This window comes from Leptosomus discolor, chromosome 7 (genome assembly GCF_034619465.1).
Source record: "Leptosomus discolor isolate bLepDis1 chromosome 7, bLepDis1.hap2, whole genome shotgun sequence".
NCBI classification, from domain to species: domain Eukaryota; kingdom Metazoa; phylum Chordata; class Aves; order Leptosomiformes; family Leptosomidae; genus Leptosomus; species Leptosomus discolor.
Genome location: NC_141397.1, coordinates 351,457 through 495,153, shown reverse-complemented (window position 1 = coordinate 495,153; position 143,697 = coordinate 351,457). Strand labels below are relative to the sequence as shown.

Below are 143,697 nucleotides of genomic sequence, written 5' to 3'. Positions count from 1 at the left end.
CCAGGTAGCCCGTAGCAATGGGAAGGAAAGAACCAGTACGTGGCAATTGGAAACTTTCAGCAATTTTTGCTTTCGGTACTTTTCTTTAACACTAGGTTCTGAACTTTCAGCTTTCACAAGATGTAGCTGGCTTGGAGTCCTTTACTTTTCTGCTCTCCTTTTAATGAGCTTGGTGACTTCTTAAAGGATTTTGCACATTGCGAGACAAATCAAACATGAACAGAAAAAGAGCCACTCCAAAGTATTCAGATCTTGATGATCTCCAAAGATAGCCCAAGATCTTGCCATCTCCAAAGGATAGCCCAAAATCTTACCATCCCATTACCAAGTGCATGAAACAAGTGAAGGTAAACAGACTGGTTCTTTAGGCTGCCTCACACAAGTCCTGAAGGCATCTCAAAATAGGTTTGTTTAACAGTACTGGTAGGTCAGGAATATTTACTTATAGGAAAAATTGTCACCCTGTTGTTAGTCTGCCCAGAAACTCATCATTAAGGCACAACTCTTTCACTCTGAATAAACTGTGAAATTTGTTTGGAAACAATGATTTTTCTTTAATAGCCATTCTGAGATGAATGCTAGATGAATGCTTGTCTTTGTAATAAAATTAGGGTCAAAGCAGTAAAGGATCCCAGGTAAGAAATGAGAAACTAATGTCTTAGCATGGGAAACATCTATTTTTAGAATCTAGTTGCTGTTCTGAGTCCCTAATTGTTGGAAGTGGTGATTTCATGTGTGAGTCTGTCATCAGGAAAACATGATGAATGTACAGTTTTCTGAGTAATAAGCACCTTTTATCACACATGCAAGGCATCGTTAGAGTCTCTGTGTGATTACTGAGGCAGAAATTGGGTTAGGGAGAAGCTGATGTGCAGTTAGAAGTTACAGTACTGTCACTGCGAAAGTTCTGCAAATTGCAAAAGAAATAAAATACATCAATTTCCCACATGAAGCTAATTGTAAAGAATCTGCAAGCAGTAACGCCAGTGACAAGGAGGTTTTGCAGGGCTGCGACTCCTGTGGAGTTTTATGCCTAAAATATCTGATGAATATAATGTCATTCCTTCTTGCATCTCTCTGGAAATCTGTCTTACAGATTTCAGACTCCTTTGCCTTTGGCTGAGATGTGCGTGGGCTATTTCAGATGCTGACAACGTCAGGGTACTCATCACGGTCTTTAACTTTGAAGGAAGGTGTAAAATTACCAGTCCCCATTCATTTTACCTGCTAATACACTTGCGTCCGATGCTTCCACCCCAGCCCAAGCAGGAAGGCGCAGTCAGAGGGGGAGGCAGCTGCGAGTGCCAGTGGTGACACTTGCTCACCTCAAACGTCTAAATACCAGCCCTGGCCTGGGAGTTGTGAAAATACTGCCCTGCGTGGAAGGGGAAGAGGCAGAATGCCGTCCTGTGTACTGCAGGTACCTTCATGTGGGACTTCTGCTGCTGCTGTAAAATTTCTTCTTTTCCTTTCTTTGCTTGCTCTGGTTCCATCCATGATGATTTTTGTCCTTAGCATTGCATAAGGTCTTGAAATACCATGGGTTAGACTACTCTTAAATCCAGACCTCGTCAGATGATAAAGGGGAAGAGAAAAGCTGAAATAAGGCACTTGAGCTACTTGACAGTTTTTTGAGGTAGCTTTGGAGGTCACAGACAGAGGCCCTAGCCCTGCAGGTGTGCTGAGGAGCGACCACAGGACAGTCTGTGTGCCCCAGGGGGAAACGCACTTTAGGGAGTCCCATAGAAGGAGATGATGGACTGGTCCTGCCGTGAACCCTGTCTGCTTCAGGTTCTGCTGAAGTGAGCAGACAGGTCCGTGTAGACTTGGATGAGTGCTGGAGAGCTCTGCCGTGTTCAGGAATGACTTGCGCAGTACAGTTTGGCGTAGACCTTGAAAACAGGAGACAATTTCATCCTTAGCAGTTTGAAACCGGTTTTAAACATTGTGTTCAGCCAGGCTCAGTTTTTCCTTCACGGGCACAGCTAGACCCCAGGCTTCACTCTTCATTTGTAACTTTTAAAGGGGGGTCTCTGTACATGTCTGCCTACGCGAGTCACCGTCTCACTGGAGAAGTCCCTTCCAGAAATGAGCTCATGAGGGGTGGGTGTAAACCTGGCTCTATGAGAGGGGACTGAATTCATGGCATCCGTACATGAGGCTGGCGCTGAGCTACTGGTGCTGCGCCCGTAGAACAAGAGAGAGGATCTGGGGAACGAGAACTAACTGTCCACTGGTGGTGCAGGTCATTGCGTCATGAATCCAGTGGAACATTTACAAGAAAGCACAATCCTGTGTGTTTGTTCAAGCCACACTCCTGTTTTTCAGACTTCAAGGAATACGAAGGTGGTTATTTTTTCAGGCAACAGTATTTCGCGTATTGCTGTTTCGACTTCTGCTGGTGAACAATGGGAAGTGGAGGATTTAGTCATTGAAGACCTTAAGGTGGCTCTGCTATGGATGCTGCATTTCTGAATAGCTTTGGGGCACACCACCCACACTTCCTGGAGAACCCCAGAAGGCATTCGTGGATTCTAAAGACACAAAGGAGCTGATTGTAAAAGAATTGGCGTAATACAGAGAGCTGAATAACGAACGTGTTGGTTTTGATAATGTACATGTTTACGACATGTAAGTACAAGTCAGTTTACAGCCTGTTACGTTCATGTGGATGTTCAAAATGGAAATGCTTTGCCATTCTAGTGGTCGTTTTCTTTCTTCACTGATGGTATTTTCTTTCTCTGTTCAGTGGAATGCTCTGAAAAGCCAAATTCAGGGTCTGGGGTTTAGGCTCTTGCTTTGAGCTTCAGGTGGTGGAAACACTGTGTGGTTGGTTACATCGGTGCTTGTGTCAGCTTTGGTTTCACTGGAGTGTTGGTGGTTTGCAGCCACTAAGAATTTGGCCTAACATACATACTGAGTGGGGTTGGCATCACCCTTGGGCTTTGCAGGAAAGGCTGTGGTTTACAGGTACTTAATAATTTCTAATCACAATATTTTCCAACAGAAAATGCTATTTTTCTTCATCTCAGGCTGGTCTGGAATGTTGTCATTGCACACATAAGGTAGATTCCACTTCTCTGCTTTACAAGTAGCACCATACACTAGTGACGGTAGTACTGGGAATGCTGATATGACCTCAGTAGTTACAGTGTCTTGGCAGTAGGGTGTTCTGTCAGCAGCGTATTTCACAGGAACAGCACTGAATCGTTAATGTATGAGTGCCTCAGAAGGTAGGAAAGGAGCTGACACTTGAATCAGTGGATTCAGGGTGTCTTTTAAGAGGAACCCAACCTGACATTAATCACCGCTGCAGTACCTGTTCCCTGTCATACACCACACCCAACACGTGAAGACCCAGTTTAACAACCATTTGCTCTGGCAAAAGGGTTTGTGCGGTTGCTTTGTTTGAGCAAGTAAATCTGCCAGGAAGGTGCTGGTTGTTGCTCTTTACTGGGTACAGAAACGCAGCACAAATTAAAAGACGTGCTGTGGTGTGGGATGCCAGAAGTAAGACTTGGGGTTTATTTGATTTACTTAATAAATAAAACAGTAACAAAGGTAGGACAGTTTTCTCTGTATTAAAATTCTTAGCAGTAACGTACCTTAATTAAAAGTCTGACAGTTACAGAGTGCTCGTGTGTTTGTAACATAGCAACGTGACTTTGTTTTGGGATAAAACCAACCATGAAATGTGGTGAATTTCTCTCCTCTTTCCCAAATCCTCCTCCATCCTTTGCCAACCTTAACAAACAAAATCTGGGCCATTTTTCAAAGATGCAAATCCTGAACACTAATAATGAGAAGGTATCTGCATTTCCAGTGCTTGGAATTCGAAAAGTCGGATGTGTCTTCGTGAAGCTGAGTATGCATGGTTGTTTGATTACTGCTCAAAAATACGAGCATTTGTCACCTCAAAGTCATTTGCATTGAACAGTAGTTGATCCCGAGCCAGTGAGACTCTGCAGAGTGTGAACATGCCCGCTCCGGCAGCACAGAAGACCTGAGCCAAACCACGCGCAGGTTGGACCCAGTGTTAGCCACATGGGGGGGAAAAAAAGAAAAAAGGAAACTTTGCAGCTCGTGTTAGTGCCAGACTGGGAGTTTTGAGTTCCTGGGGCAGCTGGGTCATTGCGATGCACCACTGTAGTGCTCCACGAGCACCCACTTCAGAGCGACTTGGGAGAATGAAAGCCTGAGTCCTGCACAGCAACTGTCGCCAGCCAGCAGCGAGGGGACGTCAGACCTCCAGCCTGAAATACCACCTCGGGGGGAAGAACAGGGTGAGCCCCCCCCATGAACTCTCTGGTGAAATTTAAGTCCCTGGCCAGCCCTGAGATTTAGGATGTTGCCAGAGTTGTGCTGCTTTGGCACCTGTAGTTCTGAGGCAGCTGCAGTAATTAAAGTACCTGTAAGGTTTAGTTTTGAAGTACCCTTTTCATGACCTGCAGATGTTTCTGAGCTGCACAGAATTTTGCAGGTACTTCCAGATGAATCACAAGTCTATATCTAAGCACCCCTTTATTGCATACTCAGAGCATCATCGAGAAAATAAAGTGTTTCTCAGCGTCCCAAGTATAGATCAGTCTGTCCCTCTCAGCCCAATAGTGGACAGCGGTTTTAACGAGTAAAATCAAGTGGTGAGCAGGTTACCGTTGCTGAGCATGTCACAGTGCTGCAGAAGAAGAAAGCCTCAGGGTGAGATGACTGACCAGGGTGTTGTGCGTGAGTCTCAGGAAACACCTCAGCGTTGGGGATGGTCTCGGCCTCGCTCATCTGCCTTGGCAGAGGGACCGTTTGGGTGACCTGTCAGACTCCTGTCAGGACTTATTTTCTGTGATTTATTTTTTTTATGTAGCAGCAGAGAGGGGCACGCTGTGCTCTGCTGGGGCAGGAAGGTACATAACTCTCATTATGTGCCATCTGAGATTTTCTTCATAATCCGATTTCAGGATCTCACAAGCCTATCTTTAAAAGAAAAAAAAAAAAAAAAAAGAAAAACAACGAAACTGTCTTCAGACAGTTTTTAAAGGATCACTGATTTTAAGAATCTGGTTCCTTTTCTCTCACTGCAAGCGAATGCAACTGTGAGGGGAGACCTCAGGAGGCGGCCCCGTGTGATGTCTGATGTGCGGCAGATACAGCCCCTCCATTCCCAAGTGCTGGCGACATTCGTTTGCAGAAGTGTGGCAAGTGGGTACAGCTCCTTCCCTCCTCTGCCCTGCGTTTCTCTCCACCTCGGTATCACCGCCACAAGAAGTGTTTACTCCCCGGTCTGTGCATCCTACATGTTTTCAGGAGGAACATTTCTCCTTTACAGTTTGCACCTTAGGCTGACTTGCTGTTGACCCAGGATGTACTCACCACAAGTCGAACTGGAAAGTGTGTGGTTTAGTCCAGACCCATTCATAGCATTCAGGTGCTTGGCCCACAGTGGTTTTTTTGAAAAACACTGGGATTATGGAAATGGTAGGTGCAGAGTAAAACTAAATTAGGGATAAAGGTCTGAGCGCACAGATCAAATATCTTTAAAAGCAGAATAACATTGCCTTTCTCTTTTTGACAGAATGTAATCCTGTCATATAAAAAACCCAACGTCTAAAAAGGTCTTGAGAAGCTGAACATTAGGTAAAAGGCATGAAAAAGGAAAGATCTGGAAATTCTAGGTAGCCTGCATACATATGTATAGAAATGGGATGGGTGAATATATACAATGAACTATTGTAAGAACAGTGTTCAGGCAGACAGGGGCCCATTGTCCCCCCGACACGCACAAAGCCTGAGTCGTGAGTGGGAGAGACTGCCGAGACGGTACGTAGCCTCCCTTAGCTGCCTTCCCAGGGACCCCGTCGGGAGCACAGGCATCCCCACTCCCGCCCCAGACAGGCTCCTGACGGGGACGGCTGGGCCAAGAGACAGCGGCTGCGGGCTGTTTCTCAGCTTGCTGGAACGCCGCTGAGCTGAGGAAGGGGGCTGAGCCGGAGGCGAGCAGAAATAACCTCTTCCCGGCGCACGTCTGCCCTCCGACGGGTAACCTCGTTTGCATGGCCAGCATACGGCCCGCTGCTGCGGAGAGGCTGACCTGGGGCCAGATGGCTCCTTGGTGGGCACAACCTTTTATTTCGCTGTAGCCTGTGCAGCACAGCAGTAATTCTCCCTGACTTCAGCAGTGAGGCTAAGGGCAGGATTTCTCCCTCGCTGATGACAGAGGTTATCTACATAGCTAGCAAACATTGAATGCACTTCGTGAAATAGTCTCACCTTCATATTTAACGTGAAAGATCCCAATTCATCAGTATTATGCTACATATAGACCATTTGAGGTAACAAGATACTATTTTTATATTCCTCTGGTTTTTGTAGTATTTGATCTCTGTTAGCACCATGTTTATAGGTGTTATATATAATTGACAAACTTCACTAATTACTCAGCCATTACTATATATTTGTCGTTGTTATATTTATAGGTAAAGAGATTAATAGTTGTTTTACGTTAAACACTCAGCATATAACAGCTTCCAGAAGGTCAAAATAAAAAAGACTGAAAAAGACCCTCTCAGTCCTCGCTGACCACATAGAAAAACCTGAGAGGTGGAAGCCCCTTCTCTCTTACTGTGCTCCCTTATCTCCTTTATTTAGTTTTGAACAAACAAGATCAACGTATCCCAGCGCAGATGGCGGCACCGGGCTGATCACCAGTACGTTGCAGGGACAGATGTGACTGGGAGGCGACTGGTGCGCGAGGAGCTGTATGGCTCTGCCCACGGACCGCTGCGAGGGGGTGACCACCTCCCAGCGCCCAGGGGTGAACACCGTGACAGTTAACAGGCCTTTGAGAAGGGTCTGGGGGAGGGTTCTGCGCAGTTTGAACATCTGTGAAATGAGGTCCGTGGGGAAAGAGGCCGTGTCTCTGGTTCAGAGGCAACAGCACCAGTGTGGGCTTCCACGGGGAGGAAAGCCCTGCCGCAGCGCTGCCTACGGCAGGTATTGCTCTGTGAGCGGCCTGTGTTCTGCTGGCTGCAGGTTGTGCAGGCAGGTTTATGGAGCTCGGGCCCACAGCAAGGGAACAGGAAACAGCTGAAGAAAAGGGTTTGCGTATCGAATTGTGTTACACCGCAGGGTTTTGTATTTTACTAGTGTTTTTATTGTCTTTGGGTACATAGCAAGTATTTGGCTCCTGAGGACTAGGGCACGGCGCGCACAGTTGGCCCTCCAGCAGCAGCGGGGAGGTGCCCCTCTGGCAGCAACTCGGAGCCTTCCCGAGAGCTGCGGTGCGAGTGTATCCCACACAGGCACACCCCATGCTGGAGCCTTCATTTCCGAAAGGAGAGGGTGCAAGGATTTCTCATTTTATTCCTCTGCCGTAGAAGTTCTTCCCTGTGGCAGGCCCCTTGGGGAGTCACAGTTAAGGATGTGGAAGGGCAGCGGGTCACCCCAGATGTGCCATCACCTACGCAGCTACTGCCACGTGCACCATGAACAGCTTGTCATGACGTGATTGGGAAAAATGCAAAAAACCCCAACAGCCGGAGCACGTTTGTTCTTTCTAGCTGTAGTCCTTGTAGGAGTAACTTACTGTCAGTTTTTCTTACCCATTAGCGTATCGTGAAGGAAAGTCTCAGCTTTTCTGCCGTGCATTACGCTATACAAGTGCGCACCCTCTTGAGCGCAGGATGGTGCATCAGCCACCAACAGTGCACTTCAGCAAAAGAAATTAATGCAATCAGGACAAAGAAACATAATAAATATATTTTTATGCTTAGTGTACAATCTTTGTAGATTAGCAATAGACCTTCAGGAATCAAAACATATACAATAAAATCTGGACATATTTTAAATGATGCCCTGTGTATATAAATTTTTTTTTTCATTCATGTCTCAATAAAATATTACTGTATGTTCGTGACCAGAAAGTTTTATGCAATCGGGTTTTATTGGATTATGTTTGAAAGGCATGGTTCACAAAACTGAAAGGGCTTGAAACTGTAGGAAGCCTTCCCATGTTGGCAAGTCTGAGGGACAGTCATAAGCCACAAATTCATTGTTTATTATTGATATGAATGAAAACACATTTCTAGTTGAATTACTGCTTTGTTTTTATATAAGCCAGTAAATTCATTGCCTACTTTTTAGCATTACTGTGTAATGTGGTTTTATGCCATAAAAATATCCTGAAGATTTTCTGCACCAGGAGATGTACATCTCTGGTTGTAACCCCACTGTTCTGTTGCACTGTGTGCTGTACATAAGCTGAACCTTGCTGTAAATAATCCACCACATGTCGAAAACCTTCTAACAAAGAAATACTGACTGAGGATGTGAGTGAAGTCTTGACCTTACTGAAATCAAAAGCATCAGCTTCTTGAGTCCTGTGGGAACCAGGATTTCACCCTTTACAGCTCCTGTTTTACCAGCGTTAGTGGCTACAGATGGATCAGAGAGGGGGTGCTCGATGCTGCCCCTGCAACACCCGCGTCCCCCACAGGACATACTGCCCCTGCAACACACACAGGGGCTGGAAACACGGGGGGGCTGCCGATGCCTTTTGTCTTTCCGGGTCTTCCCCCGAAGAAGGGGGGAGATTGCTCAGCGAGCGATGCTGGAGGGAACAACACAGCAGTTAAGCCTTGCTCTGACGTTCCTAGTGCAGCAGGCGCAGGAGGATGGGGCCCCAGAGGGGTTTCAGATGCCCTGGAAAGCTTGGTCTGCTCTGCCCTCAGATCAGGCGATGCCTGGTGGGGTCCAGGTTGAGCTGGCTGCTCATTGCCCTTTCTTAGTTCATTGTATGTGTTGCACAGGAGTGTTGTACCTGCAATTTCTTTGGTGTAGAACTGAGCATTCGGGAAATCTTGGCTTTGTGAGAGGCTCTTATTTTTGCAATTAAAGAAAAGGTGGACTCATTTTAAAACTGTTGGACTGTCTAATTCTCTTAATGTAATGGGCTATAAATGAATACCACATCACTGGTCCTTAAAATGTATTCAACTAGTTATTCAAAGTCTCACAACATCGAGAGCTTTCTTAAAGTCTCTGACAAGCCCAGCTACGAGCCTGTAGCACAATAGCATTGAAGGGCAAAGAAATATCTACTAAAATCAGGCAAAAACCCTGTGGTTAAGACACTGGGCTGCGTGGACTCAGCAGACCTACATCTGGGCCATGTCCCTGCCACAGGCTTACTGTGTGGTCCTGTGAAATGATGGCAAACAAAGCGCTACCCTCACGGAATCCGTTCAGACTGCCGCTGGCAGATTGAGGCTCCTACAATCAAAGTTCAGACATCTTCTCCAAGCATGTTTCCATTGGTAAAAACTCCTGGCCTTTCAGATCATTTTATTGTAGACACATCTAAGCTGTATCTAAGCCTGGCCAAAGTTCCCACAAAAGTCAGTGGGGAAAAGCTGTCCCGTCCTCCCCATGAACCACGTATGCCAGAGGGACTGACCGGGCTTTCCGCTCCCTGACAGCAATGCTGTACCGAAATCTCCTTCTTCGCAACGGTGCTCAGCCATGAGCTAATTAATTTCTCCCCTCTGGTTAGTGAATTTTTGAAAATATTTAAAACATTTTGAAGTATTAGAAGGAAAAATGTTCAACAGTTGTTTCTGAGAGAACCCTGTCTTAGAGGGATTACCAAGGACAGCAGTTTGGTTCATCTCTGTCAGTTCCGAGTTTGTTTGTCTAACGTCCTTACAATACGTCCCAAGACAGATGCTCAGGACCTTCTGGGACCAAGGAAGTTAGACTCTCCTTCATGCCACGATGACACAATGAACACACCTTTGTTGGGACAAGGGCAAAACAGACACGGAGAAGGCATCATCTCCAAAGCAAGTCTCTGATCCTTAATGGTGTAGGAGCAAGGCAGTGAATATTTCTGCAAGTCTAAGCTTAGCATAACCCCCCAAATAATCTGCCATAGCAGGGTGAATTCATAATAGATCCATACCTCTATTGTGACTACAGCCGTTGCCTGCTGCCTCCAAATAGCCGCTTTATTTCTCCTCAAATCCCAAACCCTTCCCTGTCAAGAAAGTCTTGAAGAACTCCCACTGCTTCAGGCTGGAAAGCCTCCGTCCTTTTGCCTTTTTCAGGCTGATTTAACTGGGGGCATTCTACTTCTGACTAAAAGTGTTGTTTTGTCCTTTGCTGGCAAGAGCTAACAGTGGTAAAAGTACTGGTTAATCTCCATCAGCTTCCTCTGGGTTTGGAATCTGTCTCCACCATTGGTGTGTCAGCTGTGAGTGATCCAGAACAGACAAGGACCAAGAGCAACTTTCCTGCCCATTTCTATATTCCCAAAACCAGGCTGTGTTGGATGTAGCACCTTGGAAAATACATCTGAAATCAACAGAGTTTTGCTATTTTTATTGCACTTTGAAGAACACAGCTCGTTGGATTCCTTAGGAAACGTATCTGTTTGTTTGAGTAAATAGTAAAGCCAAGTTTCAGTGTGGTCAAATGAGAAGCAGCTGAAATATTAAACCCTAATTTCCAAGATGGAAACTGCAATAAGCAAAACACAATGTTACAATTAGTACTAAGAAAAAACTGGGATTGGAGCGGAGTCATGGTGGACTGTGGTGGTACAACATAGGTGTTCTAGTTGCATTTTTGCACAGAACTCAAAATGCAAAATTCATACCAGAATCACACTTTGGACACTTTTTCTTACAGCAGTTTTTCCTTTCTTCACCTCTGGCTTTCAGAAAACTGTCCCTGTCTTCCTAATTCACTGCTGTGACTGGCTCTGTCAAAACGTGGTTTGAAGGTGTCAGGGTTTCCTGAGACCGTGCACATGAGTGTGGTCACCTCACTTCTTGGGCTCCATGCGAAGAGAAAGTTCTTATTAGCTTCGTATTTTTTTCCTGACAGTGAAAGAAGGCATTGGCAGTGGAGGAACGACGTCTTCCTGTTGACTTGGTTCTGGTTGCAGGTTCCCACAGCCCTCAGAGGAGGTTTGGGTGGGGTTTTGACTGTCATTTCTGCCCTGGTGATGGTTCTGGTTTAACACAGTCATGGGCCAAAATGAGAAAGGCAAAAGCGGTTCCCTCACAGCCCAAACAACACAGATGAGAGCGACTATGCCAAAAACAAACAAACAAACCAAACAACCAAAACAAATCTGGGGTTGTATGTTAAACTCCTGCGAGCTACAAGGAGTTTTCTCTGCCACTGGTCAGCACCGCAGATCTGAGAGTGGCATGAGCACACCTTCTCTCTGGAGGCGGTGTTGGCTCCACTAATTACAGCACCTCAAAACAAAGAAACTTTATTAAAAACAACTTTTCTAGCTTTTCTAGCTCTAAAATGTGTGCTGTGGGCAGCGTGTTGTATGTTAGGGGGTTACTGTCTGTCTTAGGCTTGTCAGGGACTCATAAAAGGAGCAGCACCACCACGTCATTATGTGATGCACAGCCCATGCAGAAGTCATAAGCAATCTGCCCAAAGCTGAGAAAGAAAATCTCACTGAGGTAGTTGGCTACAGAGGGATTTGGAAGGTCATCATTTTTCTGACAATCCAACTGTAACTGGACCTACAGGAGTTAACACGTTTGAATTTATTTACCTTTAAAAACACGTGGGCTCCACATGGAGCCTGTTCCCTATTCAAAAAGCCAGGCTTGAGAGCTTGCAGATCCTGCTAGCATGACTGCTGCCCAGAGACAATTTGGCTGCTTGAAAACAGTGTTGACAGAGCTTGTGCTGATCTGTTTTTATTTTGTTTGAGTTAGAAATATCTCTAAAGAATCCAGAACACACTTCTATACATGTAAACTTCTTCAGCAGAGTTTTCATGTTGCCTCTCAGCTTAACTGCTTGGTTTCTGGTCTGTCTACTGACAGCCAGTAGGAATAGAAAATTATGAAATTTGCTGTATTTCTCCCAAACGTGAGGATCACAGTGTCCTTCAGGGCTCATAGCCAGCCTTCAGGTTTTGCCTAAGCTAGGATTGAGACAATCATAGTCTCAGTTATGATTTTTTCTTACTTAAGTGTTTTCAAAGCCAAAGGATCCTACACGATGGCTAGGAGTGCTGTTGCTGGGGTGCAGCAAGGCAAAGCCCACAGGAGATCCTGCTCCATGAGGAGGATTCTGCTCACAGAGGCTTTTCGCTCACCACACCAGACAGCAATGTCAAAGTTACACAGGGCAGGGGGGTGACAGGCTGACCCTGGGCACAGAGCACTTCGTGCTTTGAGGGGGAAACACGGGGAATTCAGTCTGCAAAGCGCAGGAGCAATGCAAGTCAAAAAATCAGCATGTTTTCTTACAAAAGCGTGTGTATTTACCTGTTGGTGGGTGTCTCGATAGTTGGACACATTTCCTCGAGGGCCCCCGTGTGCGCCCAAAAGGCAACAGGTGTCAAGGACCTGCCCTGTTTGGAGCAGGCGAAGTAGCCGGGAGGTGAGGCAGGCTGCTGAATGAACGAAGTGCTTCGGGTTGACTAAAGTCATATTTTGATGTAATGAAGCTCTTTTTGACTGAAAATAACTATTTTAGGTGGAGTTTCCTTTCTTTTATTTGGGGCTGTTCTTAATTGCCTTGTGTCTTGGCTTCAAGGAGCTCTTATCCCTGCAGTGGAAAGGAGGAGAAAGTGCGAAAGGTAGGAAAGGGCAGGAAAAGCCAAGGAAGTGACCTCTGCTCGGGCTCAGAGCCCTGACTGCCGCAGTGGAGCTGCACTATGCCACGCAGGCACACAGGACAGCCATCGGTGGGCTCCAGCCTCTGGCTCCTGTCACCCCCAGTCTACAGAGGTTTGGTGGCTGCTGCCGAGACAGGCAGGGAGGCAGAGCCTGGCACCGGAATCTCCTCCCTCAGAGATGGGGCTGGCCAGAGCGGAGGAGATGGTTTGGTCTTTTACCCTGTGGAGCTGCCTGGGGCGAGGAGGTCCCCAGGCAGTTAGTGAGGTCTAGAAGCCTGTTGTTCCACCTGAGCAAAAGTGCTTGAATCTAAGGCTTCAAGAAGTAAGTAATAAAAGCAGCAGGTTCTCCAAATTGACTAAACAATATTTAGTGCTTCAAACCTTGTCCTGCTGTGGCATCTCTTTGCAGGTTTATTTAAGATGAGACACACATACCGTCTGTCATCTGAACACAGGTAAGAGACATCTGTGAGGTGTAACGTGCCCGCAAGATCCCAGCTATCTCTTGGCTACACCTCAGACAAATATCGCCTCGTAAACCTGGCAGGGCTTTTGGAGCTGGCGACACAGAGGGCGTTTGGTGTAGGGGTGTAAGTAGGAAACCAGAGGGATGAGATGATCACATTGTCAGTGCAGGCTTCTGCGTCAGACGTGGCAAGAACACCCACACATGGGCGCTGCCACAGAGTATACATGACCCTCTCTTCAGCAGAACAGGTTTAAATCCGCTTTTATAATCGTCTGTTTTTCTTTTTTATCAAAGAGAAGCATCACCTCTGCACCAGTAAAAATCTCCTGAGGCTGTTTAAAATTACTTCAAGAGCTCAGATTTTCCTTAAGAAAATCTTGACAATTTTTCCCCTGCCTTTGAGACAAATGAACAAGTAGTCCCTCAAGACAGAGAATAAAAGCAGATGGCCAGGCAAAGAGAAACATACACTTTTGGCCAGACACTGAGGGGGCCACTGAGCAGTGCCAACACAGGTGTCTTATAAAGTAGAGCTACCCCCCTCTCCTTGCAACACCCTCAGTCTTCAAAAATCCTCCAGGTTCAGCACCAAATGCTAGTGTTAGAGAAAATCACAATAATGAGAGGTCTGTAACTGGTTGGCCGAAGCTCTTGCTTTGCCATTTCAGTCCCAGTGGTGACTGGAACTGGAACTCCAGACAGCACGAGGCTCCCATGAGCCATGCGGTCCCTGGTCCGGCCGCTGCTGCGGCAGCGTCCGCCCTGCTGACCGGCGCTCGGCTGGCAGAGAGCAGGGATGCTGTCACCCTGGGCTGCAGCTGGGACCACAGGCTCCCCTGTACACAGAGGAGTGCAGGGGCACCAGCGTGGGGTGGGACGAAGGGACCAAATGGAGAGAACTCCAGTGAAAGGCCATAAAATCCCTGTCTACTTCAGCTTCATAGTCAATTGCCCATTTTGTTCCTATCCTTTTAGCTTACACCAGGGGTAACAGCTCTTCTGGTGCCTGTGTGAGGAGCACACCACAGAGGGAAGAACTGCCTTAATAACTATTCCATAGCCAACAGGATGAACGAAAACAGAAGGGCGTTTTAAGGACAAGTTATGGTTTTCCCTGAAGCTTTGTAAATTTGATACGCTTCACAAAAGTTACCAAGAATAGGGAAAGTTTACTGTCTTTGGATCATTTATAGATAAACTCGATGACAAGGTGTAGGAAAAATGTTTCAGTTTTCTGACTCCGCAGTCAGCCAAGTGGTCAGACCCTCAGGACAGAAACACTCTGCAAGTGCAGAACTATGCTGCTCTTGGATTTAATACATCCTCAGGCAAAAATCAGCTCTGCGTTTTTCCACTGCCTTCAAAGAACATATTGACAGGCAGAATGTGGCAATTTTAATTAATGAGGCGAGGAGAAAAAGCTGTTGATTCTGTCTCTGAGAAATTTTCCCAAATGGCTCTGTTACTCAATCAGTGAAAAATACTATTTCAGACCATGGTACGAAGGTCTGGTGTGCTCGCCAGCTCTGATCAAGGTTGATGGCTCCAGCCACAGACAGCGCAAGTGGACACCTCCCAGCTCCCCGAGCTGTGAAAGCCTGCGGAAGCTGTTCCTTGGTGCAGCGAGGCTGTAAGTCAAAAGGATACAGTGAGAATCTTTAAGCTAAATGACAGGTTTTATTCATCTAAAGAAAAGGTAGCTGATGAAAAAGACTCCAGTAACCCAAATTCCTCCTTTGAACCCCCACCCCGTTCAGTTCTTCATTCAACATGCCTGAAAGTCTCAGGTTTGAAAACTGATCCGTCCATTGAAAGAAGGTGCTTATTTAAAAGGAATTAAAATACAAGTTTTGTTCAGATAAACAAAGTAGTGGCCATTGAACACTCTCATTTTTTTTTCCATTTAAAGTTCAGCTAAGCACTTTCTCAAGTGTTTCAGTGAAGTGAGGCCCTAATTATTATTTTTCAAAATCCAGTGGTTGCACTGTAATATGTACTAATTTCCCCTCCCTAGAGGCAAATTAAAGAAACTGATACTGTTCATGTCCTGAAGTCTTTAGTTAGTCCATGGAGGGACTAAGTTCTCCCTGACTTCAGCAGTGACATTAAGTTGAGGCCATACGGAGCAGGACATTTAGGATTTGAGCTGCTGCAGGCTTGCGTGGCTGTTGTGAGTGGGCTGCAGCCCTACGGTCCACACAAAATGGTCCCTAAAACTAACAGAAAAATTATTTAATAAACAGGCAGAGGAAAGACCTCTGGAATTGTCCAAAAACCCCTCTGGGAAATCTTGAGGAACTCTGCTAAAAATATGGAGCTTTTCTATAGTGATCTTAATCCTGTGAAATATTTTCTTTTCATCATCCTATTGTCACAAGGTATTGGGTGAAATGAGAGACAATTTTGCTTCATCTATCTGATATCTGCAGAGCAGATACGCTATATAACAATAAAGAAAAATAAATCATGCACCTATCTTCCAGAACTGCTTACTCTAGCAAATATTTTTCTTATAAAAATAGGTTGAAAGTTTGAAATGTGATGTAAAAAGCAATATTTACTGATTTAATTTTCTCACCGCATTTTGAAAGGCTTGTAAAGGAATAATTGATTTTAAAATGTAGGGAAAAAGATCTCAGGTGGTTCTAACTCGTTAGAACAAATCTTTCACTGTTCCCTCTATCTAAGGGCAAACTAATGCATTTTTTTAAATTTTCCATTAGCTCTACCTTTTTCTCATCAGTCCCATCACTGAATTGGGAACTCCTAAAGATTATAATTATCTGCTTATAACGCTTTCCCCCTGAAGGCTGCCATTCAACAGGAGACCCGCTCTCGGTCAGGCTTCTCTGTAGCAGTGAGCTTATTCCTGTGCACACACATGGAGGGAGGGAGGGAGGCAAGAAGCTGCCCACGCTGCTCCCTGCCTGCCAGGGCTGACGGAGGGTGCCCTGCCCACCCGCCTGCCTCAGCCGGGGAGTCAGTTCTGTGCCCTGACCCACGGGGAGCTGTGCAGACCCGCAGCAGTCCCGCCCGCGCGGGCAGCGAGGGCTTGGGACGGCGGTGAGGCCAGGCCCGGCTGGTCTAGCGATGGCGGTGAGGCCAGGCCCGGCTGGTCTAGCGATGGCGGTGAGGCCAGGCCCAGCTGGTCTCGGGATAGCGGTGAGGCCAGGCCCGGCTGGTCTAGTGATGGCGGTGAGGCCAGGCCCGGCTGGTCTCGGGATAGCGGTGAGGCCAGGCCCGGCTGGTCTCGCGGCGGCGGTGAGGCCAGGCCCGGCTGGTCTCACAGGTGCTGCAGCCCCTTGCCGGCAGCTCCCGTGCCCTGACAGCGATCGGGCCACGGGCCACCGGGGTGCTGAGCGCCTGATGGCAAGAGCTGGGACGGGCAGTGCACTGGCTTGTCTGAGATCAGTCATACCCGCTGCGGGTCACCCCTCTGCCAGCAAAGGTGGCTGTTACTGTCCCACAGGAGTTATGGCCTCACGCGCGGCCACGCGGCTGGTGATCTTATCAGTATTTTAAAGCATATTCAAACAAAAACGCTGGCTTGAAAATTCCCCATCCCAGTCCCTGCTGTCACCAATGTGCGATCCAGGAAAGTCATTCATGGCAGAAGTGACAGTTGGGGCTTGTCACTCACCCCACGCAGTCAGTGCCCCACAGCTCCCAGGCGAGCACAACGCTCCCTTTTTGTAGCCGAATGTGCCACAGCTGTCAGAGCATCACAGACAACATAAAGGCAACAGCAGGTCATCACCTAATTTTGTGATTTTGCAGGGTGTACAGTCTGATGGCCACCAACTCTTTAAAATTCATTTTCCTAAGCACATTTTCATGAATGTTGAAGATTTACCATCATTACTCATTTTTTCCTAATGCTTGCTCCTCAGAAACCAAAGCGTGGCTATGAGGAGCAAGCAGCAACCAGTCTGATATGTTTCTTTACGTCTATTTACATCTCAAACACATCAGTGAAACTTGCAAAAAACTCCACCGACATTCAAAGTGACGGTCCTTTGCACAGAACAGCAGCCCATCAGTCCTTGCTGGAGGGAACAAATCCTCCACTCAGAGGACCTTGCCGATTTACATCATTCTTCTAGATATGCAGGAGGCAAGTGTGAGGTTGATCTTCACCTCACTTGAGCTCCCTGTTCACTTGATTTCACACCTCGTCTAAGTTAACTGCCTAAACTTCATCCACAGTAAGTGAAGAGAGAGAGTGAAGAGTGTTTCTAGGGGTCACTCATGGCCCCTGGCTTCACTTGGCTGAAGTAAGAGGACATCAACTTTGCTCTTATATTTAATTTTGTTTTCCTAAAATTACGAGGAGATCAACATTCATTCACTCACACCCTTTAGAAAGCACCAGCCTCAGTTTATCTCCTGTGGTTTAAGAATTTCTGCTCAATCTCATTATAGTCCACAGATCTTTAGTTTCTCAAACAACTTCAATAAAGATTACTGACTATGCACCTAACCCTCTTTCCATGGACAGAGCAAGGCAGATCCTTTCCTCCTAATTCTGTGTCTCCTCCAGCCATATTTATCCCAAAGACTTACAGTCACTCACCCTCTCTCAGTCTTTCACCTGCTTCAGGTTGCCATCATTGCATCTGCTCTGGAGGTCATCTTGAGTGTCTTGCTTTTTCCCTGCTTCTTCTGCCAGTTCTGTACACACACTGATACACACAGAGCAAAATAATCCAAAATATAAGTTACCTTTACATTAAGCGTCGGGTCCCTAGAGGAATCTGTTCAATCAGCTGCTTAAGCCCCTGCCTAAACCTGCACAAAGCCAAGCTTCCCGTTTTTACAGCTATTGCTAAACAAGGAGGCATTTAATGGTCCCATCATTTGTCCTGGAAATCATTTGTCACCTCCAGCAGCTTCGGTGAAGTGGTTTAAATGATTATCCTGCAGTAAAATAGTATCTTTAAAAAAAAAAGTTCCTGAACGAAATGAAGGATATAGAGGGATTCAAAAAGTGACGGTGAGCAAGTTACTTTTTAACTGGGCGTACAAACAGGGGATGCTGTGTTCTCTATCGTACGTGTTTTGTTCAGCTGAAAACCATAACACCCTGAAATCGTGTTTTAATGGCTGGTACATGAAACCAGCAGCCATCAAAGAGAACAGTGATTTACCGGTACTGGAGGATCAAAAACCTCCCGAAGTGAGCATTGGCAGCACACGGCATTGGCACGCCCTTGGAGGCTGCCTGTCGCGATGAGTATTCTCTCGCACGTATCCACAGGCACCAGTTTTCACAGGAGGGTGGTGCTCTCTGCTGCGGCGCTTTGCTGTCAGAGAAACACGCCAGTAACCTACAGAAGCACTGTGCGAAACCGGAGTGGCTCCAGCACTGTGGTGGGTAAGGTGGGGAGCCAAGAGCTAACGCAGCGCAGTCCTTGCCAGCTCTCAAACTGTGGAGGTTTCTAAAAGTATTTTCCCCCCAATATTGAATCATAAGGTAGCCCTGAGGTTTAAAAGCATTCAAAACTCTTGGAAAAGGCACTTCCTCTCTTTGGATATTTTCACTTAAGAGTAGCTAAATTCTTACCTACCAGGCTTTTAATCTAATCCCTCAAGGGCAATTTTGTGAAAGTCCTGTATAATTGTAGTTCTTGATGCTACTGACACGCTGACTGTAACATGCAACACCCTAGACATTCTTTAGCTCATGGTACGACTTAACTACAATGTCTGCTCACTTCTGCTCTCACCAGTTTATGCCAATAAAACATACAAATGAATTTGAACCAGAAATTGTTCCATTTTTGAGCTATGATTGATTCACTGTCAACCCAGACTGCCCCTTACCATCCTTACTTTTCTGTATGCAGGCTTGTAAGTTGAGAGAAAAACGTCTTAAAATCTGTGAACGTTTCTTCACGTTCACGTAGGGAAACTTGTCTTCCTCCATGCGAGATGTGGCGCTCACTCCTCGCAGAAACAGGGGGTGCGTGAGCTGTACTGCATGAGCCTGTGTCGATACCCTTGGTTCCGCATCAGGAAAACAATGCCTATGTTTCCATTTCATTTCAGGCATCATGGTGGTTTCTCTTTCTCTGGGGACATTTTTCTTTTAACAGCTCCTGGACACAGAAAGCAACTTCAGAGTGTCCCGTAAAACAGCAGACACACCTTTGGTTAGTTCACCAGAAGCCTCACTCATTTTCTCCATCCTTCCCAGCTCCATGATGAGAAAGACCTGAGTCTGTCAGTGCTCTCAAGGACAGCAATTTGATTCAAAATTCAGTTGATTCAAGAGTCATTTAATTCCAAATTTGGCTGCATTGTCAAGGTGTTTCCTCCAGCCCTCAGTCATTCACGTTTCGTAGTCGTAGCACAAGACAGGCTTCAAAGACACACAAATCTACGAACACAAGCCGAATCTCCATGCAGCTTTCATCCCAAAGAGAGCCTCAGCTCCAATAACACGAGCCCTCAGAGTTCTGAGCGGTTGCTAACAGCTTCAGATCTGAGCCCAAATAACTTATGTCCGCAGAGGGCGGCCCCACAACGACAGCAGCGGTGTCTGGAGCAGCAGCGCTGCCGTATTGCTGACACTCGAAGCACCACGCCAGAACAGAGCAGACAAAACCTGTAGATCCATAAAAGACTGAGCTTATAGTGAATTTATGACTTTTACCACTCATGCAATTTCTTCATTCAATTTTTTCATTAACATTTATAGCAACTATCAATGTTATGACTCATAAAATTTGTCAATTATTTCTATTGCAGTAGGTTTAAAATTTACTAGTTTTGATACAATGACAGAAGCATTTTTATTTGCAACAGGAATCACTATCTGCAAAACTGAGCAATGTAGTGTGAGAAATGTAGTGTTCTAAGTAAACACATCTTGTAATTCTTTAAACAGCAATACATCGGCCTTTCTTCAGGCATAATAAAATACAAAATATGTAAGGAATATATTAATATTATCACTATGAGTAAGAAAAGAAAGCATCAGTTATAAAATATGCTACAGCTCTTTGAGCTCCACTTTAAGCACCTAAGTTCAAAGTGCAGAACCTGAAAACCCATCTGGTCCTGAAGATACATCACAACTATGTGTGATATTTTTGGCAGTAAATGACTTTAAGAGCTTAAATTTCTTCAAGTACAGTGACCCAGGCGCTAGAACAGCAAGCTTTCTCCACACTTCAGGGCTGTGAATTACACAGGGCAGGAGGACCTCTAAAAATTAAAAGCTGTGGCCCTGATCTTACATCCTCGTTGTCCATCTAGCTCTGGATATTTCATTCCAATTGAAATAACAGGACTTTTGTGTTTAATTTTGAAATAGGACCTCTTCCACCAGTTTCTGTGTCACTGATGTCAGTAGGTTTCTGATGCTGATTTTAGCAGGGACGGAAGCAAACCAAGAACTCCAGACTCAAAGCCCGTCAAAGCCAAAGGAAAAACTCCTGTTGACTTACTCAAGCCTCGGACCTGGTCCTCATTCATTCACCTTCACCAACTCCTGAACACGGGTTGGGAGCTGACAAGTTCACTTTAGTTTCTGCTGAGTCTATAGTTAGTACTGCAGAACTAGAGGGGGTTTTTACTATTATCTAGATTGTTCAGAGTGATGTCATTTACCTTCAGTTAAACGTAGATAAAGTCTCTTTGGTCTGTAATTTGACAGCTGCTATTCGAGCAAAACTGAGTGAAAAATATTTGACCTGGTATTAGAGACACCTACAAACCAGCGTTCCAAAACCTCCTTGAAAATAAAGAGAAGCGACGCACCACGCAGCAAACCAAAGTCCAGTGAAATGATAGGAGGTTCATTATTGCAATTGTGATCCATGTTGCCACAGAAAACCAGCTTGTGTTTAAGGTTTACAGAACCGCAGGTGCTTCATTTGCTGGGCCAATCTCACCCATAATTACACCCTGAGGCCCCAGGGCCTCATTCTTCTTGTTTAACTGGTAAATTAGACAAGGAAAGTTTTAAGGTTCCAGATAAGGAAAGTTCCAGATGTGAAATGAAAAGCTTTTAACGGTGTCCCAGAATGGCAGACTGAATGACAATGAGCACTGTAAGGGGAAGGACACGCTGGATATGCAGGATGAGATGAAAAATGGCCATGTTTTGCAGAAATTATCTCTCTAGCTCCTAGCTAAATTGAAAAAGGTTACAATTCTGTATCTGGGAAATGACCTTAGAAAATTGCCATCAAAATGCAGTGTGAGTCCATTCCCCACAGTAAGCACTTTAATGGACGCTACTATTAGAGGACTCTGATGCTACTTGCTCTCATTGTGGCTTCACAGGATCTATCTACACCCAATTTTTACCCACGATGACTTCATCCAGGTCTTTCCCTGTAGGCCACCTCCTACCGCTGCATGAGGGGCCCTGCCCAACAGCCAGGCGCCAGCAGCAGCACGCGGACATTCGAGCCCTTGGTCTGAAGTGGGTTGAGCGGGGACTTGCTCAGCTGACCGGGGAGTTGCGCTCTGTTCTGCAGGGGTGGGCTCGGGTAAGTGACCATATGCTTCTGCACACGAAGGAGATTTGTATTCGAGTCCTTTAATACTTGCAGTGCACTCTTGCGCTTGTCCTTCATGAAGAGGAAAGCTGGGATGAGGTGAGTAGCGCCAGGAGAGGTCCACAGCAATGAGAAGCAGAGGCCAGCACAGGCTGGCCCCAGGGTTCACCATGTCAGTCCAGCCCTTTTCCAGGACATTTCACTCCTGCCTGGCCCAGCCCCGAGCTGTCCTGTGCGCGCTGCGTGGCATTACGCGGGTAAACCCCACAATACAGGACGAGGGAAGCAGCTCTGCCCAGCAGTGCCTAACGTGTGAGCTGCTGCCCTTGCCCAGTTTTGCCTCCTGACTCAGGCTAGTTCACTGGTTTACTTGTGTTTCGTATAGTAGTGCCTTATATTGCCAACATATTTTGCAGTGAAGTGTTCTAAAAATCAATCATTAGACAATGTTTTCTCACTTAAACTGTACCCTGGTTCAGCAGAGTACCTAAACAAACACCTAAAGTCAATTGCTTGAATGGTGCCGTTCCCTTCAGCACAAAGTCAAGATTTGAAGCAGACACTTCAGGGCTTTGTGGTTAAGTGCAAGCGAATTTCACAATTCCACTTCCCTGCTGTGGACATCAGAGCTACTCCTTTTTACATTGAATGGAAACAGAGGGAAAATATACTCCTATAATAATATGATGAGGGAAACAGTTTGATATAAGCATTTAAATTTTATACAAATGTACTCGGAGCACTCTTGCACAAAGCACCAAAACCCAGTGAAACTACTTTATACTTTCAAACCTTTGTCTTACAAGGAACCATATTTTTATTTGAGAAATAAGCGGTATGAAGCTATGTTGACTTTAGTATAAGGAAGGTTTCTGGGGCTTTTATATTCCCACAAATCTGCTGCTTTTAGGCTTTTTTGTTTGATGCCTTTGCTGTACCTGAGCTCCCAGGGTTGGTTTCTCTCTCTGGGGCTCCACGGGAGGTTCCAGTCTCAAACCCAACAAAAGCCACATCGCTAGCAAAACCGTAAAACACCCACCAGCCTGTCTGCTCCCAACTTGTTTATCCTCGGTGAACATGACACGAAACTCTCACACAACTTGTCAGGGAAATGGAACCAAAAGGGTAAGCGTCCCTTTACAGGCAGAAGGTGAATCAATCTGTCTGCCTCACAGCGGCGGCTGGGACGGCAGAGATGGAAAGAGGAGTCAGCTGTGATACAGCAGCGTTCGCAGGAGCTTCGTCTGGGCCTATTGCTCTTCCCTCGTATGAACTCCCCATGTTACTCCCCTTAATGAAACAATGAGCAGAACCCAGTCCTACAGCCAACAGCAAAGACTTTGAGGATTTAAGATTCGACATGGACCTCTGCATTGACTCCATGTGTTTTGGATCAGCCACTCAGCAATGATTGTCTAAACCACAACGGACACAAAGGATTAACCACGTTATGTACTCGGGGGCTGGACCTGTTCGGGCAGCCAGCATTCAGCTTACACACACACGTAGCTGTCTTTGAAAGAAATGCAGCAGCAGCCCATACAATTGTGCACTCTGCTATACTCCTACAAGTTCATCCTCAAATTTCAGACTGACTTGGAACTGAGTTACAAGAGGATGTACACTGTCAACCCACGCTCAAAAGAGCCCTTTCTTCACCCAGCCCTAGTCACTTGAACATCCAGAGCCCGTTCTTTACTAAAACCTGATGTTGCTGTGAGAAGAATGGCCTAAATACAACAGCATCGCTATTTCTCTCAGAAAGCATTGGGGATAGTGAACATGTACAGAGCACGTCATTCATCTATATGTTGGTAAAAGCCAGCAAAAATGCAACACCATTTTTATGGTAGATTTTGAAGGTAAAAGGTGGAATTACAAGTACCTGAAACTCATGTGCCTGGAACTGATAGATTTTCTGTGCTAAAAGGGACTGCTTGCCATGCCTGACGTGTAAGTGTGACGATGGTTGCACGGAGACTCCAGAGCATGCCATTCTTACCCGTCTGACAGCCAGTTATCCTTCAATATATCATGCACAATTAAAAACCTTGACAACTATAAAAACTAGTCAGCTTATTTATTTGGGCCTGCCTGAAGGTCATAGTTGGATCTACCTAAGCCTTTCAACATAGGTTCCAATAAAGCCAAGGTACTGCACTAAGACTGAACCATAGAGTCCAGATAATACAGGCCAGTAAATGCGATTTTTGCCATTACATCTTACAGGCTGTACACTGGCCTGGAACTGCATAGCCCGAGGCGCTGCCTTGGACAGCGCTGATTTTAGCTGTTTAACTGTGACAGCAGCACATCTGGTACCTGTTCCTAAGTCTGCTTTTGTTGGGTTGTAGTTTATAGTTTAACAAGTAGCGATGTCATGTGGACCAAAGTGCCTACGAACTGCCTGGAATGAAATCGGTGGGGAAGACGGCAGATGCAGGTGCTGGAGGTCACTGATCTCAAAACAAATCATCCTGATCAAGTCAGCAGGCCCTACAGGAGTGCGAACTTGCATTGCTTTGGTAAAACCAGTTCTTGCAGCAGCAAAGAGGGGAGAAAAACTGAATAACTGGGAACCAGTGGACAGAGCACAGAAACAATTTGCGTGACTAAAAAAATCCAAACAAAATAAAGCCAGGTGGATTCCAAGACAGTGGAGCAAGAGACCTTACCCCTACATTTCTTCTGGCAAAGAGGAGGGAGACCAAAGACCCTTCCCTTCCCCAGTGAACACTGCAGGGTGCTGGCAGCTGCCCATAACCCCCCACAGGCACATACACAGAAACTGCCGGCCTGGCACCCGAAGGAGCATCACCAGGGTGAGCACAGCAAATATATTAGGAAGGAGATTTCTTTTATAACATTTCCAACTCTATTATCAGAGATTTCTGGTATTAATTTGAATTAAATATATAGTCTTGTAACCAGACTAATAAGCAGTCTTATATACTCTAAAAACTTGTCATTAAACCAACAACCAATTCTCATTTTCACATATAAAGTTGGATTCTCCCTTTTGCCCATAGAAAGATTTTGAGCATAAGAGTAAAGTCCTCCTAATTGCTTCCCTCCTGGCCACCCAGCTGCGATCTCCCACCCAGATCAGTTACAGGGTATATCTTATGAATAATTACTCTGTTATTAGATCAGAGCAATTTTGTGTTGTCTCAGGCTCTCAAATGCCACTCCGTTGCAGAGAATGGTTCATTGTGTTGCACAGCAAACGTCTCAGGAGGAGCCAAAGGTGCTTGTTCACAGTTGCAGGGCGAGTGGAGCTTCTGACACACTGGAATAAAAGTCAGAGTTAAGAATTAGTCATTATGCACATAGGACCTGAGTGCCCCAGGCAATTTCAGGAGGCTTTTTCTGGTGAAGAAAGCAGAGGAGAGTGAGGGAGAAAGAGGAGCAGGAGCATGCAAGCGGATTCCAGAAACGGGCACAGCGTAAAGCAAAACAGAGAAGCAGCTCTAGAGCAGCCTGAAGGATTGCTCTGGGTCGCATGTTTGGAGTAGACAGCAGGACAACTGACTCAGGTTTGTTTCTCCTGTGGCCTTTATGGATAGGACAAGCATAAGCCTGCCAGCAGTTACCAAGTAACTGGAAACTAAATCATATAAATTAATATCAATAAAAATACAAAGACTCTACCACAAAAGTTAGGGGTTTGAATTACAAACAGGAAGTACAGAAATAGGCACAATTTTTTTTTAAAAAAAAGTACATTTTTTTTTTCAAAGTCTTGACAGACTAATATTCAGACCTGTTTCAACACTTTTTGACAGAGACAGCATGCTACAGCTCCTAACGCAAGTTCAGAATTACGCAAGCTGTCGTTGCAAGTAGAAACCCTTCCTGTGCCAGGTGGAAAGACACCACGGGTCCTGAGAAAGATACGCTCTGAGAAACAACACTGTGAGCTCCTAAACCAAGCGGCAGATCCATTCCCTGCGTTCTTTGAACCAACACAGGTCAGTTTAGGAACAGATTCACGTTCTTGGCGGTCCAGAAGTTCCACTGATGGTGTCAGAAAATATGCGTGCAAGGACGAGAGGTCTGAGCCCACCCCCTTTCGCAGCGTGGAAGAGTCCCTGAAGGCTGGTGCGTCGTTAACTCACGGGGAGTCGTTTCGGCGTGCACAGGGGGGCCAGTGGCCTGTGCAGACTTGTGTCTATATCAGAAACCCGGTGCGTGCCGAGTCCAGCACCTTCAAGGATCTCAGGACTCCCAACTTGCGCGTGGCGCGGTCGCTTCGCAAGCAGAAACAAGACTGGCAACTTGCTGGAGCGCCAGCACGGCGAGGGGCTTCTGCCCTGCTCTGAGCATGCTGCGGCCAGTGGTCCGAACCAGAGCCTGGAGCAGGGCGCTGCTGGGAGCCAGGGGCCGAAACGAAGCAGGTATTGCAATTCACTGGGCTGCAACGTTCTCACTAAAAAATACCGCAGCTGTTCGTGCTGGGTGCCACCTGGTCAGCTCATGTCCAGACACCTCTTCTGCAGGGATTCACTGTCGTATTTTAACAAGTTTCTGGCCCTGACTGGTTTGAGAGAAAGCACGGTTGACTCTTTTTTTTTTTTCCCCGCTCTCTGTTCAAACCTTTAATCACTTTAACCCCCACCTATCCAGATACAATAGGTTTTGATTCCCATAACATTGTTTGGTGAAACGAGACATCATTTCCGTGACAATTTATTCTACTAAACTGCATGCAGGTAAAATTTCAGAATTAAACTGTGGATTTTATATCTTTGGGAGGCCTTTGGGTTTTTAAGGTTTTTTTCCTATTTTTGGTGTGGTTAGTTTTTAAGATTTAAACACCTGGGATTTTGAAACAGCTGATAAGAAAATGGGTAAAATCAGTTGGCATGACATTAGTGTTCCTCCTTCACAAGCAGAAGAATCCATTCCAGGGCAGCTCTTTGGTCGTTAGACCGGCCTCAGGAGCTGCCTAGCAAAGCCCCTGATGGTATGCATCACGTACACAACGGAGCTGAGCAGCTAGCGAGGCGCTGCACGGGTCTCCTAAAGGTAACACACAGAGCTCCTGCCTAGCCGAAGAATTGTGCTGTTTCCCACAATACTCAGCACTCCCTGTAACACTGTTAAGTACAGCCTAGAGTAGGCAGAACAGTGAGGTCACCCTCCTGAAGCCCCCCCAGAGCAAACTTCGGCACAGCCAAGCCTTCCAGGCGTGCCCCACCACCTCAGAAAATGGGTTATACCCAGCCCGTGGCGGGGCTGACGAGGGAGCCCTGTTCCCTGTTGCTTTCCGAACAGTTTAACTCCGAGACAGTCACTGAGCTGATTGTTCTCAGCATAGCCCCCATTAAATTAAAAGCATAAGAGGAGCTAAATATTGTATAACAAATAGTATATGTAGATCAAGAGACTCTACAAGCACCTAAAAATCTCACAGCAGAGGATCTCTTGGCTCATTATAAAACACAAAAAAATCCTATTTTTTTAAACCTTCAACTGAAATAAAAACCCTCAGAAAGTAAAAATTAAATATAAGACCTAATAATATAGAAAACATCTTTATAATAATTAAAATCAAATTAAAATAAACCCATGAAACTAAAGAAACAAAAGTGGGAATTAGGTTTTACAGATCCTGAACTCTCGCTCCTTCTCCCTCTTGCAAGAAACCAAAACAAACCCACATTCTCAACTAAGATAAGAGCTGGGAGTAATTTCCCTTGCCCCCCTGCCCCATAAAACTTCTCATCTGGGGGAGTAAAGGATGGAGACTAAAACTAAAGGCATAGAAATGTCTTCAGCAGCTCAAAGACCAAGGATAACGGTAATCTGAGCCCTGATACTGGTGCATTAGCAAAAGATTTACTGAAGACCAAGGATGCAAGCAGTTGGTTGTTCCCCCTTCCCTGCCCCCGCCAGGCTATTACACAAGCTAAAGACAAGAAAAACCAAAGAAAAAAGCAAGAAAGCTGATAGTGTATTTAGAGTTAATGACATAAGGTTAGTTGGTACTTCACTGACTCGATTTGCAAATGGATTAGAATGGAGAAACAACGTCTTTCTGACGGAGGTCACATATAGCACCAGCCCTGAGTACATGCGTGTCTCTATGGATTAAAAAAGCACGTTTGACTTCCCACAGGGGAAGACATCTCCTTCTTACCTCACTACGGTTTTCATCTCAAAGGCCTGTTTCAGAGTCTCCTGTATGTAACGGGAATTCAGTCACTGGATTTACTATTTCAAGGCATATTTTGAGGGAAGGCTGGAAGTCAATATTTTGGTCAGGGCTCTTTTTTCCCTCCAAATCCTTCCCTGCAAAGTCAGTTTTTTCCTCACTGCCTTTGTGTTGGCCGAAGCTGGGCTCTGCCACCTTCCCACTCCTGGGCTGCGGTGGTGTTTTGGAGAAACAGCTCTGGACTTTCACTACTTCAGTCCTCTGTACAGTCTCCTCTGTATTTTGGGGTTTATTTCTTCGTACCTTCAAAGTTAACTTTGAGTAACTGTGGAAAGTTCAGTCCTATTCCTTTCTGACCCCGAACAGCACAGTGACCCTGAGGCGATATCACGGGTTAACGGTACAAGAAAGCTCTTTAAGAAGAGCCGACGACCTTGTTCGCAACCCTGCAGGAAACAGGGACCCTCACCATTTCCCTCTGGCCTCCTCCCTGTTGGCGGGTCATCCCGTCCCTTACAACGGGAATGCATTTTCCCAGCTGGCTGGCTGGCTTTAACTCCCATCCAGCATTGTGCGTTTCTGTGTTGGACTAAGTGCCCTGATGCTCACAAAAACATACCATTTCCAGACCCTTTAGACTTTACTCAACATTTCTTCCTCATCTTCTCCAGTCAAGGGCACGAGATTGAACCACTGGCAATGGCCTGATTGCCGCTGGTCGCAAGGGCAGTGGCACCTGCCCAATCCCACCTCTCCTCCTGTACAGGCAGAACCACCTGGGACCTTCACAGGAAAATACAGTCTGCGGTGCTGTTGTAAACCTTGCGGCACAGACAGTGGGATGTACACGTGGACAATCAAACGGCCATTTCGGCCTGGTTGAGGTTGGGGGAGGGGGGCTGAGTCAGAAGAGAGAATTACCTGACACAATGCATTGAAAAACCAATCTGTCTTCTGTCCGTGAGTCAGTGTAGGAAGCAAAATAAAAGTGATTTGTCGAAGTAGCCCCTTTCTTTTCCAGGTTACCTTGCTCTCAGAGGCTGCAACGGGAGTAATGAAATCTTGTCTTCTTCCAGAGCAAATTCAGCCTTTTCATAGCACTTTGTAGCATCTATATACTTCCTCTCCATCACACCTAATTATTTGGACTAGCATCATTTTCACAAAAATAGGCATTCTAAAATACAGACAATACGCATATACCCATTTTGCAAATGATTTTTCACTGATACCCCAGCAGATCTATAATGCACAGTGAAGAATGACCGCTTATATAAACACAATGTTTTCTGTACCTTCCAGAAGAAACTGTTCAACGTATTCTTCGTTTCCATTTATGTAGGTTTGAATACGAAATAATGATTTGAGATGAAACCCAAAAACTAGGTATTAGGCTGATTTAATGGGGTGAAGGAGAGCAACAAGAAGGGAACGTATGGGGAATACCATCCCTGCAGGGTGGTGACCCTGTTTGGCCATGGCCCGGCCGCTCTGCCTCCTAGACCCTTGGCCAGCCCTGCACCAAGGCTGCCGTGGGAACGCTTCTGTGGCAGAGCCCGAGCTCCAGCACATGCTGGAGAGCAAGTCCCCACTGCCTCCTCGGAGCGTTTCACTTGAGCCAGGATTAACGGGCTCCTTTGGTTATACAGAGCCTCTCCCTGTGCTGGTCTTGGGTTCAAGCCCTGCTGAGGCAACAGAAGCTGTCTAGCCCGTGTTTTCTGCGGAAAGCCCGCAGGGTGATGACGATGACTGCAGCCCCCAAGCGCTTTGCGACACTCATCCAAGTTAGAAGTAAGGCCAGTGAAGAGGGACCCCCCCACACTGCCACTGCCCATTAATACGGCCTTTTTCTGTATGCAGTGCGCTGCAGAACACAGAAGAGGGGAAATGCCAGAGATCAACCTGTCAGCTTTACATAAAAGCAGCCAAAGCTTTAATCTCTGTTCTGCTCCATACTGTAAAAGTCAAGCAGGGTGAACATATTAACAAAACCTTTAAAGAAGCCCAGTCTTCTGCATTTTTTTTAAGTTTACTTTTCCTAAAAAATGAATGTTTGTAAACAGAGTGAGTAAGAACACTTGCCCATTTTCAGGAAAGCATGTGAGGGTACAGCATAGAAGAGTTCAGACTGAAAATCCTTCATTGACCTCATGAAATTACGAGAGCAGAAAGATTCACCATGAAGCACCAGATAACCCCAGAGAAGATGGTACTTGTGATTTTTAGGTTGTGATCCAGGTACTGACCTCCAGAAAATTTTACTCCATCAACTTCAGGATTGTTTTTCTCATTCCTACAAAGAGTAGGCTTCAAAACTTCCCACGTATGTGTCGCTCAGTCCAATTCTCAGCCTTACTGACCATTCATTAGAGGTTAAGAAATCTGTTTTACTTATTCATACAATTCACTCCTTTCAAATGCAGAAAACTGAAGTTTAATACAGAAATGAGTCTTGCCCTGAAGACATAAGAGCACACAAATTCACGGGAACTAATCACCTAGAATCTTAAACAGAGCCTATCAGCTTAGTGTCTGAACACTCACCCAGGCAACTGAAGCTAATCAAACAATTCAGTGGCTACAAAAAAAACCCCACAACCAACCTGTAGAGGTATTAACCCATCATTCCCCATTATTGAATACACAGATTTAACAGCACGGGTAGGCATTGGACAGATCTCTTCCCTGGTCTCTTTACCCAAATACTTTATTTGGAAGTCTCAGATTTGAGCTTTACAAAAAAAGTTATTTGTAAAGAAAAAAAAATGCTCAAGAGGGTTTTTTCCTGGGTTCTGTGAACAAACAAGATCTTAAGTCACGTCTATACTGTTCTTGCCCCTCCTGGCCTAGCTCCCACAGGGAGCTGCTTCCCCCTGGCCAGCACAGCTGGGAACAGCAGGAGCTCTCTTAGGGTGTGCAGGCAAAAGCACACGCACGTCACCCAGAGCCTTGCCTCTTACCACAGAGATTTTGAGCAACAGAAAGCAGCAGTAAACATCTCACTAAAAATAAACAGACCTCAGTGTAAAGGCTCAGTGGCCTCTGAGGAGGACAGCAGACACCAGCACGGCCTGGGGCTGCGTGTGCAAGGGGGGAAGGAAGGGCCAACAGCGTTACAGCTACGAGCCATTGCTGTTTACAGCAACAATTTTGTCTAGCTGAAATGCAGCACGTCATAAACCGCCCGGGAACGCTCAGCTGGTTGGAGCATTTGGCGGCTCAAATACACTCACTGCTCCGGAGCAGGCAGGTGGTGGCAGCTCAGGGCCGGGGAGCAGCCCCTGGCCGGGCTCGTTTACATCAGTGACATTTTCCTGCACCTCAAGAAACAAACGGTGCTCAGTACCGTGCTGATGGCTGCATCAGGCAACGACAACTCCTGTGTCCATCGAGGGTTCAGGCTCCAAGAGAACGGCGAGGTGTCCCAGAGCGGGCTGCACATTCACCACGCTGACATTCCACCGCCCTCCAGCCCCATCCTGCCCAGCCGCCAACCCACGAGTTCCGCACGTTTGGAGCAGGTGTCCCCCCCGCACAGCCAGGCCCGCCAGCGTGGCTATCCGTGATCTCCGCTTCAGGGCAGGAGCACCGTGCTCCACCAACGGCGTCCAACCCAACAGTGTTTGGGGCTGGGTTGGAGCTCCTCTTCAGCAGGCTCCCGCACGGCGCTTCCCACCCAGCACACGTCAGCGGCAAAGTCAGGGGCAGTGGGAGCAGCATGGTGACTCAGATGTACTCAAAGCTCTGAACTCAGACCTGGATTTTGACCCTGTCCTCAGTGGACACCAGTTACTCACACAAGGTGACACCTCTGTGCTCCCCACTCAGGCTTCAGTGTCAGCTACCGATGTAAGTGATAGCAGAGACCCCAGTAATGCATTGCTTGTTGTTGAGTTTTGTCACTTTTTCCATCGTCCCCAGTGTTGAATTACATCACACACAAAGCTCCCTGTGCCTGTATACATCTGCACTGCAATACGTGGATGAATTTTAGAAAGAACCGTTTTATGGTGCATGTTCTGTGTGACATCTCTGCAGCTCTCAGACATCTCTGTATCCCACAGGATAATTTCTTTCCTGTACAAGGATTCTATTTTAAGGCTGAGGTAACATTTCTATTTTATTCTTTACCAAATTACAATGAATGCATTGACTTTTTATTTACAAATAGTGGTACTTATGAATAAAAATTACTAGAGATATAGGGCAGGAAATACATACAAGTATGAACCTCGGGTTTACTTGTAAAAAAGATTTTCAGAAATACTTCAGAAAAGAGGCACTTTACTGCATCTCTTCTCCTAGATCCTCAGCTCGCTCATGTATTATTTTTCAAATATCAAGACACATTTAGACACTTGTTCGCCAGTTTTAAATCTGACAATACTGAAACCTATGCAAGATAATCTACAACTGTAACACACAGATCTATACCCCTCTGCTCTGAAGGTTGTTTTCCTTTCACACAGGTAGCCAGATCAAAAGTTTCAGACTGATCCCACAGAGCTGAGGGGTGCTTTCTTTAACAGGACAGCCAAGTAGATTCGAGTTTAGCTCACATCCAACTTGTTTTCTGTCTAGCTTACACACGTGAGCTCTCTGGGACTGGACAGAAAGCACCTGTCTATGTTCAGCCTGTACCCAGGGCTAAACTAGACAGTTGCTCTATCACACAACAACCCCTCACCAGCCAGGGAGGGGAATTGGGGAAAGGAGAGCAGACCCAGGGGTGGAAGTGAAACAGATTTAGTGAAACACCACCACCACCAGAGATACACAGATATACTTGGCCCAATGAGTATCCAGTTGTCACCACTGACCAGAGCAGTCCTGGGGAGAAGCCAGAGGAGGAGCAGGAGGAATCTCACAGGAAGAACCCCCCAGGAGGTCCCTCTGCTCAGCCAACCTTCCCCCTTTATAAGGCCCATGGCACGAGGGGCTGCCCCTGCAGCTCGCTCAGGGCAGCTGCCCCGGCTGACGAGCTGCTAACGGCCTGCCTGGCACGGCTGGGTGGGATTCTGTCCCGCCCAAACCAGGAAAACTCCACTGAATTAAAATTGAGTGATGGATCCACCACGCAAAAAAAAGAGGTTACTCATCTACTTGTTAGTTTCTCAGGCATGTACTTGATCATATGGCATGTTTTTGATTTAACACCTGTTTTTAAAAAAAAACACCACAGATTTCTGAAGTCTTTAGTTTAAAGATGCTGCTCCACATCGCACTTCAGGACCTCACAGAAGAATCGGAAATCCTTAAAAACCGAGTCCCAGCTGCGATAAAAACCAGCTCTGGTGCTGCAAAACCGCTGCGCTCACAGATATCCTTAAATAGCCAGCAAGCACAGAAACTTCGATGTTTGCAAACTGTGCTTTTCCATACTTGCACCATAATCCTGGTGTCTGGTGCAATGTTTAGTCTTTACTCTACACTGTTTCAAAGAGTGGTTATAAATAAAATAGACACCGTCACCCACACACAATAAATCTGCATTTCTCTGTCCATCTCTGTTTGCATCACTTATAATACAGCAGGTGCCTGCTGACATTTGGCCTTTTGAGGATTTTGGTAAGAGACAGCACTATTTATCAATTTAATCAGAGTGGAGGGTTTTCTTGTGTCTGTGCTCTTGAGGGGTTTTTTTGTTTATTTGTTTTTAAACATGGGCTTTGTTCAAAGTCTGAGTTACCAAAGCACAGCTTGCAACAGCAGAAATTTCATGAACACTAACCATGAGCAAGGTCTTAAAGGGGAAAGACCCCAAATGCATCACTTCCCTTGTCAGAGGAGGGGATCTTTAGACTTTTGTGCCCTGTGGCACAAGGACAAGTCAAGAGCACAACCTGCACGCACAGCTTTGCATTCGGTATCGTGGGACACGCCTCTGTTGCTCACATCTGTGGACGCTGAAAGGGGACACAACCTCTCACCACCAGCCTTGCGACAGCCACTGGCCACTTGTCCCTCTGTCTCCCCTCAGGGGGCAGGGAGGGAAGAAGGCAGGTTGTCTGCTCAGCGGTGTTCACAAGCTGTACTTACACCCCACGTCCAGGGCTCACTAAGCAGATTCGGCCAGGGCCCAGCTTTCGCCACCACAGATCAGAAGCCAAGCTTTTATTTCACACATGGGAAGACTCTCTCCCACGCGGGAACAACAGAATCCAGAACAGTCGGTCACCTGGAGATCAGCTGCATCTGCAATCACGGAGCACTCAGTCCCCCCCCTGGCTCAGGCCCTTGAACTTACACCTCCGGGGGCTGCTCTGTGCGCCACCCGTCAGCTGAAGCACCGCTGACCCAAGAGGGTCTCTCCCACCAATGCCATTCTGCTTTGAATAATTAAACCTACATACACCAAAGCAAGGACTTGGATCTTGCACCAGGGTCACAGCAACCGATCGGTTGGCTTCCCCCTGTTTTGGTCCCAGGAGCTGCTTCTCTGGAGAACGGCATCACCATGGGGCGCAACTGCGAGGAGCGGACTGTGGAAAAGCAGTCGTGGCTGACCAGGGCGCGGACAGGTGCTGCCTCACCAGAGACTTGAAAACAGGTCACTATACTCCAGCTGAGTTCGGCAAGTACCAGAGCGCTCACTGTCTGGGGAACAGGACTGAAATCCTTGGTTAGGCTGAAGAAGGACTGGCAGGTGCATTGCCCACCCCTGCAGTGCCGGTCATTCTCCCTGGAGACTGAAGGAAATCATCTTCCATTACTGTCAGAATCACAGAACAGTTTGGGCAGGAAGGGACCTTGAAGACCCTCTAGTCCAATCTCCCCGCCCTGGGCAGGGACACCTCCCACCAGACCAGGTCGCTCCCAGCCCCATCCAGCCTGGCCTTGAGCCCTGCCAGGGAGGGGGCAGCCACAGCTGCTCTGGGCAGCCTGGGCCAGGGCCTCACCGCCCTCACAGGGAAGGATTTCTTCCTTACATCTCATCTAAATCTCTGCTTTTTCAGTTTAAAGCTACTACCCCTAATCCCACACCCCTGATCCAGAGTCCCTCCCCACCTCTCCTGCAGCCCCTTTCAGCATTGGAAGCCGCTGTAAGGTCTCCCCGGAGCCTTCTCTTCCCCAGGCTGAACACCCCCAACTCTCCCAGCCTGTCCTCACAGGGGAGCTGCTCCAGCCCCTCAGCATCTTTGTGGCCTCCTCCGGACCCGCTCGAGCAGGTCTGTGTGTAGAGTCTTGCATCTGGGAAAGAACAACCCCATGTACCAGTACAGGTTGGGGGCTGACCCCTTAGAGAGTCGCATAGGGGAAAGGCACCTGGGGGTCCTGGTGGGCAACAGGGTGACCATGAGCCAGCAATGTGCCCTCATGGCCAAGAAGGCCAATGGCATCCTGGGGTGTATTAGAAGGGCTGTGGTCAGTAGGTCAAGAGAGGTTCTCCTCCCCTTCTGCTCTGCCCTGGTGAGACCCCATCAGGAATAGGGTGTCCAGTTCTGGGCCCCTCAGTTCAAGAAGGACGGGGAACTGCTGGAAAGAGTCCAGCGCAGAGCCACAAAGGGGATGAAGGGGGTGGAACATCTCCCTTGTGATGAAAGGCTGAGGGAGCTGGGTCTCTTGAGCTTGGAGAAGAGGAGACTGAGGGGTGACCTCATCAACATTCATAAATATGTAAAGGGCGAGTGTCAGGAGGATGGAGCCGGGCTCTTCTCGGTGATGGCCAATGACAGGACGAGGGGCAACGGGTGCAAGCTGGAGCACAGGAGGTTCCATGTTAACATGAGGAAAAACTTTTTCCCTGTGAGGGTGACAGAGCCCTGGAACAGGCTGCCCAGAGAGCTCGCGGAGTCTCCTTCTCTGGAGACATTCAAAACCCACCTGGACACATTCCTGTGTGACCTGCTCTGGGTGGTCCTGCTCTGGCAGGGGGTTGGACTAGATGATCTCCAGAGGTCCCTTCCGACCCCTGACATCCTGTGATTCTGTATGATTCTGTGATTCAGTGATTCCTGTACTGAGGAAAGTATCGATCAATACTTAGCATCAATCCAAAACTTCAGCCTAGACAACATTACTCCTACGTCCTGGCATTATTGCTTCAGAACAGGAAAGACTGGCAGAGGACAAAAGGGAAGTGACATGAAAGAAACAGCACTAATTTCTATTGTAAATGACATTTTGCATTGCTGAATTAGGAAAAAAAAAAAATCACAAAGAAATCGTATTAGTGTACAGTATTTATTACCTTCGATTAACCCGAATTCAATCATTCTGATACGACTAAATTAACTCTGAAATAAACAGACATTTTTAAATAGCTGTGAAGATGAGAGGCTTTCACATGAGTATTTGGTTGATCTGCACTCTTAATCCACAAGCAAGATACATCGATCAAATATTGTACATTTCCCTTCATTTTACAGTGGCCCATAATAAAGCACGATTTCTGAGGGTGAAAGCAGGGAGGAAGGAAATCGTATTTTCAAGCAGCCCTTTTATTAAAAAAGAGCATCAACTATATATTAAGCCAACGTGTTTCTCTCTGATTTTTTTACAGCATACAGTTCTGCAAAATATACAGCTCACCAATGACACACAAACAGCGGCCCTTTACTGAGGGCAAGGAACAAGGGAAAAAACAAACAAGAAGAAGAGATACAAAAGAAAAGAATTCTACAGATTAGAAAAGGCATAAATTAGACCATTATTCCACTTCAGAGGGTGTCCAATGCCGGTAAGAAAGGTCACGCACAATGTTTTTCAAGCGAACGTTGCCATTAGCCCACGAGGGATTTGCTGCATGCTTCACTCCAACAGAAGACAGTGCAAGTCACCCGGAAAGCCACCTTCTCCAGTTATCTTTTAGGCCTGTCGATGTCGTCAATAGCAGCCAGCAGCTTCTGCCGTGCCTTTTTGTTGATGTGGGAGCCCAGACAAACATTCACCAGATTGGTCAACTGCTTAGTGGAATATTCCTGGCAAACAGAAGCAGATCATGTCATGGCAGAAGAAAACACCAGGCGAGGACAGAAAATGAAAACACCACAGACGTACACACCGTGGACTTTTCAACCGACAGAGGCTGTTGGTACACGAGGGAGATTCAAGGTGGTAGTGAAGTCGGGGCCGGACAGTTTTTCATAGCTGGGGCACAGGACAAAACTGTATTTTGCTACATGGCAGTTTACAATGGAAAACGCTTACGACTTCAGCAGTGCTGGGCTGAGTGCACACAAAGTAGTTCTGGGAATACTTATGTACATAAATCCATTTTTAATGCATTTTCCATTCTTTGGGAGGTGTGGTGGGAAATACATATGCAAATGGATAAGCTTTTAATGCAAAAACGTTTTTCTAAACAAACTGTGACAAAAGTTGATGATCTTTTTTTGACTTCTCATTTCCAATAAACTTCTAAATACTTCTCTGTCTACAGGGTCCCCAAACAGCGTTAATCTCAGTACATAATAAAGGAGGAAAAAATGACAAAAATGTTAAGACAAGAATTCTCAGCACCTGTCTAAACACCACATTTGCCAGTACTATCCTTGTACCCAACACTATCCAAAACAGAGCTTCCACCAGGAGGTTTAAACAAGAGTTTTGCCATGTAGTTCACCAAACAGCAGCTCACAATCTCTCTTGTGGCTCCAGGTAAAACAAGGAAAACAGTATTAAAGAGTTATTCCTTTCATCCATTTCCAGCAGGATTTCAAGTAATCCCAACCACAGATTTCAAAGTGCTCCGTTTTAACAGACACTTCAGTGAAGGCAGCTCCGACGGCACGTGACCGAGTTACACGGTCCTGTTCTAACCGTCAGGCAATGCCAGCGTGAACACAGGCCAAACGCTCTGAGAACACACCCGAAGCCTTATCGCGAAGAGCAGCAGTGATCCCCACGCAGCACGACAAGCGAAGGAGGAAAAAGCCGTGACTCTCACCCCCTGTGCCGCACAACTTAGGTTAAGCAACCTGCTCCTGCAGGCAGAGTAAAAGTTCAAGGTGTGATCCCCAACCGTCCTTCCCGATGACCGAGCTGTGCACTTCAGCATACTCTGACCAGCACACAAATGTTTCAGCTTCACTTCACTCTAGTTCTCCAGCAGGTAGATGTGACAGGCTCACTCATCCCTCCCAGTCACCAGATGTGGAACCAGTACGAACATGTACTAACTTCATGGGACAATAAATGTAACAAGCATACACGTGCACACCCCCCCAATACTTATACAGCTTCCCATACAGATTTTACTGCAATTCTATGCGTACATTCATTCCTATTACACAGAGGTGTTCACCATTCATAGTTGTTAGCACGATTCTACCGTCATGGTGAACCTTCCCAACAGACAGCAACAGAACACAAATCTTACTCTTACCCTGTGTTCTTTTATCCAGCGTTCCATGTCATTTTCCGTTAGGTAGTATGCTTTAATGTAGGTCTCCACAAATTCTTTATCTGGAATAGGCCTAATGTCTGTTAACTTTTCTAGTTTCATTAAGAATTGTTGAAAGTCCAGTTGCATCAAGGCACGTCCTTCGTTGCTGCATTTCTTTACGTTGGCATAACTGAAGAGAAACACAGCAGAAAGTAAAAATCAGAAGGAAACAAAACTGACTCGTACTTCTCAACATTGTTAACTGAGTCCTTCGAACATCAAGGAGGAACACAATTACGGTTTTAAGTTAAAAGCAGACCAGAACTCCTCTTACGATGCCTGAGGTAGAACCTCACTTGCATAATCTGTTTTAGCCCCACTCACAGAACAGAACCCCACTGTATCCAGTGATACTTCAAAAAACCACTACCTGCCCACCAAAAGCCACTAAAAATCCTACACTGAACAATGCCCTGGAAGTGGGTTAAAGGAAATTAAATGAATGCTGACCAGCACACTGGAGAGTGGCTTTGGTCAAGTGATCATGACCACGAAGTCTGAAAGGCAACCAGCACACTTTAGGAACTGCAATGGCACCAGGCAGCTTTAGGAATGGTCACCAGGAGCTTGCTGAACCAACCGGCAGCATCAATGAGGCACGAAGCTGTTTGTCCAAAACCACCCACAGCCACCAGAGGAGAACGGGTGGCAGCAGCGGCTCACCTCGGTGCGAGGGCGATGTTCTAACGAGAGCAGACTGACAGAAGAGTGGTGACAGGTTTGAGCTCAAAGGAGAGGCACGGGACGAGCTCAGGGCAGGGCAATACCAGGAGGGATCACAGTAGGGTGACAGGCAACAAACGAGGACACCGATCGTTGCAGTTTTTCAAATGGGGAGGAAATGGTGTTTGTCAAGATCAAAGGAAACGGCGCTGCAATGCCCTTCACAGCGCCTGTTCCAGCTGTATGCGGGGAAGGGAGAAGCTTTGGTCTGGGGCACAGTGTCTTGACAGACCTAATCCAGCCCACCCACAGGCTGCTGCCACCAGCAACAATTTCCACTCTTCCCTTGTACCAAATTTAAGGCAAGCTCAGTCTTCCACTGGTTCATGAGGTTGTTCCTAATTACTGTACAGTCCCTAGATATTAGGTGTCATGCAAAGGAGGCAGCAGAAACATGTGGTTGGAAACTGGATACACAGCAAGATCAGGTTAAGAACAAAAAGAAACAGCACCCTTACAGTTAGTGCGCAGAAAGAATCTGCAGAAGAGGCAAAAAGAGAGGGGACCAAGGCACAGGCCCTCTGGAGCTCGTAGCAGACTGGACGATGGTTCTCAACAGGACGTACTGCAGCGCCTCAAGAAGCCAGATGGGAAACAGGAGAGGACATAGAACTAGGAGACAGGGCAGGGCAAAATTTAAGGATGGATATGGCTGACTGTACTGGAGATGATTCTTCACCCCATGAAGAGCTTGATGAGAGCAATTTCAGTTGACTGGCTGACTGGAGAAACACTTCCTCCATGGTTTTTACTTTCATACCTTTGCAGAATTCAGAGATGAATGAAGTTATGAAGGTATTCAGAGAGTCAGCTGTTCAGAATACCTTCCTTCCCTTTCCTCAGGGGCAAAAGAAACTACAAGACACTTAAAAAATAAAAATAAAAACAAGAACTGGGCAAGAATGAGAGAGAAGATGATTTACACTCTAAGGAAGGGCAGAGGACAAATCATGTCAGCAAGGTATTCCCAGACCACTCTGACCAGTCAGTGGAATGCTTAGGCGAAAGTAAAGGGGAAAGTTTCATGGTAAGTCACAAGTGTGAACCACAACTGCTACATGGAGCAAGACATACGAGTGATGATCTTCAGAGCTAAGAATTAAGTGGTTTGTGAACACTGAAGCCACAGAAGTAACATTGCGAAAGAAGAGAAAACAACAAGTACAAAAGAGGCACAAGGGCTGAGGCAGAGGAAGCTGATAGTGATGGATGGTCTTATCCACTTGAAAGGAAAGGGGGGCAGGGGGAGGAGGAGAAAGATGCTTTTGCTCCACTTCTTTCTATTTCAGGCAGGGTAAGTGGAAAATAAAATTTGAAAAAGAAAAGATAGTTGTACAGGTCGTATGTCACATGAAGGAACTGAGGAGCCAGACAGAGGTCACGGCTGGATTTAGTCTCCCTGAAGATGAAACTGATCTCTCAAGAGACTGCAAAAGGATGATGGCACGAAAAGAAAAAGGCATGAGTTTAAAAGTGATGGCTTGATGGAAGCAGTGGCAGCTGATGATTCTCAACAGACAGCTAACACTTGGAGAAGAAGGATCTTGTTGAGGTCCTAAATTAGAGCAGACAGCAGGAGAGTGGGATGGAAAGAAGTAAAATAGGTAGTAGGAAGTGCAGAGGGTAAATATAACCAGGAAAGAAACACGGAACATATGTAGAAGGAGCTGAAGACAGCACGTTCTATGATGCAGAAGTTGTGATGAGAGCCCAGGAACGCAGGAAGGAGACAAGAACACAGAAATAAACGCAGTGGATGAAAAGACTACAATGCTCAGGCTACAATACTGACTCTGAAAAGGCTGGGACACTGATTAGGAGGGAGGGACGAGCAAGGCGTAGCAGTTCCTGACTAAGGTGCTTGAGCCTCTGCTGACTAAGCCAACTAAGCCACCTCTCTGTTCCTGATGAATTTGGAAAAATCCCGCTCCATAGCTACTCTGAGGTAACTGCTAGGGTTGACAACTCCATCCTTCTTCCTGGCAAAGACAAATGGCATCACCACAGAGATGCTGACAATCCCACTTTCATTTTATTCTTTGCTCTGTCAGGAAATAATAATTTTCAGATAGAAGTTTCTTTGAAAGAGGACTATGCCATTGCAAATGCTTCAATAAAACACTCAGTGTTATTCTTCTGCAGTATTTAGGTACAAGACCATCCCCCTTAGGCTTAATGCTGTTCCAGACTCCATGAAACAACTGCTAAGAACTACGTTAAGCCTTGGTATTTTTTAGGCTTCCCAAAAGTACAAGACCTTACCAGCGCACTACAAAATTAAAACTTTTAGTTCCATAAAATGGACGTTATCATTATAGACCTATCTACCCGAAAGCAAGACTTCCGTGAGCTACTTACCCTTCCACGAGAGTTCTATTGGCCAAGCGTATGCAGTGCTCCCAAAGGATGTTGGAGACCGGCAGTGGAATACGGACTCTTTTAGACACCTCGCTCAATCTTCTGTTAAATTCTTCAAATTCCTGAGGAAACATGGAAGATCATTATTCCTTTAGCATAAAAGGGATCACACTCTATGCATCAGTAGCAGCAACAACAACAAAGAATTAGAAATGCACATGGAAGAGAACACTGAAAAATCAGAGCAAAGCAGAGAAGCCCAACAGGCACAGAGTGTAGAGACAAGCTTAATGTGTACATAGAAAGCGTGCCACTTTTCTCTATAGCATTCACATCACCTCAGTATGTTGTTTTTAAAAAGGAACCACTGCTCTGGTCCCCAGAGGTGTAGTTCTCTGTGACCCTGACACCCCTGCAAATGAACCAAGTAGCTAATCCTGCAAATGCCACTTTCATTGCCTGACTCCCTAAACTCATCTTTAATGTCTTTAAAGTCAATGTACAGCCACTGAAGAAAACCCAGTCACGATCTCTCTATCCCTCTAAACACCTGCCCCATCAGCTCTCCAAGACAGGCTCAGAAATAGGGAAACCACTTTTCATTCTTCAACCTTTTGCATGAGGTAGTTCCCCGGTGCTTTAAAAGGAGCTGAGAGCACCCACGGAAGAGCGTCCAAATCTGGCAGTTTGGGAGCACACGGCAGCACTTGGTAACAACCCAGGTCGAGGGAAGGCTCCTGTTTCCACCTGAAACATCAACGGCCTGGATGGATTTGAGCTGCGCCCATGAGTCACAAACTGGTCACAGCTGTACCGAGCTGCTGCTGCAATGGTTTGGTGCGATGTAAGCGTCTGCTGCCAGTGATTAACACCTCCATCTTTCAAAAAAAGGTATCAAACAATTTAAATATAAAGAGACTGATAGTAAACTGCTCTGTGTAACCAGCAAAAGCAGTCTGTACTGCAGCCTATTTAAGACCATACTTGTCCAACAAAGCACTTTCATTCCAAGGCTGTTAATCTCAGTGGGGTTTCATCTTTTTTTTTTTTTTTTTTTTTTTTACACCCTCTTTTTTTTCCCCCAACAAAAATTCAGTCAGTGAAGAAAATCAGAAGGGAATCTCAGTACTCAATTTAACCTAGTGTTTGACCAAATAACTGGTGTTTAACACAAACTTTCTGGAAGAGGAAGCAGGGTGCCACAACGCCAAGCTTTAGACGGCACACAGCTCACGCTTCGAGATGTGTAACACACCGTGATAACGAATCGCTCGAACATTCCTTGTTCCCCACTTTATCTGATTCCACACATACCATGACTGAGTACAGAACTCTGCATGTGTGTGCACATGGCTAAACGTAGTTGGTTACTACATTAAACACTATGCTTACATCCGACACTCCTGGAGGCCCGGGGTACAAAGCAAACCACCAACAGCTTCGCAGTAATCTGAAAGCCTCTGTAGCAACCACTATTAGCTACATAATGTAGCGGCCAGAAACTGGTATTAGCCCTGACTGTCCTGAAGCAAATTCATCAGCAGTTGCACACACACAAAAGGAAAAAGCTCTGCTGCAGAAACCAAATGTTTTCAGTATGAACAGATTTCAAAAAGCAACGGCAGCGTAAAGAAGGGTGATCATTAAGATTCAGCCAAATTCAGTGCAATGCTACATCCTCTATCAGATTCTCCCTTCTTTGTCTCGATCTTTTTTTTTTTTTAAGCAGAGGACAGCTACAAAAACAAAGGTGTAATCAAAACTGTTGTTCAACACAGACACGTAACTTTTTCTGTGATTCATACTCCACATAGCTTTAAAATAAACTTTTCAGTTTCTCTGTAAGAATTAGTAGAAATTCCTTCTAAAGACCTTTAGAAACAGTATTTAGGCACATATAAAAGGATGAGAGAGCGATTCTCCCAAGAGCTGGTTCTGTGTGCTGTAAGATACAGCAACTGCATAGCCACTTCCACTGAATGCCACCAGGAAGTTGGGCGAGTAACTTCCCTCTTACCTTCCTTTTCAAATGCTAACTCCTAAATACAGCAGCTTCGACTAGATAGTGCATCATCACCATCGGTGCTGGTTTGACTACAGCCCCTAAGATACATCTCAAAGACAACCACTAAAATCAAAGAGAACAGCAAACAGCTTTTGTTGAAAACCCTCCCACTATCTCAGGCCACTGGATTCTCCTCCAAGTGACTCCATTTACTTCACATTTATCTACCATTCAAGACTTAGACATGAAACTCATTAAACTTTTGTGGTCACTTTCACCCACCATGTGGTCAAAAAGTCATCACTGAAAGCAAGCTGCTAGCAGCAAGAATAATGAAAACACTGCACAGACCTCCGTGTAGTAACTTACCGCTTGTCGCCATGCCGTACCGCTCTAACCATGCTGCTTTAACAGTTCTAGACAAGTATTACAGTAATTTAGTGTTTACATAAATTCTAGCACAGCATTTCCCAGAAAGTATTCACCTTTAAAAGAGCATCTACATATATATTGTGTTGTGACATGATTTCCTTCACATCCCATTTCACGTTAGCCATGAGAAGCAGCATTTGTTCATAATCGATGGCTTTAGCAGCAACAATCCAATAAACTGGTTTACGTAGTTCACTGGCAGTTGATACTGTCTGAAACAGAATATAAATAAAAAGGAATTCAGTAAATTTCTGGCTAATAAGAGCAATAGAGAACTATGATATACAAGTATTTGCACCATATTGTACAAGTTTCAAATCTTCTGTTTAAAACGTGGTGTGAATGACACAATTCTGACCTGAGAATAGAACTGCTGGAGGAAAGGCTTCTTGGCAGCTGGCATCACCGCATCAAGATGAGGCTGAAGAAACTCAAACTGCTCAGCCAGAAACACCCTTTGAAAGCAAAGAAAATTTACTGTGAACTAAATGCAACATTTGGCATGTCTCTGTACAACTTTTACTCTAAATATTTGGCAATAACAATATTTCCAAAAACCTAGCAAAATCTAGTCCCAAGAAGAACCATATCAGTTTCATGCCAGCACAGCAACAAGCATTCTCAATTCCGACAATTTAAAAATACGATTGCAAAAACCAAAATGCTTGAATAAAGAGACTAAGGCTTGAATATCAACAATTCATACTTCTGTTTTACTCAGGATACGCTGCAGAAGTCTGACCCAAAGTCTAGTAAAGTCAGTGGACAAGTGTTCCGTAATTTCCACATTGCATAGCAGTCAACATTCCTAATTACTTATATACTAGTGAATATTTAGAAGATAGAATATGAGATCAAATTCTCTCTCAGGGGTAGGATTTGTTAACAACAACATAACAAATATATATGTTTCTAAGCATAATGAATGCCAAAGAAAATAAGCTCCTTTGAAAATACATTTTAAAAACAAACTTCTAATCTTTAACTGTCATCTTGAGTGGGGGAAAAAAAATTTCCTATTTGACTCTTACTATTGTTCTGACCAAATAAAAACCCCTTTGTAAGTTTTGTGTTACTCGCTGGTTATAATCTCTTCTTCACAGGTACACTTCCACCCCCTGCAGAGAGCATCGCCATCCAAGCCAACCCAGCATGAGCTAAGCAGTTCTGAGTCCCAGCCATCGCCATCTGAGTACTCAATGTAAGGTTTAAATGAACCTTACAGATTAAATACTCCCAGTAGCCTCTTTAGAATTCAAGTTTTTTCCTGTTAGATTTGGCCCTGTGCTGTCACAAATTACCAGACCAGCTGCAGTAAAATTTCATTGCTTGTGCCTGCAGGTGGTTAGCCCAGATGGTTAGGCCACACTTCCGTTAATTAAGAAATTACCTCCATCACTTATATTTAAAACCATATTGAGAGGTAGGGATTTCTGACCTCTCAAGAAGGTTTTGGCTCGTAATCACAATCTCTTAAACAACCCATAGCTTCCAGCGCACAGTAAATAACCTACAAGGATTCCGTGGCCACCACTCTCTCTGCCAAACCATACAGAGAATTGCCAGATGTCAAAACTACGAGATGACTGAGGTGTGGGCTCGGCACCTTCTCCTTTCTCTCTTCAGCAGCTGTGAGAGTCCCTGTCGGATCAGCAGAGACCTCCTAAAACAAAGAATTTAACAAATGAAAAAACACAAAACCAGCAAAAATGGCCCCAGCTGAGCACTTTCCAATGACAGGTAAGATGAAGGAAATGTTTCCAATTCTAAGGCGTAATTCAAATCAGGCCTGAATCAAAAGACAACCATGGAGTTTTCTATTCGAACAGTGAGGTGCTCACACAGGTAAAAAAAATCACGTCATGTAGATCAGTGTCTATCTCAGGGAAAAAAAAAGGCGGCGAAGAAACCTCTCACTACACCTCAGCGCCCACCCAGGCTTTAGCCCAGGTGCCTACTGGCAGATGGACTGCTCGCCCTCGGAGGCAGGATCGGCCATCTGACAGTGACCAAACAAGGAGGCAAATCCAAGGAATATTACTTAAGCTTAGGCTTTACTACTTATGTGAGCTAACTTCAGTAAAACACAAATGATGTTTTTAAACAAGTTATCATTCCATGAAAACGTCTATCCTGCAGACACCTCGAGTGCAGAAAGCAAGGAAATATTCACAGCACAGGGTAAGAATCTGTAATAAGAAACAGGTTACACAAGTGCCCTGGTGCAAAACTAAAAAAAACCAAAACTCGAACCAAAAAACCCCAAAACAGCAGGGGGGGGGCAAACAAAAAAATGGGGTGGAGGGGTAAAAGAAGAAAGAAAGAAAAAAAAAAAAAAAAAAAAAAAAAGAGGGGAAAACCTCACCTGTACATTTGAGGAATGTAAGTACAAGTTACAGCTGAAGGCAGAATCACCGAAGGAAGACGTTCCCAGGGCTATCACGTTGGCCTAAGCAGGTATATAAATGGACACCCCCCGAAGCTCAGCTATTTGCCAAAACCACGTCAGGTCACACGAGTGCAGTTCTGACTTTGGGTTCATTACTCATCCCATGCTTACTGCTTACACACCGGCTATAAAAACATGAGAACTACTACAAAGCAAAGGTGACACAGGACCAAGGTAGGCATGATACGGCACTGATTTCTCAAGTAAGAGCCTTCCATGACCCTGGGTATATACAACAATAATGCTTAAATGTGACATCTATGGTTGGACTCAAAAACCAAATTAGCATAATTCTCAGATTGCTGTAAAACTGGATAAAGATGAAGCCAAAAACATGACAATAAATAAATAAATCAGCTTTGCAGCTTGTGGGGCTTTTTCCAGTTGGAGACAGAAATAAATGGAGAGGAAATCACAGTGAAGTAACTAAAGAATCAGGAGCAGGAGGAAGAAAAATAGACTCAAACTGACCACAACAGTCACCAGGAGTTTCTTCTAGGCTTCAGAGGAGAGGAGTGACATGAAATAGAGTAAGTGCTATTCACATGTTTTTCAGACAGCTTTGCCTAAGAAAAAAGGAAAGCAGTGAGCACTAGAAACACTGACGGAACTGAGTGGTGGCCTAACTCATTCTAAATATCAGGACTGAGACAAGGAAGAAGCTGCATCGTAGATCTTGAAAAGCCAAGAGAAAAGATACTGCACAGATGATCAGGTGAAAAGGGGAAAAATCAGCAGGGAGGTTATTCTGGTAGCAAAATACCTGACAGACCCATTGTGGTTATACTGCAGCAATTAAAGGCAGGGCAGGCGAAAATTGACTACGTTAAACTGTGTAAGGACTTGGTGAGAATGAGCGAGACAGACCGAGCAGGAAGATCAAAGCTTTGCTGCTACAGACGGAGCAGCACCAGGACATGTTTACTGCTTGGATGAAAGTCAAGGCAAAAGTGATATTAAGAATACAAAACAACTGGGAAGATAATAGTGTCCAAGCTGTTAAAAATGGTTTGAGGTGTGGAGGAACAAAAAGATCACAAGTTTCACTTTGACTGTCTTGGATTCTAGTCGGCAGTTGCCTCCTGTGATGTGACAGCCCAAGGAACAGGGAGGGGGGTTTGCCAAATCAGAAAGGCTCCCTCAGCTCTGCGTCTCCCGAAGGCGTCGAACACCAACACAAAAACGGGCTACAGCAGACGGAATAAAGCACAGGCTGGGAAAGCGGACTGGTTGCTATCGAGGGTGAGGAAAGTATCTTCAGACTTCCGAAAAAGATTTCGTAATAGGTTACAGACGCAGAAAGCAGATAATGCAGGGAGCCTTGAAGGATCCCCACAGAAATTCTGACATTAAAACCAGGGACTGCCAGCTGAGCAATGCCATCAACACACACTGCAGCGCTAGAAGACCCCACAGAAACAGACCAATGAGCAGAAGATAAAACTTCTGGTGAATGCTATCAGATACAGTTGCAGGGAGCACGGGAACATTATAAAGCCTAGTCACCTCACTATGCTATTTGAAAATGGGTTTTCTTTGCTCTCTGTTCACATCCAGCCACCTAAATCTGTAATTAAACTGGCCAGACATTTCACAATACGCTGAAGTTCGCATTCTGCTGAGTATCAGAATGAATAAGCAAGCCAGCAGACCTGGATATTTGCTACAACTCATGCAACCTCTTTCAGGCAGCTCTGAAGATACCTACCCAGCACATCCACAGGTGTCGTGCACACAGGCAGTAACATCTAATCATCTACGCATAACGGTCAATTCTCCAAAAATATTAACTGAGCCAAAGACACCGTTGATTAACTATCAAAACCCACTCTTTATCTGCCTTCTCTTTTTCTTTTTCACTGCATGTCATTCTCAAAAAAAACCCCAAAACAAAACAAAAAAAATGAGAAGCTTTGAAATGATAAAAAACCAAACCCACAACCAGCTCTCTATTCTTAGGAGAGACAGTGAGCCACAGATGTGGAAGAGAATCAGTGGTAAAGATTTAAGCATCTTTGTCTCTTTCAAAGACTAATTACAAATTATGTAAGGCTTAATTTTGTATTTATCACGCTTCAAAGTTGCTGCCTCTTCAGTATTGAGTACATTTTAAGCACCTTTTTTTTCTACCTGCCTGCTTCCCATGAAGACAAATACCTTGTGACCCTTTTAAATGCCAAAACTGCATTGCACCTGAAGACACAAAACGTACAGGAGACAAGGGGCTAAATCACAGACATGCTTGGGTTCATCCAGGGAGTCAAACTGGGGTCCAAACACACTGCCCAACACAGCCCAGCGTGAGCACTTGGTTCTCCTGACTTGCTCTAAAAAGCAGGCACTGCAAAAGCATGTTGATAGCAAAAAGGAAGCCCAAGGAAACAGCCCGTGTGCCAGTCCCCACGAAAAAGCACACGACCGTTCTGAAAGAGCTTCAGTGATGCATGTGTTTTCTTCTCCAGCCTTCATTAACAGAAATGATCAAATGACTGAAAGCAGCAATAAAGAAGCAAAACAGGCTGGAACAGGAAAAAAAGACTCCAGACTATTTAAAGAAATCAGATGTTTTGCAATGGACTCGAGTTGTTAACATTAACCCTTCCAGTAATTTAAGAAAATCTGCAAGACATTCTCTGTTGTCAGAGATTCCCTTTGAGCAGCCATGGAGACAGGTGAAGCCCTGGAAAACTGAAAGTGGGTGAAACGATGCCAATCTCAAGAGGAGGAGGTGGAGGAGAGTAGAAGCCAGGAAATTAAACTGCAGCCAGCCCAACTTCAATTTCAAGAAATGTCAGGTTACACTGAGAACATACTGCAGTACACAGCATCAAGCGTGCAGAGAGCAACACCAAAGCAGAACAAACTTGCTGAGCCTTTCTCTGCATCAGAGCAGCAGGTCTTGCTGGTGGAGCAGAACTGTGATATATCCAAGACATATTACAGCCTACATGGTGTCCCTGCAAGCAAACTGGGCAAAACACAGATTTGATAAAGTAATTTCGAGGTACACGTGGAACTGATGAAAACCACAAGATAGTTTTCTCCTTCTTTACCAAACAGGAAAAATTCCACAGTGGTTAAAAAAAATTAAATTCATCAGAAGCACCAAACTCATTTGATTACTAACCAAATAGCTGCAGCAGGCTCAGCAGTACAGGCTAACCAGCACTCCGCACAGACACCTTACAGCGGGCCTTATCTATTCAGTCTTCTGATGTCTCAGCCTGATGCCTCATACTGTCACAGGAAAAGAACTGAGTTTCCTACTGCTACACACGACTGGCACACACCACTAGCAATTATTGATAAAAGCTGCTTTGCTGTAAAGGCCTGAAAATACCAGGATACAGAAGTGTTAAAGCAGGCTAATGACTGCTTTGCCTGTTTAAGCGTTGCCAGTAACAGCAGTACAAGCTATAGCGTCTGCTTTGGGAAGGATCTTTATGTGAGACCTATCTTCAAGTTAAAGTTCACCTGGAACACGTTTTTACAACAGAAAGGCATGTAGTAGCAAATAACAGGTATCAAATAAGTGAGTGTGATATTGTTTGATTAACTGTTCGGTGTTTTACTTTAGCATTCAATTATTTACTCCCAAGAATAAATTCTTTAATGAACAGGACAAAAAAAGAAAAAAAAATCTATCTGTGTAAGGAACAAACATCTCCTTCAATCTCTTCCTCCAAAAAAATGTCTTCTGTAACAAGAGACTATTTTAATTTCAATAGTTTGGCTGAACTAGTGGCAAATCTCTGTTAAGCCTTCCATCTCAGTGGGAAGAAGAGACTATAAACTAATTACCTAAATCAGAAGTATAAAATACCTAAGCTAATTACGTCAAAACTTTGACATGCCATTTGCAAGAGACATTTTTAAGGGGCCTGACCTCATCGTGAACTCAGAAACATGTATTTATTTCAGTTATCCACAGAACTTAATAACAGACCAAAATAACTGATTATCTGCCATTCATGGCGGAGATAGTTGGCAGTTAATGATAATCATCCACTTTCACTAACTTTAAACAAAAACCAATAAACTGCACTACTTGTCCCCAGCACACAAAGTTCGAAGATAAGGACGCTGCTTAGAGACACACAAAGCAAGGAATCAGAAGTAGAAATGTCCCTTCTGAACCACCATCTGAATAATGCCTTGCAGCTACTTTGGGGCTTCCTGGTCTCTGTGGAAAAATATGAACATCATTGCTGTTGCAAAAACACATTCCTGTTAGAAATTACAAAGACAAGGACCAAATGTGTGTAGGTATGTCCTGGTTTCAGCCGGGATAGAGTTAATTTTCTTCCTTGTAGCTGGTGCAGCGCTGTGTTGTGGACTTAGTGAGAGCACAATGTTGGTAACACGTAGATGTTTTAGGTGTTGCTGCGTGCACTTGTCCCAAGTGAGGGATCTTTCAGGTTCCCCTGCTCTGCCAGCCAAGAGGGGCACAAGGAGCTGGGAGGGAGCACGGCCAGGACAGTCACCCCAAACTGGCCAAAGGGATGTTCCATTCCACAGAACGTCATGCCCAGTATATAAACTGGGGGAGTTGGCCAAGAGGGGCTGATCGCTGCTTGGGGACTGTCTGGGCATCAGCCAGCGGGCGGTGAGCAATTGCACTGGGCATCGCTTGTCTTTCTTGGGTTTTGTTTCTCTCTCTTTGTTATATGCCTTTTCATTACTATTATTATTATTATTTTATTTTAGTTATTAAATGAAAATAAACTGTTCTTACCTCAACCCATGAGTTTTACTTCTTTTTTCCGATTCTCCTCCCCACCCCACTGGGAGGGAGGAGGAGCAGACGAGTGGCTGCGTGGTGCTTAGTTGCCATTTGGGGTTAAACCATGACAAGGAATCTCTACATATCCCATTCCAGGGAACTGTCAGTGAGCAAATGTAGGCAGCTCAGAAAGAGGCACTTGTTGTGATGTGTTTGGCCTAATAAAAAATGCACCTCAGCATTATCAGCGAGGCTGAAACAACAGCACTTAGAATCATAAAATCATAGAATCATTTTGGTTGGAAAAGACCTTTAAGACCATCAAGTCCAACCATTATCTTAACACAACCAAGCCCACTACTAAACCATGTCCCTAAGCACCACATCTACACGTCTTTAGAACACCTCCAGGGATGGTTCTTCCTTCCCTTCTCATTCTTCTGCATCTGTTTTACTTTTGATACACCCTGTTGGTATGAATGAAGCACAGCTTGTAGGGTGCTGTTTCTGGAGGATCCAAATTATTAGCTCTGGAGCTGCTGCATAGCAGGAGTCTGTACTGACGTAATTCTGTCCTAGCTGTGAAAAGGCCTGGGCGTGAAGTTCAGACACACACACCAAGTTCAGTACAACGCGGCCAAACACATTTTTGAAAGCCGAATTGTTCTCTTACCCTCAGAAATTAAACTGCATCCTAACCTATTTTAAAACAAATATTAAAAGTGCTTGTATGCTTCATACTTTTGAGTTAGCATGCAGCTATTTCTTTAAGGCAAGGACAAGCAGCTGAGGCACAGAAAACTGGTTACTCAAGCACTGTAAGCTCCCAGCACGCTTCCACATAACTTACTATAAGGAAGCAAACAAAGACAGTTGCACTAACTGGTAGGATCCTTTTCTTTATTTTTTAACTAAACCCATTTCATTTATGTATCAAAAGAGATTTCAGACCACACTTAAAGCGGTATCAGTATTAGCAGTGCAGAGATTACCAAAAACCATAGCTGGGTAAAACCCCGTTATTGGTACATTTGTAACGGTTTTAAATAGGCAGCATATTTAAAGCAGTGGCACCTAGAGAACACACCTGCTCAATCTTGTACAGAGTTAAGTCCTTTGTCATTGTCATTTCGATTTCATCATACAAAACATCCGAATTACAAACACGTTTTTGTATCACAAGTCCAAGGAGGAGGGACACTGAAGTGGTGAGGTTTGGTTATTGTTGGGTTTTTTGTCTACTATAGCGTTTGCTGCTGCATCAGCGTAGGAGCAGCCCACAGACACTGAACAACACGCACGACAGCCGAGGTGTCACGCTGCTGCCCTGCGGTGATGCCCACAGGCCTGACCGCACGCCCACCCCTCAGCTAGTTCCTGCTTCGGCCCAGAACGTTCCCCGCAACTGCCGGGGGACCAGCTGCCGCGCATGAATTGCCCTTGGCTTTGCTATGGAGTGTCAGGCTGCGAAACGGCGGAGAGGTGATGCAGCTGCAGTTCAGAACTGCTCGGAGGGGAGAAGCAGAGGCAGGGGGTACGTGATGCACGAGGAGGGACACAGGGAAGAGGCGAGGAAGCGCTTTAAGTTGCTGCAGCCCTTCTGCTCAGTGCCCATGAGTCAGAAACCCAACTCTGTCCCTCAGTGGCCCAACTGCAAACCAGGACAGCACTTCTCTCTCAAGCATGGAGAGCATACTGTAAGCACAGCGAGGATTAAAAGGGCAACACTTCAGAACATTAGAGCAGCTGGGCTTTACTTTGCCAGAAGTGGAACCCCCCTTCCACTTTGCTTTTCCTTCACAAAGGAAGCTTAAAATTCAGCTGGATAATAAAAGGAGTATCCTAAAAGGTACCTGACATAAACCGGATAGCACTAATTCAGTCCCAAACAGGAGCTACAGAAAGTTTACACAAAGCTGGAGATGGCCACTAGCCCTCCAACTGCTCCTCTACCTCCTGACAGTAACTATAGAATAAACAGGCCTTCATCCATTCGGTATCTCAAAACAGGAATGGGCGAGTCCAAGAGGAAAGCTAGGAGTGATCCAGTCTAAATTACTGAAGAGTCTTGACACAGATCATAGAGCTCAACCCTCCCAGGCACAGACAGATCAGAGGAACTATCCTGACCCACATGCAATTCTAGCAGAGCCTTAGTCACAGATGCAGAACTATCAGACTCAGACCATCTTTGTGAAAATAAAATATTTGAAAGATGCTGCCACCAGGAACTGAAATGTGACAGAAATTATAACCCTTAATAAAGTACCATGAACAGAAGACAATGCAAAAAACCCAAAAATTCCCAACAGGGCATGAGACTGAACCCCACAACAAACACGAATATTTTCAGAAAGCAGTTTACAATAATCCAAGATAAGAGAGAACTTTGAGAGCAGTCCAGACCAGCCTATACAATCATGAAAAATAGTCATTTTATGACATTCACAAACTCTTAAAAATGAGCAAACAATAAAAATACTCAGAAGACTTTCTTCCTCCTGAATCAAACAGAGAAAAATTTCCATTTATAGTATAAGACCAGCATAAGTTCATAAGATATTAATAAACCTCATGGAATGCCTTTAAGTTAACAGCAGTTAGCTAAGATTTCTTTCTCCTTTCAATTCTTACCCGGAACAGAGCTATTAATTTCAATTGGCACTAACATTATCTGTAATAGCACTGTTAAATGACTGAGGAAGAAAAAAAAGTGCTGTTATTTTTCCAATTTACTCCTAGAAATGATTTTTTAAAAATTATTTTGACTGATAAAAAAAAAATTCAAGGCTGTAAAGAACCATCAGGAACTGTGACTACAGAGTGAATTTAAAAAATTCATTCCATAACTTCTCATTTTCCATAATCTTTAACGGATTTGTTTGCAAGATCTTCCTAGAATTTATTTTTCTTTCTGAATACACAGCCTTTGAGATTAATATCAGGATGACTAGCTTTTTTCTGTTTTAGAGAAGCCTGGTGTTATTAGTTATCTTATGCTCCCTCTACCGACTCTACAGGAAATGGCCTCAAAACCCATTAAGAAGCTTCTCAAAGAACAGTTCAGGATTCTATGCAATACAAGGAATTAAAAAGGCAAAGTACAATTCTTGGAGTGCCAAATCCTTGTGGAAGTCAGAGTAGAGCATCTGTCTTCTACTTCTTTCTAGGACAGAAGCCTTAGAAAATAAATCCTTCCTGCAGCACCCATGGTATTAACTACTATACAAGCCATTTATGATACTCTCACGAAATTTCTTCTTGTTTCAGGGGTTTTATATTTAGGTGGAAAAAAAAAAACCAACTTCAAATTTCCATTTTTGCATAGTTCTTAGCAATATTTCTTTATAAACTCTGCTGCTCAGTTGAATCCACAAAATCTACCTGAAGTCTCCTGTTTACCCTTCGTAAGGAGATGTGAAGGACAGTCATTTACTACCAGCACCATATTTACTTTTCCCATGTTGAAAATAAGTCATGAAGTGACCAGTGGGATATACTCTGTACAACAGGTCAGGGAAAGTTCCCCACAATTCAGAAATGACTTAACAAAGGACTTGTACACTACTTCTATGATCTTGTAAGGTTAATGATTGTCAGGATGACTTATTGTTTTGCTGTTCTTTTACTGAAGAAAAATGAGTCACCTCTTGTGTTGTTTTGTGGTTTTTTTATAAAGCATCTCATTTAATAAGGATAATACTGGAGTGTCTCTCTCTATTACATGAACTGTAACAGACCATAAGGTTTAAATACATAATTTTGTTGTAATGTCTAGCAGAAGTTATTGTTTTATTGTCTAGTAGAAACTAGATTTCATACGACAATGATACCCGCATCACGAAACACCATGAAACTAAGCCTTTGTCATTACAGACACTAAATAGGAAGAGAGATAAAAATCAGAAAGCCATGATGAACTACAATTCCTAAATTTCCTACACAGACCTCTATTCCACTGAGCATTAACAAAATCCATGTACTTACCAGATCAATCAGACTCTCCTGGATTCTGTTGAGTGTGGTGCGTAATCTGCTGCTACTGAGGCCCAGTCCTGTGGACTCAAACTGGAAGAAATGCACTCTGTTTAAGTTGGGAAAGGAAAACTCACTGGTTTAAACGTTACAGCGATACAGCAACCTTTAGCTCGTAAACACTAGCTACAGTTTACTTACATTAAAGTTTTACCACACAGTCACAACCACACAAAATGAAAAGGAAACCAACAGAGGTCACGACACTCAACGCCACACTGGTGTGAAGAATGACCCAAGCGCCTTTCATGAAGATGACAGCTTACCACTCATACCAATAAACAACCAGTTCCCTTTATGGTTACAACACGGTATTTGTGTGCAGGGCTCTAGATTTTCTCATGTGGGTGATCAGCCCAGAATGGTGTACCCAATGCCCCCAGCGAGACTTGCACACCACACCCAAGCCAAACGGTCTTGACTTCTCTCTCAATATTTTTGTAACTCCTTATTAAGTATCTAACTTGCACATGCAAAATTACATCCACTGATCTCCAAAAACCAGCCATTACTACTTAATGCTTGTAAAGATCTACTTGAGAAATGTGCCATCTTCATGTTCACGGCTCAGAAGTATTATGGGGCAGATGTTCAGCTGGGATAAATCAATATAGCTACACTGATTTCCTGGTAAATGCAATGAATTATACCAGCTGAGGGTCTGATTCGACATGCATAGTTATTGTAGCTACTTATCTTCTACTTTCAATTAAAAAAAAACAAGGAACAAACTAACACAACAAAGGAAGTGGAAATGGGACAGCTAAGAAACACACATTTATGTCAAGAATCTGGAAGCATTTGAATACAGTTCTGGTATGTGATTCACACCAAAAGGCAATGTACTGAACGATAGCTAGAACACTGCTGTACACTGTGTTGTTAGTCTTCCTTTCAGTGCAGTACATCAGGGAAGGAAGTGCTTGAGTTCATGTCATCTCCTCCGCTCCTTTTAGATACAAACTGGTATAATTTAAGACCCCATTTACTGCATCTAACACTTCTGACTTAAGATGTCCATCTGCCCCAATCCTCCTATAGACTCCATGAAAACTGACACCTGAGCTGGCTTCCCAGTGGAAGTACACTCTGCTGAAACCTAGAACCTGATCTAGGAGACAGAAATCACTATCCTAGTGTCTACATTTGATAAAAAGGAGTGTTCACACCTTTGTTTTTCTGCAGGTGAAGGAAGCTTTTTACAAAAATGATTGGTATTTTGCTTTACATTTTTACTGTAGAAATATCAGTTCTGAACTGTATTTGTGGGTCAAGATCAACTGAACTTTGATTTTGCAGTTATGTGGGTGAAAAAGAAAAAAAGAAAATAACTTTTTTCCCTTTAAGAAGCACACCCTTAATTCTCCAAATTATCTTTTCCTCCTCCTTGATGTCATACAGTAGTTTTTCAAGATATGGCCATAAGGACTGCAAATTCAAGACTGGCTATTCTCCCTGCTAAGGTGAGAACAACAGAAAAAAATACCTGCTTAAAGGGTAGGAAAAAAAAAAGTATTCCCAAGTTTCAGACATCAAATTCCATTATAAGGAATTTGAACCTGCACCATCAATACTACACATCACACAATCTGCCACTAATTCTTTCTCGTTCTGCCTTTCCATTACTAACTTTCAATAGCTATCAGTACCTTTCAGTTACTTATTCTACACCGACAAATTTCCCTCTAAAGAATGGCAATTTCACATTTGAAACATATCTGAATGAAAAGGAATGTAAAAGTAAACTTAAATTTCCATAAAAAATTACACATCAAGAACTCCAGATTTATCAGGCATCCAGTTATAGCCCAAAGTCAGAATTGTGTGTCCACATGGATGAGGGGGAAAAAAACCAACAAAAGACTGTGGCTCAGCATTTTTCCACAAAGACAGAACCTCGAGACTTCACACAGAACACGTCACTCAGTATAACTGCTTTGCTTTGTGGACCTCTTCGCTATCTCTATATGCAAAATGGTAGATATTTAAATTCCACAAATTGATGACCTAGTAAGGCTAGTGAGAAGAGCAATAGACAATTTACAGAATAATTTTACTCATCACCAATTCTACAGAACCTCTTATAGTTAAAAAAAGAAAATTCAAAAAGTGTTTTCCATAAGACTGGCCATTGGTTTACAAATTATTATAATGTCTTGTCAAAAAAAATTAAACCTCACCCCAAGTTTACTCTGCTAAGGAAGACTATTCTGTGGCATGTTCATGAATGTCTTACACTCTAGTGAGCAGATACTAAATAAAGGCAATTCCTTTTTAATTTCCATAACTTGAGAGAAGGAGGAAAGGCAGCCTTAACTTGCACCCCACAAGTCAAAAATGTTTTGAAAGAGCAGCTCTGGTTACAACAGCGTGCACCTTCTGGCAGCGAAGAAAGCCAAATACTGACTACACAGGATAATCATTCTAGGGAGGTCTGAAAGAGCAATGACTTAGCATCGTGACCGACATAGAACTCGACACGTGCATTGGCCAGTTCGGTGAAAAGCAAGGGCCGAAATGAACTCTGTACGATTAATCACCCTCCTTACGTGTGTACTAACCCACACACACAGCATAAGCACAACATCCACAAAGGACTTCAACCCTTTAAGGACGTTATAGCACCAGCACACTTTTGAGAATCCCATTTGATGCTACCTGGCAAACGAAACAGGAACGCTCTCAGTGGTCTAAATCACATACCATCACCCATCTCTGCTTTATAAGGGTTTATAAACGCTCTGGGGAGTGAGGGCATCTCAGCAGCATTACAAGAGGGTTTATTACATTCATAGACCCTTTGTAAGCATTATGTTTCCCGTGGAAAACCATCTGCCAAAACAAAAATTAGGCACGCTACAAAAACACCACAATTTTACCACCCATCTGCTGTAATGTTTACCTGCCTAGCACTGTGCTGTTCTCTGCTATAAGTAGAGAGTGAGGAACTCGGTATGGGCTTTGAAGACACAAAACAGAAGGTGAAAAAAAAAAAAAAAAAGCAACACAACATGAATACCAGAGCAGCTGACTAAGCCAATGGAAATCAATTATCTTAACAACAACAAAAAAAACCAACCCAAAACCCCACCCATCTTCTAAACACAAACAAATTGCAAATACATTTGTCCTGCCAAAGAACACAGCTCAAAACCATTTAGAACCATATGTTGAGACTGAAAATCCATTACAATTTGCCAACAGATGATGATGAATTTGGAACCCCATGATATTATTACTTGTGGAGAAATTTAGGGGCCAAGGAGAGGAGAAAATTGTTTTTACACGCAGCTTTTCATAAATGCTTTAAGACAATTCTGTTGAAAGTTGATCTATGTTCTGTACCGACTTCGCCAACAAGAATTTATTTCAGCTACAAGACCACGCAAAACCCCCTTTTCATTAATGCAATTAGTTTGACAGAAGAATACTAGATCTGAAAAAGTGTATTTCAAACCTTTTAAACGTAACTTTCCTGGCCCCCTTCTCCTCTTCCATTTCCTACTCTTATCAAAGTTAAAGAAATACATACAAGAAAATTAAATCACCTCATACTCCAAACCACCACCCTCCTTCTGCAGACTGCTCCTTAGCTCCCCACTTTCTGCCACTACTTTTAGGTATTTCACACCGTCTTTCCTCCCTTTCAAAATACTGCTGGGAAAATTAGTACAGAACCTATTCAAAACATAACAGGATCCGTGTCCCAGTGATAGTGGTGCTCCCAGTACTTATTACCCTTATTGCTGATCTAATCAGCCCTTTCTTACTCCTGCATTCAAATCCATTCTGTTGCCACTAATTTTCCTGGGGATTACATACTAGGTCATATTTTAAGTCAAGAGTTCTCCTCTGTATTTTCATCCTGTGTGTACAGTGGTACTTGGAAATGAATAATGTTTCTACCTACCATGTCATTTCGGCCAAAAAACGTATAGACTGCATACAGATAGTAATCGAAGAGCTGGGACATGAAGTGGATCACATCAAATGCAATTGGTTTCAGAATGTTCATCATCTGCATGTATTTCCCTTAAAAATTAAATACAGAAGGTCAGTTTCCTCAGCACAAAGACAGTGCTGAGTTTGATAAAGGCAAAACCAGCTTTACAAAGTTTATTCTTTAGCCTTGAATACTGATTAAGAACAACTCAGTAATACTTTAGAGATCAGAAGGTTTGAAAACAAAGCTAAATATGATGACTATGGAACCAAAATGCCTCAAGACTTCTCCAAATGAGCATGTTAATCCGTATCAAAATGTCTTGAACCATTCTTGACCTTCTGGTACCGAATTCGAAATATACAGCTCTCTGGATCTTCCACAAGTTTCAGCTTCATTTAGCCAAAAAATAACAATCCCCTAAAGTAGTCTCTGGCAAACGATACACAGAGCCACCGAAGATTTTATGCGTTACTGAGTGTTCATATATGCACATATGGACATTTTTCAAGCAACAGAAAAACACGTTATAAAAATGATATTATGCCCAAGACTGGATTTCACCCAACAACTCCAGGAATGACGTGTTTCACATCGGCAACACAGCATTTCCTGCTCCCCTTCATTTTTATCCTGGGGTAAGAAAGGCAAATAGTTTTAAGATGTAGGCTTGAAACGCTTCTAGAGGGACTGACTGATGGAAAAGGAGGATGCTGGGACCCTGGCACATCCAGGGAGAAGCATAATTCCTTCTTTTCCTTCCTGTTCTCTGTTGTGCATTTGACTTGGGAAAATAAAAAATTAAAAAATTTTAGAAAAGAACCCAAAACTTGGGACCTTCACCTGTAAATTAGCTGAGTCAAACTGATCATAGGATTTGGACTCCAAAAGAAATTCTTCCCTGCAGGTGTAGTTCACAGGGCCTGTAACTTTCAGTGATTTTGTTTTCCAGCACGAGCATGGCCCTTCTCACAGGGTCATATAAGAAGCGTACGTGAGGAAAACCCTGATACTGCAGAGACCCTACATTTCCTCCTGTCTAGGATCTACTGCTTGCCCCATTATTGTCTTAAAAACATAAAGACTATATAATAAGCTTTGGGTTATTACAGTAACAGACAGCAATTTTTGAACCAAACCATAAATGCAGTCCACCCAGCACATAGGATACAGCAGACAGTTTAAGAGATTGCCATATTCCAGACATGTGACAGGTTGGAAAAATTACAGGAAGGTGATAAAAGAATTTCTTTTTCCTATGGTTGACAACACTGTTTTTCAAGTTAATGCTGTGCCCAGCAAAGTCGTTTACTAATCGATACAGAAAATGTTATTTTAAGCAGTGAAACTGAGTAAAAAAAAAAAACAAAATTAGCTTTTAGGATCAGGGGAGTTATTTGAATTTTTTAAGCAATTACCTGTGTAGGTCAGCAAAGGTACTACTAATTTGACAACACATGCTACAGTTACATACCTCGTCAGATGATGCAGCACTATGGTAAGGAAGAAGCAATAACCTGACACTGCTAGCTGCCAGGTTTCTATCTAGCTTAGACTCCCTTCTCGAACACTACGCACCTGTCCCCAGCTTGCCAACGCACACAAGCATTTATTGTCTAATTTTTGGAGATTTCACACAGGTTGCAATACTTAATGTTTGGTAGTTTAGCCCGATTGTTAATTCTATGCTTAGTTATTAATGATTTGACCCACAACATTATGAACAAACTGAAAAGCAGACTTTAAAAAAAAACCCACAACTTGTTTGTCTTTCGAAAGGGAAAACCAAACGCAGCCCATTGAAGCACAGCCCAATGTGGAAAGTTTCAGATGCTTGAGGAGGGATGGTACCCTCACCAGAGCAGCTCTCACCTTCATACGTGCTATCTGAACACTCCGTACTGCCCCAGGCTGACTTTTTCCAGTTTGTGATAAACACATTTCTAAACCCGCCTGCAACCCATACATGATACAAGGGCGATGTGTCACACTCTGGACAGTGAGGGTTCCAAATATCTCTGTGGCTAGCATGAATTTCCGAGGTAATCTCTCGGGCAGTACCTTATGCTTTTCCAAAGGGCTATACACCGTGCACTGCCCAAGTACTGTCCCTAGAAAAACCCCCTGATGCCAAGAACATTTCTCTGTTACTACATCACTCAGCATGTCCACACAACAAGCGTTCCAGGAACATTTCCTCCTAGTTGCTCTCTCCAACAGGACGCCAACTTTAAACCTCTATACATTGCTACCTAGCTGCACTGAAGGTCCTATTTGGGGTGAAAAGTGGGTGTATGAGAGCATTGCCAAACAGCACTAAGAGCCCAAATCCACACCCTGCTAGAAACTTCCAAATACTTGAAAACAGCACTTAGACTTTCAGCAACTCAAAGAAGCTTGACTTTCCAGAGGCTCTCTCCATTAACAGCTAAAGCTGCTGAACACTTGCCAGGTTTCTTCTGACATGTTATTTCTAGCACTGCTTTTGTCCTTAAAGACAGTAGGTAGAGAGCACTCTCTATCGGAGTAATCTGTATAAAACTGGTCACTAAAACCCAAAAGGTAAAGAAATACACAACCTCCTGAATAATTCGTATTTTGAGTTCTAGTACATATGTGGTCATGAGTAAAATCATTTCCCAGGGAGTCTCACAATTCCAAACATGCAGCTTCCTATGACATATATTAGGAGCTAAAATGCCACTTTGAAGGAAAAAGTGAAAAGCCCATTGTAATTATATCATTTTGAAATACTGTACGATTCAGGGTTTTTTAAGTCTATTGGCAACAATGATACCCACTGTGAGAAAAGTGAGGAGAAGGGGAATGGGGTGACTAATACAAATAAACCGGTCACTCTCAGCCACACTGAGAATGAGCTGGAAAAGACCTTAAAACACTCAAGCTACAGAAGCAAAGGAATCAGGACATCATAAAAGATGGCCGTGAAATCACCAGTCTGGTAATCAGTGTAATAACCTGTATGTGTCATAAGCAGTCAAGACATGGGTGGTACTGCTACGACTGAAAAACAGCAAATAAAAACACATTCAGGAAGAGGGAAAATAGTCATCCAAGGAACTATTGGTCCATTGCTTTAATTTCCAGGCTGCAGGACCTCAGATCAAGTTTTGAAGAAAGTATGGAAGTGACAGAAGCAGAAATACAGAAGCAAAATTAAGATAAAACAAATCAAGGATCTACCAGAAGTGAACTGTACCAGACTAAGATACACAGTCTTGTTAGGGAACCTACATGATTTTCTAGGCAAAGGACACAGTACATTTCACCCATATGGGATTTAGTGAAAGAATTAATTTCACAATATTGAACAGTAAACAAGTGAAGGCAGAGTTTTCTAAATAACTAAGGGTTTAATAAAAGAGAAGCCAGAATGGAGTATCTGGAAAAGCTACTAGTGACGCTCCCAGCAACTAGCCTCCTCTTTAATATTTTCATGAATGACTCTGGCACAAAAATGAGAGTGTGATAATGGGAAAGAAAAAAAAAAAAAAAAAAAGGAGGCACCATCAGAACAGAAAAGGATTGACAGAATTTACAGGAGGAACTGGAGGACCTTGATGCCTGCTGTCACAAAAACTGGACGAAATTCAGTAGTAGAAAATGTAAAGCCATGCATTTGGGAACTAATTAATTAAAACCACGCATCTTTCTACTATAACCTAGCAGCTCATCCCTTGGGAAACTGGGAAAATGAAGGACCTGCTGGCTGTACAAGCCCATTACGGATGGACTGAACTGCCAGTACGAGGAAGCTATGAGAAATCCAAAGAGGTGCAAAAGGGAGGCCACTTGTGAGCAGGACGCTGCGACACAACAGTGACACCGTGCAGTGAGATCTCATCCAAAGTACTGCACAGTATTTTGGTACGTCTACAACAAGAGCAGAAAAGGGCCTGGTAAGTAAGTAGGGGATTAAGCTTCTGGCAGATGAATACGGAGGATGATAAAAAGCCTGGCACATTTCATTTAGCAAATCGAAGACTGAGAAGAAATAGGATTGCTCTCTGCAAAAACAGCAGCGCCGTATGCACCAAAGAACAAGAGGATCTGTAAAAGTTTGTCTTGGCATAAGACCAAGTGGGTAGAAAATAGGTGGATAATTTTTTTGTTTTAACCCATTAGGTTGATAAGGTTTCTGGAATAGGATTCCTATTCCATAGAGTGCTGGGAACAGAACCGACGTATTTTTAAGCTGGAGCTCAAAACAAGCATATTTACAGGCAGTACTAAATGACACGTCTTCCTGTAACAGAGGCTGCAGGAGGTCCCTTTCCAATTCTGTGTTCCAAATAACACTATTATCAGTCATTACAGAAACAATATAAAACACGCCCAACAGCAGAAAATTGGAAAATTAAACATAATTCCAGAAGGGTAAAAAGGCATATGTATGAGCTTTGAAACTAATGTTTAAGTTTGGGGTTATGGGAAGAATCCACAAATATAAAGACTCCTTATGTTCAACTGGAAAACTAGACCTACAGCTCCACCTACGCATAGCTGTGTTAGGGCAGGGGAGCAGGGGCAGAGGCTGGGGGAAGACTATGTGGTTTCCAGGAAAGTGCCACGTGTGATTTCTAGACTCAGTCCTAAATTTTCTTAGAGCAAAAACTCTTACTAGAAGGTAGCAAACAAATTTCTCTAACCTAACTCACAGATCATTACCAGAAAAGTTATGACAAGATAATTTCAATTCTTATTTCAGGTCTGAATTGTAGATGCTCCAAGAAGAAAAAGAAACTGCAAAAAAGGTTTAGAAAATTAATTTCTGATTTATATGCTGGTCTCTAAGACAGCAAAAGGTACTAACCAGGTGTCAGAGTAGTCTCTTTTAAGAACAGCTTACTCTGAAGCACCACAATCACTTCCAAGCACAAAACCACTGAAGACAAACTTCATTAATAGAACACATGCAGAATTCCCCCCTCTCCTGCCTAACCTGACACATTTAGGTAGTCACTTCCCTTTCGCTTCAAATGAAATGAAAGTCAGCAGCAGAAAACTGCTGCCGTCTAATTATCTAGATAATCAAATGGACGTCGTGATCACAAAAAATCAATGCCATTACCCCTAGAACTGGAGGGGAGTGTTTTCACAGAAAACTTTTGGCTTGAAAGGACCTCCCGAGTGCAACCTCCTGCTCAGAGCAGGTCTAAGGAGATGAGGTTGCTCAGGGGCCAGTCCGGTTGCTCCTCGATCACCTCTGAGGACAGCGATGCCCTGACCTCCCCTGGGATTACTAGGATGTGTCCCAGTGACTGACATTACCAGCACGGGAGCGCACTTCTCTGCTAGTTGTTTACCACGTAGTAAAAATAGTTATTCTGGGTGTGAGACTTCAAGTAATGAAAGGGCAAAAAACCCTTAATCTTTAAATTCTCACTTTTGGAACTATACTAGTTTAAAACGAAACATTCAATTCACCAAGACACATCAGCAACATAAAACATTAATCTCTTTGCTTTCTGTTTCCACTGTTTTTACACATTCAATATTTTAGATAAATAATACAACATTATTGGTTAAAATCAGATGCAGATTAAGTTTCAAAGTAAAAGTAACTCACAAGATACAACAAATTTGTCTAATTAAAAAAATTTTGGTTTAGTGCTTTATTTCTACTTGATTAACATTTTCAAAAAGTGGAAAAAGAGCACAAGTAGGTTTATTTTTTTAAAGCCTTCAAATTGATTTAACATATTTGCTATAATCCATAGGTTTGAATTAAAATTTTAAAATGCATATAAAAAGCTACCATTGTTCTACGTACCAACAAGCCTTATTACATTCAGCGTAGTGTTTGTTAGGATCGGTGCATTCACTTTATTGAGGTTATAATCGGATCTCTTTCTGCTCCTCAGAGTTTCTCGAGAAACACTTTAAAACAAAACAAAATACACGAAATGTGACTGCCTCTTATATTCAAGGACACAAAAATAAGATTTAGCAGAAAAGAAACCCTTCCTCCCCACAATTTTGAGGGAGATGAAACTAAAAAGACATTACATTTTTCATAAATTGTAGTCCTGCGAGAAGCAGGGAGTCGGACTCGATGATCCTTACGGACCCCTTCCAACTCGAGATATTCTGTGATTCCAGAAGAGAAACCTGCCGGCTGCCACACCTCAGAACGATGTTCTTCCGAAAGCTGAGAATGCTTCAATTTCACAGCATAAAGCCACGGACAGTCACGGCGGTTTGTTCCAATTCAGTAATTTTTATCAGCATCTCCATCGCTTCTTCGAAATGAATGAGGTTATCTGATAGATCTTATGAAACCATGCTAATAATGTCTTATCCTAAAGAGTTGTTTTGTAAACCAACATTCCTCTGCTTTGACCCAAGTGATGGCTTTCTCGTTCTCCTGCAATCTTCTACATACAAATAATGTCAGCCTAATTCACAGAGTCTGAACGGACATCTAAGTAGTACAGTGTCCTAGGCAAAAATTTGTGTTTCAGATCCTTTTAAAGGCTACAGAGTTGGCTTTTGTTTAGATGAATATGTAAAAATAAAATACCTATATATTTTTTATCAAAATAGAACATGTATATTCATGTATATATATGCATGCGTGTGTACAGATATATTCTTAAAGAAAAAGAGAATTTAAAATTCCAAATGACTGCCTTCAAGCTACAGAAGAATTCAATATTTTATTAAAAAAAAAGTTTACTGTTGTTTTGCAAAAGCAGAACCCCAAGCCTCAAGCCATTTGTCTGGAACAACTGCTTTTGACACAGCAGGAATTACGTGTGTGCACAACAGCAGTTGCAGGTGAACCTGCAGTTAACATCTAACACTTGCTAATCAGTTTTCCACTACCTGCTTCAGAGAGCCTTTACACTCCTTCAAAATCTTGCTTTCCAAAGTTTCCATCTGCAATAATGATGAGCAGTTTAACATTCCTCCCCATTCCGGAGATCTAAGTGCTGAGCCCTTCTAACTGCGCAGGTAGCATAAAGATTATTTGATCATTCTTCTTCCACTGCTGTAGAGCATGGATTAAACAGAAGATGAACTAATTAGAGTACTGGGATGAGAAGCATGTAAATGAGACCAAGGACTCACAGTCTGCTTACCTTTTCACAGGGGCATCCCCTGTCTGCTCATCTACATAATCTCTCTTCAGCTCTTCAGGAACATCACTGTCGCTATCATACTCTTGATAGGCACTTTTTTCTTGTTCATCCGATTCATACTGTAAAAAAAAAAAAAAAAAAAGATTGCCATTATTTTCCTTATAACATTGTCACCCATTTAACATAGCATTTCAGCTTGTACCTCCATCAGGATACAGCTGCCTTTGCTGGCTGAAAGGCTGCTGACAACGTTCATTAAAATGCAGCAGGCAAATTACACAAAGTCACTTGTAAGTACATTTCTAAACAAACTTCTATTCAGATGTTGATGAAGAGTAAATATTTGCATCATCCTATTTCTCCCAGCTACTGATAATTTGTTTTTGCTTTCTGGTTGCTGTATCAAGTACCCACATATCTGAGCTTTTATTACCTGTCTTACAATCTGAAAAAAAAGTAATAAAACCTCAAAATTTATCCATACAGTGACAATAAACCAAAAAAAACCTGGCACCACACACTTCTCAATTATTAATGCAAGAAGGATTAAACTATTGCTTCATAAAAGTACTTATTTATATTGTACACATTTATTTAAAACAACAACAACAACAAAAAAACCCCAACTTGCAGTTGTTTGTAACATTTATTTCAGTACACTGCAAAAGACATTTCTGCTAGAGCGTCTTTCAGCTGCTTAACCTGTTAGAGACCAACGCGACTTTCACTAAGCCCAAGCACTTCAAGGAAACAACAAGCAGGCAAACGCTACTACAAAAATCTAAGCATTTCTCATGGCTGCCATTACCATGGGATTTTTTTTCTCTCCCATTTTTCTGCACTTATTTGCTTCAGCTGGCTGCGGTCCCAGCGACATCAACAGTGAGAGGAGTAACCATGTAGGCATCTGCACCTCCTGCGCGTATAAACTTTGCACTGCACAGGGAACAAACAAAGACTGCAGAGCGACCGAGGAGCGGGATTCCGCAACCCAAACTGACAGACCTTTCCTCATCGAGGGGAAAAAAAACTACAGCAAACCCCCAAAACACAGCGCTCTATATTCTAAGGAACACTCTAATGTTGTAACTCGGCTGGATCAGTGGAACAGATCAGTGGGAGCTAGATTAACAGTATTTCCTTTTTTTCCCCGAGCTTTCTCAGGAAACGGGGTTAGGTGTTTGGGACATGCAAGGTATTTACTTGCCTGTGTTGGTTCTTGTTTTGAACTCACACCATCCTTTAGTTAAAGGCACAAGATCCTGGTATGTGAAATATTTATCTAATTATTAGTGGAACCTTTCCCCTGTGATGGAAGAAAGCCTCATATACCATTTGCTTCACTTGTCACAAATGCCACAAACTATCCCAGAACAACCTACAAAAACCGTGAACACTCAGAGGAATTAACCATGCATCCCTGCCCCAAGACGTGCCTTCTTGTATCGGGGAACATTTGACATTCCCCACACCTTTCGGAAAACCTGAGGCTTCAGCAGCCACACAGACAACTGCTGCCTCCAAACCCTCAGCTGCACTTTTAATTGTTTGAAACTGTTTCACTCTGTTCCACTGTTGAACTGCATTTCAAAGAGCGCAAGAGAAATTATTTTCAGTTCACGGCTGGAAGGTTTGAGCCTGACAAGTGACGTCCAGAAAAAAAATGAGCAACACAGGCTACAACACACATAACCCAAGACAGGATTTCATGGTAGGCATGTATTATCATTGCCAGAGTACAAATTATGTGGAGAAATACTATTCACAAACACAGACAATAAATGCTTTTTCGAATTATGAAGCCACAAATTATGAAGCCACACAAGCATATTAAAAATGTACAATTGGGTTTATTTATCTTAAAACACCTGAAATCTGCAATCTTTTCTTCACTCCAATTAAAAGCAGTATTTCATGTCAATCTGTTTCTCAAGGATTCTAGGTTGCTCTGGAGTGCAGGTGCTTTAGACACTTCATAAATAACAAAATAAATGTTGTCACAAAGCGGGTTTCTTAACCCAGAAAAGGTGGAAGGAAAACAAATACTTGATGCTCTGTGATACACCCACCCAGCCATCACAACACGACGCGTACCTATCGGCTCCAGGATGCACTCACACTTGAGGAGAGACCTCAGCCCCTCTCCTGGTAACTCCTGCTCCACGCGCACGCTGCTCTGCCCGAGGAGTCGGTAACTATCCACACACACGGCGGAGGCGGTCTGGTTCCAGCATCCTCAGGAACCGGCAGGGTTTTCAAGGATCTCCAGAGAGGACAACCCGGGAAGATGCACTAAGGTAAGACCAGCCTCTCAATCACCCAGAACACACCAGGAAACAACACTTTTCAGTCATGCATGGCAATTCCCAGCCAGCCTCAAGCTACGAGGCTTTTAAAGCCTAGCACTACGAAAGCACTGCATCATAAAATCGAGAAGCCCACAGTACAAACAAATTCACAGCAAAAAAACAGCTCAGATGGAAAAAAGGCCGTAGCATGTGATGCAGACTGAAGAGCAACGTTCTGACCGTTACTATTTGCAGGCAAAATCTGTGCCTCACGACCATTTCGGACAGAGGGAAGCTACAATGAAAGCAGCTGTTTACTTCAAAAATGAGCTGAGCTCAGGCTTGATTAAGGACAGAGTCATAGTTTAACTAACTTGGCTGGAACATCAGCATGGAGAATTACCACCACTTATTATGCAGTAATATATAATAAATGACATGCTGATTCAATTAAAATCCAGTGATAGTAAAACGATAAATTGACTACAAATTGTAACTACAATTCACATTGATATATGAACCTGACATTGACATATCAACTGTCTTAACATCACACATTAAGAGAATTTTGAGAAAAAAAATTTTACATCAAAAAATACTTCATTAAGTCTCCTCAACCTAATGCTACTAATGAGCTGGAAAAGTTATTTAATGAGATAAAATATCAGCATTTTAAGGTATGTGGTAGGTAACTCACAAGTACTAAATAGTGACCTCAACCTGAAGAAGAGACCTTATAAATCCATTTTGAATATGTAGATTCTGCAGTAAAATTTTTAAAGTGCTAAAAAGAATTCAGAATTCTTGTAGCGACAATCAATTCTCAAGTGTTCAGGCAACCAGCCCAAACAAACCCAAAGGACAGGGGTAAGATTCACCAAAGTTGAACAGTGTTACGAAACTAAGTCAACTGTATCACAACAAAGACATTTTAGGGAGCTACAGAAAAGCGACATAAAGCATCTCACTGAAGCTCAAGATACAGAGATGAGGTGACTGGATCTAGAAGCCTGTTTTCAGTTGTCCAGAACTGCAGCTGAACAGTAAAAAAGATTTTTAAATTGTCGAAAGAAATCCTGACAGTTCTTACCATCCTACAGATCATTTGACACGTAAACCAATTGCTTACGTCCTTGTCATTTCTTGAAATACTTGGAAACATGCCTGCATTCTCTGGAAACAGAATTTTGTGACCTCCATCTGAAAAAATTTCCGTTTTAGGTGCTAAAACATGCCTCCACCTTAACTGGTCAGTCCAGAAATTGAAACATAAAACCTCTGTAGAAATTTTATGCCACATTACCTAAGCAAGATATTTCTGTATCTATGCAAAGAATAATCAAGTAGCTGCCACTTTTTTTTTTTTTTTAAAGAGTTCTTTCTATGTGTCAGCACTTTGGAACAGCCAGTAATGGAGAGAAGATGAAAAATGGGCAAAGGGACGGTAGGATGGTCACCTGGAGAGTATACTCACTTGGGTGACAAGAACCCTTGGTTCTAATACAAGCCAGGTTAGATGTCCTGTACAACTACCGACAAGTTAATTAACCTGTCTCATGCCTCAGTTCTCTGTGTAAATGTGCATAATAGTTCGCTGGCTCACAAAGATTTTGGGAAGAAATTTATCCTTCCAGTGCCTGAGTTAACACCAAATACACCGATGAAAATCAAGTGCCTTCTTAGCACTGCTGAACACCCTCATCGGCACTCTCAGTATGATTCTTCAGATTTACCCAATGTCTTGCAAAACTAGAAGCAGTTAGCTCCCATTTCCCAATGCATTAAACCCAAGTTATCATATGGAATAAACCTGTTTATATATAGCATTGCTGGAAACATGTCAAACACAGGAAATACTCACCACAACTGATTTCCACAAGAGGGAAGAAAAATCAATATCATCATCCTCCATAATCAATTTAAATTACATTGAGCAAACTGAAACTTCTCTTTACATTTTAGTTTGAAAAAAAAAAAAAATTAATTCTATACAGTTTTCCTAAGTTCTCCAAATACCGCTACATCTAAGGTTAAAAAAATCCCTATTTTATAATATGAATGACTGTAAATCTAACCTATGCTTTGTAAGGAAAAGCATAATAAATCATACCATTGGTATTTCATTTTTTCCAGAGAGAACATTCTGTCCTCCTGGTGTCAAAGGAAAGCCAAATTCATTATAGCTCTTCACCAGGCACAAAATCAGATTTTATCAATTTAAAATATATTACGGTTTCCCTAATAAAGAACACGGAATCGGCACGCAGCTTTGAAAAAAGAGGACAGCACAGCCAGCCTTGAATGGCCCCGACAACGTGCTACCCCACCGAGAGGGATGCTGTCCAAAACGAAAGACAGGGACGCCACCACACGGCCTTCGCTACATGCGTGACGCACATCAGCCTGCTGCCCACCCGGGGACCGCAGCGCCCCCACAGCCCCACACACAGAGCCGAACTGCCCAGCAGCCACCCCCAGCCCCACCAGAGAAAGCACTCGGTGTCCCCAGCGGCGTCCCCAGCACCCCATCTCCGCCGCAGCCCTCCCCTGCGGGAGGGACAGTGCTGCCCTACGGGGCTGCAGCTCCGGCCGGGACCCAGCCTCACACCCCTTCGGAAAACCGTCAGAGAGCAGCGGAGAGCCAGGACGCAAACAGCGACCTGCACGTGCAGGGAATTTTGCCAGTGGCTAGAGACAAACTCAGAATAAAAGGACGTTTCTACCCAGGACGAGTCGATGGTCGAATTCATTGACTCCCTGTGGTAACAAGGCAACACAGGTAACAGACAACTCCCTCGATAACAACAGTGCTCCACGACAACAAGGCACGTGGTTCTGAGGCAGGGGTGGTTCTTTGCCTTTTTCCTCCAGAGAATGCTGGAACAAAGAGAGGAAAACCATCCCACCCATTCATGTTGTGTAACTGGCACAGGTTACAAAGCGTCCCAGTAAGACCTGCAGGATCGGTAGCTCCAATTAATATAATCTTTGGAAAATTATTTCATACTTTCCTAAGTATTCAATATGCAAATGGTGGCAAAAAATATCCTGCAATATTTGAGATGTATTTCTGCACTCACAGTGCAGGTCATGATGGCTCTATACATTTGTTAGAGAGTCAAACCCTAAGAAGAAAGCTCTCTTGGGGAAAAAAAATCAAACCAAAAAGAAGCCCCCAGAGTTAATTTAATTTTCTAGTCCTTTTTCTTCAGAAAAATCTTTTAAAAAGCAAAACTACTCACAAACATATACAAAAGTCTAAAACGAACTCTTCAGTAGACAGAGCTTTCCTTTTTAAAACCTCAAAAGTACTATTGGTACCATCATTAATCCTTATTTCACTAAGGATCATTCAACAACTATCTACCAAACGGCTGCCAGGATTCCCCAAAAGGTTGGTTTCAGAGAGGCTTCTACAAAGCACCATGGAATTCTGTGGGTTTCAGCATGCCTTGCAGCGCGTCCCTCTTTGGTTAACAGGCCCATTCGGAGTCCAGGTACAAGTCCAGCAGCAATAACCGTGCAACTTCTCTCAGTTTACTGCTACGGGAAGGCAGGACGTGCGTTCTGCTGAACTGCCAGGGGAAGAACCACCCCAGGAAACACTCTCCAGCAGCTTCCTTCAAGCACAATGCAGCAGTTTTTTATGCCAATCAACCGTGTTTTTCTCTTCAAGCGACACAGCAGGAAAGAGAGCGCAGCATCGCCCGCAGGAGGGCAGACGCTGCAGCATCGCCCTCAGGTGTGTGAGATGCAGATCAAGCTGCTTTGCAACCGACGTTCCACAGGCAAAGCGAGAAAGACGAAGCTGAAAACCAGAAAGTCCTTAGTGTGATGGTTGGATTAACTAACCTTAACCAAAAAACCTAAACCCAACCTTATCACAAAAAAAAAGCCCAAGAAAACATTATTCATCAAAGGGATAAACAAGAGCAGAAGCTTTCACAAAAATACCCTAATGTAGCATTTAAGAGATTTGTACAAAGTTTTACATTGAAACATATTTGATCACTGCTAGATTTTGACAGAGTTCTGAAAAAAAATACACGTTATCGTTCAGTGTTATAGCAGATCCCACCGTGGAGCGAGTGTCCTGAGCATTTAAATGACAATTAAAAACTGCCTAACAAACACCAGATCATCCATGGCAAATCACCCAAGTGTGAACAAATACAACAGAAGGAGCCACCCACAATGATTCTTTCCTAAGAAGCCAGAAAGCCAGTCCTAAATGACAAAATTACTTCCACAAAGCAAGCTACCTTCAACCCCTGAAAAATACTAATTTAAGTGGAACATGGCTTGCTAGCCTTCAGGAACACTTGACTTGTGTGGAAAACAATATTGATCCACTCGCTGCAAAACAAACTGAGCTTTACACAGGATGCCCGGCTTTCTGGCACTGCTAAAAGCACAGCAACCTACCTAATTAAAGGAGTAAAGTGGCTTGAGATTTTACACAGCACTGCAGTTAACCGATCCTTGCACTAACACATTGTGCCATCACTGATACACAAAATAAATCATCATATACTGAGAGCAAGATCTGCTTTTATTTTTTTTCCCCGGAACACTCCATACCCCGTTGGAAGCTAACACATCTTCTGTTTCATCATCTTTGCTGTCGGCCTGAATTTCAAACGGGTTTCCTCCATTACAGTACTGCTCAAATAACGTTACTGTGGTCGAAATTGCTGAAGCAGGCTGCTTACTGGGTGACACAGACGGGGAACGCGACTGCTCCAGGAACTTAAATTCCTGTTAATAGAAATAAAGTACAATTTCAATCACCAACAAGACTGTTTCAGTATTATTATGACTCTAGTTCCACAAAAACAGAGCATAAGCACAAACTTGTGGACCATTAACCAGACGTGAAAACCTTCAGCCAAAGCTTGCTGCTTACTTAAGCATGCCTTTCCTGCTGGCTCCAGTTAACCTTGAAATTGGCAATCTCATACTCCTCATCTTCCTAATTTTAGCAGGTTTTGGCTATGGCACATAAGACCTCTACTGCATTCTGAAAGTATTTGCTGTCTAAAACTAGGTGAAAACTAAGTGGGGTTTTTATTTCACACGAATTAGGAGATAAAATAAGACCTAAATTTTATCCAAAAATGTCATTTTTCCCTACACAAGTTACCTAGTAATTTACTAACACTGAAATTCTTTTTTTATTTTTAAAAAGTTATTTTCAGAATTTATTACTTTTCAAACCCATTGCACATCAAGTTTCTGATGACTGGGTGAGTGCAGACTTTATTAGATATACGGACTGAGTAGGACACATAAGGTATGCTATTCAACATTCTTTTCTAAAAACCTTGCTTTACCTCAGTGCATGTATCATTTTTACCTATCACACTCTAGCCATTGATCTTGATAAACAGAAAAAGGTACACGGCCATTGATCTAAAGGTTTAGAGATCAAAACATATGCAGCTAAAAGGACTGCAATGTTAAGATTCCTGTTTGTTTAAATGAATTCGTTACTCTCCGCCATTTCCTGCTGCTCCAGTCCCTTGAGCACTATGTATGGATTTATAATCCCATTTCTCTATTAAAAATACTATTTTTTTTTGCTACTGGTCTCTACTGAAGGTCATCGTTCCTTTTCCCTCCATACTTTTACTGCCCCAGTAGCCTCTGGCATACTTTGACAGTCAATAATACAGGAGCCACCAAATTATCTTTTGCTTGAGACTGCGCAGCTTTAACCATTTTTGCACTTCAGTGACTGCTATAATCATAGGCACACACGTTTCATTTGGCAACGCAGGTGAAATTCACCCACCGCGTGCTAAACTTCACAAAAATCCCTTCAGGACAGCAGATGAGCCACCAATTACTTGCTTTCAGTTCAACTTCACCAGAGAAGACTTAACTTCTTTTTTTTTTTTTCCTTTCCAAATCAGCCAGTATGACCCATGTTTCCAGAAAGAGATACCAAAATGGGTACAAGCTAGTGAGTGCTATGTAGCTACTTTTAGGCACTCATTTCAGCATCTTAGTCTCAGATAAATAATTGTGTTAAGAGCACAATAAAACATGAAAAATAAAGGCTACCATTATGCTTACAACTCTAGCATCTTCTGCAAAACTCTACCTGTCTGAAGCAGGGACAGTACTGTTTTAAAAGCATTTGAATCTTAAGTTTCCAATACCATGAAGTGAAATTCAGGGCATTCTAGCAGTCATTAAAACCATCTTTCATGGATCTTATGGCTTCTCAGAACAGCTGGACTCTTAACTATTAAAGTATTAATACATTTGCATGTGTTATTCATAGAACATACGTGAAGCTGCAGAATACTAAAGCTTGATTTAACAGGGCAAAGTTCCCAGGTCTCATTCTCCAAAAACATTCTTAATTCTTCAAGACGAGTTCTGAAATGCAACAAATGAATACTCTTAATTGGCAGCAAGAGTAAATCAGGACATAGACAATTATTTAACTTATGCAGTGAAAAACACCTTCAAAAACTGTATTAAAATCCACACTTAAAAACAGATATTTAACTCACTCGTTCAACTGACAGACCACTAAAAGCTGTGGCTACTAATACAGTGTGTGTTTCATGACACCTCTGGAGAAATTCTCGAAGAATGCTCATCTCCAAATTTTGGAAACAAAGTTTTTTGTCAAAACCATTAGAAAATACAGAGGAACACGTAGGACTACACAGTATTACTGGGCCTTTTTTCCTCTGTGTGAACTGCAGCAAGCAATACAATCTACACAAACATTCTATTCGCAGTACAACAGCTTCTGTGAGCCCACGCGAGAGAGATGCTTCTTTCAAACACTCTGAAGCCACCAGGTAGCAAAGGAAGTGGAAAGAACTCATGTTCTACAGACATCTCAGCTCTTCAGAGAAGAGAAAAGTTAAATGGCTATTAACCTCCTAAGCTATAGGTTTTTTTCACAGCTTAACTTTACCTTGGTACTAATATAGAAAACATCATCAAGCCATTACATCTCTGCATTGTTTCTGTTAACGGTTTTAATCGTCAGAAAAGCCTCCATTCAGCCATAAGCAGAAATATCTTTAATAATGAAAACCTTTTTGCCACATAAGCAGGAACTCATACAGGAAAAGACAGCAGTGAGTGCTTATTGAGGTTACTTTGCTGTATCTTTTCTTCTTAATATATGGTATATCGTTATGCTTAACAAGTAGCAGCTGGTAAATTATACATTGGGTTTCCAATTAGGCAAATATTCTAGAAATATCACTACTTCATTAAGAACCTAGAATCACCACTACAATTAAAATTTCATTGCCTCAACGAGATGAGCAACGCGTTGAATTATTGCTACAGTTTGCTGCATCTATTTAAATTGACCAGTTAAATGCAAATAGACCTCAAGTGCTATTTTCGAGGCGCTGAGTACACATAGCTTGCAGATCTTCTCACAGTAAGGCTGACAGAAACAACAGATAGAGATGCTGTGAAAATCAGCATTACAGATTAAAATTCCTTGAGAGGAAGGCTGAGAAAGAGTCATAGAAAATCAAACATTTAAAAGCCACACAGCACCAGCGTTTGTATCATTTCAAAGCTGAAATCAAGGCACTGAGAAAGTACTTGAACAAATGCTCTTCCTTTTCACCAGCACACAAGTCTAGGAAGTGGCACACATGGAAGGTCTGATGCATTTGCTCTCTGGAAAGCTTTGGTGAGCAGACACACCTTTTCACAAATGTATCAGAACAAAAAGTAATTGCATTCTAAAAGTCACCTCACTGGTATTCTCTGCCAAAAGCCCATTCTGATTTTTCAAAATAATCCACTTTTACCCGAAAAGGCTTCATGTATGCTCTAGTATTGCACTGCTCTTCTACACTTTTCGAATGACACGACCACTTCCCTTCACTGCATCTGGAACACCACACTGCCCCAGAGGGCAAATTCGTGTGTCAAATTACACAACTGAAGAACTGATTACTCCTGGACTCGGAGCATTTCAGCTCTTTGTAGCTTTTACGTACTAATGAAGCCTTAAAAGCACTAGCTTCACCCCCAGTTCAATACACAAGGGGAGTGAAAGCCACACTAGCTTGATCTGAAAAGGCAAGATGCTTAAAGCTTCTATGTAAATCGACCTGACTGACATAGCTAGGAGAGAGGGGGTTTGTATTTTTCCTTCTGAGGATGAAGACATCAGCCAATTCATCTCTACAATATCCACACAGCATAAAACACATAAAAAGTATTAAAACGTTCACGTAATTGGAGTCGTATCAATAAGTATTTCCTTTTATTTTCACAAGAACTACAAGAAACATTACCTTACTAAAAAGCACAAGTTATTCCAAAAATTACTATTTCTGTACATATTCCATCAATGTTCCTTAACCTTTATTTTACTCAGAGATAATTCAGAAAATTTGTCTCTGATTCCCTATGCTGTTAAATAGGTCCTTTAAACATAAGCAAAACCACAATGGTCAAAACGATATTCACTTGACCAAGTAAAACATCATGTGGTAAGTCAGTGTAGCAAAAGATGGTTAGGTAGACCAAAACGGCTCTTCTGAACCTAAGCTGCAAGCTCAGTTTCCAAATCCATTATTCACAAAATGGATTCAGGGTTCAGAAATGCTTTCAAGAAGTAAAGACAGGTGGCACAGCATGGCATGGAACCTTAATCAACTCATCTCCTGACAAGACATAATGTGCTCACGTTTTTCAGACAACTGGAACTGAGGTCTTCATCAAATGTCCGGAAAGAAATCCTAGCTATAAACTGCCAAAGCTGGAAGAACCACATTCTCAGCTTTTGAATTTAGACACTGGCTCATGTTCTCCCGTCATAATTTTCATACTTTATGGATTTTAGGCAGAAAGTCTCAGACCAAACAGGTTTGGATGTATCAGTTGTGTGGCAGCTCCCATACAACAGAGGGCAACAGATCCAGACTGGGAAAGTGAGAGTTTCTTAGAGCAAGGAATGCTGTATTTCTGCCAGATAACGAGAATGAAATAGTTGTCAATGGTCCAAACCAAACATTTGAGAAGTCAAGACAATTAAAACAAACAGACAGACGAGTCTTGCAGCTGTTACAGCCAGGTATTACATCTGAGGCCAGCCTGCCTGCACATGACAGCACATATGACTGGCCTCAGATACAGTAGCAGAGTTGATTGAAACATAATTAGATACTACCAATGAAAAAGCTATGAAAACATGACTCAGAAGGATGGACTCTGTTCTAAACATCTCATTTGATATAAGACAAAATTGCATACTGAAAAAAAACATGTTATAGTCACACTGGATCAGCTCTTTTTATGTAATGGCACAGAAAAAGAAGGAACAATTTTGTTAGGAAGCATGGACTTCAGAGGCATTCATCCTCAGGATCCCAGGAGACAGCTTAAGAGCCAGCCTGAATAACTACCGAAATTCTGCACAAAGTTTTCCATCTTTATCTGGCTTACCTGCTGCAGAACTAGAGTTTTCCACAGCTATAGCAGAAGCAAAGACTTTTCCACCCTCTCCCCTTCTCCAGGGTTCAAGCCCTATTGCACCACGAAACATATTCCACTGTCTGTCAACCTCAATGCAGGAACATTATGCAGTGGAATTCCTTTGGAAAGCATTTAAACTTAAATCCAACAAAACCAAATGCTATTAGATTCATCCACTGCACATACAGTAGTCTCACCTGTGGTATGTTTTGAAATAATTAACACTTTGTTTTCTGATAGATTCTTGCAAAACTTCAGACTTACTGCCACAAAATTCTTCTCCAACTTGCATCAGCCTATAACAACACAACAAAGTTTAGAAATATTTATCGATTTATTAATACTGCTCTTCCAACCTGAATTACAAGCCTCAATCATTACCATAAGCATACACGTATCTCCACAAAAGCAGAGCACCAAAGTTAATTTGCAAACACTTCACTCGCTCCACAGAAGTCCACGTCCCATTTCCCTCCAAATCCTGTCGTAATTCCCATACAGAGACAAAGAGCCATAAGCAAAATAAACGTATTTTTGAGACCTCATTATGCAGGGCAAGCTGTGCAGCTCACGGACTGAATCCACCATTTTATTACCGAAACAGAAGGATATAATACTCCACAGGTCAGCAGTACCACAGTATTTTACTGCTTTTGACTGACAGTCCCTTTAAAAGCTTTTAGAAGCATCAAAATTGTCTGATTCGTGCTTCTGAAGTCTTAAAGGTTGGATAACACTGAAATCATATCGCACTTCAGCACTACTTGAGCAGCAAAGCAATTCATGCCACCTCTCCCAAGTACATCCTTGGAGCAGGTAGCAAGAAAGAGAGACTGGCACTCACTCATAGGCTCCCACGTAAAGAAGTGCTCTTCAAACCATCAGTCGACAGAAACAAAGTTGGCATCAGCATGTGAATACCAGCCTGAAGTAACCGCGCTGTCTTACCAGAGTTCCGGTTTGTGCACGTGTATGAAGTGGCCTTACCACCACATCACCATACCTGCTGATAACATCAAGGACAAATATGAAGTCGTCATATTTGAAGTTAGACAGATCTGTTCCCAGAAGATATGTTTTCACTTTCAGTTGAACATCCTACAAAACACAAACAAGTTTCTGTGCAGTTCATACACTAAAGGCTCAGATGCCTGGTTCACTAGTACTTGGTGGGTTGTTTGCAATTCTAGCTTCTTTTTGAGATTTACAGTAGAACTCCATTTTCTGTAACATGAATGATTTCTATTGACTTTCTAAAACAGCATTATAATCAGTTTCTTTAACACTCTATAACACAAGGTCAATCCTAGATGCTTCATTGTCACTGCACAAACAGAGCTTCGGATTGCGGCTCAGCCGTGTAAAGGCTTACAGCTTTTTCATCGTACATTTGGGGTCTCACTGCACGTTAAACTGATCCAGCAGTCGGACCAGGAATATTGTGAAACTAGGCATGCTCACAAGACTTCAGGTTCTCCACAGGCATGGTTATACCAGAAACATAAAGCTGTATGACTGTGCTAACAGAGAAAAGCACACGAGAAGAAAGTAGATGGTGGGGCAGTACACAGCTCGGGAGAAGTGGAATTTCGCTAAAGGTCACCTTACTCTGTTTTGGTATCCTGACCAAGTAGGAACTGAGTCATGGCAACTGCATATCCATAGCTCAAAACAAATCACTATAAAAAAACCCAAACCAAAACAAAAATCCCTGGAGAGATTTCTTTAAGAAGATCAGTATAAATACAACTGTAATTCATATCAGGCTGGGGCAGGGGGTGTGGGGGGTAGATAAATATTTAGGAAAAAAAAAAAATCAAAAACCATACCTGCCATATTCGTGAAAGCCCATGTTCCAATTTCTTTTTTACGTAGCTGCGGTCAAAACTGTTCTCTTCAGTTCCAATCGCATTGCTCCCATCTGAAACTGAAGGTGAAAGGTGCTGTAGACACCTCCAAAAGCCTTGGAGACTTCACCCCCTCGTTCCTGGCCCAGCTGGCCTCATGTCTACCTCCACTACCCTCCAGGCTCGCTGCTCAAAGCCATTGCTGTCCCCAACTCCAGCATCTCCTCTTGAAAGCCCCGAGCCAGCCCCAAGCTCTCGCTGCACACACCCCCAGGCAGACTCATCCCTGCCGCCCAGGCGTCACAGAATGGGCAGTGCAAAGCCCAGACCCAGAGAGGGAACTGGAAAATAAATACATACATACATGAATGGAAGTTCCTTATGATACCATGGGAAAGAGTCCCTACCCACAGATTTGGGCCTACCTGGAGAGCAACAGGGCATGTTTAACAGACTGGGGCACGTCTAACGCCCCTGCCTTAGATTGTGTTCTTGAAAGATGGATGCTTTTTCAACCTGTTGGACTTCACGATGAGGTAGATACACCCTTGCTACAGTGCAAACAGGAAGGTAAGGGAAAGAGCAGAACGTTTAACAGCCCCTCAACAACTGGCAGTAGTGTCTTGGCCAGCCCTAACTTGTGGAACACATTACCAGGGTGGAAAAAAAAAAAAAGGCAGAAAACCCCCTTATTTCTAGCCTCAGCGGGGAATTCGGAAGCAATCCAAGGCCACGGACTGGACTGCCACAGCGGGAGGGCATGCAGCGTCCACCAGGAGACAGCACCCAGGCTGTGAAGCGCGTTCAGCCGTTGAACTCCACGATGCTGCCAGCCAGCTCGGGCGCAGCACCAGCAGCTTTTCATTCACGAGCTGATCTCACCAACACAGGGACAGGGTTTCAGGCGGTCATTCAAAACTAGCAAGGACAAAACTGCCACCTGCATACTGAGTCCCTGTCACAACAGTGTCCTTAGACGGCAATGTGCTACCAGGACCACTGGGAGAGCTAATCCTGACCACCTTTGCAGTTTTAGCCATATTTCTTCAGATCACCTGGTGCTCACCGTCCTTCTTAACAACCACTAATCCTAAATAGCACCTACCAGTGTCCACGCTCCCAGTCCTAGGCCAGACTCTCTGTAAGCAGAAGAGCATGATGATCTGCATCTTCCTTCTCCCCATCGACCCTCTGTTTTCTGCTTTGAGCTCTTTCAGAGTGTGTTTCTCAGAACAAGAACTATTTGCGTTTCCCATGTAAATAAAAAAATTCCTAAATATATATATATTATCTTCTATATGAATGCTTACATAATATATCAGCATAACAGGAAATCTTCAACACCTATAGCTCCATTTAAATTAAGCAAATGTAGGGAATACAGTTACTGAGAAGGAGGCTGGCCTTGCTTAATTTCCTTCAGGCAGAGCTATTTGCTGTGCCCGGACACGTTATTAAGTTATGATCTTTATCAAATACTGAAGGAGCGTCATTGCAAGCTAGGGATTATGACGGTGAACATACAAACACTACCAAGAAGAATCTTCAAGCCAGTTAAGTTAAAATCAGTCTGCCCATGAGGCTAGACTTTAAGAGCACAGAACCAGCACAGTACTATATGCAGCCAGAATGTAAAAGCTCTGGTACTTCCAGCTGAATACCTCCTCCTCACAGTTAAAAACATAATAAAATACATTCTGGAATTCGGGCTTATATTAGGGATAGATATTCATTTCTTCCAAGGCTGCAAAGCTGCCTAAGGTCACTGAGACTGCTTTTACAGGTTGACTGAGAATCTACCCCAACTACTCACAATGAGAAGATAAAATGTTGCTTGATGTGAAAACAAGACTCAAACATAATTCCATACTCTACCTATTGTTGCAGGGCACGCAAAGAAAATTTCCCTTATGAAAGAAAAATCATAAAACAAGTATTAGCTAATGTATGCATAAATTATAATTTAGTAACTGTACCTAAATATGGCCCTCTTCTCCTGACAGCAATAATACTGACAAATGCATTTTCAAAAGTCATTTGTCATGGAAGATTAAACAAAATATAAACAGAAAAAAATAACCCAACTAGAGCAACACAAAGCAGATTTATCCTTTCTCTGAGTAAACAAAACCAGCTCTTAGTCACAGTGTGCTCTTCAGAAGTTTCTGCAACCTCCTCTTTTCCATGCGCCTGCAGAGTGAAGCCGAGCCTAAATGAGTCACTATCTTTGCCCTGTTCAAGGGTAAGACCAGAGTCCCTGTCCTCAAGAGCTGCCGTTTATGAGGGGACGGTCGGACAGCCAGAGTCACAGGGATGCTATTGTTCAGTAACAACCCACGCAGCATTCTCTCTGGCAGTCTCCCGGTGCTCCTGGTTTACAGCCAGTCATGCTAAGACCTCAATTCCAGTCTTTTAATGAAATGTACTGTAGCTAATTTCACACATGCAAACACACGAATTTAGGATAATCTCCTTGAAAATCAAGGATTGGACAGAGGTCCACAAGCATTTACACTTTTTACCTTGAAAAATCTGGAAGAGGTGGCAGAATACATCATAAATATTCATAATTTCACATAAAAATAACAAATCAGAAGCATCCAGGAGTTATTCTTCTAGACATCTGATTTAAATACAGAAATTTTTCAAGTTTCTCAGTATTTCCCTAAAATTTGTAAAGTCAGCCTTCATTCATAACAAAAAGCTTTTGCTTAATCCTCGCTAGGCAGAGGAAAAAAAAAAAACCAATCAATTAATTCACTGTCCTCTAGCTTCATGCTCTGAATACCAAGCAGGTCTTGCACAGAATTTACACGGTGTTATAAATAGAATGTTTTGAAAATTAAAATGGTAAAAATTAAAAACCTACATCATTGTCTCCTCGCTTCTCATTGACTCTATTACAGCCATCACAGCTGTCACCAACTTCTACTAGCAGGATTACACTTCAGGAAAATCAGGAGTTTAAATGCTATAGTGATTGTTCTCCTGCTCAGTTTGATCCTGCTGTTAAATGAGTGCCCCAGGAACACAAGCGAATCACGCCAACATCGCAGCGAACTTCACAGTACGTGAAAAATCCCCCTGAACCAGCCAGGCCCCATGCAAACCAACGCGACTGCGAAGCTCACCTCGCCCTGAGCAGGGAAGGCAGAACGACCCGCACAGGACCCTGTAAAATTCCTTTTTTTCTTTGATTCTACACTGCAAACCCAAACAACGCTCTGACCACGACCCATGGCGCAATGGAAACCTTCTCAGCCAGCAGTTTATCTCCGGGGATGACAACGCGGGTCACCGCAGCCTGTCCCTGCTGTACGGCTGCAGGACGAGCAGCGGTTCATGAACTTGCCACGGAGCTCCCTTCCTGCGACGGAGCTGACACGTCTAGTTCCCTCACCTGCAGCGCGATTAAGCAAGTCCTGCACACGAACACGTAATTCTGCCTTTCCAACAGCGCATTAGAACAGTTAATTAAGCAGTGTTACTATCGATGATTCACAGAACTATCAATACCAAACATTTCACTGCGGTTTACTGCTACTCTGTTGTAACATTCAGCAAACTAAATCTCATTGGCATTTCCTACTTCATGAAAGGCATTAAAATATGTCTTATGCTTTAAAAATTTTTTAGGATTGCTTTTATATCTAGAGATAATTACGTGTCTCCATTTAGTCCAAGTAAGGGGTTTTTTAATTGAACTTTAAAAAAGTAATCCCCAAAGACTGGTCCATACTACTATAACTGCAAATTCTGAACTCAATTCTAGGGAAAAAATAAAAAACCCTCAAAACGTTTCTCCTGTTGTTCCAAACAAAAAAAAAAATCCTGTTGTGAAAGTATTTTCTATTCCATTTTGCTCTTCACTTTCAAACTGGACTAATTTTCAGAGCACGAGTAAGCAGAAGATTTAATGATATAAAGCTGACACACCTCTTGCCTCAGAAATGCAGAGGGGCAATTATTGACAAGTTATGCAGAGTACATTTTAACATCTGTAACAGGCATTGATAATCACAAATACGTGACACGACCTCGATGAAGCGCAACCTCCTTTCCATGATCCATGCAGGACTTCTTTTGGATAAGCTTCACTATTCAAACAGAGGGAGCTACGGCATTCACATCTTCTATCCAGCTTCTCACTTCGACAGCTGGGTGTGCGCCCGAACGAGGGACCCTTGACCCATTCAAGGTGCATTAACGGGCACGAGGAGGGAACGATAATGGGATGGCCTTGAGTTCTCAACGTGGTAACAGCCAGACACGCACACATGCACACCAGGCAAGGCTGCTGCTGCCATTGCTCCAGTCTACGGGGTTTAATTGAGGGAACCACTTCGGCATCATGTCCTGAACCCCCTCACGGTTCCCGCTAACATACCCGCCCCTTCTACAGGAATGTCATTCTCTGGCTTTAGAACATATCACAGCTATTAAATCAATAAATACAGCATGAGACTCCCATGTAGAGGTTTGATAATTACTGCAGCATGAGCAATCGGGTTTAGAAAAACAAGACATCTGGTAGACGTTTACAGTCCCTCTGAAATTAAATTACACTTGTGAAATTTCCGTTTTTGTGCTTTATCATCACTGAGGCATTTGAAAAAGCAATTCTGTAGCTCGAATATATTCCAGTTGCACATTACCACGAAGCCACAACGTCTCCAGAAACTTAAAAACCGAGTGATGGAAGATTTAGGGAATTAGTAGTAAACACACCAAAACACTCTGGCACGCACCAAAAAAGCGATGCCTTTAAAATCACTCACGTGACTGAACACAGCCCTTTCTTAGCTTAATGGCTTCTTTAAAAGGTTTTGCAGTGCAAATTATTTTCTTTCTTCAGGACATCACAAGTAACCACACTAAGGGGAACTATTTTCAAAATTACACCTGGAGCTGAGCAAGTAGTCTACTGTGATTATGTTTCCCTGCATAAACTCTTTACGGCACCTGCTTCATTTTACCCATGCAAAGATCACAACAAAATGAAAACAAGAGAAGAGATGTAATTATCCAAAGTTATTGTAAATTTAAAAGTAAGTATTATTGAGAATGGGCAATTCACTCAAAATGTCAGAATCTTTTTTCACATGGCTCATCTTAAAATTAAATATTTCGACTCTGAATTTTAATTCTGATATACTTACAAAAACTTTCATCTGAAATAACAGTTTCAACACAACACATCCACATTTTTTAAATTCTTTTACATTTTTTTAAGACTTAAAATCTGTAATAAATCTGACTTTTGAAAGGAATGTCAGATTTCAAATACATTGTAGGAAGCACAGTGTTTCAAGATTTGTTCTTTACTTCTATTTCCAATTTTTTTACCTTTCTTCTTATCGTCTACCATAAAAGACACAAGTCTTATGCAAATCAGGCAAGGAGGAATAACTTCAGCGGCAATCCTACAGTCCTTGTCCTTTGACAGAAGCCTCCTTTCGGTAAGAAAACAGCAAACCTATCTGATTCAAATAAATAGGAGTTTTGTATAAATCTTAATACTGCAAATTTCAGACTCTGCCCTCTGTCAAACACAAGCATCTTGGGTTAGTGGGGAAATAAAGTCTGTCTTCAGACATTTTATATTAATTTAGCATACGTCCAGCAAAACATACTTAGGACGACTTAGACAATAGGTGAAGGTTTTGCGCTTCTGTCCTAAAAACACAAACTGGAACAACAATAAAAGAAAACCAAAATCATGCCTTGATATTAAATGTTTGCCTTTCCCTGTAAGGGCATTGAGGAAATTGTGACCATATCTTAGGATGGATACACGAGCAGAGATGACATAAAACGTTCAGGAAATTTGGTTTCCTGAAAATCACAATGGCAGATTTGCAACAGATCCATTCCCTGTTGTTTCAGTCAGCTTTCCTAGTACACAACCGAGTATCCCAATCTACTAAGCTTAATATGGAGTGAAAATTTCAACATTGATCAAAACCCCTGAAATTTCACATTGGTCTATAATAAAGGGATTTTGTAGTCCTCTACCACAGCTGACTTCCAATTCAACAATAAGCACTGTTTAAACTGTTTATATCTGTAATAACAGCACATACACATATTCATTGAAAAAAGAACCTTACACCAAAGACTACAAAAATCCAGCGAGTATTTGAGTCCTTACTGCACACTATAAGCAACAAGAGCCAAGGCCACAAAGGTACCAACACACAAATTAACAACTGCAGCACAAGAAAAGCTATTTCCAAATATCAGAAGTTTTGTTTCCAGAAGTTTCTTACCAGCAGACACAGTGGCTGCCTCATCTTGGTCATGATTCTCATGCCACTGCATCGTTCGGTAGTAGCTGAGCATGACTTCCCAGAGGGCTTTGCAGAGGTCAGCAAGACATGGAATGTAGCTGTCTGATGTAATATGCTAAAATGAAAAATTAAAAAAAATAAAAAATAAATCTGTAAATTTCAAGGAAATTACAGCAGTATTCCTAGTACATTATAGCCCCAAAGTCTGAGTACCTTCCTTTACAGACAGCTATTGCAGGCTCACACAACTAAAGAAGCATCTCATGAGGGTTTTGCAGAAGGAAAACCAAATAGAAATAACGAGGTAATAATTTTGTAACCAGCAGTTAAAGCCACTCTCTGTGTGTTACAAAATGTGATTTTTCCAGTGACCTGAAAGATCCTTCCACACTGTAAAGGGAAGGATCAACAGCAGCACACAATCCGTGTTTTAGAAGATGTCAGGAGGAGCTCAGCATTACTGTTCGTCAGCGTAAATAAACGGGCATCAGCAAAGAATGAGAAATAAACTGAAGGGCATACAGAAGTATAAAGCAAAAACACTCAGAAGAAAAGTGCACTGGAAACTAAGAAATGAAAACAAAACCACCCCCTGAAGACTTCAAGCAGAAATATGACAGGGCTGCAGTCCAGAGCACAGAGATCAATCACCGTTTGTGGCTTTCTTCAACTGGAATTCACCTCACCAAAGTGTAAAGACCACCTACCTGGAGACTCACTTATTCTGTACATTAATACTTCTGTCAATTACTCTCAATAAATTAATTTTTCATAATCCTCTTCTGCTCATGTGAAGGCTTTTAGACTATGTAAGCCTTTTAAGTCAAAGGGGCACCTCTTTAAAATGAAAGGGTTTTCAACGCAGATGTGTTGTTTACTGGTTGAAGCTACATGACCCCAGGAGATCTGAGAAGCGAAAGAGCAGAAAGTGGACCAGAACATGAACTTTAATCTCCTTGTGACTGTACAAGAAATTGCAACTGACAGGGGGGGTCCTTGAGTTGATGAAGTATGGTGAGGGCTTAGCCTGTGACTGAAACAAACGTCCTAAAGAACATTCAAGATCAAAACATAATTTCAAATTTTAAATCAATGTTAGAACCACCTAAAATATCTTAGGTCTCTCCCTCCCCACCACTGAAGTTTAAGAAACTTTCTCAGGGTGTAACAGTAAAATCGCAAGTGAAAGAATTAAAGAGTGAACTAAAAATACCACTCAAAATACAGTAATTCATTCTAACAACATTTTTAAAAAATTAAACAAAATATACACATGCAAGAAACGGCATCTAAAATCTACACTAGAAGAAAATACGTTGTTATTCCCAGGCCTCTATCTGCCTGTCATCAGGCTTTTACATGTCAATATTACAGCTGTCCCTTATCTTGATACCAGAAGCACAACGAATCTGACACAGTTAGGAGTAATGGGAAGACTCCGATTAAATTAGTGTCTTTACAAGAATCCTTACTGAAATGCAGTATTACAGAAATTGTGAATACTGCCTAAATGCACTGGAATAAAGTCCAAAGCTGATAGTGATTCCAGTAACTAGCGTATTATACTGAAGACATGGGAGTTTTGAAACAGTGGTCTCCCATTTGTACCTTACGATTTGCTACTTTATATTTTTTTAGACACACTAACTCCAAAGTGCTAAAATTTAGTGCAACCAAAATCAGCATGAGGTTGTGAATAAACAGTCTCTCAATTAGCCCATGAGTTGTACTAAGAAACCATAGCAGCTGCAGGGTTATTCAAATAACTTTGTCTCTACTTACAGAAGGTGCACTTACAACAGTAGAAATATTCAGATTAAAAAATATACATATATGCAAGAATTACATACTGTACAGAGGTCTTTGTACTGTAACTTCTGAAACTTGGTGTCAGTGTTTCCTGCACACAGCTCCACATATCCAAGGACTACTTGAAACACAGTGTTGTGAATGGCTTGAGTGAAGTGCATATGTAACTGGTCCATTGCTGTCTGAAAGAAAAGGAATAACATAAAATCAAATACTAAAATTCAATTTGTCACATACCATTGTCTTTTCATGTAAGTCTTCTTCAGTACCGAACACAGGAGCTTGGCACCAGCTCCCACGCTTCACATCTGCTTCAGGAGGAAACAGGTTCACCACCTCCCCCAAGAAATCATCCTGAGCCTCAAGGCAGTGCACAGACAGCAGAGAACTACATCCTACCAGAGAGGTTAGACCTACTCCTGTTTACATAAAAAAAGGCTCTGGGCACACAGAGATGTAACTTCCAGGACACGTCCACGGTGTAGGTTTGATGTGCCTTGTGTCTTACTTTGTTGCCACAAAAAAAAAAAAAAAATAATCCCTTCACAGCTTCATTCCTGTTGCATCCGAGTACAAAATAAATGGGCACGCACGCATGCAAGGTACAGGTTGTGCACAACTCAGTAACACAGACCTTGCCATAAAAAATAGCACCAACACACCCAAATACGACTAATAACGCAAACAGCATTATAAACAGAGCTGAAATACGGAACCGTGGCAGTTACACCATGTCCAGAAAGTGACACGTTACAGTAAGACACAGTTCACCTTTAGCAAGTACCGTTACACCATGTCCAGAAAGTGACACGTTACAGTAAGACACAGTTCACCTTTAGCAAGTACCGTTACACCATCTCAGCATTGTACAAGCCTTCGCGTACTCGGCAAGACTCGTCGGCATTAGGGTGCTGGTTTGGGCTGGGAGCGGGTTCCTGTTCCCCGCAGCAGCTCACACGGGGCTGCGCTTTGGGTCTGTGCCGAAAAGAGTGTTGGTGACAGGGGGATGTCCCGCTACCGCTGGGCAGAGCTCCGGCAGAGCCAGGGGCTGCTCTGCTCCTCACCCCACCCCGCCGGCGAGCGGGCTGGGGGGCACAAGGAGCTGGGAGGGGGCACGGCTGGGACGGCTGACCCCAGCTGGCCCAAGGGACAGCCCAGACACTGTGGCGTCGTGATCACCACAGCGTGTAACGCTGGGGGGCAGGAAGGGGGGATGCCGGGAGCAACGGTGATGCCTTCCCCAGTCACATTACGCGTGACGGAGCCCTGCTCCCCCGAGATGGCCGCGCACCCGCCACCCAGGGGCAGTGGGGAACGGATTCCTGCTTCTGCTTTGCTTCTGCGTGGCTTTTGCTTCACCTGATCAACCGCCGGTTTTCTCACTCTTACCCTTCCCACTCTCTCCCCCATCCCACCAGGGGCGAGGGGAGCAAGCGAGGGGCTGTGCAGGGCTTAGCTGCCAGCTGGGGTTAAACCACGACAATTAGGAAAATAAATCTCTGTCACAGTCTCAAAGCTTCCCGCTGCTACACCACTGTTCTTCGTCACCTGCTGAGGAGACGAGTGACCTGCTGAGGAGATGAGTACTAACCTGTGTTTTGCCAAGCAGCCTGTAAGCCTGCTGAACCTTTGTATAGTGACAGATATCAAAGTTCTTGCAGATCTTGGAGAGCGCTACATCCAGTTGTTCCTATAGAAATGAAGGAAAAAAGGTGTTAAACGCTAAATAAAAACAGGCCAAGTAATACATTACTTAAACGATAGCAAGTGATGAAAACATATTTATTTAAACAATCTCATAATTATGCTTGTAGAATAGCCAAGACTGTACACTACCAGGCTATTCTGAGGTGCTCAGACTTTATTCTTGCAGCCTGAAGTACTTCAGTCTGAAATTTCTGTCAGCCTAACAGTTCCACTATTTCCAAGAAAAAGCATGGTATGAAGTAAACTACCTCACTGAAGTCAAATTCAAAGTGATATTTACTTTGAGAAGGTCTAGCACCCCAGTAAGGGAGAGCTGGGATTTCTAACTTGCTGTACTCCTACTCCTAAGAAAAAAACAGATACGGAGGGAAAAAATGAAAGTGATCCACAGGTGTTTCAGCTCAGACAACTCGCTCACAGACCTCTTAACCCTCTGACTGCCATCTACTAAATGGCATCAACACCATCTGACTTAAAAATTCACTGTGAAATGAGTCATTTATAGACCACTACACGAGCACAATGATCAGTACCGTAGGAGAAAAAATAAGAAAGCACAGACACCTGCACACACACCATTACTAGTTCTGCCATCAGAGCTGTGCCGGAGCCTACTGAACAGCTCTGCAATAAATGAAGTTTATCTATGATGTGCAGTGAATGAAAAAAAAAAAAAAACCTAGAATAGCATCATATACTTAATGACTAACTAACACAGTACCTATGTACTATTACTTGCTCCACTGGAAAATTTTCATTAATTACTTCATTAGCTACAAAATATTTATGGATTTTAATCTTAGAGATTTGGGGCGGAGCAGGGGGGGTTGCTGTTGGGCTGAGTGTGGGGGGACGTGGTTTATTTTGTTGGTTTGTTTAAGCAGATCAACATTTTCTTCAAGAACAAAAAAGGAGACAACCAAAAATTGCATTTTTTTCCTAAGTAAAATGGAAAAGGACAAGTAACCTTACTATCTAAAGATTTAGAACTTCTTTAAAAGGTTACTCAGCAATTTGAATTTCAGCCATACACTGAATCAAAAAAAAATTTTTCCTTCTCTTATTTCCTGCAGAACATCTGTACAGAAAGAGAAAAGGGATATCAAAGTGCCCACAGAGCTCTTCAACACCGAGCACACCAAGCTTTTCAGCTACATTCTTCAATGGTTCCTTCCACTATAGCAACCTTGCATTTCATTTGTAAGATAGTATAAAAGTAAGCCTTTTATTAACTAAATGTTAAAACCTAAATTGCAAGAAGGGAAAAAAAAAAAATGAAAAGATGAACAAGCAGAGGCACTCAACTGTTGAGAAGACTCATTATTAAAATATTAATTAGCAGAATATGATTCTATATTAATTGCAGTATATATTGCACAGGAACACTACAAACCCAGGATGACTTACATTTCACACACACACACACACACACACTCATAATTCCTGTAAAAAATAAGATACTTTCACAGGAGGAAAATAAGATCTATCTATAAATTGACAAGTAATAAATAAAAATCTTGAATACGACTATTTAGCCAGCTGTGAATTGCTTTCGCCAACCAACATGGCACATTTTACCAGATGTTAGCACGAGCAGAATTTGCTCTGCAAAGCTGTTACTAGAAGGAACTAAAGATGCATGTTTGCCTTTAAGCAGCATGAATGTTTGCTCACAAGGACTAAACGGCAAGTAAAAGCAAGCAACAGGAATACAAGCCGAGTGATCTTAAAAAAAAAAAAAAAGGCAAGTTTAACGAGTGGCCTATGTCAGAGTGAGAAGAAAACAGTCATTTCATCAGCTCTTTCGAACCAGCCGCGCTCTGAACAGAGCATGTGTCAGTGAAAGAGAACAAAAAAAAAGCTTTGCAAGACAGCGAAAGTACAAAGGCACAAATGAAGGAAATTAACAAAGTTCTAATTGCACAGGGAACTAAATAAGCAGGTACGATAATACAGGCACTCCCTAAAGGGCAGGTGGCAGAGCCGAGAGCGCTGCCGGGACTGCTAATTCAGCTTCCTGCCAAGGGCTGCACGTGGAGCCAGTCGATGCAGCACGTACGGGACATACAGGTCTGCGTCACTAGATGGCCTACAAAAATCTTGTCAGGTTCCAGCTCAAAATTACCTAGCAATGGAGTTAAAAGAATTCTTACTGTTTATGAACTTCTTTTGCCAGCAGTTTCCAGCAGGACACCATTTCATCTTCATCTGCTTTTGCAATACTACCTACCAACACATACTGATCTGTCTCAGTTGCATCCTTTCCAGCTATCCAAGCCTTACTGCCGATGGCTTACTCAGCACTGGCCCCATCCAGCGGTTTCCAGCGAAACTGTGATCTCCCGTGTACCTTATCCAAACCTATTGGCGTGCTGCTCGTTTACTTTTCACAACTATTTAGCAGACCAAAGAATTCGGAGCAGCTCGTGGACTGAAAGCCACCACACACTACCACACGGGGGGCACACCTTTGCTCCAGCACCTCACGTGCCTGTTCTGTGTGACTGCTTTACCACTTACAGCGGGCACAGCCAGCGAGCTGGGCTCACAAGTTTGACAATGTATTATAGAGCATTTAGGCTGATTGCAGCACAGAAGTCTACATGAATAGCAACAACGATGACATTCCAAAGACAGTATTTGAAAGAAATGAGCACGCTCCGTAGCTGTTAATAGCATTGTATTAGCAAGCCCTAGCACCTAGAGGTTAAATACTAGCATATACTAAACATCAATATATTAATTCTTACCTCTATTTGTTCCAAGGTGTCCTGCAGTTTTGAATTCAACTCACTATTAAAGAAAGAAAAAAATGTTTAAAATAAAACTACAGATATATTTTTCACACCAAATTTCTTGTTTCCAAAAAACCCTTTTGCCTGCTACCAAGCCACAAGACAGTAATTTATTACAAATCATTAACCTGCTGTTACTGCGTCAGACCAGCATCACCACACTACTGCTACTCCTGAAAGGCACTTAGCGCAGGCATTTGCACTATTCCTAACACTCCAGATTAGAATACCTGTTGCAGCAGCACATTACCCCAGGTTTATAATGCAGCAGCGTTAAGAGGGCCACGACAAGACCCTGTCCTGCTAGGATTTAGCCAAGCATTCACAGACATTCCCAACCCCCAGGAAACCCATGCTCCCAAAGTTTTCATTTGGCATAAGAGCAGAGCACACCCAGAAAGGTCAGGGCTGTCAAGTCTTTGCAGACTATGGCACAGTAACTTTGATCTGTTGCTTAGGAACCCCTCACAGAAATACTACAGGGAAAAAAGAACTTCAGCTTACACAACGCTCAGAAAATGCTTTTAAGACCACCATTTCACTTCTCTGAGCTGTATTTGGTATAGAAAGGTTAGCAAGAATAGCTACCATAAGAGAAACTACTTAGGACAAAGAAAGGCACGACTGCTCCTTTCCAACCATCAGCTGTAAAATTCCAGAACAGCAGCCCAGAAAAATAAGACACAAAACATGACTACTATGTTTTTGTTTGGAAGGGTCGAAGCAACCAAGGAATAGGCAAGATATTCTTTTCAAGCATGGAAAGAAGAGTTTTCATGCAATAACCACCATATGTGATTTTAGATAACTTCTATGCTCTGAACCTTCTCCCAAGGGTCCTACGTTAACTATCAAAAGACAGACATTCCAGCTCCCCTACCTAGTTCTCTCCACTCAAATGATACACCCATCACGCCTCCTTTTTTGGTCCTGTTAGATAACCTGGATACTAACCTAAATCTCAAAAGAGCAAGGTTTTCCAGAAAAGCACTGTAATATTCTAAGAAATCAAGCTGCCTTTTCAAGCTGAATGAATGTTGCTAGTTTCTCCAAATGAAAAAAAATGCAGGAGATATGCAGAATAAATCAAAGCAATGTTTGGAGCCACAGAGCATCTGGAAGAGCAGTAAGTACTGAGGAGAGCTTGCTGAACAGTGTGGATGAGACACGGGTATGGAAGGCTGCAAGACCCATCTCTCTACAGAAGGTAGTGTCAAGCAGAGCAATTGTTCAGGAGTCATCTTGCTTCTCAGCAACTGACTTGGCAAGGACTGAGGGAAATCACAGTCATTTTTCCTCATTCAAATAAATGAAGAATAGTTTTCATTTACCACACGCAATGAGGGGATTCAAAATTTTAATGTATGTAGGCAAATGTTGGCTGTACAGTCAATTTTTATACAAAAACATGCAAAAGGCAGCTTTTAATCCGACTTCTAAGCAGAGAGGGGCTTATTTCCAGGTACAATTTCTAACTTCACACACTTTTTTAGTGCATCTTCAGGTCCTGAAAGAACTATAACTCAAAAGCAGATCCTAAACTGAAAGCAAGGACTATGGGGAATTACTCCAAAGTTGCAAAAAAGCATACATTTAGAGACAGAGGAAGGCAAAGCGTATGTTTCATAGATTTTGGTCCTTCTAAGTCAGAGAGCGCTCTGACAGGAGATCAAACAATGTCAGAATTTAACCCATAGATTTAAAATTCTAATTAAAAATAATACAAAAAGAAAATCTAATTAATCTAATGATCATCTTAGTGGAGGAAACATCAAAATTCACTTCATTTTACTCCTTTATTGTCGTATCTATTATGACCTCGAACTTAACATTTACCCAATTCTTTTTTTTTTTTTTTTTCTTTCTGAAAAGCAATGGAAACATCAAGTCTTTCTAAGCCAGGAACTGCAGACATTTGAGTTGTTCTGGTTCTGAGAGCAATTTCTCCGTGACAGCACGAAGCTCTGCACTTGCTAATTTCACTGACAAGAATCAGGGTACGTTACCCTCCACGAACTGTCTTGCTGTGGGTAAGCAAGTTTATATTCTGGAATTAATTTATTAATTAATTAAACATCAGCTCAGCTACCTCTAGGCTGCAGGCTGCAGCACGGTTCTAATTCAGCCTCAGCTGAGGCTTCACCTGCTGACATCCTGCAGGTTACAAAACAACGATGTAGTCCACACATGGACTATATAGCGTTACGATTGTGAAGAGTGGTTAGTAGTGGTACAGGGAGGGGGAAACTACTGAGGATATTTACGCTTTTATAAGTGCCTCAATTTTAGTTTTCTAAGCAGAAAACTAAATTTCAATCAAAGCTGCTCTAGAGAATGAGAATTAAGGATCGCTGGTTTATACCATTTACAAATAAGGTCATATAGAAGCCAAAATCCGCCCAGTGCCACCTTACCTTATGCAACTGTAGTGTTTGAAAGTGCTGGCGGCTTTCTGGCACTCCAGGCACAGCTGAATAGCTCCCGGGTAGTCCTCTTCCTTCGGACAAAATACAATGGAATGCTCATGTGGCTTTTGAAGGAAACACTGCCACACCAAGTTTACAGAAGCTTGCATGCTTCTGTTCAAACTTTAAGGACAAAACATTTTGCCTCTTACATCTTAAAAAGTTAAAGGAAATGTGTGAGGGTGCATGGCAGAACTTAGTGTGCAAGCAGTTTAGAGCTAGGAACAGGCACGTCAGCGACACCCGAAAACACTGCATGTTATGTTACCTTACGAAATGACTTGCTGTTTTATTTCCTTATGCACTCACACAAAACATAGCGGAAAGTTTTTATTACACACCAACTAACATCTTCCCACTTAACTTTCAAAGCTTTGTTAATACAGTATGATCTACACATGAACAAGGAAAGAGGTAAGTTCAGGTACTGGCAGGCTGTTGCCATAGTTTACAAAACCTAAAAAGAGACAAGGGAGACACTCCAACATTACACCCAAATAAACACTGTTTAATTTGACACATTCCACAGCTAATTAGAAATTAATTTAAAGACAACTGGCTCACACAAGGCCCCAGGACAAAAAGAACACTCTTAGAAAAAAAGTTACGGAACTATTGTCCTATAGAAGGAGAATATCCAATAGGCAGACAGATCAATCAGGAAGCACGTGAAGAAGCCAGGACAAAACCAAAACATACACACAGAAATGCAAAACCCCAGGGTCTGGCCAACAGAAGACAGGCAGTGCCTTGAGTATAGCCATTTTTGTATTCTATCAGGTATGAGGCCAGAAAGGCTCTTGGAGGAAGGAAAATCCTCTTTAATAGCCAAGAGCTTCCTTTTTTTGTCCTAATGACATCCGTTATAGTAAGTGCTTCAGAGAGCTCAAATGCAAAGCTTTTACTGGAATTTCAGAGTCATTGATCAAAGAGTAAAAACACAAGGGCAATTTATATTCAGCTATTCTCATCAAGAACTGAACTGAAACTGCTTTGAACAGCAGCATTCTAATGTAGAACAAGTTTAGCTCAAAACACAAAAAACCACACATACATTATCCATTAGATGAAAACAAAACAGTACATTGGGCTAGAATGATTGCTGCTTTTACAGCTCTTTGCACCCTTCTCCATTGGAAACCTGGTACTTTCTCCATTAAGTCTAACGGAGCTCAAATCAGGAAGCTGGCTTGCATGTCATATGCTACTAACATATTTCAGATGCAGCTCACCCCTGTAAGTCATTATAGCTTCATGTCTGGTCTTTTTTGAATTGGGAACCCTATCTAAACATTCCTCTGTGAACAGCTCTTCAAACTACTACCTTCTTGGAGTAAAGACAATAAATTGGCCGATATCTGGGATACCTCACTGGCAGCAGACACTGAGCACAGCTCTAAAACTGCACTCGGCCAGAAAGGGCAGTTCCAGCCCTTAATGTTTGAAAGTCACTGGCAAATGATGACAATCGGACGTTAGGGTCTGCGTGTAAATGCAACAGCCACACCTCTGTCTCAGGACAACTCCTACCAACAGACCCTGAAGAGCCGATGTCCTGTGCCACAAAACACAGCACAGAGCTGAAAAGCCAGGCATTGCACAGGGCTTACCCAGCAGAAGGCAATGGTTACGCAGCCTGTAAATTGGTATGTTCTTGCTCGGTAAAGAATAAGAAAGCATGCTGAGACAAGGTGTATTACCCAGGATAGATTTAAACTCAAAGAATCTTAAAAGTTCCAATTGTTAAGACTCAATTTCCAAACGCAGTAACTAGGGATTATCATAATGACGTTCCATCCAGTATCAGCTGTAAACATTTGGCAAACTAGCAAGTCAAAATTGTTACACTACATCATTAAAATAGAGTTGTCAATAAAACCTTGAAACTGCCTTTCATACAATTAATGACTTTAAGGCAAGACCGTGGTTTTGCTCTGTGCAGTATCTCCTGCATTTTTAGGCAGTATACGTACTGTATCAGCAGAATTTTCAGTGTCATGGCCCGCATGCTGCAATGCCTTCTACAACTGACTATTAAAAAGCCAACCCAATGAATAAGGAGAGAAGATACTACACTCACACAATACTAAGTAGGGAGCCCATATATCCATTTGTACAGTAGAAGTACTTTATCCAGACCCAGCATATCAACAGTCAGCTAAATCTCACCTTCTTATTTCTTCCAAATATCAAGCTAAGGCCAAAAAAAAGTACAAGTTGAGGGTAGGGAGGGGAGTGAAAACTCCACCATGCTCTTACTGAACTAACTCAATCCTCAGTGCCCAGATCTAAAAGCAGGTTTGAGACTTTGACAGAAAATACACCACCACCACCCCCCCCCCAGCACAGGGCCCATCTAATTTGAGATGAAGTATTTCTCATAACATTTAGAAAAAAAAACAAAAATACAATTTCATCACACACACAAACCCATAGCAGAAAGGAAAGAAGGGTCAAAATTAAGATGACTGACAAAAGCAGACTTAGAATAGCTTTAAATTATCATAGTCCGGCAGTGACTTACCTCCAACATCTCACTCAAACGCACATCAGTTCTTTGCTAAAAAAATAAAAAAAAACACAACAGTGATAACTACACAAAAATGAAGAGAAATATTTTGCCACTGAACAAAAACAACCATACATACCAGTGTTTTTATTGTTCTCAGAGACTTTAGCAGTCCAATAAGCAACTGTCGTTTCCTTTGATTAGCAAGAAGCCCCAAACTAGTCTGTGTGAAGCCTTCCTTTGCTATATTCAGGTGTCTGCAAAAGTTAAAAATGAACACAGTTTTCGACGATATGTAAAATAAAACTTATTTCTAATAAATTCTAACATGCCCATCCAAATATATGCTAGAAAATAAGATTGACAGCATTGTCAGGGAAACCCAGAAACCAAGGTGATGCCAACAAGACTACCAAGAAGGTACATTTTCCCTTCTGCAGAACTTGTCTGTGGATCAATAGTGTATCTCAAAAGGTTCCTGTTTTATAGAGAAGTTCGAATGGAGAAAGTGAGAGCTGCAAGAAAGAAAGCAGCTGGTATTTGTTTCAATATCTTTAACTACTATTATTAATTCCATTCAGCCCACAAATAGGAAATATCAGCAAGCAAACTTCCTGGGTTTAGAGATTTCTTACTCTTCCCCCTTTCAGTCCCAGCCATTCTCTAAGCCAGATACCTTCTTCCATTCGTGCAAATAACAGTTGCCAACTGCAGGCCAGTCTGCAGGGATGTAACACGTTCGAGTTCCTACAGAGAGACAACAGGTTAAATAAACACGCAAGTTAAAGTCCTGCTACGCACCAGCGAAGACTAGTGGTAGAAGGTTCTCCTGAGATGTTATAATGACTTTGTAGAGTTACTCTATATATTATTTGTTTCATCACTTCATACATGCTCAGCATTGCACTATAAAATCAATACAAACTATCCTTCAAAATACAGTTCTCTTTTGAGGAAAGATACTTGTAATCCATTTTCATTGCAGTGGGACCCTCTACAGTTACATACTGTACATTTAGCCTAAGAACCTCTGCACCTTAATGCAGAATGATCAAAGCTTCAGGGACAGAAGCACGTGGTTTAATTTGCATTAATACGCCAGAGAGCAGCAAAACAAAGAAAAAAAAAAACATGTTTCACACAGCATTTGCTTGTTTAGAAGCACTTGTGTTCTACCAATTCAATAGACGTCACTTCATAACAAACGTTAATTGTATCCTGTTGAATTTCAGCTGAACACTCTTCAGCACAGGTGACCTGAATTTAGCTTGATTTTGACTTCGTGAAGCACCTACCACAATCTCAACTCCTTTAAAAATAAATAAAATGTTTAATACACCTCTTAGGATTTCGTTTGTTAGGAACAGCACTGCAGAATAGTGAACGCTCTCCCCATGCTGAAGAAAAAAAGAACTTTTGGAGTTCTTTTAATACTGCTCATTAATTCAAAACACTTCAAGTGCTTTCCATGGGGAGAAGGGACACTTTCATGTTGAAAACTAACCTAATTCTAAAGATAAGACAAGCAAACCCAAGTTTAAAGTTTAGTTCAGTTTAAGATCAGCTCCTGGTCAGTCTCCAAACACACAGAATTACTTAATTCTGATGCATCACTGCACCACAGCTTTCAGCAGAAACACCTCCCCCTTTACGTTACCAAAGCTGCTTTTGGAAAAATGACAGCTTAGCTGTTGATGTGCCTACCTATGGAAACCAAGTTCGAAGATTGCTTTCCTCAGTACCCACTTCTCACTAAAAACATTGCAACATCAGAGCTATTCAAAAGTGCACTGTGCCCTGTTCCACGAGGCAGAGCACAGTAAGGAGCAACTCTGCTCCAGTCTTGCCCCTTACAAAGATTCTGTAAAATCTCTCCTGGATGGAGAGGCACGGGGGGCAAGGGTGCAGGCCAGTGCTCCCCGGAGAGTGTTCTATCCAGCATTTACGGCTGAATACATTTCTCCTCTTCTCAAAGACAACCTTCAACCCATTGGTGGTTCCTAAAGCATGCCTTTCCGGAAGAGAAGGAAAAACCAGCAATCCCTTGCCTTGTGTCTGTGCCCTGCCTCTCTCAGCCCACCACAGTGCCTGTTAGACCAGTACTTCACACCAGGAATTGGGTGCGAACCTTGACTTCCCCACACCTTGCACAGTGGAAATAAGGTGTACAGGAGACAGAGGGTCAACTGCTTCTCCCGCTGCCTCGTCACTGTAACTGGTCACTGAGCCAGAGCTGCCATCGCAAAGGACCCACAGCACATCAGGGGGCTCATTCCAGACCCGCTGGGAAAGGCAGTCCCGCGAGGCCCACCAGGAATCTCTGATAAGCCTATCGACAACAGTAACTCTGCGCAAGCCTGTGCCCACGGGTAACACCGAAGGACTATTGACTTAATCAGGCAAATGTGCATCTGAGAGACGTTTTTGAAAAGATTCTTACTGGCTGGCCCGATGGATTTTTAACTGTCCCTTTGCAACATCTGAAAGAACTTGGTATAAAACACGTGCACCTCACTAAGACATTGCTGGGATAAGAATATCAACATTATACAGCAAAACACAAGCGGCACATTCTCCACAGTGCTATTACAACACTGAGCGGGGGTTTCCAAAGCAAAAAGCAGCACTCCCGCAACAACACCAACTCCAAACACGCACAACAGCACAAGCGTACCCGAAGGATTTGATACCGCACCCTTCCTGCCCCTCTCTACACTACCTTTTGAAGACTCAACCACTGTAGCACTCATCCAGCCTCCTTCTGCAACAGCCTCCCACCTGACTCCTTTAACTACAACTGAAATAATATGACCCTTACAGCTTTTTTCTCACACCAGCTGTTGCAGGAGATGACACAAGCAGTGCGCACCCCCTCATTTTTGTTTTAAACAGCAGCACTCCTCCTCCTGCCCAGCAAAAGGCCAGGGCACAGACGGGACGCTCACAAGGTCCCTAAGGCTGCATGTGCGGGCCACGAGCACAAGTGAGCAGAAGAGGAAGCCATGCCCTCTGGATGAAAAAGGAAAACAACTGCAGCTCCATGACAGCTACTGTGGGTTAACATCCAGGAGGTACAAGCCCTTGCCTGCAGCAACAGTCTATCAGCTGAAAAGCAGGGGGCAAGGAAGAGAGGGACAGCACAGGAAGAAGGTAACGAGGAAGGAAAGCAGAGGAGCAAAAAGGAAAAAACGAGAGAAGAAACCCCCCCCCCCCCCAAAAAAACCCTCCACCACCAAATGCAGCCATCATCGCCCTCCCGCACGCTCTCCAGCTTCTTGACCAAAATGAGCATTGCCATGACCACTGGCACACCAATGCTTATGCAAGGTGCTGCACACACACCGAATTATCCACCGCAGGATCATTCTCAGACTACTTTGATAACAATCCCAAGTTTTCACTTGGCAGAATTCTCACTGCTGTTTCCTGGAAAGATCAGACAAAATCAGGCAGAACTGACCAAATGTATAGCGGCATTATTAAAAATAAATTTTAAATTTAAAATTTAAAATCTCTTTTTAGAGAACCATTATGACAGCTGATCCAATTATGTTCTGGGAGGAAGGAGAGAAGCCGTGCCAATATTCTACGGCAAGCAGCTAAAGCAGTTTTGCTTTGTTTCGCTCTTAGAGATCTTTGACATGCTGGGGCTCCATTCCCAGCTCAGTCTGCTTTTAAGATGCTTTCTTCTCACAACTGCTTGAGATTAGTACCAGGTTTCTGGTTAAGAGCTCTTAAGAAAGGTCACTGCTGTTTTCCCTTATGGAAAAAGATCTGAAACCATCCCTAAACACAGGCACTAAAGCAGCTCCTGTTCAAGTCCATTACAGGTATTAGTCAAGCCTGTGAATTCATGTTTTCGAAAACCTTAAAACGGTCATATGCCAACGCCTTTATAATCCTGAGGGCCTCCAGCTCAATATGCCCTTGGTTCTTTTCACTCTACAGATACAGGTTTAGCACACAGAGACAGCTAGTTCCAACCCCGCACTAGCATCTCTACTAATAAATCACTGGATTTAATCCCCAATGAAACAAGTGCAGCATTACAACAGCACAAAAGGGAGTGGTTTGCTCTTTAAAAGTTACTGCTAGTTGGCTTACCTGAACATATGCAGGCTGTTTTTCAAGAATCAAGTCTGCAACTTTCTTAGATACCTTAAAAAGAAAAATATTACATGTAATACACAGCAACTCCAATGAAGCAGGCCATCCCTATACTAAAGTTCTACAACAAATCTGTGGTTCTGGATCATTTCGTTCTGCAGTTTTCAAATTTATTAATAAATATGCCACAACAAGGTAAAATAATCCTAAAAATGACAACCAGCTTTCCTTAGGAGCAAGATAAGAAAAACATTTACAGTTCCATGTAGGAATTAGTGGGCACTTTAAAGTTAATCCCTTACCCTAGCATGTTAAGTAACATGCTAGAATAGAAAATAGCAATAACATGGGACACCGCAAGTGTTCACATTCTGCTTATGCTACTGCTCAAGTACAAATTTAAGTTAACTATCTGCCATGGAGATCTAAGAAAGGACACCTACCTTTCAGACCTGTATTGTACTAAATAAAATACATGCAAAATGAATATGTACCCTGTGCACATTACACTCTTTCTTGAGCACACAGAACGTGTATTTTAAAATTTTCTTCATTGTTCTGGACTAACAGTAAGTGGAATGCTACTGAGAGCTGCTGTCTGTACTGAATTTTAAAATGGGCATGGCAGCCTTCATCAGTCTCTTGTGTGCAAACACACAAGCTTAAAAAAAAAACCCAACACCAACATTCACATAAATACAAGCTGGAAAATAGTGTTTTGCTTTGTTTTGTTTGTTCTTCAGCAGGTACTACCAATATTTAAGAAGAAACAGTTTTAAACATGATGAAGAAATGATTGGTATTGCTCTATGTTCTTCCTGGGGAACAATACTCTCAGAAATGAAAATAAAATAAAACTGGCAATGACCGTCAGCCAGCCCACTAGGCACTCCTGGGACCAAGAATGGAAGCTAGCTGGGATAGCACTGCTCATCCAGCAGAAAGCAGTATCACTCCCCAGGTGCAGACAGCTCCCGTCGTGCAGGCAAGACAGCCAAGGCATCGCTAACAGGTATGAGGATTACCCAGCACATCACACGGAAGCCGTGTCTCAGCCTTGAGTGTACTTCCTTGCAAAACTAGGTCACCACCAGGTGTCCTCTTAAACTTGAAAAACCGAAAAAAACAGCACAAAACCTAAAACCACCACCCACTTTCAACTTCTTTCCTTATACCTCTTGGTGAGAAACATGGAATACTCATTTGTTCAGCTTCTCACTGATACTTTACAAACTGTCATAGGTCTATTCTGGAAAAAGCAGTCTTATGCAGAAGAAACTTGTTCTCTGTGTATGGCTAACAATCCAACACTCTCCTTCTGTACGTTTCATTCATTTAAAGACATGAATTAGGATTATTATTGTTATTTTACTTGCAGATACTCTTCAAATGCCACAGTTAATACATTTGTTTCCTGTACCAAATTATTCATCCCTGAAAGAGCAATGAATCAATAACTACCATACAAACAGAAAATAAAAAAACCCGAGATGTAACAAGTACCTTTCAGAAGCTGCAGCTCCGATTCCCCCCGTAAATTACAGTTATTACTCATTGTTACATTTCATTTGTTTTATTACACAGTAACTCTGTACTAGTATTCACTAGAAACCCTTGTGGGCGATCAACAAATTGGCAAATGAAAAATAAGAGAAAATAGCAACTTTAAGGAGATTTTGAAACATTTTATGTTTTACACTGCCAGAAATCCCTCAGAAAGAGAGACACTACTGCACTATTCAGTGCTGCGTTGAACATTACTTTCCTTGCAGTACATAGGGAAAGCTGAACATTCAGAAAATCAAGTTTCTAAAGAAACAGATAACGCATTTGCTCCTTGTTACAATACTTACCACCAAGATTTACTTCCATGACTTCATATGACTCTATGATTTACTGATACGATTTTCTACTATAAAAGCACAAGACATAATATTAAAAGAAAAAATGCTGAAAATCTAATGTGTTTAAAAAAACAAAACTTTCTCAGTTACACTTCCAGCTAGATTTATAGACAATACAACAAATTGCCTGAGGGTATGGAGGAAATAACTTCACTTACAGCAGCTTGCTGTTGTTTTAATTTGTCTCTGTACTCTTCCAGTTCTTGAAGACTAAGTACTGGAGGAAGCCTCTGCATGGAACCAACAAATTAAATTCAGTGAGAAATTAAAGGACATTAAATACACACGTAGTATTAACTAACCCAACAAGTCCATTAAAGAAACATTCTTATTGCTTCTGCAATCTAATTTGCAGAATTAATCCATTATTTCAAACAACAGCTACTGAAATAAATCAGTATTAAGATAAACAATGTATTATCATAATTACATCATATAACATCATCATTACCTTATTTTAAGACATATATGTATACACAGAACCCCCCTAATCATTGAAGTTATTATGCCTCAGTCAGTTTGCTAAAAAAAACACCTAAAATACTGACCAGATTTTTTTTTTTTCCCTACATCTATTTTGGCTACTTCACTATAGTTTAAATTATGAATTACCTGTTCGTACAACTGATATTAATTGTACCACATTAAAAGAAGAGATTCTGTACCAATACGACATGCTAGAAGCTCTACACAACACCAAGACGAGGCAGGAGGGTATGGCTTTGTATTAAGGCAAGAGACAAGAAACAAAATGAAGAACAGCTCATTGAAACAAGCATACTTTTGCCCCTCAGTTATACTACTGTCTTTTCTTTTAGGAAAACAGCTTACCTCTAACTCATACTTCACAATATCAAAGGAATCATTGGAAAAATAAACTTCTTCAATGCTGTTAATTATTTCTTGCTGAGCTTGAGGATCAGTTGGTTCTTCACGTAGTTCTCTGAGCTCCTCCTTCACAAAACAAAAAAAGGATTCCCATGATGTAATACCACATCCTAACAAGAACAATGTTTTACCAAAACAAATACTTTTCAAAAACCACTTACAACATTAGTACAAGAAGCAATGGCAAAGAAGAGAAACATCACTACACTGCAGCTTGTTCTTCCCATTACAAACAGCAAGATATTGAAAACTTTGGTCTTGTTTAATATTTTTATCAATGACCTGGATGAGGACATCGAGTGCACCCTCAGCAAGTTCACAGATGACATGAAATTAAGCAGGACTGTTGATCTGCTTGAGGGTAGAGAGGCTCTGCAGAGGGATCTGGACAGGCTGGATCGATGGGCTGAGATCAGTTGCATGAAGTTTAACAAGTCCAAGTGCCGGGTCCTGCGCTTCGGTCACAACAGCCCCATGCAGCGCTACAGGCTTTGGAAAGTGTGGCTGGAAAGCTGCCCGGCAGAAAAGGACTCAGGGGTGCTAGTTGACAGTCGGCTGAACATGAGCTGTCAGTGTGCCTGGGTGGCCAAGAAGGCCAACAGCATCCTGGCCTGTATCAGCAATGGTGTGGCCAGCAGGAGCAGGGGAGTGATCGTGCCCCTGGTGAGGCCGCACTCCGAATGCTGTGTGCAGTTTTGGGTGCCACAGTTTAGGAAAGACATTGAGGTCCTGGAGCAGGTCCAGAGAAGGGCAACGAAGCTGGTGAGGGTTCATGAAAACATGTCTTATGAGGAGCTCCAGAGGGAACTGGGATTGATTAGGCTAAAGAGGAGGCTGAGAGAAGACCCTATTGCTCTACAGCTACCTAAAAGGAAGGTGTACTGAGGCTGGTGTTGGTCTCTTCTCCCAGGTAACTAATGACAGGACAAGAGGTAATGGCCTCAAGTTATGCCAGGGGAGATTTAGATTGGATATTAGGAAGAATTTCTTTACTGAAAGAGTGGTCAAGCACTGGAACAGGCTGCCCAGGGAGGTGGTGGAGTCACCATCCCTGAAGGTGTTCTAAAGACGTGTAGATGTGGTGGTTAGGGACATGGTTTAGTGGTGGGCTTGGCAGTGTTAGGATAACAGTTGGACTTGATGATCTTAAAGGTCTCTTCCAAGCAAAATGATTCTATGATTCTAATTTTTCAAAGAACACAGTGCAGACTTCAGCGCTGCAGATCACTCAAACACTTTACCAATACCTTTATGGCACAAATGCATGTTGAGTCCATGGTTTCTTCCTCCTGAAATTCAGAAATTCTCACAATAAACTAAATCAACAGGCTATTTCTCCAGAAGCAAAAAAAAAACCATAAAACATAACAAATAAAATCTGATTTTTTTTTTCAAACCAGGAGAACCATCCTTGTAAAGGTAAGGTAGACTGTCACTACAAACATGTAACTTTTCAATTCAGCCCTCAGAATTCACTGTAATAATTCACTATATGAAATTAAAATTAAAAATTATCCAAGACAGGCAACAGGGTCAGCTTCATTTGTCCACCGAACCATTGCAGATGGAATTACCTAACTTATCATCTGATGTTTGGCTACAAGTTCCTCCACGGTTGTTTGTTAAAAGAACAAAGAAGAAAAACTAAACCCAAGAAGCAATCTTTAGCATTATTTGAATTTCTAGACTATTGATATCTTGTCATATTGGTGAAATGGTATATCAATGACATAGGTCAACGGTGACTGACATCCCCTGAAGATGGGTTAAGAAAGCCATCGTGGATACATATTCTAGATTTAGAGCCATGTGACAACAAACTGGGAGAGTTGTTTTTAATATTAGCATTTCAATGAAACCTAATCAATGACCTTTTTGTCTTTGTAGAAGACCACAGTTTTCAGCACAAAAGTAAAGCTGATGTTGATGTGGCTGGGAAAATTAGTAAGAAACCATTTTATTCTATCTCAGAAAGTTCGTTCATCTCAGCATTTCTTGACAAGACACTACCTAGGAAAATATTTATGAAATGGACAGCGTTTTCCTTTGTCGTGCTCATTCTTTCTAGAAAAGCAGTCTAGTGAGAACAACTCTGCAGGATAAACCTACACTCCCATATAAATTACATTACCTGCCACCAAACTTTATGCCATGACAAACTGCAGCTTCCACTCCATCAGGCTCCACTAGTTCCAAATAACTAACGTGCTCAAGGCCAATCTCTTCTCACCACTGGAGGAAGCAAACATCCTTGGCTAAAGTTAATTTGCTGACACTCAATTTTCACCATCCCTTCCACCAGGGATGCAAAAGCATGTTGCTATGCACGCATGAAGCCCAGAGTTTCGGGGGCCTCAGGGAAGGCCAGATTTAGTGCTGTGGAGCTCGTACTCATGCACGTTGCAGAGGTAAGAGAGAGAACGTTTATTAAAGCCCTCAAGACACTTTTCCACCTCAATAATTTTCCAACTATTGCCACCTAAATATCTGCCTTTAAAAAAAAAAAAAGTCAACATTAAAACACACTTGTCAGTTAATTTTATGTAAATTCAGCAATTCCAAGTGCTATCCTGAATAGAAAAAGCCATACAAAACCGGGACAGAGGGGATCACATGACAACAATCATGCAGAGAACCTCCCCATTGCTAAACCAAATCAATCAGCTCCACGGGATACCAGGAAGCCCATAGCATCCATCTCACCCCGCCCGCCCAGGCTCCTACGCACGTGCAGCAGCAGGAGCTCTCCAAGCAACGATGAGCCAACACAGCCACCTCTGATGCTGTTTCATGGGCTGCTCATTTTTCTGGAGTTTTGTTCAATGAGATACTTCGCCTGCTACATAAAACTTGCATCACTTGTGGTGCAAATGTGCAGTTTTGGGTTTGCCAGTACTTTGGATCACGCTTTCATGGAAAGACAATTTATCCCATCAAACACACTTCCTTTGACTTTACAATTAGTGCAACCCTAAGCAGGAGGTCTCTCTTTCATAATGCCACCTAAATAGATCAGTGAAATACAGTTTCTGGGGAGAGAAAGAAAAAAGGTGGGGGCGAGGAGGGTAGAAAAGCCCTATCTGTCTGACAGCTTTGCGTACCTGAAGAAGCCACTGCTAAATAAAACACAGTGTTTGTTTCCACGCACTTCTCACATCATTTTGCCTTCCTGTTCTATGGAAACAGAAGTTTACAGGTCTAGGAGCCTGTGGCAATTCTTTGAAACATATTTCAGAAGAGTGACTTCATCGCAGACTTGTCTGAAATGCAGTTCAGCAAGTTTTAGATGACTTACCCAGCTATTGCCCAAGTGCATCACACTCCCACTGTCCTTGTACCCTACACTTCATGGAACTCCAATACCAATCCTGCTCTGTTGAATGAAGCATTACTGGTAGAGAGCTGAAGCAAAGGCCTTCTGCATTCCAGTCGCTATCAACCAAAAGTCTTCGGAAGCAAAGGCATTGAAAAAAGTTAACTGATACTACTCGGAGGGTGGGGGAAACAGCACACAAACAAAAAACCGAGAAAGTTTCCAACATCGTTAGAATTTGAAGGTCAGTAATAGCCCATGCACCTCTACAGAGAGCGCCAGGGGCTGAGTTTGCACTGCCCTCATTTGGACACAGCCTCCCCCTTTTGTCATGAGCCCAAACCGCACCAACGCACCCACTGTCGACTTGTACCCCTCCAGCCCGAACTGGGTAACACCTACGTTACAAGCTAATCCGAAATACCAGGATGAGGGCCCTGCTCAACCAGCACGTACACTGTAAATCCTACCACCATGAAATAAACAATGTATAAAAGTATTTTTTTATATATACACACATGATCTCTTATCTACAGAAAAAGGTATATTTATAGATTATATATGTCTCATAAGGTATGTATAACTATATCTATAATCTCACCTCAGAACATTTTTTTCCTGCCCCGACCCAGCTAATCCACAGCTAGGGAAGACAGCGCCACAGGGAACTCTGTGGTATTCCCTTACCTTTCACATGAAATGCCCAGAACCTTTTCTTCTGATCTTTCCTTCTTCAGTATGTATACAGAGCACTTATTAAAAAGCCCTCACTCTACCACAACAAACACTACAAAATGAAAATAATTCTCCTGGTGGAGAAAACAGAGCCTGACCCACAGAATAGATACCAGTCACACCATCGCTTAATGTGCCCCCGAAAAGCGCTCAGCTGCTGCTGGGGAAATAGAAACCCACAGAGGATACGGAAGCCACACTTCTGTATCTATATGAACAGCATTAAAAAATAAACTTTCAGTGTCGTCTACCACCATAGGCCACAAAGTCAACTAATATATGCATGTTGTGTATGAGCTGACTATCATCAAGACAAACATAATCTAATTCAAAGTCAACTCATTATTAACACCACGCACTTCTAGAAATAGAACGGTTTCGGTGGGAAGGGACCTTAAAGATCCTCTAGTTCCACCCCCCTGCCCTGGGCAGGGACACCTCCCACCAGAGCAGGTCGCTCCCAGCCCCATCCAGCCTGGCCTTGAGCTCTGCCAGGGAGGGGGCAGCCACAGCTGCTCTGGGCAGCCTGGGCCAGGGCCTCACCGCCCTCACGGTGAAGAATTTCTTCCAAATATCTCACCTCAATCTCCCCTCTTTCAGTCTGAAATCATTACCCCTCGCCCCATCACCACACCCCTGATCAAGAGTCCCTCCCCACCTCTCCTGTGGATGCTCAGTGTGGGGCAGGAATCTGCAATTTTGAAATCCAAGCCCTGGAGATGAGACAGTTCTTTCAACACGGCTGCAGCTGAGTATTTTTGCTCTTTGAAATCAATATATCGGCCACTGTTTAACAGTATTATGTGCCGATCCAGAGATCATTACTTGATTTTTTTAATATAAGTGCCACTGATTTTCCAGCCTGCCTCAGCACAAGCAACATCTTAGTGTAGTAAGTGTAAGTACTGTGTAAGTACACCGCAGTACTTACACAGAGACAAAGAAACACAAGGGTGGTTTTTTTCTTTTTTTAAAAAAAAACATTGTAAAATAAGGCACCCAAATTCAAGTCACTAACTTAAATATCTCATTGGCTAAAGGCAAAATCCAAATCAGGAGAAAATAATAAACAGCATCCACAGCAAGTCTTGTGAATCATCCACTCAAACCAACAGGGTATCAGGAGCAGCCAAACGTTGTGACAATTGTCCCCTCACACCCAGATTACTCTGCATGACTCGTGAGACAAGAGTGAGCTCGCGTCATTTAAGCAGTGAGATCCCAAAAAAGCCAAAAAACTATTATTGTTATAAAGCTATAACATTTAAAGTAGAACATGAAGTTAATTATATATGCTGAAGATTAAAGCCATGAAACTACAAAACATGGCACCAAAACCATGAAAAGTCTAAATATCAAGAACTATACAGGCTACCCATACAGCATCTACTTTCCAAAGTATTAAAAAAAAAAAAAAGGCACTTTTCTTTTTCATTCTTTTTTTTTCCCTTTCATTCCATCAGGAAACCTAGATAATATTAGGATCAGCACCCAGTGACGACTCAAAAGTTCCAAGAAAGAAACTTTAATGCAAGTTCATTCTGAGTCAGTGTTTTGCCTCACAGTGCTTCATTCTTTCATAAAAGCATTTTAAAAGATTTTCAGCAAGAAATAAAACTGTTAAAAAGAACAACAGCAAACCTGGTGTTATAAAGAAGAAAACAAACAAACAAACAAACAAACAAACAAGTGTCACCTAACTATAAAATGAAAAACTACAAATGAAGGGGTGGGAGTGTGTATCATACCTTACTGGGAATCCGAAAGCTTTCAATAGGACTGAGGTCATGAACGCTCTCCTGAGGACTTCTTAGACCCTTTAAAAGAATTTTAATAGTCAGTTAAGATTGACTACTTTATGTATTTTGCAATCAAACCGCACAAGTCTTACCTGGTGTGGAATGTATACCTACAGGTCCTTTAATAAACTACATCGAGATGTGGCTGAAAAGCTAAGACCTTACCCTACAAACATTTAAGCAAAACCATCGGTGTATAAGTTATGCTCCTCAAGCATCTAGGCACTTCCAACTTCAGGCTGCAATACGTACCTGTTCAGCACAGTTCACTAACATTCCCTTCACAAAGCTCACTTATATCCTCCTCTCAACTTCCAGGGGTTATTTTAAATTGAACAACGCACACGTGTCTAAAAAACATAGCATGCTTCATTTCACTGACTTAACGGTTTCATCGAATTCAAGTCAAGTACCACCGACTCCGTAGCAAAACTACACTATTTCTGCTTGACGGAGTATTTGCCTCTACCATATAACCCTATCAGGACTGGGTTTCCTCATGCATAACCAACCAGAGAAAGAGGCATAATCCACATTAGCTGCTTTATATAATTACTACTCTTTAAAACACACACAAACACATAAATAGAATATGCTCTAGCAGAGCTAGAGCTCTGTGCAGGAAGCATCGACTCACCAGCTGAGCGCACGTTCACAAACACCCAACGCATTCCCCGTTCCATGGAGCCGTACTGCAGAAGAGGCCGCTTGGCACACTTTCTGCCAGCTCCCTCGGCACGGGTGAATCTAGACACTCCAGTCTCATACGGTTCTGACTGCAGCTTCCCTTGAGACTTGGGGTGTTCACATGAGCCACATGTTTCAGGCAGACTGAAATTTGCTACTCCTGTGGCTGATGCCACCAGCACCATTTCCAAGGCCCTTTCAGGCCCTGGGTACCTGCACTTTCTCTGAAAGAAAAGGACCTACACAACTGCTGTGTGAGTTTATGGTGAGAATGTTTGCATTTAGCCTTTGAAACTGATAAAGTGTTCTACAAGTTTGTCACTTTTGTGGCAACTACTGCATTTTACAGTTGTTTCATCTTCCTAGGATGCACAACATCCTCCCGTGGTTTCAGTTCTCAGACCTCCTCGTGCATCATTTCAAAACATCCTCCCCGTCCAGTTACCACCACCAGAGGTGACTCACCCCTTATGCATCAGAAGTTTATGGTAACAACCAACCAAAGCAACCGCTGCAGCTTCTCATACGTCACGTGAGATCTCCCACACACCCTCTCAACAATCTGCAGTACTAGCAGCTGATCTTCAGAAGTATTAAAAAAGTTTCACTTATCAAATGCTAAATGGAACTTTCCCAAAGGCTGAAAACTGTATAAGCTGACCATTTTCAGGCCACAACACCTCCACACCAGGCAGGCTTCCCACGACTCCTCTCAGACAAGCTGAGAACTAGTCGCTTACCCCTACACTGAAAGGGAGCAGAACATTATTTTGGAAATCCGGCTGCCATGCCAGCGTCCATTGTGACCACATCAGCACCACAACTCCGAGGGCATAGTTGAGAAAGAGAATAGAGTTCAGATTCGGACTTTCCCATCACGTCCCGTATCTAGAATGTCTGATGGGGGGGGGGGGGTGACTCAATTTTTAAGTTCTCAAATTAGGGCACACAGGCAAACGGGGTTCCTTTTAGAGGCAGTTCGTACAGGTAAAGGACTCAGCGCTCCTCTGACACCCTCCGTTACAAGGCCCGCGACCTCCGGGACACCGGCCCACACGCAGCCCAGACCCGGACAGCCCCAGCGAGGGCCGGCACGAAGGAGCGGGCAGCGCCCACCCGAGCGCCCCCGCCGCGGCCCGCCCGCCTCCGGCCACCGCTCCGGGCCGGGCGGGGAACAGCCGCTGGCAGCGGCCGGCCCCGCCGCCTCCACAGCCAACGCGTCTGTCCCCGCAGGAGCTGCCTGCGGCACCGCCGCCCGCCTCCGCCTCTTCCTCTGAGGGGGAAACCGCGCCGGGCGCCAGCACACGCCGGGGCTTCGCCCTCCCCCGCGCAGGGCCCGGGGCGATGCCCGCGCCCCGCGGGCCCATCGGGGCGCCCGGGCACGGCCGCGCACGCCCGCCCCGGCCCGCCCTCGCCGTGGGCCCCAGCACGGCGCACCCGGGGAGAACTGGGCCGCCCCCGCGGCGGGACCCCGCTGCCCCCGAGCCGGGCCCAGCCGCTCACCTGGCGGGTCATCAGCGACTTGATCTTCTGCATGATGGCGCCACCGCCGCCGCCCCGAAGGCGCTCAGCAGCCCCGCGCGGCCGCGGGCTCCGGCGGGCACGAGGCAGCCATGTTGGACGCCACCTGACAGAGCCGCCCGCTGCTCCCTGGGACCGGTAGTCCTCGGGCGGCGGCGCCCGACTACAGTCCCCGTCAGCACGGCCGGCGGGGCGGGCACCCGGCGGGGAGCGGGCGGGGGCGGCCCCTTCCGCCGCGTCCCGCCCCGCCCCGCCCCGCCCGGCTCGCGCCGGCAGAACCGGGGGGCTCCTGTGGGCGAGGGACGGGGGTGGCCGGGGCCGCTGCCGCCACGGGGAGCGGGGTGGGGCGGGCCAGCGGCCCCGCAGGCTTTGGGCAGCGGAGGGGCCGGTAGCCTGGCCGGGCGCGTCGGAGCGCCGCGAACCGTCTGTCGGCCGCAGCCGCGCCCTGCCCTGGCCGCTCTCTGCGGGTGCGTCCACGGAGGGCTCGACTGGCCCCGGAGGCCCATCAGGCCGAGGGTCTTCCGGGCCTGGGGGTGTTCGAAGAGCATTGGGACGCAGGGGTTCCCTTGTGTGGACCCTGAAGGCGTTACCTGAGAAGGCAGAACGAGGCTCTGGCTCCGGAGACACGCCAGAAGCTGCCCTTGGACAGGGGCTGTTTTCCGTTTGCCCCCGGTGACCCGGGCGTTAGGCACAAGGTGTCGGGCCGGCTCACAGGTGGTGCGGTGACGCATCGCCGAAACAGGCTCGGGTGTCTCTGTCTTTGGTGGTATAGATCTGAATAAAGCTGATAACTTTTTAAATCTATTGTATGTCTATAGAAAAAAAAAAAAAAAAAAAAAGGAAGCACTTATCCTACGATCTGTGCTTAACTTAAGGAGGTGACATTCAGTAATAAGGCCACCAGGACCCCCGCTGCGGCGGGGCAGTGCCTGCACAACAGGCTGGCTGCCCTTTCGAGGCTGCTGGGGGCCGCACAGGTCAGCGCAGCAGCGTTCCCCCTCCCGCCGGGCTCGGCGCCAGCTGCCGTACCTTGGGGGAGCAGGCGTGCCGCCCCGCATTGAGCCCACCCGTGATGAAGGGCGGGCAGGACCAGGGGACCCCTCCCTGCGTTCTTCAGCAAGAGTTCAGTACTTCTGGCTACTGTCGGGAATATAATCCATAGTTACTTCTGTGGGAAACCTCTAACAAGTTTAGCACGTAACAAAGTTACTTGTTAGTAATAAAATAACTAGAATTTGCAGAAATACTGAAAGTATTCAGAGCATTACTGCTGCAAGTAAACTTCCTGTAATGTATTTTAGCCCTGGGTACAGGCTAAACGTAGGCATTGCTTTTATGAAAAAGAAATGGGTGAGGTTTGATTAAGTCTAAATGCCATTTAACAACCAGCACAAGCTAGAATTCTGTAGAAAAAAATAACGTACTTTATTTGTGTGAGTTACTCAGTGGGGCATGTAAAACACCAACACAGACTTTATCCAAGTGCGAAAGCTCCCATTCATTTCAGTTAGGAATTGGAACCTACGACCAAAATTTTATGACACGTTGAAACCAAGTAGATAGTCATTTCTAACTCAGTTTTTATAAAATGTGGCAATTTGGTCTATCCAGCCTACGGTCAAGTGGATTCGGCAGGTAATAAACGGGAGGGGCAGCACAGCGGACCCAGGAAGCCTTTGGGAATATGCAAAATACCCCCTTCATTGCCCAGCTTGTGGCAGGTGGTGACGGTATTTCTGGTGGGGACACTGTGCCTACAGTGTTGTTAACCTGGAATAACCCTCGTGTTTCTCCCGTTTGATTGTACCTGCTAAGGATCCTGGAAGGACTTGGATATTTTCACCTCCCTTAAGTAAAAATTGAGTGCTCAGCCCTTCTGGTGGGGGCTGAGCACCTTGCAGGACCCTTGCAGCGAGTCCCTGCTGCACAAGGCAGGACACGGTCTAGCCTAATATTTGTTAATCCATAACAGTCAGCGTAAGTGCTGTGTGGTGAAAACTTAGTGTGCTTTTCTGTGGATAAACCACCCCTGTCGATGCAAATATTTGCTGTTGCAAACTGTTGCTGCACACGCAGCTGTGGGAGGTTGCCTGGTTTGCTGCGGATTAGGCTTGTACAGTGAGTGACAGCCTTGGACAAAATCCAAATCATACATTAATACCAATATTAATTAAACCGATGTAAGTTAATGCAGAATAAACAGTAATCAGCAGCTAACTCAACAAGTGTCGTAAGCTGTCCGCTCCAGCCGCAGGATGCTTTGTTAGAAGGTGCCTGACAGGCACTTCTCGTTACCTGATGTTTGGAGAAAGGGAACAAAGTCATCGAGAAGTTGTGCTTCGTTAAGGAAAAAAATACAGAGAAGTCATAGGCTCAGAAGTGCTAGAAAACAACTTAAGGAAGGCTCTTGCTCTCAGTATTTTTACAGCAGAAAATGAGAGGCTGTCCCTGGAAAAGCTCTGGAAGAGGAAATCTTCTGAACAGTCCTTCGGAATAAGCAGAGCTGCCCGGCAGCAGGGTGTTTATTCCAGGCACACAGCAAGGGGCTGTGAGCACCCGTGTCGCCCGCACGCCGCCAGCGCACACTGGTGTGGCTGATGGGGCGCGCTGGGCACCCTGCTCTCGCTGCCGACCTTCTGCGTCGCGCGTGCCACGGCCACGGGGAAGGGGAGGGTTACGGCCAGGTCCGAGGCGCCGAGGATGGGCGCATCCAGCAGGTGCTGCTGCCTTTGTTCCGTGTGTGCACACATGCAGATGAGGGGAGGCCGGGCAGGACAGGGCCTGTGAACTGCCGGCTCATTTCCCTGGCAAATAAACCGGCAGCTGCGGGCCGAGCCCTGGCTCAGGGCTGAGAGGAAGGTGGTGTTCGTGTGGGGCAGGATGCTTTCCTGGAGCCCTTTGGCCAGCTTCTTTTGGGACTTGCACTGCAAAATGTACTTTCTGCTTGTAGGTAAGAAGCTATGAATTATGTTTGATTGTCATTGTGGAAATGCAGATTGGTTTTATAAAATGTATGAATGTAAAGGTATTTCTGTGGTGTTGTCAGATGTTTTATTTCAAGCAAGTAGCCTAAAAGCTTTTAATCAGGTAGTGTCACCCTGTTTTATGAGTGGAGCTAGAAACTTTTAGTAACTGAAAAAATTAGCACTATACATGATCTGTAAATAAAACATGGGCATTGATTACATATATATTGTCACACTTCATTGAGCCGCTTTGTGCGTCCTTTTTAACGAGTAACTCTGGGTGATTCTGAACCAAAGATTATACAGGAGCTGTTACACGTCTCTTTAAAATGCATGATGTCGAGACCGTGCTGATACATTATTTCTCAGTTCATTATGGTGCCTTACAGTTAGCAGGGAAAATTGATGTGTAATATTTAAATGTACTTGGTGTTAAAACTAAGTTAAGCTGTCAATCAGCTGAAGAATGTCTTCCCATTAACAGTGCACCGGTTCGGTAGCTGGGTGCAGTTTCCATCGGTAAAATGTTTGTGGCCCGTGCGGTTGATAAAAGATGTTCTGTGCACTTTGACAGGAATATCCTATGATAAATTTACGTTACTACGAACTCTTGTAGTTCACTTCAGTTCACTTTTTCTGTATTTAATTGGTTTTGTAAACATCAACAGAGGGAATATATACCATTACAAAAGTAGTGCATCCTCTGCTCACTCGTGTGTAAGGACAATTTTTCTTTTACCTTCTTTGCGAACTTCATACACCATCGCCTCGTTTCCTTGATTTTAAGCTAAATACTTGGCCAAGACTTTTGGCTTCGTAACAATTGCAGTTTTAAATTATCAGATTTCTTCTTTAAAAATCAAAACACTGTTTGATAAAGTGAATATTGACTGTATTTTTTTATCTACATTACAACTTTGCTCGATATTTATTATTGAAATCCTGCAAGAGCTACTGGTCTGCACGCAGAGTGCTTTACTGTACATGGTTGTTCACCAGGAAGTCTCATCATACGCCCTTACACAGAGATACACGTTTCCCAGTATGGGAAGTTGCAGCTGGTTCTTGACCTCATGACAAGAATCGGGTGCACCGGGGGATGACACAAAGCCCACCGAGGTCACTGACCCCAGAGGCAAGAATTAGGTCAAGTAACAAAGCTCAGTGGCGCTGGTTCTCGGGCAAAGATCCAACTGCCCCGGTCCCTGTTGCTGGAACTGCGGGGTATAGGAATTGCAGATTTCCTGGTCCATTTTATCTCTTTTTTTCATAAATGACCATATTTGTAAAATGAATAAAAATTATTGCCAGTGACCTAAGGACATTTTACTCCAAGTTCAGGGAAGAGCTGAATGAACACCCTGGTGAAAAGCGGTTGAGAATCCAAGCTCACTTTGACAAGGAGATGTGCATGTTAAATTCAGAGAACAAGAAAACCCCACTAAGCAGGTTCCAGTTTATGCCATAAACTCACAAGTTATGTCATAGTTTTTTATTTAAACTAAAGCTGCAGCCCTTGTTTTATGTCAACAACGATTCTGTTGTGCTTGCTAATACTAGTGACAGCAAAGTGAGATGGAAGCAAAGCACAGATCACTGAGCCCAAACGGAGGTTGTTTTGGTACAACCCTTAACAGCCATTACAAAAACCCTAGTTTTTTTAATTCCGTTGTCTTGGAAAACTGTGTATTATATTTAGACAGCTACAGAGATAGGCTTAAATTATATCGAATTGGTGCACAATGAGAATGGAGTGAGAGTTTTGTTACAGAAGAGCCTGGGGAGACCCTCCGCCAAGTCGTGAGGTTTGGACTGGACCCTGCTGTGCTCTAAACCTCCTCTCAGATAGGATCCTGGGTGCGGGTGTGAAGAAGAGTTCAGACCCCTGCTTCTGCCATAGAGTTGGTTATTTCAGCTCGAGCTGGGACCCTCCGAGAGTGACCCCGAACAAAGAAATCCTTGGGCAATTATACTCTTGCAGTCTAAGCTCCCCTCACCTCACGTGACAGTTCAGTCCAATAACAATATTTGGGTCTGGGGTCCCTTCATTGGCAGCTTTTTCTGTCTCCATCTTTTCCTACCTTGAGGATGCAGCTTCTGTTGAGAACATGGGCACTGTATTTTCCACAGGATGTAGTTTCTGCTGAGAATGAGGCTACCTTATTTTTCCCAGGATTTGGCTGTCTTGAGGCCTCCCTTCATATATTCAGTATGAGTTCAGCATAAGTTCACCACTTGTGGCCCAAGGCTTCAGTAAATCTGGCTACTCACGCTAAGCAAAGCAAAACAAGTTTCAATTCAGCCTAAATTTAAGCAATGACACAATTAATTCTAATATTTTACAAGTAAACTTGATCCCAAACAAGCCTGTCACCTTGGCTTGATTTCACTATTAACATTAACTCAAGGACTAGTCATAACAGTCTTCCTTTTCAATTAAAAATCAAAATTATTCTAATAGAAGAGAACTGTAGAACCATTTAGGTTGGAAAAGACCTTAAGATCATCGAGGCCAACCGTTAACCCAGCACTGCCAAGTCCCGCTAAACCATGTCCCCAAGCGCCACATCTACACATCTTTTCAACACCTCCAGGGACAGCAGTGTCACCGCTTCCCTGGGCAGCCCGTTCCAGGGCTTGACAGCCCTTTCGGTGAAGAACATGCCAGACTGCCGAAGTCTCCCCGCACGGCTCCCGTAAAGCCCTTGCCTTTGGCAGAGCACCACTACCTAGCAGCTCCTCGAGCCCCAGCCTGCCGTGCCCCTCGCCCTGCCAGCCGCGGCAGAGCTTTCATGTGCGGGGGGCGCCCCACGGAACCGCCCCCGCAGAGCCGGCGGGAGCAGCAGAAGCTGCAGTTGGCCAAAGCCGCCCCTGAACGGAGTCCAGGGGAAATGGGGTTTCTGCCCTCCCCACCTCTGCTCTTTGCTGAAAGAACTTCCTTCGCTGCAGATCAAAGTGTCTTTCTCAGCTGTTACATGCAGCCACGTTTTCCCATGAATCAAGTGGAACAATGTACAGTTTATAGCCCCACATTTTTTAACTTAGAAGAAATTATGTTCTCCAGTCACAACTCTCTTTATCTTACCCTATTACAGTGGTACCTTCTGCGCTGGCAGCCCTAGTTATCCCAGTGCTCACTAGGGCCTGCTTGGGTTTTGCTCATTTTCTGCACAAACAGATCTGTGAGAAATACTGTTTGTTATACATGTTTTATGACTACACTGCAGCTGTTAGTGGCTGCTTGTCCTACAGCACCATGGCTTATTGACAGCTAGGTAAACCCAAAAACCGAGCAATGTCATGTGTAAAGAATGAGGAAGGATATCCTTTAATGGATTGTTTACAGATCTCCCAGTGTTTGACAGATGGTTTTGAATTCACTCAAGGATGTTTAAAAATTGAAATGTATTCGTTGGGTTATATTATATTTCCAACATCAAATATTTTGTGAAGGATTTTACTGAGGAATTACTCTCTTTTTCTCTTTTTCAAATGGACAACATCTGATTTGTATTGTAAGGTTCACAGCAAAGGAATTTGCCCCTGAGAAATGTTACAACAACCAACAGAACTAATCTCCTGCTAACCAGAGCCTGGCTAGTCCCTAAGGGTTGTGCAGCATTAGGAAACAGTGCAAGATCACCAGGCCACAAATATTACTGGAAAGGGGTAGGGGAGGAGGCTTCAGTTTGCTGGGCTTCAGCATGTTCAGGCCTTTGAGCTAGAAAAAGTTAAGCAGTAAATATCTCCCTCCTGTGCATCCTCCACTTAAGTCTCTCCATATTTTTTCTACACTCTTCCTTCTTTTCTGTCCCACTCTTCTCCCGTCTCAGCTGACCCCCAACCGTCCTTTCCACCAGGAATCCTCTGCTTGCTGCCTCTTTAGCCCCTGAGAAGGTGGGTTTGCTGGTCTTTCTGTCAAGGGACTTCTCTCTTTAACACCTCACCCCAATAGGGTTCTCCCACGTTTGCCGTTGGTCTCCCTGCCATACCCTCAGAAGCGCTGCGAGCCAACCCCTCCTATTGCTCAGCTTTCTGGAAAGTGAAGCCAGCCACAGAATGACTTTTTTTTGGGTAGCTGGCTTTGTGTGGGCTATAAAACTCCCTAGTTCCTGAAGGGACAGAGTATGACCAGAGATTTCTCAGCAGTAGGGTTTTTTCCCGAATTAGTCAGGCTATCTGGCGTGGTTTTGTGCGGCACCTTCAGCAGCGTGGACAACACTGCCCTCCCCGGCATCTCTGCTCTGCTACTTTCCGTGCCCTTCCAGAGCACCTCTAACACCGAATTACTGCTGTTACCTATTGCCACACTGCATCATTACCCCCACCCCCTTTTTGTGTTCCTGCCCTGATCCCCAGCGACAGCCTTCTTTGCTTAAGTGGCAAACAGCTGTGCAGTGAAATTCAAAGATTCTAACCCAAAAGACCTATACAGATACCGTATGATGCTACTGAGTTGATATTATCTTTTCCTGCTACATAACCTAGGAGATTAGACACAAATGAACCTTTAGCAATTCATTTTTGTCATAAAGACAAATGCTATGAAGGTAAATGCAAACCCCACAGTTATCTCTGCATTACATGAATCTTTACTAGCATGGCCGCATATTTTTCACACATGCTCCCTCTGCCTCTCTGCCCAGGGAGGGGGTAGAGGCACTTCTCAGGAGCGTTACTGTCTCGTTGCAGGCATCAGGAAGCGTGTCGAGAAGTAGAGCCCCGCAGCAGGGAAGGAATAGGGGGTGCACGGCGGGGCACTGCCCGTTGCCCTGGGCAGTGCATTCTCTCTCTCTCAGTTTCCAGGGCACTCCGATACAGTGATAGATGGATTGCTTAAATAAATGTTTTTACGTTATTACTAATAAGAGGTTGCTTTTCCCCTAGGGTTTTGACTTAGCCCTTGCAGCGTGGTTCTCGATGGTACTAAGCACTCACAGCTGAGTGCTCGACCTGCCACAGGAGTCGGTAGGAGTTGCATCTTGAGCATACTAAAACCTGCTTGTGTGGATTTTGAAAAACCCAGTCCTTAATATTTCAATTTCATCATCCAGAATGAGCAGTTAATTTTCCATGTGCATAAATTCCTCATCTGTAAAGTCTTAACAATTATAATGGTGTTGTGAAATCAATCATTAATGTCAGCGCTTCACACCATAGCTGTACTGGTGAGTGCTGTGGGAATCCGTCGCTCAGTCCTTAAAGTCCAGTTTTAGTAACGTTCCATAAATCTGTCTGAAGCTGCCACAATGAAAAATTACTCTAAACTGAAACATGGGAACGCTGATGTGTTCGAAACTCAGGAGTGGCCTTTTTTTCTCCTCTAACTGAGGGAGGATCCTTGGAGAACAGGATTAATCATGTGGCTGAAAATTTTGCTTTCATGCGTATCAACAGCAAACCTCAATTCTGCTCGTTCCTCAGTTTGGAATACTTGACTTCTGCAAGCTTAGTAATGTGCCTTGAATTGAGCCTTACGTCTGCAGTGCAGACAGCAATAAAACTACAGATATCATTTTAATCAGACAAATGCGTGGGAGTGCTGCGTGTTAGATTTTCAGTTTCTCAGTGTAACTGGCAAAGTAATGGCAAGAAATTTCTCCCTAGCTAAACCCAGAAGAAAAAAATCCTAAAAACTGAGTTTGCAATCCAAGACAGTTAGACAGCGTAAGCTATAGAAACTGGAAATATTTTAAGGGGAAAATATTTTAAACAGTAAGGTAAATGCAAAGCTTTGACCTTGTGTCAGACTTCCAACAATAAAATCTCCTCTGCCAGAGATCACAAATATCCTTCCTTTGGCTCTTCATATATTTTGAAGGTGGGGCTCTATAGCTAGATCCAACACCCCAGAGGTCAATGAGAGCTTGCCCCTTTCTCACTTGAAATGCTACTCAAATCTTACACAAAACAGTCTAAGCTTTAAATCTGAGAGTTTTTTTCTCCGTGAGAATTTCTCATTTGAGTTTTCCAGTGTTTCCTTTTGCATTTGGGCTTTGTTTGTTTGTTTGTTCTTTCATTTTTATGCAGGTATTTGTTCTGCCTTAAAGCTAACTGTACCATCTCATACCATCCATGGGATTGAGGGGCAACCACTCCACCTTACTGTTGACTACAATTTCAACGCTACAGCTTCTGAAATCCAGATAATATGGCTTTTTGAGAGGCCTCAAAGTAATCCAAAGTACTTGCTTGGCTCTGTAAATCAAACAGTAGTTCCAGACTTGGAATATCAGCACAAGTTTACCCTTATACCACCAAATGCATCTCTGATGATCAATCCATTGCATATCAGTGACGAGGGCAATTATATTGTAAAAGTCAATGTCCGTGGAAATGGGACAACAGCTGCCAGTGGAAAGATTCAAGTAGCCGTTGATGGTAAGTTAGTAAAATATAGTATCTGCATTTTGAAAACAAAATTGCAATAGTTTTGAAGTCCTAGTTCTTAGTATCCAGTTACAATAGTGTATAATTTAATCCAGCCGTACTTGGATAAATACTAACAATTAAGTTATGTCATTTTCTATTGCTGCTGCAGGGAATCCTGCAATATGTCATCTTGAAACAAAATTAATGCATTGACTAATGTTTCTGGATCATAAGTAAAAAAATGAAGCAGTATAGAAACCAATAATTAACATTAAGTTAGGCAATCTTCTAAGAAACAAGTTTCATAAGGCTCTGCTGTGCTATCAGTCATGAGGATGCTTTAACTTCCAGATAGTCCTTCTCCCTGAACAGCTTCACCTTTACCTTCCGTGTCTGTCAAAGAGGAGTCATTGACTTCCACTGGTGGCCTTGTGTCTGTCAAAGAACCCCAGATCTGGATTCCTAAAATACTGACGTTCCCTGCTTGTACTCTGCTCCTTGTTGTGGGGATATAAAAGAAAAGGAAATAGAAAAGAACGATCGGAAGGAATGACAGGAGGCTGCTGTGCTTTACGGGTTATACAGAGGGAGCCCTGAAACCGCTGGGCTTGCAGTAATCAAACGAACGGCGCGCTGACGTGGCAGCGTTGTAGCTGCCATTTCGCTCCCACACTCGCCCCAGTCGACAGCCGTCCTGGCGGCCGGGTCGACACGTGTTTCAGCAGCGGCCTGTGTCGGCAGAGCCGCAGGCAGCCCGGCTGTGGGCAACGCCGCGCTCCAGGTGCTCTCCCTTCCCATGGCCCCAGGGAGCTGCTTGCGGGGCCGGCACCGGCGGCCATGGGCTACCCGACTGCAGCCCTCGCTGGGTCACCAGCCACACCAGCAGCCACATTTCCCTGAAGCACCAGAGCCCCTCTCGCAGTCACCAGCTGGGAACACGGCCTTATTTTTCAACCGTCAACCACATTTAATAAGCAAAATTCGAAATCCAAGTACTTTCCAGAGAGGATGATGACTGCTATTTGTATCCTCTTGGCAGTGAAGACTGTAACATACTGGCTCCTCACTTTTATAACTCTTCGTGTGTTTTTGTTTTACAGTTCCTGTCACGAAGCCAATTGTGCGCACCGAACCGGCTTCAGGGGTAGTGGAGTACGTAGGGAATATTACATTAACGTGTACTGTGGGAAAAGGTACGAGGGTAGTTTACCAGTGGATGAAAAATGGGAAGCCTCTCCATGCCAGCCCTAATTACACCTTTTCATCAAACAATGCGACAGTTCTAATTGTTCCTGTTGTAAAAGAAGACATTGGGAACTACAGCTGTGTGGTATCTAACCCTGTCAGTGCCATGGACAGTGAGATAATTGCACCAACCATATATTGTGAGTATATGAAATATTCATAATTACCTTTGCATAAATGATCTGTCTGGAAAGAGTGCCTCTGACTATGGGAACAGGCAGAAAACACCTGAGTCGACATTGTATGTGAGCTTGCGCTCAGAATGAGCTTATTTGTAACAGCTCTAACAACAGTACAGTAAAAAGTCACTCGGTGTTATGGAGTTGTGAAGGTGAGTCTGAACTGCAGAGTTCAAACAGAAACTTCAAGAATTCCACAGTACAGACATCTTCAGATCTGGGGGAGAAGTGACTCAAAGGAAAAAAATAATCCATCAGATGTGTATACATGAAAATATTGTTAAAAATGGAGACAGCAAACCATACCAAAAAGCAAAGTACAGGAAGTACCAGGCTGGAGGACTGGTATTAGCGGTTTTCCTTGAGATCATTTTGAGTCCAGTCCTGTTTAATATTTCCATTAATGACACCAGCACAAAGATTGGGAGTAAGTCACTGAAGTTCACCTGTGACATTAAACTGAGAGAACTGAATGACTGACAGCGTAATAGAACTGGTATGAAATTTGCTAGTAAGAAATAAATGGCATGCATTTGCAGAGAATAAAGAACATGAACTGCTGGTAAGATGGAGATTGGTTGGGAAACAAGCCAGGCGGCGAGTGACTGAGCTGTTGGAAGAGGTCTGTTAGCTGGAAGTGTGATTCAGGCATGAGAAAGACGCATGCAATTCTAGGGTGCATTGTGAACTATTTCCAGCAAGGAAATAAGGGGAATACTAATGACACACAGAAGATGAGACCACATATGGAATACTGTGAGCAGTTCCTGCACACCCTAGAGCAATGATGACCTGGCAAGAAACAGAGCAGAAAGGAACGGAGAAAAGACCCCAGTGTGGTTTAGCAAAATCAGAGCTGAGAGGAGTGTTTGCTTCCCACATCAAGTGGGAAACATGAGGGAGCAAGAAGGGCTGTGCAAAGACCAACGCTGGCAGAAGAACATACCATAAGCCAGCCATACATTTTGACTGGAAATGATAGCAGGGGGAAACTACCTGTGAGCATAGACTGGGTCCGTGAACGAATCAAGTTGGAGGAAACAAAAGATTGGTTTAGTCAACATTCAACAATTATACTCTAAATCTTAGAAAGGGCACTCTCGTTTTGTTCCTTATCCCTCTTGTCGTGTCAGCTCCCAGCGCCTCCGAGATTTGCAAGTAGCACATGCTATGAATGTGACCTCACCAGGCTCTGATCTGCACGTCCTCGGGGGTCGAAGCATCCTTTTCAGATGAGAGCTGAAATCAGAGAGGTCAGGACCTACCCTGCCACCAGCCCTGTTCAGATATAACCAGCTTACCCAACGGCACAGCGTGGACGGCGCAGTGCAAGGACTGGAACTGGATTCCTGCCCAGCCAAGGGCTGCAGCTTGCTCTTGTTTTTGCCGGGCTCTGTAGTCTGGCAGCTGGCAGACAGCCTGTGCCCTAGGCCTGGTACGGCTGCACGACCAGCGTATTCAGAACCTACACCTCTTACTATGTCGTACTTTTCTCCTTCTCCTTTCATCTCTGATTATCCATTCTGGTACCTATTTATTTTTAATTATAGCTTGGAAGAATTGGATAAGGGGGTGTCTTGCATCTAAAGTGTGTGTGTGTGTGTGTCACTACACGGCACCAGAAGAAGATAAAAAGACCACCAACATTCGCAAAGACTAACAGGACATTGTGAGACGAGAGCTGATCCCTTAAGGTGCGGCTTATAAAATCGACAGCACTGCAGACATGAAGATGAAGGACCAGCTGCAAAGAGCCCTAAGCAGGGCAGACGTGACTTCAGCTTCCATCACATTAGGCAGAGGAATCATGACAGAATGCTCTACAAGGAAATAACCAGCACCGATGGAGTTTTGACTTACCATTACCATAATTAAAAAAAACCCAAAACATTGCATTCTTTCCTCGAGTAGCACACTTTAAACGCCTCCTTTTGCACAGTCACAATCTCAGCTCACCTAAGTGCTTAAAGCGCTAAGAACGAGAGCTGCACGTGTACGAATGCACTGCCTCTGCTGCTCCCCTCACCTCAAGGAGCAATGAACATACACCTCACTTCAAAGAACGCCCACACAAAACTCGGGGACACTGTCCCAGCCCAGCCTGACAGCGCAGCGCAGCCAGGTCAGGCTAGGAACGTCTGCCGCTCTTCCTACCTGCCGGACCGCCTTTTTTGGCTGGGGCACAGCCCCTTCAGCATTCGCTTCTTTGAGCTGCTGCCCACGGGTGGGCTCCAGAGCTCTGAGGGCGCTGGCAGGGGTCTGGACCTCGCTCTGACGAGGTGTGAGCCCTCCAGCCGCAGGTCTGGTGCTGCCTTGCCCTTCGCCCTCACCCGGCTGCATGTACGTTCCAGCAAATGTGAAAAACCTTTCCAAGTTCTAAACTGGAAACCTGTTTTTGACCCCTCGTTTAGCAGAACTTTAAAATCTCGAAGTTACTTCGGTGTCCGCATTTCTGGAACCTTTTGCTGTTTTGAGGGGTTGAGATACACAGCTCAAAAGATCTGTACAGATGAAAACTTCAAGATTCAGTTTTTCTCCACATGTGGAAATATTCCTATATGTATCTGCATCTTCAGAATGTACTTTTTATTTCATCAGAACTGAGGATTTGCTTGAGCACAATTTAAAATTTAAAAAAAATATTAAGAGAAAATAACACGGTGCTGCAAGACTGCACCACTTGCGCTACACCCCGTACCCAAGTCAGCGATGGGAGCTGGGGTCTTGCTTCCTGAGCTGTATGAGGCGACACAGCCCAGTCCAGCTCCGCCTGCAGAGGCGGTTTGTCTCCCAGCTGTCAATAACAGTCCAGGACAGGCCCCCGGGTCTCTGTGTGCCATATGTCACTGCTGCGGGGGAGTTACTGGAGGTGATAAAAAAAAGGTCGCTCACAGTAAATACCTGCCATCTGCTTGGAAACTGTAACAGCCTCATGGTGATAGCAGCAATTGGAAATATTCCCACAGAGCAGTAAATTGTTACTCGGAACAGATGATTTATTATTTTACAAGTCATTTAGTTAACTGGCTGCACTGAGACAAGAGGCAGGTTTCTGCTGAGAACGATACAGAAAGGAGGAGAGCCGAGGGATCCATGAAGGCTGTCGCTGTGGTCTTTTACTGAGAATCAAAAGTGGTTTGTTCTCCATTTCTCATTAATATTATTCTGCTCATCCATTAGCTACGATGATAATGCACCCCAGCCAGTGTGGCAGGAGCATGACCCAGGAACAAATCATTTTGAGACTGGAAGAAGTTGCTGTCACGGAGGCTGCAGCAGAAGCTGCTGCACTGTGCTGATGGAGTTGAATTTAACGAGTGGGATTTCCTTCCTCGGGACTTCCCAAAGCTAGAGTATATTTAGTCCTGGAGAGGAAATGGTTAATCACATGCTTTTCGGAAGCACCCTTGAAGCTGTGTATATCCCTCAGCTACCCAGTGTTTAGGGATCTCAGTGATGTACAGGGTGCCCAGGAGAGGCAATAGGCAGATCCAGGCAAAGCAGGAGGGTCACCCTGCGCTTGTGTTGGCTTCAAGGAATGCCCCTTTTCAGACCTTGCCAAGATTTCACTATTTCTTAAGGAAACCTTGCTCTGGTTTTTCCAAACATACTTCCCCAGCCAGTGCGTATCAGTGGTTTTGTGGCGGTTTCCTTTGACTGCCAGCCTCCATACAGAAGTTAGTGGTGTCTGTCAGTGCTGCGCTGTTAAGGTGCTGACAAAAAAGCCAAACTCTGTTCCGATTCTTGTGCAGACTGTGGCAACTGTCCCACTACAGTGAGGGGGCACAGCCACCAGTCAGCAATTCTCACCATTAATCTCTGTTTACATATATCAAAGGTTATATTATCAGTGAAAATAAAAGCTAATTCTTCTACGAAAGAAGAACTGGTTAGGAGGAACCAACGAACTACTCTGGAAAGTTAAAAAGTGTGCTCCTGCCTATAAGCAGTGTGTGAGGGGTTTTACTTTCATTTATGAGAAAGCCCAAGTTCAGTAGACCCCTCTCCGTTCCCCTCTGAACACAGGGATGGAAGTAGCTGTCACCGGCGAGGCCCCGTGAGAGGCTGCTGCGCTGGGGGGTGTCCCGTCTGTCCGCAGAGGGGTGCAGCCCGAGGGGGCTCACCCAGGCCCACGTGGTGGGGGCAGGGCCCAAAACGCTCTGGCAGGGTCTGCCGGCCCTGGGCTACAGCCAAGCGAACAGCGGGGGGACAGCAGGGCCTGCCAGAAGCCGCCCAGCACCCAGAGCTAAGAAACGCCCTGATGCTTCAGAACGTCCCCCTGCAACACAGGTGGGAGCTGCGCCAGTTCGTGCTGGAGTGAACCTCTGTGGCATTTCCCGAGTAAACATGATGCACCATGTCAGGCCTTCCTTAAAATGGGACTGCAGAAGGCTTACCGCTAGGGAGTAAGTAGAGAAAAGAGAAAGTTTGACAAGTTTCCAAGTTTACTGTGTGAAATCCACACATACGGCTAAAAGTGAGCTGAACCGAGGTCGTGGTGCAATAGCCTCCCTGCTCTCATCTAAGCCTTCGCCCACAGAGACAAAAACCCAGCAGCACACACAGAGCGGCCCATTTTGTGCCGCGTGCTCTTCGCCTGTGTGCTCTCGAGGAGCGGAGCAGCCCCGCTAAAAGACAGACCACAGACAGGAGCGTGCGCGTTAGAGGAAGGTCCTAGGTCAGCCCGAATGTCCCCATGAGAAACAGAGTCTGAGCTGTGCCAGCGTGCCCCTTCACGGCGCAGGGAATGTCACGCTCAGAGCCAGCGGCATCGTCGTAACGCTTCCAGACACCCACAGGCAGGGGAAGCATTGCCTGATTGCGCTGTCTACAACGGGCACTATACTGACTTCTCTCTTTTTGCTGCACCGCCCCGCGTGAGGCGCTTGCCAGCAGCTTTACTGAACGTCAGGGATCCTACCAGAAAGACGTTCTGCATATTTTCTTCTTTTAGCTTCTGTCAGTCTTAGGTCTGTTCATTTTTGATTATGCATGTAAGCCCTTAGGGAATTAGCAACATTAAAATGTTTAGTTCTTCTGACTGGAAAAAGTAATTAATGAGGGACACTGATTATTGTATTCTCTACATTAATTTTTATACTTAGATCCCTGTAAAAATAGATTTTAATGTGTAAAGATATAAAGACCCCATGATCTGAAATGATCTATTAAAACTAGCATGGGAAATATTCTTATCATATTTAAATATATTGTTTCCCTTCCCATTTTCCTCTGAAGATTACCCTAAAAATACATAGCTGTGCCATTTTCTGAGTAATGAACACACGACTACTGGACAGTATATGCCTCTTCTAATTACATTCAGAAACACAGCTTGCTTTCAGCACAAGGGCTTACTCTTGAAAGAACCATACATGTTGAAGCAGTAGAAGCCTGTCAAAGTGGGGGCGAGTTAGAGTTTATCTTAGCAGTCATTTACGGAAAATTTTTTCTGAACTTGTCGGAGGCACACCCCACTCTGTGTTATACCTGTATGATAGTTCCCCCGTTAATTATTACACTGCAAATTATTAAGTGAATATTTATATTTTGAGGCTAATTGGTTCACTCTTCAATGCGCAGAGGAATTCCTTATGCCAGTAAGCAGAAAGGGTCGAGTGTGCCCCCGAAGAAGACCTGCTCCTTTACTTCACAGCTTTTCCAACTGTTGGCAGTTTTCCGTTTTTATCGTACTGAACAATGCACAGATCTGTGCTTTTTCCCTAAACAGCGATTAGATCGGTGATTAGATCAGCATCAAGTGGACGTCGTCTGAGATGAACCTAGTACAGGTCAAGCTATTGAACCAAGAGCCTTTTAACTGAAATGACTGAAACCAATGCCAGCCATTCTAAAGGCTGGTCTAACTTAAAAATCCTAAGTTTAGAGATATGCTTCTATGTAAAGTTTAGTTATACACTTTGATTTTAATTTTTCCACTCTGTTTTATTCCTTTTTCAATGCAGACGGACCTTATGGACTCAGAGTTAAATCAGACAAAGGTCTGAATATAGGAGCGGTGTTTACAGTTGACATGGGGGAAGTTATACTGTTCGACTGCTCAGCAGACTCAAATCCACCAAACACTTACTCGTGGATTCAGAGGGCTGACAATACCACTCACGTCATCCAATATGGACCCCATCTGGAGGTTGCATCTGACAGAGTGGCCCAGAAGACAATAGATTACGTGTGCTGTGCTTTCAACAACGCGACGGGGAAACGAGATGAAACTCACTTCACAGTCGTCGTTACTTCTGTAGGTGAGAACGTTAGTTCATTAGTGAATGAAGTCAGTACCTGTAACATCCGAGCAGTATCAGCCCCCAGAGAAGGAAGTAATCCTTAGAGAGACAACACGTGGCAGAAGTGAGGCTCCGCTGACAGCGCGGTAAAGGGGATTTCGGCCGTTCAGCGGGATCCGGGTTTTACTCACTTTAGTGGGACACGGCTTGGGACAAGACCCACTAAGATGATGAAGTTTTGTGGGAGTTTGACACTAAAATATATTTGGCCGTTTGGAACTTTACCCCTTTTGGGTAGAAACACTTCCTCAGCAGGCAAACCTCAGCATGACCAAGTAACATGGCAGAATTATATGTCTCTTACCCTGTTTCTTGCTTTTTGGCTTTAAAAATGATAAAGATAAATGGAGGGAACGATGCGGAAACCTGCTGAATGCCAAGGCAGGCCTTTCCTCCCAAGGGCAGGTTTTGTCCAGGGCTCACTGTCCCACGGATTTCAGGAGCTGTGAGCCCTGGGGGCACCAGGTGCCCCTTAGGTGGGGTCGATTCAAGCATACATCACGAACTAAAGTAACTGGGCACGGACTCACAGCAGTGAGGGTCTTTAATATTTTTGCAGTGTGGTTAGGTATTGTAAGAACCTTAGTTTAGCTTATGATGATAATGCAAGCTGTGATGATGAATGGTTTTATTGCAGTCTGTTTGTAAAAATTATTTGGCTGTCCTATTCATGGATCTGTGGATTGACAGCTAGGTTCTGCTGAACGCACACCTTTATTTAAGGTTATAACCCGTTATAACCTCAGTTCCCGTACCAGGTTGCATTAAACAGCCATAAAGCAGTTTTTCAGAAAACCTCCAGAAGCATACAGCAAGGAACAAGGAAGTCTGATATCCCTTACTAATACAGACCGATGCCAGTATGTTCAGATAGGAACGTACGCTATTACCGTGGGATGAGACAGAACAGATTGCCTTTTAGAAACCGTAACAAAGCAGTTTCACTTGTGCAGAACAAAGAGCTCAGCCGTTTGTTAGTCAGGTAAGCAAGGAGAGCAGATGTCTACTGTTCAGGCTGACTTATGGATTCATCACAAATCCACGGCATTCCTTATGCTGGAAGGAAGATGGGTTGCAATTGCACTATGAAAACACTTCTCTTTAATGCTGTGGTTAGTGGAGAAAGAAAATGCACCCGGAGCTCTGTGTCAGTAGAAACAAACATGACATTTCTCCAGGAAGTTCATGTAAGCTGTAATGTATATGTGAATATTCATCACTAAGTGTTAAGAAATTCAGCTGAGATTTCCTTTCAAAGGCTGAAAAGAAAGGAAAACTCCACAGCTTCCTCCTGTTTAGTTGCACTTAAAAACATACATTTCCTAATTACAAATATTTTGCCTAAGTAAAGCTTTTGAAAACATTTTATCCCATGTATTTAAAGATTTAAAAATACCAGTTTGCCCCTCTACAGCCATTTTCTTCTTGACGAGTATTTATTCAGAAAGCACTGAACCCAGAAGTCGAGGCTGTGCTTTGCAATGCGGCACTGATTGACTTGAAGAGGTATGAGTTCACACATGAGGTAAACCTCAGAGATCCTGCTCTGGCTAAGTTCTGGCTGCAACTATTAAACATAATAAACAAAGACAATTAATGTTATTCCCTTCTCCCTGTCCCCATAGTCCTAGATACAGAGCCTGGACTGTGCCTTTCAAAATACTGGAAACCCCATTTTCAGCAGCAACAGGAACTCTGATGTTTCAGAAAGCCTTGCACAGCTTCCCCACCGAAGGGACTGAAGCTCACCTACATAGCATATAAACTGCTGCCTAAGTAATGCTAAAAATGATCAAGAAAACAATTCTATCCATCAGTTACAATGGTGTCCATCATTGCACTGAACTGTCACCCGGTTTTAGCCAAGACCAGTGAGATTTTAAAGTAAAAGGCTGTATCTCACCATGTACAGCAGTCGTTGCTCAGTCCTCAGGTTGAGTCAACTGGAGCGTGCTACATGTGCGCCAAGAGCACACCTTTGTCTTCTGCACCGCATGCCTGTGGGGACAAGAGTTATCGAGTCTAAAACTGAAATGATTCATTTTAAAGAACACGTTCAAGGACTCAGATGATTCTCCAGCGTTCAGGTGGTTTTTTTTCTGAGGAAAGCAGTACATTGAAGGAGTATGAAAGAAATTGCAGAGATTTGTTTTCCCATGTCTTCAGGATTCATCTGGTTTGGATATGGCATCCTTAATCCTGGTGAGAACCGCTGCGCGCGCAGCCAGCGCAATGCCAGGGAGTCACACGGAGGTGCATGTTGGTGCAGGCAACACCGTCTGTCTGCGCAGGAGTTCAGGGAAGTGCTGGAAACACATCCAGCTAAACAGTACACGGTGGAACTGTACTCGTGAAGCTGGCACTGACAAGCATGCAACATTAACTTACCTGTGTAGATTACGATGCAGTTTAATTTTTTTTTACTTTTTTCTTTAACTTTAATTACACAAATTCTGCACGATTCAGGGCAGAAGGGGGAAATGAAGGGTGCACAAGCAACTATGTCTGCTTTTCCTAGCTTTCACATTGCTGTCTTTGCAAATTCTGTGCAAATGTTTTCAGCGTGGTTTTGTGTATGTACTTCTATATGCATTGTATTTGTGTTTTATCAGTAAACCCTGCTGGAAAACCGCTGCTAATGAATACCTCAGCAAAAGATCTGAGCAAAGGAAAGAAATACTTTGGGTATATTTAGGCATGCATACAAACAGACATAATTTATTGTCTTCTGATGGGATTTGATAAGCAACCAGACTGTCAGGGATCTGAAAATCTTTAGAAAAAATACAGTGGTTCAGTATCATCCCCTCCTACTCCGCAGCTCCTACAGCTAGGAGGATTTCCCTCCCATCTAGCACAAACTGCTCACCTAATTGTCACCTAATTTCTTGGTAGTTCGGTGTCTCTATGCCTAAAATTAGAATATTCATCTAGGTTTTGTGATGCTGTAATTCGTGGGTTATATTTATGGACCTTCATTTAGCTCTAGATACCAATCTGTCTGGACTGATTTCTGATATGCCTATCATCGCTTTTCCAGTTCAGGAGCTTTTTAGGGGGGGAATTACCTATTCACATGAACCCAAATTTTGTATCTCTTTTGCATCTGTCTGCAGGTTTAGTGGCTTCAAATGAATTTCAAAAGATGCATTTTTTCCATAGGACATTTCAGTGACATAACAGCACATTACATAGAACAAGACTAAATACAGTGCTCATCTTCTTTGTCACAGGATTGGAAAAGCTGGCCCAGAAAGGAAAATCTTTGTCATCTCTTGCAGTAATAACGGGAATTTCGTTATTTTTGATCCTAGCTATGGCCTTTTTATTCATATGGAAAAGATATCAGCCACATAAAGGTATGTAAAAGTTAAGCACACTCCAGCTCTTCTTTGGGACCATCAGAGCAAAACGAATGATTTTTCTTTTTTTTTTTCTTTTCAGTGATACAACAGAAGCTGCAGAGCAGGTACAAAAATAAATCATTCTTAGGTCTGGAAGTCCTTTCCATCAAGAGAATTGCATTTTATCGTATTAATTTTCTTTCCTTGGCTTCTGACATCTGAAAAACATGTTTATGTTTTCTAGGCCGGAGGCTGATTACAGGAAAGCACAGACATTTTCAGGTAATGCTAACGAAAGAAACATGAGCATAAGGTCAAAATCCACTCCTGCAAAAAGTTACTGTCTCCACAGACAAAAGGAAAGAAGGAAAGGGAGGGGAGTGAGTTTTTAACTTGCCTTGCCCACCTGCTGCTGTGTTGGCTTTCTTAAGGCAACACCAAACTGACCACAGGTCAGCGTGGGCTTAGCCCACACCTGGAGTTCACAGCAGCAGGTACCTGTTGGCTTGAATTCCAGCTGTTAATCCCAGTTAGAATCAGCTGTATTCTGCTGTTCTCACTGGTATGAAATAACACATTTATTATTATGGGATAGCAGCAAGAGGTGATACGCCATGGATCACACTTCTGAATGTTCATGCCACCAACCAGAAGCACAATCATGAGATGTTAATGTGACATTCCAGCATGTCTATTTTAGCCTCAATAACATCCTGTACCACCTTCTCGGGGTCATCAGGACCCCATGTGTTTTTGCCACTGCCTCTTTCCCCACTTCATCCCGGGCAGGAGAGGCTGGAGACCTTTGGAAGGGTGGCACTTTTGTTCCCATCCCTTTCCACCAAAGCATCAGAGCAGGCCATAAGCTGCTACACGTGACAGGGTAGAGAAGTATATGAAGCTTAGGAAGGTAAGAAGTTCACTTGAGCACAGAGGGTCCTTCACCCCAGCAAGTGGCATCAGAGGAGAGAATCTCAGCACTTTAGTGCTGCAGCATTTGCTGTGGAGCGATGCCCAAGAGACAACCGAGAGTCTCAGTTCTCCTGGACGGAGGGAGGGCAGAGAAAGAGACTCCCACCCCAACTCCGGGTTTTACCTGAGGTCCCAGATACAATATGTCAGCCCGTTTAATAATGTGGCACCCATTAGTATCACGCTCCGTTTCTGTTCTCAGCATTATAAAAGATTCAGGGGGTACTGCCTCACCCCAGCGTAGAGGTGCTGAGCTTAGGGACAGGGACAAGGACTGGGCCTCTCTTCTGTGCAAAATGAAAGTGAATTAGTCTGCTCGGTCTTCCAGCAAAGAGAGTCCCAATCGTTCCACCAAAACTGTCACTGAGGTCAGCAAGGCGCTGTTGGGGACAGCCAGGCACCGCGTGCAGCGGCTCTGCAGCTGCCCTGCCCGGCGCAGCACCAGCTGAATGTTTAGGTGTTTTAAAAACTGGGCCACCATACGTTGCCAGTTATTATTTTCTGGGTTCATATTACATCTTGATACCTTTTTTCGTGTTTGTTTCTTCTAACTTTAGGACATGAAAGTGCTTTGGATGATTTTGGGATATACGAATTTGTCGCTATTCCTGATCTTGCAAGAGGTTCTAGGGTATGTGGTCTTACATCATAAACGGATGGTTTCCTTTCTGTTTCTTAAGACGTACTAAATACCTGCACCAGTCCTTCTGTCAGTTTGGTCCTGTTGCTTTTTACAGACATCTCTGTGACACCACGTTCATGGCTATTCTTTCACCAGTACTCCCTCCTCCTTTACTGTGTTACTAGTTCAGGACTTGTATCAACGTGCTGCAGCAAGGAACCAGCCAAGCTCTAAAGACAACAATCCAGTTCAGCTACCTGATATTAAAAGAGTATTAGTAGTGTTGGGTAGATGGGTAGCACTGAGCCACTTGTGTCACACAAGTAAATTAACTGTTGTGAGGCCACTTTTCTCCCTTGGCCCCAACATTGCTGCTCATGCAGCTTACGACGTCAGCAGTGCAGAAAAGCCTCAGGGGGGTACTTAAAGTTTTCATTGTAAAAATACGCAAACCAAATCTCAGCTATATTTCGCAAGAATTGTTTTGCTAGCTTCAGGTATTGTGGGGGAGGACTTAAGCACAGGAATTTTGCTAGCAGAAAAAATCCTGCTACATGTGCCGCTTCTCTGCATTGTGGCTTTGCTGACACTGCCGCATAGCAGTCAGAGATCATTCTGATGTGGTGTAAAAGGACAAGGAAAAAATCAGCAATAGGGACACAAAATTTAGGGACAGTAGACTAAAACTGGGAGGAAGTAGAAGCACTTCCCCTTGGCTAGGGAGAATTGCTGGCAATGCAATCATGTACCTTTGGAGAGCATCAGTATGGTCAGGTAAGGGAGAGCTCCTAAAACGTGGTCACACAGCGTCACGTCAACAGTGACACCTTTTCTGTTATTGTGATTAGTTCTCATACACATGATGTATTAGCAAAAAGCAGTTATAAATGAATAAACCCTTTTCTCTGCTGGGGTAGATGACTGAAATAGACCTTTCCAGGGCTACAGGTGCTATCATAGAGGTTAGTGACGAGGAGACACTTTTACAGCAGCAGAGAAGAGGCCTTTAGAAACCAGAGGAGCCGAACTGCATCTGTGAAAGTCTGTGACCGTAGGAGGCTCATGCAGTACGGAGATCAGGCCCTAAACCATCGCAGCCGTAAGCACACGGTGACATCCTTTAGGCTGACCGTATCACAAAGTCACTCTGGCAGCATTAGCAGGTCAGGAGGGAGAGAGGTGAAAGGACGACAGGAATGATGTACAAGCAGTGAAACCTATTCTCATTTCCAGTAAAATTTCAAGACACAGGAGAAACTTCACTGGTTTATGTTCAGTTACTTAGATTTATGGCATTGCAGATCAAGACAGCACTTGATCCACCAATTCATTTTAGTTAGTTCACAGAAAAGCAGAAAAACAAGAAAGTGGAGGTAATGAAGACCTGGAGGTTGGGTATAGGCAGAAAAACTGAGAATTCCTTACAGGTGGGGAGTCTAGGTGTTGTGCTGACATAAGACCAGATTTGTATATTTAACATGTTGAACAATTTTGGGTTTACTTCATTTGTGGAAATTCCTTGCAGCTCCCTCTCTTTGACATGCTGGTGGGAGTTTTACGCTGAACCTTTTCTCTGACTACTTTCTCCTTTTTTACGATCTATTCTCCTACTTCTCCCTTTATTAAATGTTCCGTCCTTGACTCGTGGTACACTAATATAAAACACTTGCTATATTAAATGCAAGAGCCGCAGCCTAAATCTTCTAAGATCCTAACTGAATTTAAAACTATTGCTCGTCTTACTATAAAAGTGGTGAAAACTGAGTCAAAATGAAATGTAAACTGACAGAGATGAACTGTTAACTCCATGCACAAACCATTGATAGGGAAAAGTTAAAAAAATGAGAAGTTACCTCATCAGTTAAATTTCTGTTGAATCTTTTCCCGTTTGTACTTAAGTAGGAATACTCTTTGCTACTTTTAGGTTTCAAGTCCATCTGTTCCTGGCTCTGACTTCGTCCCAGGTCAGGACATCTTTAGCACAGTTTATGAAGTTATTCAGCACATTCCTGAGCAGCCGCAACAAGACCATCAACAGTAAGTTAAAACCTGTGCGCACTCACGTGGTAGCTCAAAGGGAAATGCTTTTGCATCCAGAATGCCCGGAACACTTCACATTTCGGTGGCTGGTGTTTGATTCCAGCGAGCGGGGTGAGGAGGGAACACAGGTGTAAGCTACGTCAGTTCCTCCGCCGTTTCCTACCCAATCCCACACTTTTCCTCAAGACTCCAGTCTGCTGTTTCGTCATGCCAGTTCTGTCTTAGTGTAAGCCACACAATTTCAAATGATAATCCCCCAGAGTTTTAAGAGGGTGGCTGTAGTTTCGCAGCACTGAGACATCAGCACTTCCCACTGAGCAGGTCGAATCTTCCACCAAAGCGGTTTCGTCAGCAGCACGGCTCCCAGACCTGCCGGCCACACGCCCGGCAGAGTTGGGGAGGGTTTGCAGTGTTGAAACTGGCCAGCTGATCGATAACCAGTGGTTGTTAAAACAGTCACTGAAATATTAACGGCCAATGCTTAGTTACCTGAGCAAGCAAGGTCTTCGTTTGTATCTTAGCTAACGCCTTAGAGCAAAAGAATCCTTGCCCCGCAGTAAGTACCCCGGCTGGGTACGCAGGAACGCTTTTGCCGAGTTAAACGCCAGAAAGACCACAGCAGGTTGTTGGTCATGCAGTTAGTGTTTGGTGGTCCTGGTTTTGTTCAAATCACCGGCTTCGCAGCACCTCTTGGCATACGAAGAGAGAACACACTGTGAAGTTCTGTAATTGCTGTACAGCTGCCACGAATCTGTTGAGAATATCGACAGTCTTTCCTACAATTTAAGAACACCACACAAGACTTCATTTGGTCACGAGCCTATTATATCCCATTTTCCACGTTTTTATGATGTGTTCTGTTTCTTTTATGGTGGAAAAGGAAAATACACACTCTTACCAATATACTAATCAGTGTTGATGTGACTGCATTAGCACTCAGTGCTTACACTATGTGCAGGTTACCCCTTCAACTTCATGTCCAGGTTGTGCATGCAAACATGCAGCCACGCTTGTAAAAGCAAGCTGATCGGTGAGAAAGCAATAATGGATTACTAACGATGTTTTTGTTCTGCTTGGAATTACTCACTTCGAACCTCAAGATGATTTTTTAAACCAGATGTGAAAAATAGCATCTTTAAGCTATTTAAGCATTTTTAAACCAGATGTGAAAAGAACATCTTTTCTGACTCTCCCTTCTACATGTCTTCCTTCTCAACTTTCTCACTGATGCATGATCCCTCTGAAAAAGGAATAAATTCAAAGTAAAGGTAAATTGAACTCTGACAGTTCAGATTTCAACTCAAACTTCGCAAAACATGTTCTGTAGTTGTCAGGGACTTGTTTGCATAAACACATTTTGCTGCTTTTTTCCTATATCAATATTTTAAAAAAGAAATGTAGGAAAATAATTGTCACTAATAAACCAAAATCTGCTAAACATGCTAACGGCTGAACTCCTCAGATCAGAAGGACCACTTTCACGGACTTTCCAGTTCCTGACCTGTCATGAAGAAGCACTCTGAATGGTGAATAAATAAGGACAACCAAGTCCACACTGGTACTTGCAGCAGGATGCTTCAGCATTCAGTATAAGGAAAAAACAAAACACCACATGACAGGGAATGGAGCTGGGAAAGTAATTCCAGACTCTGTAGTGCGAAGCAATGATTGTTTATGGATGGATGCCATGGACTTGGTATGCAGCCGTCTGTACGGTAATCGGCCATTTTCATGGGAAAAGCGATCAGAACTTGCCTGCACTCTGCTGACGGCAGGAATTTGTCCTTGTACAAAACAAAGGGAGGGATATTATGGCAGCCAAACAGGTTTGTTGGTAAAGTGAGCACTCTCCTCCTATTCCCAGTGTTTCTGACTGGAACTGCTGTAATTTCATAAATTTATTAGAATTAATGTGCAAAGAAAAATAACTCCAAAACACTATTTCATTCTCAGATCTACAGTCTGGGAATCATTCAAATCCTCTCTTTGAACCTAACTTCCACAGTGTTAGCTCATGTTCTCTCTCCTGCTGTTGGAAATCCCTGTGACACTACCAGCAAATTCGTGGACTAGCCGATGCCTGACACCCTGGGAACAGCTTTTTCCTCCCACTTTTCCTTACGCTTTTATCAGCCTTTTTATCCAGTCATCCCCCCAGGCACATGTGCCGCTGACACTCTACACAATTACAGAATTTTAGATGTGCCCCAGCTCTCAAAAAGCAAGAGTACTGTTGGAAACTAATTAAAGTCTTAAACTCTCTTGGGCTTGGACTGATGGACTCATAACCTAACTGTAGTCAAGACTGGAGCGGAGGGGGCAGCTGGCTTTGCACTTTCTCACCCTCCTGGTGATGTCAGTCACTGTTCACAACAGCCTTTTGCAGATTTGCCTCCCCTGCTCCTCTGAAGAATTAAAGGGAAACCATGAAGTCAGTTTTTGAGGAGTCTGCCCTGCTCCATCTATGGGCTTCACCATCACAGAGTGTCACGTGACTGTCACATACTCAACTATTTCATTAAAAATGCTCTTTTAGGCCATTGGGGGGGGTATGACACTTGCACATTTTTTTAAACTAAATATAAATCCTGTGACAAACTGGACAACAGGCTCTTCCACATATGAAAGAAATCTGACGGTGACTGCAAAAGCTAGCGAGCAAGAAGTGTAGCCAGCTTTTATACATAGCGCTGACCGCTCACAGCCCTGCCGCCGGCAGAAACCGCTCTTAACGTAGGTCTTGCTTTCACTTCAAATGGAGATAAATTTCCATCATCTCCCTCTCCGCTCCCCCACACTGCTTCTCTCAGAACAAGCATTAACCATTCACAGATTTCTGCTCTGCCGACTGCTGAAGGGCACGGAGGAGGGAGACCCTGGCTGGCGTGTCGGCATGGGGTTCGTACTGCGGCCGGCACCGAGGGCTCCGGTGCGTTAGCGCTGACCATGAGCTGGGCGAAACATCTGCGCTGGGAGGGTGGCAGTGCGGGGTGCTGTTAGCCACCGCACCCCTCGTGGCTCAGGCCCGCCCTGCCCGCTCAAAACCAGAGATCCTGGGCGTGCTAAACGCTCAGTCGGCTGTCAGCGTGCTACCCGCGTGCCCCGCAGTGGTCCTGCAAGCTGAACAACCATTTCACGTTGGTGTTGAGAACGGCTGGTTTGTTGGTATGCTTGCAACAGTGTTTTTTCAAGAAAAGAAAGCAGCATTGTCAACAACTGATCTAAATACATATAATATTCTCTCCTAGATGTACATGAAGACGTGGGAACAGGAAATCAAGGCATCGGACAATGCAAAAGTGACTTCTTTTTCCTTACTACCTAGCGAGAGGACACACCAGCAACTCCAAGAAGGGTAAAGGCTTGTGCCAGCTTTTCATGAACTAGCAATTTCTCTTCATCCTGACAATCCCTTTCCTTTGGGTGCTCCAAATTGCCTGTTTTTTTTAAATTTTTTTTTTGCTTCTTTTTAAATAATTGTGCCTTGAAAAACATGATTGTTTGCATTCCTTACACTTTTTTCCTTGTTTGTGAATACAAAAGACAAAGGGACAGCTTAAAAATTGCAGTATAAAACCTGTGTGTTTCATTACAAGGAAGCAGGCCCGAGATGCCTCCCACACTCATTTTATTAAAAAGTGGCAAAAAGAATGTGTATGGGAGTTTTTCATTGGGGTTGACTTTTACAAGAGAAGGTCTCCATATTGGCATGAAAAGTAATAAATGCACGATGTCAGCTGCAAAATACATTTGGGGTTTCAAATAAAGTCATTCTTCTAACTCATTTAACGTAACATTACCTTTTCATTTACAAACACAGAAACTGATCTGTCAGGCAGTTACAGTTTAAAAATGTACATACGTATATTATTCAAAATAACGTGTTCTCATTAAATTCTGTTTCCTTTGCATTTGAACTGGTTTTCTATTTGCTGCCAAAAAGCGTGTTTCTCGTTGGCTAGAAGAGCAAGTAATATTCAAGTAACTTCTGCAAGCTGCAGAATGTTCAGGCTATTTATACATTAAAATTCTATTTATCCAGTGCAAATGGAATCTGTCTTCTCTGCTCAAGACGGACAGTGTGTCAAACGTCCCTTCACAAATAGAGGAATCCTGTTCCAGAAGCTTCTGCTAGCAGGTGTCTGAATCCCACAGGAAAATTCACTATTATTCCCCCAGGGTCAGCTATAAGATGGCACCAGTTAGCTGCAGCCAGGGAAAACAGGAATTATGAATTGAATCAGAATAATCTACAGAAAAAAGAAGGATGCTTCAGTAACAGCTAATTGTTTGGCAAATCATTAGGCAGAGTAATGAGAAAGCATACAGCGTGTCCACCCTTTAAGACGGGCTGTGTGGGATTATTTAAAGCACTCTGCATTATGAAAAACAATGTGCACTTATCTAAAATACCTCCCTAATCCGTGTTTACTAAACATTCTTCCCGCCTCCTTCTTTCAAAGACAAGGGAAAATAACACGCTTTCCAGTGAATGTTCTGATCTCATGATGCTGGCAAAAAAAGGAGAAGGCCAACTTCACCAGTGCGGGTGAGGAAGAGAGGCCTTGGCACTCACGGGGCAGTGGGTGCTGCCCGGCTTTGAGAGAAGTACTGAGGTGATCTCGACGGTAATGCAGCCACCAGGTTTGCTCCCTCAGAAACGACCCTCTGACATGAAGGTGTCAGGCAAAGGCTGAGTAGAAACATCTGGGCAGAGCTCTGAAGTACTGAGTTGTCCTGACGGATCGAGGAGCTCAGGGACCATCCCCACAAATTCCTTCATCGTTCATTCAAGGCCGACTGCATTTGTGTGTTTCGAACGGGGACAGCCCTTTGGGTTGCGCAAAGTCTGATTTTCGCCCTCTTTCCTCCTCCTCTTCTTGCTGGAGTGGATGTTTTAACTGCTCTGAAATGAGCACACAGATTTCTGAAGATTTCTGACACCGTTCCATCTTACCACACTTTATGCCACTGCAGGGCCGCAGGGCAAATCAGTGCAGACAGATTTACAGAAATAACTGTTTCTCCACCTCCGGAGCCTCTGTATCCAAAACTGCCAGTAGCATGCCTTGTTCTAAGTATTGTCGTGACAAACAAAAATAAGTCGCTTCAATTTCAGTTCCATTCCTCGATCTTTTAAGCTCACTGTAGGCACATTTGTCCCATGCCTAAGCACATTATAAGGCTCCCAAAACATTTTATTTCAGAATCTGTGCTCATGCCTTGGTAATAGATCAGCAAGCCGTTTCACGTTAAGCTATCTGTCAATAATGTGAGATGACTTTAGCAATCTAAGATAAAATTCCACCCTCAGTCTTTTGAACTTCTGCAAAATACCTGTACAATATTTTAAGAAAATCATTTTTTTTATGCAGCAGATAACATCTAATGGTTCTCTGGGTCCACGTATGGCTATGCATTTTCACCGGAAAGGTTTATAAATCAGGAACCACAGTCTGCTTGTTGCTCTGGGGAAGGCCAGGTAACACAGGGGTCCCCGGAGGCCCCCTCCCTCCCGCAAGAGGAGCACCCCCAGCCCGTTGCACCCTCGGCCACCCCACAAACACCTGATCATGTATGCAGGTCATGGCAGCCGCATTCCTACTCCCCACTTATCACCAAAATCTACTGGCAAAAACTCCACTGGTGGGGAAACTTATTTTGCTATGGAAAGAAGAAAAGCTCGTTGTCTGGATTAAATAATTCTAGCTGCGACAGCAGAACTAGCTCTGCAAACAGAAATATGTTATTGCAAGGGATGGACAGCAAACATGGGCAAGTTGCCTTCTGCTTATATTATATTGTTCTCATCTGTTTCTGTTTCACTGTGTCTTGTCTGTTGCTGGCTGTTAAACAAAAACACACTAGTGGTTTAAATTCCTATTCGAACTGTGCTCATTCTTTACTGTTCTTCCAAAATTTGCACAGTGCACTCAGCTACTTTTGGTGGAAAAATCCTTTTGGTGGGGGTATAAAAACAATAAACGATGGGGAAAAACTAGCTCTGAAACTTCAGAGAATTTTAACAGATGAAAAAGAAAATGCTTTCATATTGGACTCTTGGCCTTTTCTCGGTGGTACGACCACGTTCAAAGGAGAGTGCTAACCTTTTATTTACTGCTGGCAGATCTATTCCAAATCTTACCAAAACCAATGCAGATCTCATCCATTGAACTACATGACATACACATCGGGCTGTTCAATGTGAGATGGGGACCATGAGAATGTAGTATGTTCAAAACTTGAAATGTGGGGGGCGGAACTAGAAAAAGTCCATTCACGTGTTCTTCTCATTCCCTTTGATGGAGGCTTTTGCCATTCCATTTGTCCACCGGCGAGGGTGAAGAATGGCTTGCTTTGATGAAGCAAGGCCGTGGACTTGAAATCAAAGGCAGGGAAGACAAGCCATAATGGGAAGCAGAGTGTAGAACAGCAACAGCAGTCAAAGCAACCCCAGGCACTCGCACCGAATCGCAAGGTGGTCTTGCTCTTTTCTTACTACACAGCTTAAAGACAATTCCTAAGAATGCTGAAGAATGTCACTTTGGGCTTTCACCATGGTTTATATGAAAGCACTCCATCCTGCACTTCGGTATGGCTTTGAAACATTAACCTCTTCTTACGGGGCAACAGACTAATACTGCACAATCCTATTAAGACCGCAGCAAGATCAGGAGTGCCAGCAATATCCCGGGCGGCATTAGGAGAAGCGTTGCCAGCAGGTCAAGGGCAGTGACCCTTCCCCTCTGAGTACTCAGCACTGGTGAGACACATGTGGAGCGCGGGGTGCAGTGCTGGGCTCTCCAGTGCAAGACATGGACACACTGGAGCGAGTCCAGCACAGGCCCACAACGATGACGAGGGATCCTCTGACATACAATGGTGAGTTGAGAGAGCCGGGACTGTTCAGCCTGAAGAAGGGAAGACTCAGCGGGATCTTATCAATGTTTATAAATACCTGAAAAGGAGGTGCAAAGAAGACAGAGCCAGGCTCTTTTCAGTGGTGCCCAGGGACAGGAAAAGATGCAATGGGCACAAACCGAGACACAAAAAATTCTGTATGAATATAGGAAAAATCTTTTTTACTGTCGGGGTGGTCACACACTGGAACTGGCTGCCTGGAGAGGCTGCGGAGTCTCCATCCTTGGAGATATTGTAAAACCAACTGGTCACAGGCCCGGGCAACCTGCTGCAGCTGACCCTTGTTACGGAATGCACATCTGGCCCATGCCAACTGCGGAGAGAGGCTGGGACACCAAGCACAGCATTATGAGAGTAACTCTTTTACTCATGCACAGGGGGTGTCCACTCAGATTGGGGCACCCTGAATGTAGTTTTACAAGCATTTCAAGCATTCAGGTGCAACACAATTTGACTCACTGCTACTTAACAAACACACTCTACCGTTTACTAACCATAGTAGAACTTCACAAAGTAGCTGTATTTCCATGGTGTCACCATCCGCCTGCTTCTCTATTGATCAGATGGCCCTGGAGTTCGTCTTGCTGTAGCTACTTATCTATGACAGCAGGCAATGGGAGGGTTCCAAAGATGTGTTAGAGGGGCTA

The 143,697-nt window shown here is 43.7% G+C and overlaps 2 protein-coding genes across 4 annotated transcripts; one reads left to right on the top strand and one right to left on the bottom strand.

Moving 5' to 3' along the window:
* Positions 1 to 35,952: 35,952 nt before the first annotated feature.
* VPS50 (VPS50 subunit of EARP/GARPII complex) lies at positions 35,953 to 112,108 on the bottom strand. 3 transcript variants are annotated; one of them, XM_086467702.1, is made up of 29 exons: positions 112,067 to 112,108; positions 109,826 to 109,894; positions 103,973 to 104,095; positions 103,300 to 103,371; positions 101,235 to 101,288; positions 97,807 to 97,877; positions 97,270 to 97,387; positions 97,146 to 97,181; positions 94,571 to 94,653; positions 92,112 to 92,154; positions 89,246 to 89,344; positions 87,696 to 87,836; positions 85,825 to 85,960; positions 79,538 to 79,635; positions 78,712 to 78,806; positions 77,906 to 78,004; positions 74,528 to 74,618; positions 72,813 to 72,989; positions 65,944 to 66,062; positions 64,632 to 64,738; positions 58,805 to 58,926; positions 57,797 to 57,853; positions 54,847 to 54,927; positions 45,202 to 45,350; positions 44,046 to 44,142; positions 43,741 to 43,899; positions 41,251 to 41,372; positions 38,110 to 38,299; positions 35,953 to 36,703 (listed from the first exon to the last, which is right to left on the bottom strand). In XM_086467702.1, the coding sequence occupies exons 1-29, from the start codon at positions 112,097 to 112,099 to the stop codon at positions 36,584 to 36,586; spliced, it is 2,961 nt and encodes a 986-aa protein (XP_086323828.1). In that variant the 5' UTR covers positions 112,100 to 112,108; the 3' UTR covers positions 35,953 to 36,583. The 3 variants fall into 3 exon arrangements, with proteins under 3 accessions (XP_086323828.1, XP_086323829.1, XP_086323830.1); XM_086467703.1 differs by lacking the exon at positions 57,797 to 57,853; XM_086467704.1 differs by lacking the exon at positions 57,797 to 57,853 and having other exon boundaries at positions 79,538 to 79,629.
* A 2,856-nt stretch (positions 112,109 to 114,964) lies between these two features.
* Positions 114,965 to 136,130, top strand: HEPACAM2 (HEPACAM family member 2). Its single transcript, XM_009950052.2, has 9 exons — positions 114,965 to 115,034; positions 121,081 to 121,431; positions 122,523 to 122,807; positions 128,813 to 129,109; positions 132,385 to 132,510; positions 132,596 to 132,620; positions 132,740 to 132,777; positions 134,025 to 134,098; positions 136,014 to 136,130. The coding sequence occupies exons 1-9, from the start codon at positions 114,965 to 114,967 to the stop codon at positions 136,128 to 136,130; spliced, it is 1,383 nt and encodes a 460-aa protein (XP_009948354.1).
* Positions 136,131 to 143,697: the final 7,567 nt, after the last annotated feature.

What these genes read in the sequence shown, in the direction of transcription:
- HEPACAM2 (XM_009950052.2), top strand. Translation starts at nt 114,965, where the DNA reads ATGCTTTCCTGGAGCCCTTTGGCCAGCTTCTTTTGGGACTTGCACTGC. An exon ending in AATGTACTTTCTGCTTGTAG is followed by an intron (nt 115,035 to 121,080) that starts GTAAGAAGCTAT and finishes ATTTTTATGCAG; the next exon opens with GTATTTGTTCTGCCTTAAAG. An exon ending in CAACAGAAGCTGCAGAGCAG is followed by an intron (nt 132,621 to 132,739) that starts GTACAAAAATAA and finishes TATGTTTTCTAG; the next exon opens with GCCGGAGGCTGATTACAGGA.
- VPS50 (XM_086467702.1), bottom strand. Translation starts at nt 112,099, where the DNA reads ATGCAGAAGATCAAGTCGCTGATGACCCGCCAG. An exon ending in AGGAGAGTCTGATTGATCTG is followed by an intron (nt 45,351 to 54,846) that starts GTAAGTACATGG and finishes TCTTTGTTTTAG; the next exon opens with GAGGTCTCTGCTGATCCGAC. An exon ending in GCTGGATAAAAGAACACAGG is followed by an intron (nt 36,704 to 38,109) that starts GTAAGAGTAAGA and finishes TCTGTTTGCCAG; the next exon opens with GAATATTCCACTAAGCAGTT.